Consider the following 144,179-nt stretch of genomic DNA (forward strand, 5'->3'; position numbering starts at 1 on the left):
TGTGACAATCTATAAGGGTGGGATGGGGTGGGAGATGGGAGGGAGGTTTGAGAGGGAGGAGATATGGGTGCACCTATGGCTGATTCTTGTTGCTGTATGACAGATGGAATACCACAAAATTCTGTAAAGCAATTATCCTTCAATTAAAAAATAAATAAAGTGAGAAAAAAAGAAGCCATCATTCTATCCCTTGATAATCTACCTGAACTTCATATGTGAGAGGGAAATAAATTCCTATCTTATTTATGCTGCTGGCCTCTAGCAAATACATCCCTTTTACGAAAAAATAAAATCACAGATTGTCCAATTTGGGAAACATACTGCATGGAAAGTGAGATGGGAAACATTTTAGACACGTTCATGGTATTGTCACAGTCATAAATACAAAGTCAAATGGAGCCAATGAAACTTCATGTCTATGCATGGAAATAGAGGGTCCCCCAGATAATCCAAATTATATTTATATTGAATAGAAAGAGGGCTGGATAACCATTTCCATGTATACACAAAATTGTAGAAGTTGTCACAAGACTTTTTAAATTACCCTCACCCCCTACCCTGAGCCTAGAGGCCAGAAGACCCAGTTAGAATGAAAATTATATAATCCATTTATTTTTAAACCAAATTCCACTATGACTGCAGGGTAATAGTGGGAGAAGTCTGTCCAGGGAAGATGAGACAGGATGAGGTGAGGTCAACAGATCTCCAGGAACCTGCCTCTACTGCATCTTCATCTCTCTTATCTACTTTATATATCGAGGTTCCCCAAAAAAGTTCAAATGATTCTGTGCTCAAGCCTGAGTAAGTCCAACTTCCTGGTAATAGAGGAAAGAACTAGCACCCAGAAAGGGGAATTGACTTGCCTACAGTCACACAGTGATGGAGAGGACAAGTTCCCAGGCCTAGGAATCAGCCTCTTTCACTGAACCAGACCTATCTATTGATCAGGATAGACACAACTGCTAGCCCGGGGACATCCCTCTCTAACCACAGAGACAGAGTTTCCCTTTTGTTTGTGATTTTTAAGTGACTCTCTCATTCGCATGGGTGCTTCAGCCAGAAGGGAAAGAACCTTTGACCACAGCAGGTGCTCACAGCCTGAGAACAAGCCAGTGAATTCCTATACTGGCCCCAGGATGTCACATCCTGTCCAGCCTGCTCAGCTGTCCAAGAGAGGGATGGATCTCTCCTGGTCAGAATGGGTCTTGAGAGCAGAGCAAAGGAAGGCATCACATTTCCTGTAGCATTATGACCACAACCAAAGATGTCTTCTTCCCAGAAGGGAGGATCAGGTGGGTGCCAGGAACAGGTCCCCAAATCCCTGAGCACCAGTATTGGTCAATCAGATTAATATTAAAAGTGATTGAGGGGACTTCTCTGGTGATCCAGGGGTGCAGATTCAATCCCTGGTGGGAGCTAAGACCTCACATGCATCTTGGCAAAAAAAAACCCCACACAAAACATGAAATAGAAGCAATACTGTTACAAATTCAATAAAGACTTTTAACATGGGATGGGGGGAGAAGTGACTGGAAATTCCCTGGTGGTCCAGTGGTTAGGATTTGACGCTTTCACTGCTATGGCCTAGGTTCAATTCCTGGTCAGAGAATCAGAGAATTAAGATCCTATACGGTGTGCAGCACAACAACAACAACATTAAAAGTGATTATTCATTGGAATGATCCAGAAGTTCCCACTTCCCAAAGGCCTTTTACATACATTATCTCAGTTGGCGGTTCTTACAGTGCTAGAGGGGAAGTGGGTCAGAACACTGGACACTGGAGGCCCATCAGGGTCTCACTAGAATGTGAATTCCCCCAGGGAAGGGGATTAGGTTGGTTTTTGTCCACTCTTTCCCCTAGTGTTCCAATACTACACTTGAACTGATGCCCACTGTTTGCTTCATAAGGGAAGAAACAGCCTCTGCCAATCTTCCCAACTTCCTCTCTCTTCAACACCCCCTAATAAGACACAATCCACTCAGCCTTCCAGTCAGTGAACCACAGGCAGGTCCCCAAGCTGAGGCAGCTCTCTCTCCAGCCTGCAGGGTTTATGCATGCTCTTTCCTCAGCCTGAAATGGCCTCTGCCATCTCTTCCTCTACTGGACCTTTCTATCTCAGTCGACATTCAGGGCTGCTGTGTTCAGATAAGCGAGTTGTTCATCAGGCAAGAGTGATCTGGAAACTAACACAATATTATAAAGTGACTACATTCCAAGATAAAATTAAAATTAAATTAAATGTAAAAAATAAAAGAGTGATCAGCCCAGGAGGCAACTGGGGACACAAACATCTGCCTGGGCTCTGCTTATCACGCTGTGCCACAGGTTAGGGGCTGCATTTACCCAGTAAAAGGGGAAACTTAAAATTATCACACAGATTCCATAAGGCTAGCGTCCTATTGATAGCAGGTCTTCCAGGGCTCCTTTGGCCATACCCCAGAGCAGCATAGAATCCACAGTCTCTGGCCTTGCTCATTTCCCCACAGAAGCCTCGAGGTCTTCCACTGCAGCAGCTGTCTTGTTACAAGTTGTCTCAACCGTTACAAAAATGCCAGGCCCACAGGAGCACTTCTAGAAATGTGAATGAATAATGATGGGCCTAGAGAGGTGAATTGCCTTTTCCAGGGTGACAGGGTCAGCCATTAGCAGAGCTGACTCAAGCCCCCCAGACCTCCTGGGGTCTGGTCTAGAGCTTCCTTCCACAGTAGAAACCCTCCTTCCAAACACTGCTTCTGGAAGCCAAGCCCTCAGAGATAGATATCTTATTTAGCAGTGAAAACAAGCCAGATGAGCCTAATTAATTTTGAACCCTTGCATGCAGCCTGTTCACTCAGTCAGTGAGGGTTACTCATGAACAGAAATATTTGAGAAGACTCATTTTTCCACCCCCAATTCATAATTCTGTCTACCTGTCACTCTTCACCCAGATTTAAGAGGTGCTAGTGAACTTCAAGTAGGCCCCGTGCCTCCAGCACCACTGTCCTGACCAGGCTTTGCCCCTTGATGCTTATCCTGCAAACATAAACCAAAGGGGCTTGACCAAGTGGCTTCTGCAAAGGGTCGTGGAGCTAAAAGCGTCTCACATGCTGGTATTTTGCGTATAATGTGATCCAGACCCCCTGATAACAAAGCTGTGCAAGAAAAAGTGAGGAGGAATGCAGAAAATCACCATGTTGGCAGCTGGAAGAACTGGGTCACCATCCTGTTAGGATAATATTAATAACCCCTCATTGGAAAGTGAGATTTGATTAAAGCCACTTTGCCTGCCGAGGACAACATTCCCAAGGCAGAGCTGTCTGGAAGATTTGAAAGGTGAGCAAGAGACAAGGGGCTTTGACTGCTTCTCTATGCAAGAAGGGGGCTGTGCTAGGAGTAGAGAACCCAGGAATGGTCTCACACTTTGGACTTTGGGTATAATGTGATCCAGACCACTGCCTACTCCACCGCTTTATTGCTCTGTGACCTTGGGCAAGTCACTGACTGTTTCTGAAACTTGGTTTCCTTATATGAATAAGGAAGATAAAAATATATACGTTGAAAGGGGTTTTTTGGGTCACACCCTCCTTTCTTTATCTGCTTATCATTTAGAGCCTGGGCTCCTGGCTTAGACTTTCCATGTGACCCTGGGCAAGTTACTTCTCTCAGTCTCAGTTTTCTTTCTTGTAAAATACTGTCTACCTCACAGAGTTGCCCCAAGGGCTAAAAGAAAGGAATGTATATAATATACTCATTTAGTAACTGCTAAACAAGCGTGACTGCAGCCATGAAATTAAAAGACGCTTACTCCTTGGAAGGAAAGTTATGACCAACCTAGATAGCATATTCAAAAGCAGAGACATTACTTTGCCAACAAAGGTCCATCTAGTCAAGGCTATGGTTTTTCCAGTGGTCATGTATGGATGTGAGAGTGGGACTGTGAAGAAAGCTGAGCACCGAAGAATTGATGCTTTTGAACTGTGGTGTTGGAGAAGACTCTTGAGAGTCCCTTGGACTGCAAGGAGATCCAATCAGTCCATCCTAAAGGAGATCAGCCCTGGGATTTCTTTGGAAGGAATGATGCTACAGCTAAAACTCCAGTATTTTGGCCACCTCATGCGAAGAGTTGACTCATTGGAAAGGACTCTGATGCTGGGAGGGATTGGGGGCAGGAGGAGAAGGGGACGACAGAGGATGAGATGGCTGGATGGCATCACTGACTTGATGGACATGAGTTGAGTGAACTCCGGGAGTTGATGATGGACAGGGAGGCCTGGCGTGCTGCGATTCATGGGGTCGCAAAGTGTTGAACACAACTGAGCGACTGAACTGAACTGAACTGAAACAAGTGTGAATAACTCTTACAGTATGTCTGACTACTAAGTTACTAATAAAAACAAACCATAGATTAGTTCAGTGGTAAAGAATCCACCTGCCAATGCAAGACATGTGGGTTTGATCTCTGGGTTGAGAAGATTTCCCTGGAGGAGATGGCAACCCACCCCAGTATTCTTGCCTGGGAAATGCCATGAATAGAGGAGCCTGGCGGGCTACAGTCTGTAGTGTCACAAAGAGTCAGACACGACTGAGCGACTAAACAACAATGACCCAGGGTTTCAGCTCCAGTTTGGGCACTCCTGTTTCCTGATCTTAAATAATTAAATACCGTCTCTGGTCCTCCATTTATTCCCTCGGTAAAATGAAGGGATGGGGCCTCCCTAAGGGCTTTCCTTCATTACATTCTGTGGGTACCCGAATCTCTGCCCCTTTGAACTCTTCGAGGTCTGAAATGTCCATTGTCTGCCTGTGGAACTCCTTGCTCATCAAGTAGGGCCAGGTTAAACTCTGAGCATACTTCCTCTGAGCATACTTCCGTGACAGGCACAGAAAAAAGCAAACAATCAAAGTAAGTCACGGTACTTTCCCTGCTTTTATTTTTTTCTCATGTTTAAATAGTGACTTTATTATTATCTCCATTAATTCTGTGCCACAACCTATCATACCCCACTGTACACGGTGGCACTGAGATACAGCAATAAGTATCTTGCTCTTCATAACACATTTAGTTATGGTAAAGGCAGGTCTAGTCCCAAACCCTCTTAACTCCTACTATTACTATTTCTACTGTGTCATACTGACAACATCCCAGATTACTCTCTAGTATGAAAGGATCGGGAAAGTCGTATTGTCCAGTGTTGTTTGAAGGGAAGATGAAAATCATCTTTTTCCTGCTTTTAACAGTCACCTGGATTCAGCACTTCCGACTTACTCCTTCTCTCTTTTTCTCCCACTCAGCAAACCCAGTAGCCCTGGAGGACATGGCTCCAGCAGAATAGATAGCACTTGGGCTTTAAAGGCAGATCCGGGCCAAACCAAATTCTGTCCCAACCACCTATCTAATGATATTGGTAAGTCACTTCAACTCTCTTAAGACCCAACTGCCATATCTGAAAAATAGGAGATTAATGTTGACATTACAGGCTGTCAGAATTCAGTGCAGGGACCACCAAGAGCTGGGACCTGAGAACGAGAGAGAGTCACTGGAACGAACTGGAAGTTGCCTTTCTCTTTAGAAACATCCCCAGGGTGTGGTACAAGGGAAGCAGGAAATAAAGTATTGGTGGATGGCACTCTGTGTATAGAACTGCTTGGAAGTCCAAATCGGCTAGCCACCAGGCCTCCCGATAGATAAACTGCCGCCACAAAGAGTTAATGTTCAACTGCCCTTCTGACCCTGCGTCCTTCAAAAGGAGTACTGGCAGGAAGCCCTGGGCTGCCCCCACTGGGCCCGTGCCTGCCCACCCGAAGAAGCTGGCGGAGAAGGGTGCCGGCCAAACAAAAACCTTCAACTGTGATGTCATCGCAAACTCTCTCCCAGATAAATGCCCAGCTACCAAAGTGTCTGCGTTGCATGCCAAAACGTCCAGCTGGGCAGAAAACAAGGAATCAGGTCCCAGGCGGCCCGTGCAGTCCCGTCCCGGGCGTCTGTCTCGCTGACAAGTGACCCTGGGATCACAAGAGACCAGCGGCCCAAGAAGCACCCTGGCTGACTCTTCTCTAGGCCTCCCTCTCTGCCCCGGACGACAAGCCCCGCCCCGGTTCGCAGGGCAACCAATCAGCGCTTCCTTCTTTCCCAGACCCTGAAGGGACCGCCCCGATGCGCTGCGGCGGGAAGAAAGCCCCGGATCAAAACAGACTGAAAAGTGAGTTCCGAGATAATGCACAAAACTGGCCAATCGGGCTGCAGAAGTAACGTTGCAAGAAACCGCATCTGACTTCTTTCAAGATGTTAGAAGATATTCCACCTGTGAAAACGGCGGCAGAAGTACTGAGGAAGGAAGAGGAGAATCGGAGAGTCATTGCACTTAGGAAAAAGAAAATAAGACGGCTGACATTTGAAAGAGTCCTAACTCCAAACGCAGCAGTTGACCGTCCCCCCGTGCCCCCCCCCCACACACACAGGGAATTAATAATTCATGGATCGTATCACCCATCCTTATGCCGTCCCTTCTCTCCTTCCGCAACTTCAAGTCCAGACTCCATCATTTTAATGACTCGGCCTCAGTTCCCTTGCACTCTCACGCATCAGTGTGAGCACCTGCCAAGCCAGTTAAATGCAATTTTCACGTGCGACAACCCGGCGCACATCGCCTGGCTGACTCCTCTCAACAAATTCCAGAAACCAAGCCGAAGTCCTAATACACTTCCCGAGTGGATTCCATCCCACTTCTTTAAACGACCATTCGACGTCTCTCTCTTGTCATCCCCAACACCTCCTCCCCCACCCTTCCTCACAGCTGCTAATCTTGCTTCGGTTTTATTGAGGAAATAGACTCCATCCCAGCAGAGCTTCCTCCAGCCACCACCCGCTCCCCGCCAGCCCATATGGATATCCACGCTTGCCCTTCGCGCTTCCTCTCTGCCCCCGCGACAAGGCTGCCTTGTCCTCTGCCTTGCCCTTTCAAGGGCCTCACCTCTTTGGGTACTCCGTGCCCACTTCTTTCATTGCCCCAAACCACCTTCTGGCACCCTCACTTTTCCTTCCTGTCGAAATCATTTTCCTCCGCGCACAAACATTCTGCATTTTTCTCTCATCTTTAGAAACAAGAGCAAACCCAAATCAAGCGTCTCTTTAGGTTCAATATTTTCCTCTGGCTACCTACCCATTTCTGAGTATCCTTTACAGTACAGCTTACCAAGGACAGTCTGTGCCAGCGGTTTTCAAACTGGTTTGGTTTACATACCCACAAAAGAATTTTGAAAAATATGTACTCTAACACATATTTCAAACTGACATCTAAAATTGTTCAGTTCAGTTCAGTTGCTCAGTCGTGTCCGACTCTGCGACCCCATGAATCACAGCACGCCAGGCCTCCCTGTCCATCACCAACTCCCAGAGTTCACTCAGACTCATGTCCATCGAGTCAGTGATGCCATCCAGCCATCTCATCCTCTGTCGTCCCCTTCTCCTCTTGCCCCCAATCCCTCCCAGCATCAGAGTCTTTTCCAATGAGTCAGCTCTTCGCATGAGGTGGCCAAAGTACTGCAGTTTCAGCTGTAGCATCATTCCTTCCAAAGAAATCCCAGGACTAATCTCCTTTAGAATGGACTGCTTGGATCTCCTTGCAGTCCAAGGGACTCTCAAGAGTCTTCTCCAACACCACAGTTCAAAAGCATCAATTCTTCAGCGCTCAGCTTTCTTCACAGTTCAGCTCTCACATCCATACATGACTACTGGAAAAACCATAGCCTTGACTAGACGGACTTTTGTTGGCAAAATAATGTCTCTGCTTTTGAATATGCTGCCTAGGTTGGTCATAACTTTCCTTCCAAAGAGTAAGCATCTTTTAATTTCATGGCTGCAATCACCATCTGCAGTGATTTGGGAGCCCAGAAAAATAAAGTCTGACACTGTTTCCACTGTTTCTCCATCTATCTGCCATGAAGTGATGGGACTGGATGCCATGATCTTAGTTTTCTGAATGTTGAGCTTTAAGCCAACTTTTTCACTCTCCTCTTTCACTTTCATCAAGAGGCTTTTTAGTTCCTCTTCACTTTCTGCCATAAGGGTGATGTCATCTGCATATCTGAAGTTACTGATATTTCTCCTGGCAATCTTGATTCTAGCTTGTGCTTCATCCAGCCCAGGGTTTCTCATGATGTACTCTGCATAGAAGTTAAATAAGCAGGGTGACAATATACAGCCTTGACGTACTCCTTTTCCTATTTGGAACCAGTCTGTTGTTCCATGTCCAGTTCTAACTGTTGCTTCCTGACCTGCATATAGGTTTCTCAAGAGGCAGGTCAGGTGGTCTGGTATTCCCATCTCTTTCAGAATTTTCCACTGTTTATTGTGATCCACAGTCAAAGGCTTTGGCGTAGTCAATAAAGCAGAAATAGATGTTTTTCTGGAACTCTCTTGCTCTTTCCATGATCCAGCAGATGTTGGCAATTTGATCTCTGGTTCCTCTGCCTTTTCTAAAACCAGCTTGAACATCAGGAAGTTCACGGTTCACATATTGCTGAAGCCTGGCTCGGAGAATTTTGAGCATCACTTTACTAGCGTGTGAGATGAGTGCAATTGTGCGGTAGTTTGAGCATTCTTTGGCATTGCCTTTCTTTGGGATTGGAATGAAAACTGACCTTTTACAGTCCTGTGGCCACTGCTAAGTTTTCCAAATGTGCTGGCATATTGAGTGCAGCATTTTCACAGCATCACCTTCCAGGATTTGGAATAGCTCAACTGGAATTCCATCACCTCCACTAGCTTTGTTCCTAGTGATGCTTTCTAAGGCCCACTTGACTTCACATTCCAGGATGTCTGGCTCTAGGTGAGTGATCACACCATCGTGATTATCTTGGTCGTGAAGATCTTTTTTGTACAGTTCTTCTGTGTATTCTTGCCACCTCTTCTTAATGTTCATTGTAAGTTTAATCGTTGTAAAGAGGTAATTTATGACAATTTATAAATACTGAAAATTTGAAATGAAGATACTAAGTCACTCTTTTAAAAGATCTAGTTGAATGTGAATATCATAGCATTCTGATGTTTACATTTACTTAAAAAGTATTAGTATATGAAAGAGCTCCTTTTAACAATCAGAAATTTTAGTTTTTTTTATTTATTGAACTCATGTTTTCATTGTATTTACCTCTCCTCTAAAATCTTAACCTAACACAGATTGTGTGATTGAGAGTCTCTAATTGATCATGTCATATATCTCTAACAAAATGTATATAAATAGAAATGTAAAATGTTTTCTTTCCTCTAACCATATGGTTGTAAACATTAAAAAATTCCATCTGCATTATCATAATGGTTAATAGTATGCAATTGATCAAAATAGCAAATATGGTTTTTTAGAAATAATTCCTAAACATATAAAGTGTTATAGGAAATTATCTCATAATGAGATCTCTGAAATTTTTCTTTAATTAGTTTATGTATCCATTGATATGGGCTTCCCTGGTGGCTCAGTGGTAAAAAGACATGAGTTTGATCTCTGGGTTGGAAAGATTCCCTAGAGAAGGAAATGGCAACTCATTCCAATATTCTTGCCTGGGAAATCCCACGTACAGAGGAGCCTGGCAGACTGCAGTTCATGGAGTTGAAAAAAAGTCAGACACGACTTATTGACTAAACAACATGCAACATCCACTGGTATATAATATTTATTGCTGCAGTGACAGAGGATTAAGCATCAATTCTAGTCCTGCTTTTCTTATTTACAGATGTTAGCACTGAGAGCAATTAGTGTCAAAAATCAGTTCACTGGAAAAGAGTTTTGTTTATAGAAATGTGACTTCATTCTTTGAACTCCTTCTAAGTTATATGCCAAAAATCACATAGTGAACTGTCATCAAAAGTTATTTTTAAGGGGGCTTCCCCGGTGGCTCAGTGGTGAAGAATCTGCCTGCCAACGCAGAAAATGCAGGCTTGATCCCTGGTTCAGGAAGATCCCACATGCTGCAGAACTACTAAGCCCATGAGCCACACTACTGAGCCTGTACTCTTGACACCAGAACTGCAGCTGCTGAAGTCTGTGTACCCAAGAGCTGGTGCTCCACCAGAAGAGAGGCCACTGCCCTGAGAAGCCCGAGCACTGCAACTAGTGAGTAGCCCCCACTCACTATACCTCGAGAAAAGCCCTCATACAGCAATGAAGACCCAGCACAGCAAAAAAATAAATGATATTTTTAAAAATATACTACCTGATAACTACTAAATTGGAGCTCCACATAGCTATTTGCACGGTGCCTATTAGACTTTCATGCAGAAATGCCAAGGTACATATGTCCTGGGAAAGAATGGGGGTGCCCCAGGAAGGATCAGGATGTGAGAGGTGGCTGCAGAGACTGCCCCTGACCCTGACAAGTAGAATGGAGAGAACACTGCACTCGAGTCAATGACTTAGGTTCTAATGACGGGACCAGCGCTGCTGACAGTGTGACCTGGGACAAGTGATAAATAAGCTCTTTCTGAGCTTCAGTTTCCCATTGCGCCTTTCATGCATGTCCACAGATTCTGAAAGCAGGAGGAACTCTCGCTAGGAACGCATTCAACATTCCTAAAGAATTTGATGAATTCTTTAACTTAGGAGAATAACACAGATTCATATGTGACTGAATCACTAGTCACACTCTGATTTTTATCTGTTCTATTTTTTTTTTATTTTTTAATGCAGTAAAATACAGAAAACATAAAATTTACCATCTTAACTAACCAGTTCTACCAGTGTACAGTTCAGTAGCATTAAGTATAGTCACATTCTTGTCTAACCAATTGCCAGAACTTTTTCATCTTGCAGAACTGAAATTCTATACCCATTAAACAACTATTCATTCCCTGCTCCCTGTAGTCCCTGGCAGCCACTATTCTACTTCCTACTTTTATTTCTTTAAATATTCAAGGTACCTCATATATGTGAAGTTATTCAGTATTTGTCTTTTTGTGACTGGCTTATTTCATTTAGCAAAATGTCCTCAATATTCATCCATGTTGCAGCATGTGTTGGAATTTCCTTCCTTGCTAGGCTGAATGAGATTCCATTTTCCATTCCATATTCACCAACTGTGAATTATATTCCACATTGAAATGACACTTCTGTTTATTCAAAAATATTTATTAAGCACCTTCTATGTGTATATACATCTGTATGTATTGTTCATGTGAGTCAAACAGATATAATGACTAGGTGACTAATATTTTCACTTTCATAGTCTAGTGTAGATGAAAGTGGATTCAGTCTCCTGTCCCATCTTTTAATCCATCAATCAAGCTTTTGGGTCAGAATATCAAGATGGCATCATGATGCCAGTATGCCAGTTTGGAGCCCTGAGACCACCTAGTTTCATCCTCCACACATACAGCACAGCTCCGACCCTTCCTCACACCAACCCAAACTTCTGCCCCCATCTTTATTCACTCCCTTATAATAGCTGTGTAAGCATCTGTATCTCTGATGAGATTATAAACCTGTTTGCAAATAAGAAGCAAGTACCTGCCTCTTGAGAAACCTATAAGCAGGGTCAGGAAGCAACAGTTAAAACTTGACATGGAACAACAGACTGGTTCCAAATAGGAAAAGGAGTACGTCAAGGCTGTATATTGTCACCCTACTTTTTTAATATATGCAGAATACATCATGAGAAACACTGAGCTGGATGAAACACAAGCTAGAATCAAGATTGCCAGGAGAAATATCAGTAACTTCAAATATGCAGATGACACCACCCTTATGGCAGAAAGTGAAGAGGAACTAAAAAGCCTCTTGATGAAAGTGAAAGAGGAGAGTGAAAAAGTTGGCTTAAAGCTCAACATTCAGAAAACTAAGATCATGGCATCCAGTCCCATCACTTCATGGCAGATAGATAGGGAAACAGTGTCAGACTTTATTTTTCTGGTCTCCAAAATCACTGCAGATGGTGATTGCAGCCATGAAATTAAAAGACGCTTACCTCTTGGAAGGAAAGTTACGACCAACCTAGACAGCATATTCAAAAGCAGAGACATTACTTTGCCAACAAAGGTCCGTCTAGTCAAGGCTATGGTTTTTCCAGTGGTCATGTATGGATGTGAGAGTAGGACTGTGAAGAAAGCTGAGCGCCAAAGAATTGATGCTTTTGAACTGTGGTGTTGGAGAAGACTCTTGAGAGTCCCTTGGACTGCAAGGAAATCCAACCCGTCCATCCTAAGGGAGACCAGTCCTGGGTGTTCATAGGAAGGACTGATGCTGAGGCTGAAACTCCAATACTTTGGCCACCTCATTCGAAGAGTTGACTCATTGGGAAAGATCCTGATGCTGGGAGGGATTGGGGGCAGGAGGAGAAGGGGACGACAGAGGATGAGATGGCTGGATGGTATCACTGACTCGATGGACGTGAGTCTGGGTGAACTCCGGGAGTTGGTGATGGACAGGGAGGCCTGGCATGCTGCGATTCATGAGGTCACAAAGTCGGACGTGACTGAGCGACTGAACTGAAGTGAACTGAACTGAAGGTTTAGTTATGTATCCGCAGGACTTTAACGAAGTCTTTGCACATAGAAATGTTCAATAGTTGTTTTTTTTAATTTACTGATAAAGCTGAAAAATCCTTTATTTGTTCTAAATTAAATTATTCAAATATTTCAAATTCAAAATAATTCAGGGGGACTTGCCTGAGTCTCACCATGGTTGCTACTCTGGAGTGCAATTCTTGGCTGATCCCGTATAAACCCATTATTACTGGGGGAAAAAAATAATTCAAAAAGTACTGCTTGCTTGCTACATGCCAGAGTCTGTTCTAGGAGATAGGACTATGGCAAAGAACAAAGCAAACTTTATTCACACTCTCCTAACACATTCTTGTTAGGGAGTGAGAATCAACAGTGAGTGAAGCACAGTGAAAGAAATAGCAGGCAAGGGCCAGGGTTTATACTGCTTTATCCTGGAGGGTCAGGCACATCTCTGCAGGAGTGTTAGTGGGTCAGAGATCTGATGAGAAGTAGGAGCCCAGCAGGGAAAGTTCATGGGGAAGAACATTCTGGACAGAAGGAACAGAGACCGCAGAGGTCCTGAAGCAAGAAAGTTATACTGATGCAGGTTAAAGCTATATTATTTCTAGTTTAGAGATAAGACCATCAAATCTAAGATTCAGTGACTTGTGCAGCACTCACAGAAGTGGTAGCTAGACTGGAAATTAGGTACAGTCAGAAAGTAATCATATTTAAGTGGTATGCAGACATTTTCCAAAGCAGTTCAATCCTCTAAGCCATAGAAAATAAATACCCTGACTGAACTTGGTCCAAAATAAGCCACGCTTCTCATTTGACACTCTCGCACTGGGTCATCTATCTCATCCACTTCTTGTGTCTTTCTCCACCTCTACCACGTCCAGGTTGTTGACTTCTAAAAGTCTGCCTCCAGACCAGATGTCTGTTATGTCTATTCTGAGCTACAGGTCCTTGTCCCCAACTGGAATGCAAGCTCTCCAAAACCAAAGCATTGTCTTACACACAGTAGTTACTGAATAAACATTTGTTGAATGAATGAATGAGCAACTAAATGAACTGTCTATCCAACTATTAACTGGACACGTCCATCTCAACATCTCACAAACACCTGAAATTCAGCGTATCCCAGAATTCCTCATCTCTGCTACTCTCTCCTCCCAACTACCCTTTCCACGTTCCCTCTCCCTCTGAGATCAGTGCACATTCCAGGGCCCAAGTCAGAAACCTGGGCATCATGTTTGATTTCTTTTCTCTATTTTTACCCATATCTAGTAGGCAATGGAGTCTTCTCAATTCCAACTCTTTATATTCTAGAATTTGTCCCCCTACTTCTACATTCTTTCTGGGTTTGCCTTGGTTGAAAATCTTTCTCTCCTGAATTATTGTAGTAGTCAACTAATTATCTCATTTCTTTCTGTCTCTCCTACATAAGACTCTGTTCTATAAGTGATCATTTAAAAATATATTTTAAATTGTAAAAGCCGAATTTTCATTATAAAGATGTGGAAAGTACAGAAAAACTTGAAAAAGAGAACAGAAATCACCAATAATTCCACTATGCAGAGATAACTATAATTATTTTTTGCTTTTGGTACAGTTCCTCCTGGTTTTGCTGTGCATATATTTATCTATTTTAAATCAAAACCTGAATCATGCATTCTTCTTTTTGGCTTGGCATTTTATTATGCATGTGTCCCTATACACTGAAATATTGCCAAATGATTTGAATGCTTTAAATATCACATCAGTTGCATGTAGCATAATTTATTTAATCATTTCCTAATTATTCAGCATTTAGATTCTTTCCAGTTTTACTAATGTGTCTTCAGTGCACATTCTTGGACATACATTTTTGTCTTCATTTCTGATTATTTCCTTATGACAAATTCCTAGAAATAAAATTATTAGAGCAAATTATATGGCCATGCTTAAGGCTCCTAAAGCTTTTGTCAAGTTACCTCAGAGAAACTTTTTAAAAACGTGAATTTAATCGTGTTATTCCCTTTTGAAAATCTCTAAAGACAGAACTCAGAAACTAGTTCAAACTTCTTGGGTAGATTTATAAGACTACATGGTTTGGCTTCAACCTACCTCTCTGACTTCATCTGCCACTGTTCCCACATGTAACCGCTTTATTACAACCACAACATACTATATATTAATATCAGCTCATGAAATATGTCAGTCCTTTGGACATGGTTGTGCTCTCTGCCCAGAACATCATGTTCCCTTTTCTTCATCTAGTCATCTCCTATTTGTTGATTCAAAATTTTAACTTTAAGCATCATCTATATAAGATAGAAAATATCTTCCGTTTAAATGCTTGCTGTGAGTCAGGCTCTAAACTAAAGAAAAAATTCATTTCATTTAATAATCACAACCGTTTTATCTAAGTATTTATTTCCAATATCAACTGAAGAAACAGGCTCGAGGAATGACAGGCTTCTGTAGTTAAGTGGCAGAGTGGAGATTTAAACCCAAGTCTATCTGACTCTGAACCCATGTTCTTTATCAATGTGTGTAAAATTTGTCTCCTCTCTGATCTTCCTGCCATTTCAGTTCAGTTCAGTCACTCTGTCATGTCTGATTCTTTGCGACCCCATGGACTGCAACACTCCAGTCTTCCCTGTCCATCACAAACTCCCAGAGTTTACTCAAACTCATGTCCACTGAGTCGGTGATGCCATCCAACCACCTCACCCTTTGTCATCCATCCCCTTCTCCTCCCACCTTCAATCTTTCCCAGCATCAGGGTCTTTTCCAATGAGTCAGTGCTTCACATCAGGTGGCCAAAGTATTGAAGTTTCAGCTTCAACATCAGTCCTTCCAATGAATATTCAGGACTCATTTCCTTTAGGATGGACCAGTTGGATCTCCTTGCAGTCCAAGGGATTCTCAAGAGTCTTCCCCAACACCACAGTTCAAAAGCATCAATTCTTCGGCACTCAGCTTTCTTTATAGTCCAACTCTCATATCCATACATGACCATTGGAAAAACCATAGCTTTGACTAGACGGACCTTTGTTGGCAAGGTAATGTCTCTGCTTTTTAATATGCTGTCTAGGATGGTCATAACTTTTCTTCCAAGGAGCCAGCGTCTTCTAATTTCATGGCTGCAATCACCATCTACAGTGATTTTGGAGCCCCCTCAAAATAGTCTGTCACTATTTCCACTGTTTCCCCATCCTGCCATTTAGATTCCTCTCTTATAGGTTTTCAGAATACCCTGGGCTTCCCTTTGTCTTTCTGTTTGTCCATCCAATCAGCCTCCCTCATTAGACTGGAAATTCCTTGAGGGCAGGAACTATGTCTAATTCACAGTGTAGGAACAAAGTGAATAGTCACTGAATAAATGAGAAATGAATAAACAAACACTGGTTGCACTCGTATAACTCTGACCTCAGTTTTCCTTAATTTCCTTTGCTGTCACCAATGATGACTTTATGAGCTTGTCTCCTTGGGGGATCACCACTCATTTCCTCTGATGTCTTGATTCATGCTGGGGTTCACCAACTGAGCAGAGGTGACATCATGGTCATAGAAGTCCTCTGCCAATCAAGGTGGACCCCCAGACTGCATCCTGTGAATCCGGTAGAAAGAGAAAGATGTCAACTGGGAGTGCCAGTAGAAAGTTAGTTTGCCCACACATGCCAGAGTAATGAGAGGAAAGGAAACATAGAAATAGAAAGCAGAGGCTTAATGGGATGGAAAGAGGCTCCAGTGTGAGGCAGGAACTGCCCCAAAAGGATTAAAAAGAAAAGGAAAATTGAAAATTTGGCACAAAGCTTCAGTTGGAATCAAAGAGATCAGGCCCATAGGAGTTGTCCGCTGAGGCTGTCCCACTGATGTCAAAACTCTTTCCAACCCTTCCTCTCAAACCCCTGATTTCAAAGGCAACATAATGTTTACTTAGGTACATTGAGTTCCACCCCCAGCCCCATAAAAGGCACCCTCCATGGGGTGAGTTTCTGAGAGCTGCTTGGACCACATATTCCACAGTTTGGTCTCCCAAGTGGCAATTATCCTTTATTTCCTCTTTCCACTGTCACCGCAAACATCTTAGCATCCCCACAAAAGCCACCTAAGAGTTCGTGTCACCCAGTCAGAAGTAGCAGAGCAAATATCTGCATACATGCGTATACTCAGACACACACACACTTGCATGCGTGTCCAGAGTTACACAACCATATATTTGCAATTATATATACATCCTTGCATATAATTAACACATAACCATGTTTTCACATATACTAAAAAAGGCACCCTCTGGGCATCTATTTAGTCAAAAAATAATTAATTGAGTACTTACTCTGTATCAGCCACTATGCTCCATCCTAAAGAAAAGAAAGATAAGACATTGTCATTGCCTGCAGGAGTTCACAGTTAGTAGGCGAAATAGATGGACATCTAGTCAGTTGCAGAGCCAGATAACAGTGGAAGTCCAGCAAAGCCATCCAGCCCAACCTCTGAGCTCAGAGTTTTTCCAGGGAGGTAGAGGCAGACGTGATCCTTAACAATGACTAGGAAAAGGTAGCTACATATACAAAAGCAAAGTGATATGAATTTGGGAGAATTGCAAGCAGTTCAACATAGCTGGATTTTAGAGGATAAGGGGAAAGGTAGATGAATCATAAAAAATAGGGGTAGAGGGATAGGGAAATACGAACTCATGAAAGGAATTCCATGCTGAAATTCCAAATCTAGCAACATGGCAGACTTCATTAACATAGAACTGCCATCCCAGAAAAAAAAAAAAAAGCACACACACAGAAATACTGAATAAAACACAATAGCTCCTCCCTCCACTGAATACAGATCTAATGAACTCTGATGCATGGATCAGACATTTCACGTAACAGAAATAAAAGGAGAGTATAAAATCAAGGTAATAAGCTTCTAGCTGAAGTTGAAGTGTGTAGAAGCCAAATCATGCAGTCTTATACATCCATCCAATGAAACTGGACTATTTTCTGAAATCTTTCTGTAGAAAGTTTAAAAAGAGAATAATAAAATTAGATTTGCATAGCCTAGGACCTGTGAACCCCCTGGGATTCCTTCCTAGCAGCACAAAGACAAAATGGCTTTCTAGAGACCAGGGTGCATGGCATTCCCACAGAAAACGTAAGCCCTGCTATAGATAAGCTCACAATAAAAAAATTATAGACCACACAAGCTTAATCTATCTAGTATGCAAAATGAAGATTAAAATTCAAAGGGATTATACATATTCATACTTAACAGATTGTTAAAATTTTAAATTCTAACAATACCAGTTGTTGAGGATGGAAATCAATTGCAAAATTTCATATGCTGCTATTGGCTAGTAATGGCACAAATTTCTTACAACTACTTCTGAGAGCATTTAGGCAATAATATCTGTTAAAGTGGAGGTATATTATATTCCTACCATTTAGCAATTCCATTTCTTTGTATACTGGAACTAAAGGAAGAAATACATAAAGGAGTCCATTTCTGCATTGTTTGTAATAGCAAACAGCTGAAAATAATCTAAATGTTCACCAACTTTATAATAGATCAATAAGGTATGACGCTATGCTATGCTATGCTATGCTAAGTCACTTCAGTCGTGTCCGACTCTGTGTGACCCCATAGACGGCAGCCACCAGGCTCCCCCGTCCCTGGGATTCTCCAGGCAAGAACACTGGAGTGGGTTGCCATTTCCTTCTCCGATGCATGAAAGTGAAAAGTGAAAGGGAAGTCGCTCAGTCATGTCCGACTCTTAGCGACCCCATGGACTGCAGCCTTCCAGGCTCCTCTGTCCATGGGATTTTCCAGGTAAAAGTACTGGAGTGGGGTGCCATTGCCTTTTCCGACAGTGATGCTATAGCATGTTAAACGAATATTGTAGATCTATATGCCATCATGTATAAATTGTAAAAACACAATGTTGTGATCAGAGCAGATTATTAAAAAAACCACTTTGATACTATTTACATATATACATATTTTAAACTCACAAAAGTTATATAGAGTTCATGGATGTATACTTATGTTGGGTTAATAAGAAAACCTGATTTGAAAAGACACACACCAAATTCAGGATAATGGGGAGGGACTGTGTGGAATTAAGGGACGGGGCTGAAATTGTATCTTAACTGATTCTTTCTTAGCAACAATATTTGATTGGAACAAACAGGGCAATATACTAATCTCTTATAGTTGAGTGGTAGGCACATGGTTCTTGTGTTATTCTCTGTATAAATTACATTTTTGAAATGCATTCAAATTTAAAAAGAAGAATAAATACTATGTGAAGGATTGTATTCCCTGAGAAGGTGAATGACATGGTCAGATTTCTGTTTGGAAAGCTCTCTTTGGCCCCTATGCAGAAGAGTTCTTACCAGAATGAAGACTCAGGCAGGGAAAACCTGATTACTGGAGGCTCTTGGAGTTGGTTAAAAGAGACTTAATGAGGGACTTCCCAGGTGGTCCAGTGGTTAAAATCCACCTTGAAATGCAGGCGATGCACAGCATCAAGGAACTAAGATCCCACGTGCCACAGAGCAACTAAACCCACAGACTACAACTACTGAGCCCAAGCACTCTGGAGCCTGCACACCACAGCTAGAGAGAAGACCTGGCACAGCCAAATGAATAAATAAATAATATTTTGAAGAGTTAATGAGGCCTCAAATAAAGGCAGTAAAGGGAAGGGGTGAGTTTGAAAGCTATTTATGAAATAAAAATTGCCAATGTATTGTCAATCTTTTCCTTTGGTATCAAGATTTGTTTTGTTTCATTTTTTAGTAAACTTTGCTCCTTTCCCTTTTTCAGTTGAAGTATGACATAGCAATAGACAAATACATGAGTGAAATAAATTTTCACAAAGTGACCAACACCCAAATTAAGTCCTCTCCCAGTCAATATGCGCCTAAAGGTGATCACAAACCTGACATTTATCATTATAGATAAATTTTCTGTGTTTAAAATATTGATTTGAATTTATTGAAATAACAAGCATTTAGTTATCACAGCTTCCCAGGTGGCAGAGTGGTAAAGAATCCACCTGCCAATGTAGGAGACGCAGGAGATGCAGGTTTGATCCCTGGGTTGGGAAGATCCTCTGGAGAAGAAAATGGTAACCCACTCCAGTATTCTTGCCTGGAGAATCCCATGAACAGAGGAACCTGGCAGGCTACAGTCCATGGGTTCACAAATAGCTGGACACAACAGACCTCACACACACACAGTAGTTGTCACACATAGTGAGTCGTCTAGATGCCAGTTGGTTCCAGAGCTGATTCACCCAGGGCACTGGGTCAGTGACTCTGTGAGGTTCTGACTTTTCCTTTATGGCTGGAATGATGGCTGCCACAGCCCCAAACATCATACCCTCACAGAAAAATGTTGAAGGAAGGAAGCAGCAATAACCAGGCTACTGAGACATCTCAAGTGCTTTCCTGTTTTCTCAAATACATAGAACATGATCAGCTTCACGGAGGCTGGGAAAGTCAGTGATCCCCGTTTTGAGAATCTGTGATGGGAGATGAGTAGGAAAAACAAGGTTAGGTATCATTATGACAGTCAAATAATTTCCTTGGTTTCCTACCAGGCCCACTCAATACTAGGAATCAAGTAGTACAAATATTTATTTTTGGTTCAAGTGTAAAGTTTTTCTGACTAATGTGTCATCATTGCTTTGGAATTTTCTGTTCTTACCTAATTCCTTGTTTTTACTTGCTTGTTTTGTTTTTTTTTTCTTTTTATTCAGTTTTATTGAGATATAGTTGACATACAGCACTGTATACATTTAAGGTGTACAGTATAATGTTTGACTTACATATATTGTGAAATGTTTACCACAATGAGTTTAGTCAGTATTCATCATCTCTTGTAATACCAAAAAAAAAAAAAAAAAGATTAAGAAAATATTTTTTCCTTGTGATGAGAACTCTTAGGATTTACTCTCTTAACTTCCATGTATACCATGCTGCTGCTGCTAAGTCGCTTCAGTCATGTCCGACTCTGTGTGACCCCATAGACGGCAGCCCACCAGGCTCCCCCATCCCTGGGGTTCTCCAGGCAAGAATACTGGAGTGGGTTGCCATTTCCCTCTCCAATGCATGAAAGTGAAAAGTGAAAGTGAAGTCACTCAGTCGTATCTGACTCTTAGCGACCCCATGGACTGCAGCCTACCAGGCTCCTCCATCCATGGGATTTTCCAGGCAAGAATACTGGAGTGGGGTGCCATTGCCTTCTCCCATAGAGTAGCATTAACTACATCATCATGTACATTACATCCTAGTTCTTATCTTGTAACTGGAAGTCTGTACATTTTGACCACCTTCATCCAATTCCACCTCCCTTCAGCCCCTGACTCCAGTAACCACAAATCTGGTCTTTTTCTTTGAGTTTGGTTTCCATTTTTTTTTTTTTTTTAAGATAAAATCACTAGCTGTTTTATTTTATTTTATTTTTTTTCCTTGGATTGATCCTTTAATCATTATGTAGTGACCTTCTTTGTCTCTTTTCACAGCCTTTGTTTTAGAGTCTAATTTATCTGATACGAGTATTGTGACTCCTGCTTTCTTTTAGTCCCTATTTGCATGGAAAATCTTTTTCCAGCCCTTCACTTTCAGTCTGTATGTGTCCCCTGTTTTGAGGTGGGTCTCTTGTAGACAACATATGTAGGGGTCTTGTTTTTGTATCCATTCAGCCAGTCTTTGTCTTTTGGTTGGGGCATTCAACCCATTTACGTTTAAGGTAATTACTGATAAGTATGATCCCGTTGCCATTTACTTTATTGTTTTGGGTTCGAGTTTATACACCATTTTTGTGTTTCCTGTCTAGAGAATATCCTTTAGTATTTGTTGGAGAGCTGGTTTGGTGGTGCAGAATTCTCTCAGCTTTTGCTTATCTGAAAAGCTTTTGATTTCTCCTTCATACTTGAATGAGATCTTTGCTGGGTACAATAATCCGGGCTGTAGGTTATTTTCTTTCATCATTTTAAGTATGTCTTGCCATTCCCTCCTGGCTTGAAGAGTTTCTATTGAAAGATCAGCTGTTATCCTTATGGGAATTCCCTTGTGTGTTATTTGTTGTTTTTCCCTTGCTGCTTTTAATATTTGTTCTTTGTGTTTGATCTTTGTTAATTTGATTAATATGTGTCTTGGGGTGTTTTGCCTTGGGTTTATCCTGTTTGGGACTCTCTGGGTTTCTTGGACTTGGGTGATTATTTCCTTCCCCATTTTAGGGAAGTTTTCAACTATTATCTCCTCAAGTATTTTCTCATGGTCTTTCTTTTTGTCTTCTTCTTCTGGAACCCCTATGATTCGAATGTTGTAGCGTTTAATATTGTCCTGGAGGTCTCTGAGATTGTCCTCATTTCTTTTAATTCGTTTTTCTTTTATCCTCTCTGATTCATTTATTTCTACCATTCTATCTTCTAATTCACTAATCCTATCTTCTGCCTCTGTTATTCTACTATTTGTTGCCTCCAGAGTGTTTTTAATTTCATTTATTGCATTATTCATTATATATTGACTCTTTTTTATTTCTTCTAGGTCCTTGTTAAACCTTTCTTGCATCTTCTCAATCCTTGTCTCTAGGCTATTTATATGTGATTCCATTTTAATTTCAAGATTTTGGATCAATTTCACTATCATTATTTGGAATTCTTTATCAGGTAGATTCCCTATCTCTTCCTCTTTTGTTTGGTTTAGTGGGTATTTATCCTGTTCCTTTATCTGCTGGGTATTCCTCTGTCTCTTCATCTTGTTTAAATTGCTGAGTTTGGGAGTCCTTTCTGTATTCTGGCAGTTTGTGGAGTTCTCTTTATTGTGGCGTTTCCTCGCTGTGTGTGGGTATGTAGAGGTGGCTTGTCAAGGTTTCCTGGTTAGGGAAGCTTGTGTCGGTGTTCTGGTGGGTGGAGCTGTATTTCTTCTCTTTGTTCAGTCGCGCTATGGGGAGGGAGGGAGGGATGCTGCAAACAAATGACACTGGCGTGCGCTCGCAGTACCTCAGCCACACTGGGTCTGCCCCCGCTCACGGCGCGTGTAGCCTCCCTGCCCACACTGCTCAGGCTCTAGATTGTTCCGCCGGGAACAATCCGAGGCTGGCCCTGGGTTGCATGCACCTCCCAGGTCCAAGCCACTCAGGTTCAGGCACTCAGGTAGTCCTCAGAGACGCAGACTCAGTTGGGCCTGCGTTTTGTGCTCTTCCCAGGTCCGAGCAGCTCAAGTGATGAGGTGTTTGGCGAGCGCCAATGCTGCGACTTATCGCCTCCCCGCCACTCGGTTATCTGGGTGTAAAACCGGCGCACCTTCTCAGGCAGATGTTAACCGTCCAGACCCCCAAGAAGTTTTAGTTAGCAAAGAAGCCTGCTTACAGTTTTATAGATAATGTCTCTCTGGGGCTGCGATTGCCCCCTTCCGGTTCTGGCTGCCTGTCACCGGAGGGGGAAGGTCTGCAGCCGGCTATCTCTGTTTAGTCCTTTGTTCCGTGCGCGGGCTGGCGGTGTCTTAGGTTAGGGCTGGCTTTTCGCATGGTAGATATCCCACAGTCTGGTTTGCTAGCCCAAATTATTTCGCTCAGATAGTGCTCAGGGTATTCAGGCCAGATTCTTACTCTGAGCGATGCAGCCCGCGCCGCGCCTCCCTGCCCAGACCCCGCTTGCTAATGGCGGATGCAGGCGTCTGCGCTGCTTCTCCGCTGGGGGAGTTACCGTAGGGCTCACAATCTGCGAGTTTTAATTGTTTATTTATTTTTTCTCCCTGTTATGTTGCCCTCTGTGCTTCCAAAGCTCGGCACGGATTCGGCAGTGAGAAGGTTTCCTGGTGTTTGGAAACTTCTCTCTTTTTAAGACTCTCTTCCCGGGACGGAACTCCGTCCCTCCCTCTTTTGTCTCTTTTATTGTCTTTAATATTTTTTCCTACCTCCTTTCGAAGAGTTGGGTTGCTTTTCTGGGTGCCTGATGTCCTCTGCCGGCATTCAGAAGTTGTTTTGTGGAATTTACTCGACGTTTAAATGCTCTTTTGATGAATTTGTGGGGGAGAAAGTGTTTTCCCCGTCCTACTCTTCCGCCATCTTGGCGCCTCCCTCCTCACTAGCTGTTTTAAACAAATGAACTTACAATGCCTATGGAGTTGGAGTGTATAATAAAATAAGGGTGACAGTTAAATTTAAAATTTTATATACATTTTCCAGCCAACATATTTGAGAGGGAAATTATCCTTAAATCAAAATTATGTATATTAAAATCCTTGTTCCCCCTGATTTATGCTATAAAATTTAAAATTCCCAGAATATAATAAATATCAGCAAAGAATGGACAAACATTAACATTTCTCTAAAGATTATCTTTTCTGATAATCATTCTTAAATTTGTCATAAAATGTGAATATCATGTTGAAAAGGTCATGTTAGTTCTTGCCAAAATAACTTAGTTCTAAAAATGAAAATGTCAATTTAACTAAAGTACCTCTTGCTGCTGCTACTGCTAAGTCGCTTCAGTCGTGTCCGACTCTGTGCGACCCCATAGACTTCAGCCCACCAGGCTCCCCCATCCCTGGGATTCTCCAGGCAAGAACACTGGAGTGGGCTGCCATTTGCTTCTCCAATGCATGAAAGTGAAAAGTGAAAGTGAAGTCGCTCAGTCGTGTCCAACTCCCAGCGACCCCATGGACTGCAGCCTACCAGGCTCCTCTGTCCATGGGATTTTCCAGGCAAGAGTACTGGAGTGGGGTGCCAGTGCCTTCTCCAAAACTACCTCTTAGCATCATCCTAAACCCACAGTGTTTTGGTAATTTATAACTCTGTTTGTCATATGTTCTTTCATTTATAAAAGATGTGTATCTTAAAAAGTAAATTGGTTCATCGGGACATAAAATAAATTGAAACAAGCAAATAGCCACTCTTGAAAATGTGTTTATCAGTGACCAATGGAGGAGTCTAGACCTGAAACCCCCAGTGAAAGAAACTCTGACTTTTCATATATTTTACCATTTTCATACTAATTCCTAGATAACCCAGACTTTGAGGATATAAAATGTAAAGAAGAGGGATTAGACCCCCTGTTTGGAGGGATCTTCTAGTAGGTGATGAAAGGAACTGGAGAAAGCCTATAGCAATCCCTTTTGGTGTCACTCATGATGTGTTTGTTCCTTTGGGATTTAGTAACCTAGATTTAGTTGGGCTTCCCAGGTGGCACAGTGCTAAAGTATTGGCCTGCCAATGCAGGAGATGAAAGAGACATGGGTTTGATCCCTGGGTTGGGAACATCCTCTGGAGAAGGTAATGGCAACCCACTCCAAAATTCCTGCCTGGGAAATCCCATGGACAGAGAAGCCTTGTGGGCCACAATCACAGGGTCACAAAGAGTCAGACACAACTTGGCCACTGAGCACAAACAACCTAGATTCAGTTATTTTGACTCGACTGTGTTCCATTAGTCACTAACCGCTTATCTTACATCATTTTCCCTCTTGGCACATGAGAGTTTGGTTTTTGTTATGTTTCACATATAAGTGAGATCACTCAACATTTGCCTTCTTCTGTCGGACTTACTTCACTTAGCATAATGCCTTTCAGTTACATACACACTGTTGCAAATGTTAGAATTTCTTTTTTATACTGGAATAATACTCCATCACATGTGTAATATATTCCATACCTTATTTATTCATTCATCTGTTGATGGACACTTAGGTTGTCTCCATGAATTGGCTATTGTAAATAATGCTGTTAAAAACTTTGTTGGGGGTGTGCAGATATCTCAACACAGTTTTCAGTCTCTTCAGATATATACCCAGAGGTAGAATGGCTGGATCATATAATAATTCTACTTTTTTTTTTTTTTTTTTTGAGGAACCTCCATATTGTTTTTCCATAGTGGCTGTATCAGTTTACATCCCACCATTTGAACAAGGATTCCCTGTACTTCACATTTTTACCAGCAATTATTATATCTTGTTTTTTTATATTAGTCACTCTAATAGGCATGAGGTGATATCTCATTATGATTTTGATTAGCATTTCCCTGCTGCTAAGTCGCTTCAGTCGTGTCCGACTCTGTGTGACCCCATAGACGGCAGCCCACCAGGCTCCCCCGTCCCTGGGATTCTCCAGGCAAGAACACTGGAGTGAGTTGCCATTTCCTTCTCCAATGCTTGAAACTGAAAAGTGAAAGTGAAGTCGCTCAGTCATGTCCGTCTCATCGTGACCCCCTGGACTGCAGCCTACCAGGCTCCTCCCTCCATGGGATTTTCAAGCCAAGAATACTGGAGTGGGGTGCCATTGCCGTCTCCCTAGTGATTAGTAATGTAGAGCATCTTTTCGTGTACCTGTTGGTCATCCATATACTTTGGAAAAATGTCTACCTAGGACCATTATCCATTGTTAAATTGGATTATATGTCTTTTGCTATTGAGTTGTATGATTTATTTATATTTTGTGGGTATTAACGTTTTATTGGATATAAAGTCTGCAGATATTTATCTTCCCTTTCAGTAGACTGTCTTTTAGTGGATTGTTTCTTTTGCTGTGAGTTTGCTTATTTTGAACTTCATTCTGTTGTGCCTGTTTCCATTCACTCAATATTCTTTCTGTGAAATTTATTTGTATTGTTGTGCATTGAAGGGGTTTGTTCATTTTCATTGCTAAATTGTATCCTCGTGTGAATGTTTGATTTCATTATTCAATGATCTGCTCAATCGTTGATGTAGATTTGAGTTATTTCCAGTTTTGGAGATAATATACATCCCTCTGTTGGGTGTATATTTAGGTAGGAGTGGAATTTCAGGAGGATGGGGTATGCATATTATTGGCTTTAGTAGATACTCCCAACGTTTTCCAAAATGGCTGAACCAATTTGCATCCCTGCTTGCAGTGAATGAGAGTTCAGTTGTTTTACCTCTTCAACAACATTTCATACTGCCAGTTGTTTTTTAATTAGACAAGGGGGTCACAAGTATGAAGCAATACCTCACTGTGATTTTAATTTGCATTTCCCTATGACTAATAAAGTTGAGCACACTTCTGTGTTTGTCTACCATTTGTACACCCTCCATTCAGTTCAGTTCAGTCTCTCAGTAGCATCCAATTCTTTACAGCCTCATGGACTGCAGCATGCCAGGCCTCCCTGTCCATCACCAACTCCCGGAGTCTACTCAAACTCATGTCCATTGAGTCGGTGATGCCATCCAACCACCTCATCCTCTGTCATCCCCTTCTCCTCCCACCTTCAATCTTTCCCAGCATCAGGGTCTTTTCAAATGAATCAGTTCTTCACATCAGGTGGCCAAAGTATTGGAGTTTCAGCTTCAGCATCAGTCCTTCCAATGAATATTCAGGACTGATTTCCTTTAGGAAGGACTGGTTGGATCTCCTTGCAGTCTAAGGGACTCTCAAGAATCTTCTCCAAAACCACAGTTCAAAAGCATCAATTCTTTGACACTCAGCTTTCTTTATAGTCCAACTCTCACATCCATACATGACTACTGGAAAAACCAAAACTTTGACTAGATGGACCTTTGTTGGCAAAGTGATGTCTCTGCTTTTTAATATGCTGTCTAGGTTGGTCATAAATTTCTTTCCAAGGAGTAAGAGTCTTTTAATTTCATGGCTGCAGTCACCATCTGCAGTGATTTTGGAGCCCCCCAAAATAGTCTGCCACTGTTTCCACTGTTTCCCCATCTATTTGCCATGAAGTGATGGGACCAGATGCCATGATCTTTTCTGAATGTTTTCTGAATGTTGAGTTTTAAGCCAACTCTTTCACTCTCCTCTTTCACTTTCATCAGGAGACTCTCTATTTCTTCTTTACTTTCTGCCATAACAGTGGTGTCATCTGCATATCTGAGGTTATTGATATTTCTCCCAGCAATCTTGATTCCAGCTTGTGCTTCATCCAGCCCAGCATTTCTCATGACATACTCTGCATAGAAAGTTAAATAAGTACGGTGTCAAAATACAGCCCTGGAGTGGGGACTGTGCGGCACTACAGTGACTTTGAGGAGACACCACATGTCCAAGGTCAGAGAAGCCCCACCAAGACGGTAGGCACTGGAGCAGTGGCTGCGAAGCACTAGAGCAACTTTGAGGAGATACCCTCTGTTAGAAAGTTCTAAAAATGGATTGTCTCTCTTTTTCTTACTCATCATTTACAAACCATTCTGATAGCAAAAGAATTCTACCAAAGCCTCGCTGATTCACCTCTGATATCTGGGGCCATTCATGACTTGTCTTCTGTTCAAAGGAGGTAAAGAGAATCCAAATGTGATGTGTGCACTCAAGTTTTCCAAAGACTGCAGTGGGCTGTTGAAGGCAAAATTAGCATTATTGGAAGGGTTCATCCAGAAGCTGGAATTTTTTCAGGGTTGGATGTTCTAGAAGGGATGCTTACCAGAGATAGGGAGAGGGTCCACATGGAGGACATCAAAGTCTAACTCATTCTACTCATTACACTCCTGCAACACTTCACATAGGCTCCTCCGCCCATTATCATACTACCATAATCACTTCATTGGAAGGACTGATGCTAAAGCTGAAACTACAATATTTTGGCCACCTCATGCAAAGAGTTGACTCATTGGAAAAGACTCTGACGCTGGGAGGGATTGGGGGCAGGAGGAGAAGGGGATGACAGAGGATGAGATGGCTGGATGGCATCACCGACTCGATGGACGTGAGTTTGAGTGAACTCCGGGAGTTGGTGATGGACAGGGAGGCCTGGTGTGCTGCGATTCATGGGGTCGAAAAGAGTCGGACACGACTGAGCGACTGAACTGAACTGATAATCACTTACTCACTCACTCGTCTCTTCTCCTAGACCTACATCTTGTGGAGCCCTTTCCATTCATGTCATTGGTCCGGATAGTGTAAACAGGCTTTGGCCCTTGGTGGATCTCAGGAAAGCCACCATCAGACAGGATAGGTCCTCCAGCTGATATCTCTCTTAACTTCCTGTATTCTTTCTTTGTAACACTTGTCTGAGTTCTTAATTGCCTAGTTAAATGATTACTTGACTTTTTGCATCCTTCTCTAACTCACAAGTCCCTGAAGCTATTATCTCGTCCCTTTTACCCACTGTCCTTCATGGATTTACTAGTGCCTGGTACAGAGTACTTAATGAGTATTAATCAACAAATAACTGAAATAATTTGAATCTGAATCCCAGAGCTGCCCTATATTATGGCATGGCTCCATCTTTGCTTAAGTGAAAGTGTCATTCGCTCAGTCATGTCTTTGCAACCCCATGGAATTCTCCAGGCAAGAATACTGGGTAGGGTAGCCATTCCCTTCTCCAGGGGATCTTCCTGACCCAGAGATCGAACCCGGGTCTCCTCCATTGCAGGTGGATTCTTTACTAACTGAGCCATAAGGGAAGCCCATCTTTCCCTTAAGTACCCATGAAATGGTGCTACTTCTTATTGAGAATAGTTTAATTCATCAAGTACTGTTGGATAAGTATAATGGGAAGACAGGGAGACCAGTAGTATGCAGTGACTTGATCTCCACAGCTCCTCCACTAACTTGCTGTGTATCCCCCTCCTCCTGCTAGCAAGTTATTTTATCTATCTGGACTTTTGTTCCCCTAGATTTGAAGGGAAAACTTCAGACTCTGGCCTTAAGAATCTCCCTCTCTGCATTCTGGGATCCAAAGTTATGTCCACTCACAGGAAAATGCCGAGAAAATGCTGAATTAGGACAGAGATCTGAGTAGAGATACCAAATGGAGTTTGCCTGGCTGGATTTTAGAATTGCTTGAGACCAGTGACTCCTTTTTTCCTTCCATTTTCTCTTTTGAATAGGGCTATCTATAACTGTTATCCTATGCCTGTCCCATCACAGAATTTTGGGAGCAGGTAACTTATCTCTTAAGTTTCACAAATTCATAGATTCATAGATGCAGAGCAAGTGTGCCTCAGGATAGATTAAACCCAGAACCTCAATCTTACCTTACTTAGATGATGTAGTTTGCATGATGAGATTTGAGATTTTGAACTGATGTTATAATGTGTTGAGACTTTGGGGAATGCTGGGATAGGGTGAGTGTACTTTGAATATGGGATGGATGTAAATCTTCGGGAGCCAGAGGTAGACAGAATAATGGTCCCCCCAAAGATGTCCACTTCCTAATTCCTGGGACCTGTGAATATGCTATGTAACATGACAAAGGGAAGTTAAGCAATTAAGGTAGCAGATGGAATTAAGGTTGTTAATCAGCTGACTGTAACTTGGGTAGATTATCCTGGGCTATCTGAGTGGATCCAATGTCAGCATCAGGGCCCTAAATGTGGAAGGGGTGGCAGAAGAAAATCAGAGAGATGACAGAAGATTGCTGGGCTTTGAAGAGAGGAAACAAACCAAAGAAAGTGGATGACCTGCATAAGGTGGAAAAGACCAGGAAACAGCGCCTCTAGAGCCTCCAGAACTAAGAGGTAATACACTTGTGCTGTTTTAAGCCACAAGTTAGTGGGTAATATTTTTATAGCAGCAATAGGAGAGGAATCCAAGTTCTGGCCTGTGGTTTACTCCTCCACAATCTTAAACATCATTTTTGCATTCCTTTGTATTCCTTATTTCTCAAAATCAGAACTCCTGGAAGAATCAAAAGCGACAGACAGGCTGCAGTGCCTGGCACACTGGTACTTAAACGACGTTAGTGTCCAGCTTCCCCTCCTCTTACAGGTTGGGGAAACACAGAGAAGAAAGTGAGAGAGTGAAAGTCGCTCAGTTGCGTCCAACTCTTTGCGACCCCATGGACTGTAGCCCACCAGGCTCCTCTGTCTGCAGAATTCTCCAGGCAAAAATACTGAAGTGGGTAGCCATTCCCTTCTCCAGGGGATCAGAGAGGAAAAGCAGGAGCCAAATGCCATTCTTAGCAGTGCACCCTCCTGCCTTTGATGTCACCAGCTGTGTAAAGGATTGCCTCAGTGAACTCCCCAAGCATAACTTATCGACAGCCTGCTCCTTATCTGCCTTTGGGGGACTCACAACTCCCTCCTCCCTGGGGAAACCCCCCTTTAGAATACAAAAGCTCTTTAGAAGAGGAGGGCTGTCTGAGAGGAGAGCAGGACCAGAGCGTCACTCTGCAAACAGGCTCTTGGAGATGAAAGAGTTCAGGGCATCAGTATCTACACCACAGCCACTGTATTTCGCAGGGAGAGAATCCTACAGTGGTGCCCTGTCGGGGAGGGGAGCCCCTGAAGGAGTATGGCCTCCTCCCAGCCCCCAACCACCAAGACCAACCCCCCTCAACCATTCCAAGTCTCCAGCTCCCTCCTTAGTTGTTATGAGCTTTTATTTAAAAAGCACATTTAATACAAGTATAGTTTCGCAGATACAAATTTTCACTTTGTATTCTACAAAAGTCTTTGAATATTATTCTCTTTACAAAATGGAACCTTACAAAAATACTGGCAATTTAATGTTTTTATACAGTTTTCTCTAGTTGCAGTTATTTCTTTCATTGTAAAAACATCTACCACAGAACTACGGTATTTTAGTTGATATTAAAAAAAATTAAACTTGATGCTTTTTTTAAGCAGCTAATGTAAATAACACAGGTCGAGACACAGTTTATAATCATAGTGGATATAGCTAAAATTGTTTCAGAAATAATATTTTACATAGTTAACTTTTAATGTTTTATACATTATTTATATAATATTTATATATAAAAATCATAGCTTGCTATAAGTTGAAATGAAAGGACGGCTTCTGTAGTAAGGCTGTGCATGTGGTTGACCCATGTGGTTACACTTAGCCCTTTGAAAGGTGTGCATCCGAGATCTGAAAGCATTTCTTCCTTCCTCCTTTCCTCAAAGGTTCAGTAGAAGCGGTCCCTGACTGCTGCCTCAAGTGGGACCTTGCTTGGAAGGACACTTATGGAGAGAAGATGAGGAAACTCTACGGAGATTTAACCCACGTGTTCTGCCCAGCAGAACCTACCAAGAACTGCCCTAGAGATCAACCCCAAGACAATAGTGCTTTACACAGCTTAGCAAGAGCGGCTCCCCCAGAGGTCCTGCCCCCGTCAACTCCGTTATCTGGAAGGGCCGCCTCTGGGATGTGAGACCGTCTGCTACTCTGGCTCATTCAGACTGTGAGTAGCCAAAGGGTTGCTTCATTTTTCATTCTGCCCCCTTCGTTCCTCCATCTCTTGCATGGAAGGCTGCTTTCCATCAGCTGATGGCAGACCACAACTGTGCTCATCTCCGGCCCTCAGAGACCATCCCGGTGGGCACCCAGCAAGGGTTTCCAGGGAGAAAGCAGTAGCCGAAGCTAATCATCACTACTCGAGTGTGCCAGTGCCCGGGTGATTGCTGTACACAACATCAGCATCCTGTAATCGACATTTCAGCATCACAGGATGGTGCGTCAAGAGAAGACACAGGAGGGCCTGAACCCTCCAGCTCTTCCAAAATTGTGCTATTTGTGAAATTCACTCATCCACAAAGAGTCACCTAATCACTATAAGTGAGGGACTGTGGGTGCTGGCCTATGGGCTGAGGAAGTGAGTGATGAGGCCTCATGACTGGGAATCTGGATTCAGGATTTGATCGCTGGACTGAGCAAACCTGCTCTTTTCTTATATTTAAAAGCAAAAACAAACAAATAAGGTTCCTGAACCAAAGTCACAGTAGAGAATTGAGTGGTGTGGACAGAGACACAAGAGGGGAGCCCCCAATGGCTAGTTTGTTGCTTCAGTGCTATTTCTGGCATCATGTGCTACAAGGTGAATGTGAGCTTTCCCAACAGCTTTCACAAAGGTGACCAGCAGACTCCACTCAAATCGTCTTAGTGTTTGCTCCAGAACAAGCCTGTGTTCACTAGAACATGAACACTTAAACCAACTGCATATCCGGGATTCCCGCACTTGCTGTTAGCTTGCTGTTGTTTCCATACAGGTGAACGCTACCTATTTTGGAAGGCCACAAGGTAAGACTTTTTTTTTTTTTTTTCCTTTTTAAAAATCAGTCGGGCAAAAAGTTTTTCCCTACATTCTACTGTCTGATGAGATTGGAGAGCAGCAAAACTTGCTGTCAGCAGTCATTTTCCAAGAACAGCTCATGGTGGGTGGCGCCTACACCATGTTGTGGTGATTGCTCCTGTCAATGTCCACAGGCGAAAGCATGTCCTTCCTGATGGCAGAAGGAGGCAGGGAGAGTGTGGTCTTGGTCTTGAAGAGGTCAGACACGAAGAAAACCTAGAAGCATAAAACCAGAGATCCCAATCAGTCACTAACATTTGGGCCTTGGGGACAGGCAAAGGGAAGATCCTAGGAGTGTGGACTTTAGGAAAAGGGGCCCCCCAACTTTGAATAGGGAGGACCACCAAGACTATGGGCTTCCCCAAAGGCTCAGCAGGTAAAGAATCTGCCTGCAATGCAGGAGACATGGGTTGGATCCCTAAGTCAGGACGATTCCCTGGAGGAGGAAATGGCAACCCATTCCAGTATTCTTGCCTGAAAAATCCCATGGACAGAGGAGTCTAGGGGGCTACAGTCCAAAGGGTTGCAGAGAGTTGGACACAACTGAGCGACTAAACACACAACGACATGGAGACCACAGAGTCCAATTCTTATTGCACAGAAAGGGAAACTGAGGCCCAGAGAAGGGTAGTGACAGGCCCAAAGTTGCACAGCCAGGGTAGGAGCAGCCCTCATATCCATGGGCTCTCAGTCCAGTGCTCCCTATCTACATGCCCCACTTCCTTACTTCTCAAGGTAAATGAATAGCAGTGAAAGATAAGTTCTCAAACAAAGGAAGCATTAGTCACCGGCATTAGTCCTCAATACTTTCCCTTTCCTCACAAAGGAATCTAGGGTGTAACCAAAAGAGATCAGCCAATATGAATTCCTATCAGCAGGCACTGGAGCAAGGAAGCAGTCATGATCACTTTTTCCTGAAAGCCCAGTGATGTCAACAAGCTGATGGAGGTCAAGAAGCCAGGGTCTCTTGGCTGAAGGAGTCAGCAACTAACCCGGAGGAAAGGTCAATGAAAACTCTCCTATCACTCATTCCCAACCTCCTTCCTCCTGAGCATATGACCTCACTAAGTCGTCTTAGAATCATTGAGAAACATTTACTGAGTGCTTACTCACAAGTGTATAAGGATGGCTCAGGCAGTTTCTGCCTCAATTAGCTTACGATGAAAGATTCAAGAACTTGCTCAGTTACCCAAGTAAGAGAAATTTATGATTTGTATTAGGTGGGAAAATAAATACACAGATCCCCATTTGAGCAAGTTAGCAACAGGAGTTTGTACTAAGTAACTGTAAGAGGCAGCTGTCAGTCATGTAATTTAATAGGAAACATATGGCTGGGTTTTGAAATGGGGACTAAAACACTTCAAAGTTCCTATGTCTAACAGCTTTCTGGATGGAAGAATCTTTGTCCTGCAGATGGTAATGCACTCACTAATAAGGACAGCCCTGTGACTTCATTCTGAACACATTACAGGCAAAAAAAAAAAAAAAATGAAGTTCTTAGTAAGACTGCACCAATACCAAGGCTGTAACAGCCAGAGCCTGGCCACAGAAGGGACTTGTATTCTTTGTTGAACCAATTTCCACAGTGTTCTCTCTAGTTATACAGTCATCAGCAAAATGCAATCAAAATCACTGGGGATGCTGGTTATCACTGGATGCTTGGTTACCCTGGGAGAACTCCGTGACTAGAAGGCCAAAGGAAACAGTGACTTACTAGCCACCACAAAATCCTTTGTACCTTTTGAGTTTTTGCACCCATTTCATAGATGACCTACTCAAACATTTTATTATTATTCCTTTGTTGAAAAAAAGTAAGAAAGGCCAGGCAATTTCTTAAGTTATAAGAAAGTGAAAAATAAAAATAAAAAAGAAAGTGAGATATTAGTCAAGAAATGGAACATTTGAAAACATTTACAGTCTGAGTGCAATTGAATGGACCCTTTGCAAAGGAAAAAATTAAACCTTTTGTCTCATTTTCTAATGAGGTGTGAACAGTGACAGCTGTGGCACAGGAAGGTTTGTCTCGTAGCCAGGGACAAGTTGAGACTCAGGAGAGAAAAGGTCTGTTCAGTCCTGCCAGGAGGCCCGAGGCTGCCCTGTCTGGGAACTCTTTACCAACAAGTGGGGAAGGGGGTTTTCAGATGCCTCAGTATAAGGAAATCTGAACAAACACAGTTAAATGTAAAATCAATAAAACTTTTCAACTCTTCTCTGACAGGTGCAGAACCTATGTCCTCATCACTACCTGGAAATTACCTTCTCCTTCCTCCTTCTCTCTGTCCCCAAGGAAGAGGTTTCAGTCAGTCCCTCCACTGCTGGCTCTCAACTCCACTTCCTCTAGCCCAGCAGTGAGCCCCCCAAATAAAGGTTCTTACTGATCTCATTTCTTAGAGATCTTTCTCCCAGCCTGCATGCCATCTACTGAGGGCAAAGAGAGCAGAGGACACCCTCAAACAAACATCCCTCCCTTCAAGATCCTGACACCACCTCTGTCTACTGGCTGATTTCCCGATTTAATTTCCTGAGCTCACACCCAATACATATTAAGAGTTTCCGTTTCCTAACTGCGAGATAAGAATGAAATGAAGGTTAAAGGAGAGAACGTACTTGATAAGAATTCTGAACCTGTGTCTGGCACATAGTTCAAGAAAAGGTGTACCTTGTCTGGGAACCAAAGTCATGTCTGGGCCTAGAGTAAGCCATGTGCTCTCGTGTCTGCAAAACTTTGCTCATCAGCCTTTCTTCTGATGGGAGGCTTCTTAAGGATGGAGTCCAATCCCGATCATCCTGTATCACCTACACTTTGCATTGAACCTTGCACATATTAGGAGCTTATAAAATGTTGAGTGTCGAAATTCTACACTTCTCTCTACTGGAAGCAGGCACTCTGGCCTTGGATCTTCTCATCATGTAGAACTCTTACAGACCTCAGGGGGATCAAATCCTCCCACACCAACTGCACACAGCCCCACAGCAAGATGAAAAGTAGACTCTGGTCCAGCAGGATCCTCCCTGCCCCCCCATAAGCTATATTTCACCTTTCGCGTGGCTTGAAGTTACAACAAACACTTTTTGGGGATCATGAAACATGATCCTGTTGAGACTCAAACAGGGCTCTGTCTTCTTCATGCTTGAACAGCAGAACACAAAAAGGACTAGAAAAACTGAAAACTTTTTGTCCTGGAGCAGTTCTATTTTCCATAGAAGATGATTTCCACCCAGAAAGAAAACCCAGAAGCCCAGGCTGTGAAAGATCTGTACAAATTAGGTGACTACCCCAGGTGTGTGGGACAAACCCCCTCCAAGCCCATAGCCCACTGCACAGAACTTCTCTGCCACGGGAAAGTACCAGCAGACAACGGTCTCAGCAAACACAAAATTGTGTGAAGCACCAGTAAGAGTTCTAAGATCTCTCGCCCTGAGCATAAGCTTTCAATTCCTATTCTCTTCTCTGCATTTCATAAATTACCTTCTTGAAAAGCACAATCAGTAAACACTTATTGAACATCTGCTCTGTTCCAAGCCCTGAGATGATAAAGATAATTATACAGGAGACAGAATTCTTTGCCCTCTAAGAGCTCCCAGGTCAATGAGGGAGAGATCCAGGTAAATAGAGCAATACAATAGCATGGTTTAGGATTAGGATAGAGGGAAGCCAGGGTGTTAAAGCAGTACAGAGAACACAGCATCTAACCCAGGATGAAGGGGAGGGAAGAGGGCCTGAGAAAGCTTCCCCCAAAGGTGGTCTATTTGAGCTTAGCTTTGAAGAATAAGTAGGAGGGAGCCAGGTGGTGAATGCCAGGAATGTTGTTCTAGGCAAAGGGAGTAGCACATGAAAAGGGAGTGAGGGAGCCCAGCAAGTCCAGGAGCTGTGGGAAGCTCAGTGTGGGGAGGGCCGAGCGGTGAGGGGGGCTGGAGGGGGAGCCAGATCTTGAGAAGGAATATGACACAGCCTGAGGAGCCATGGTCAAGGCTGAAGCAGGAAAGCAGCATGGTGGGGAGACCTGCATTAAGATCACAATTATCTAAGAATAAGGCATCAGAAAGGGAGCTGGGCGCCTGAAGGCAGGGATACTGGTCAGGACACTGTTGCAGAAGAGGAGACGATGAGTCCTGTGCAACCATCACGCAGTGAAGACAAAGAAGACAAGATGGGTTTTTGAAAGGCTGAGGCCAGTACTGTGGTTGAGAGAGGTGTGCGTATGTATGTGGGTGGATGTGTGTGCAGGGGGACCTATGTTTCTCTTTGTAGTCTTGTTTTCAACTCTAGAAATCTTGCACTTGTTCCCATCAAAACTCTGTTTGGGTAACTATCCTGGGGGGTGGCAGGGAATTATAGTTCTGCTTTCCTCTGCCTTCTAATATTCTGGGTCCCTCTGACATTGGCTTAGAAATATGGTTCTAACCTCCTGAGTCAGAGAGGATCTGTAATCTGAGAGTATGGTGATCTGATTCAGGCAAGCACTCAGGAGAATGTAGTCCTTCTACCCAGAGCAAGGCTACACACAAACATGACAACTCCAGGCTGGAGGAATCCCACTGGAGGTGATGAGATGAGAAATGTACAGGAGTCTCCTTATATAAATGGTTACTCTTATTACTGTGCCAATGGGTCACCATGTCCCACTCCCCATCCTACACATGCAGCACCGGTGACAGGCTTTGCTCTTGGGAGTAGGGCAAATCTGTCTTCAAATCAAAGTTCTGCCACTTTCAGCAAAATACCTAAATGAGGGATATGATACCTCAGGCTTACTTAAGGAATACGTGGTGTCACGAAAGGCGCAAGTGGGGCTTGATAGCAAACAGCCATGATCACCGGCTTGTGTGTTAAGTGCCTGCCCACATCCAGTCACCTCTCTTCCGCAGCCTCTTGGGTAGAAAGAAAAGAAACAAGAGAAGGAAGTAGAAACAAGAAAAATTAGAAGGAAATAGAAATGATCGAGAATATGAATGAGTACGTGAAAGCCTGTATCGATTCAAGTCAGACACGAAGACCATGTGAAATGGGAGTTTTCCATAGGACACATAGGATCTGCTCTCTGAGTCTAATAATTTCTGGGGCTTTTGGAGAGAATGAGTCAGCCAATCAAAAAGAAAGATGCTTCCAGTGTCGTGTTGCCAGCATTCACCAGCCCTGACATGCCACTCCCCAGAGCACATAGCCCAGCCCAGCTGAGGGGCTGCCTGCCTAGAGCTCACCAAGCTCCAGATGATCAGATGGGCTGCTAGGCCTGCTATTTAATGGCTTGTGTGTCTTAGACATCTTGTAATCTCTTTGAGAGCAACTCCCCTATCTGCACACTGGGGCTCCATGAGCCCTTCCTTGAGCTGCTCTTACCTGCTCTCTTCGGTACCCAAACTGAACTTTTAATGACCTTCCATCTTAGTATGAGGCCTAGACTTTAGTGCAGATGCAGTGCTTAAATGTGATGTCATGATTTCCCTTTAGACAACAAGCTACTCAAGGGAATGAGCTGTGCTCAGAGCCCAGCATGCAAAACCCTCAGTAAATCTAGTCCACTCACTCCCCTCGTGAGGCTAGAAACCATGGGCTGTCCCTGTTGCATACCCCCCTATGCCTTGGTCTTGGGATATCCTTAGAGCATCCTGCTCTACCATAATAAACAATCTCACCGATTACAGAATAATTTTCCTTTGCCTTGAGTCTTGGCTCACCCTCACACCTTAAGTCCGCCTGCCAATGCAGGACACGAGAGTTTGAGCCCTGGGTCCGGAAGTTCCCCTGGAGGAGGAAATGGAAACCCATTCCAGTATTCTTGTTTGGAAAATCCCATGGACAGAGGAGTCTAACGGGCTACAGTCCATGGGGTCGCATGAGAGTCTGACACGACTGAGTGACTGAGCACACATGCAAAGAAAAGGCATCTTTGGCAGCCCTGTCTTTTGACTAAATAGGAGTTACTTTATTACAATAATTATTTTCTGACCTTAACAAGGCCAGTGTCAGTGACTTTTTGGCCCTGGGGACTTACCAGTGTCCATACTGAGTGATTTCCTTGTGTATGTGAGTGGGAACTTGATGAGGTAGAAAGAGCGTCACACAAGAAGTCAGGCTACAGGATCTAGTCCCCAAATTGCTACTGCTGTGTGACCCAGGCCAATGCACACTCTTGTCTAGGCTTGCACTTGCGCAAGACAAAGAGGTTTGTGATATCAGATGATGGGTCTGCCCTTCATTTGTGTGCTACGGCTATTTAAAAATCTACCTTCCTACGGTTTCTGTAAGGCTTAAATGGAAGGATTCATGTAAAAACACTTCATACCTATGAAAGGGTCTTCAAATCCTCAGTCATCGTCTTTTATGACCATCATCAATACTGAGGGTCATGAAGGAAATTAGTCCCATGAAAAGAAGGAGGGTTTGGAGCAGCAGAGGAAAGTCATGGGCAGTTCTGAAGGAGACAGGCATCTGAACCCTGTAGAGATCCTCACAGGAGGGCACTTCTCAGTTAATACAGAGGAGGGTAGCTGGTAAGGAGGACCCAGAGAGCTGACGCTCGGTCACTAGGGTGCTAGATCCAGCATCAGCCAGAGTTCAGGAACATGGTACCCAAGAATTATAGAAACTGGAGGAAGCAGGAGACCACTTCCAGAAATCCCATCTTTTGAAGTGGAAAGCGTAAAGGAGGCTACTATAACTGACTTCTCCCAAGCATCCCACATGTTCCATCATTCTGAAATTTTTAGGGTCACAGATCATGCCATATACACATCCATCCCCATGTCTTTGTGTTATTGCTCCTACATGAAATGCCCTTCCTTATCTTTCATATCTCAGAGAAAATACCCATACATTGCTCAATATTCTCCTACTCTAGGAATTCTTTCCAGACTTCCATCACCTTCAAGATAAAGGAGTGCTCCCCTTCTCATGGCCCCACTGTCCCCAGGACAGGAGCCCATCCTAATGGCTCTGCCCGTCTACTGCACTTGGGTGTTTTATGTCCTTCCCACTAGAGTAGCATTTTTCAAACTGCACAGTTCAAGTCATTAATAAGTCATGACATCAATGTATTAGGTGGTCACTACCAGCATTTTAAAGGTTAAATTTAAAACAGTAGACTGTATCACCTATAATAAGTGTCTTATTTTGCAAAATATTTTAGTTATGTGTCAGTGCCTCTATTAGGCTTCCCAGGTGGCTCAGTGATACAGAATCTGCCTGCCAATGCAGGAGACGAGACGTGGGTTCAATCCCTGGGTCAGGAAGATCCCTTGAAGGAGGGAATGGCTATCCACTCCAGTATTCTTGTCCGGAAAATTCCATGGACAGAGGAGCCTGGTGGGCTACAGTCCATGGGGTCGCAAACAGTCGGACACACAGCTGAACATGCATGCACAGTTGCCTCTCATGGGTTATGATGTGCGGTGTATTTCTTATTATGAACTGTGGTTGGGAAACCACTGAACCCTAAGCTCTTTAAGGACCAATTCTTTTCAGTTTGTGAATATTTAAAACGAAGCATCATACTTAACACAGAATACACATTCAATCAATGTGCTGCACATGCCAGCATGACACATCTTTAATTCATTGATTCCTCAATCCAAAGATGAGGTTGTGTGTTAAGACGTATCATCCCCACCTGGTGGGATGGAAAGAGGCATCTGAAAGGAAGTAACTTGGCCGATATATCTAACTAAGTGGTGAGAATACAACTCCCCCCTTCTGAGTCAGCCTTGCATCCATCCCATTCATCTCAGCAGGGGAATAAGAAAGCAGATTTTATCTTACGGAAAAACCTGAATGAACATGTTAGCCAACCCAATACAATGACTCTGCCCTGCTTTCTTCTCTCTCTCACACCTATATTCCTGTCACCCCTGCCCATCTGAGAATGGGGGCCCAGAGTGGCAAGGTCATCCCAGAGCTTCTGGACAAACAGCAAGGCTTTTGCAGGGTCAGAGAGATTCAGGAGGTTATTTCATCCATTCCCTGTGCCTGGGCAGCAGTGGAACAAATCCAGTGGAAACACATGGAAATCTCCCGGTACAGAAGGTGATCATCCCACAAATTCATGGCATAGATTGCACATGGTTAGGGTTTCCTAGTTTAATCTTTTAAGATAAGATCAGGAGAGCTGGGATCTGGTTCCTACTCTGCCACCATGTGTCCTCAGGTGTGTCTCACTCTCTCTGCACCCCAGTTTCCTCTGGGGGGGCTGTCATTGCTGAACTCTTCTTCCATTCACATCCTCATTTGTCTCCTCCCTCAAGGTCACCTCTCTGGGGCAGAGACAAAGAACACCCTTGCCCTTCCCTACATCCTGGAGGAAGACAGCAGCACACAAAAGAGCAACGGCTGGCTGAGCCACACCCCCCAGGAGAGGAAAACCAGGAAAGACTCTGCCTCATGTTTATGAAATTCACGAGCAGCTGCTTCCTCTGCTGCACCACAGCAATGGTGGCCTGGCCCTGCCCTGACCCCTCCCAGGGCCCCGTAATTTGCCATCTGTTGGAGGGTCAGGGAGGAGGTGGCCAGATAGGCAAGTTGTCACCAGACAGGAAATGAACCTACTGTCTGTCGCTTCATCCGGGTCCCTGGGTTACTCCAAGGGTGGGAATGCTGAGCCCAGCTGTAGAGTTCAAATTTTGGGAGGGGTGATTGTGTGTATGTGTGTGTGTTGGGGGAGGCGGGGGACAGTGAGCATGTGCCTGTGTTTGCCTTGACCTGTCTGTGTATCCGTGGTTCTGAGAGCTGGTGACAGAAAGAGGATGGATGACAGTGTACAACTGGGTCTGACCATGTGCCTCTGTGCCATGCACCCGCATCCACATGTGTGAAGGTGTATATCAGTGCGCCTGCCCTTCGGACCCCATGCGTCTGTGTCTCCGTGTTGAGTCCACGATGCCGTGTAGGTTTTTTGTCTGTGATGGGCACCGTTGCCTCCCTCCTCTGGAAAGAGTTCAACTCCCAAGCAGTGGGGGAGGGAACCGAACCCTCTCCTGTTTGGCGTGTGATTTTTGTCTAGACACATCTTTTTGCTGTGACAGGACTTACTCTCAAGACCCAGGTCAAAGTGCTTGGCTGTCATAGCCTATTGCCCAAGGCTCCACAGTGGCTGAGCCCACAGTCTGGAGTGATGTGTTATAACCCTTGGGGACTTAAAGATATGCCGTGGCCCCCAGTAGAGGCCACCTACATGGACAATGCAGAGAGACAGTTCTGTCTGAGAAGGCAGGTCTCTCTGCATGTCTGCTCAGTCATGTCCAACTCTGCGACCCCATGGACTGCAGCCCTTCAAGCTCCTTTGTCCATGAAATTTTCTAGACACGAATACTGGAGTGGGTTGCCATGGTCATTTTCCAGGGGATCTTCCCGACCCAGGGATAGAACTCACATCTCCTGTGTCTCCTGCATTGGCAGGTGGATTCTTTACCACTGAGCCACCTGGGAAGCCCCAAGAAGGCAAATCCAGTACAGTTACTACAAAGCCCAAAGTTGGCTGAGCCTTGGAATCTCTGTGGGAGAAGGTCATGGAGCTAAAGGGCTTCCAAGATCAATTCACAGATGAGGAAACTAGGCTCAGGGAGGAAGTATCTTGCCGAAAGTCACAAGCTAACATTACTCATTCTTTAACCAATGCTTATCAAGCAGCTACTGTGTATCAGCCACAGCACTAGGCACTGAGAATGAACAACCAAGGGTTAAGCCATGGATTCTGCCATCAAGGTACCCATAAGGCTACTTGGGGAGACAGACATTTGAACAATCATGACAGAACCAGGCTGAATGTCATAGTGGAAAACATTCAAGGGGCCATGGCACCATTAGAAGAAAGTTAAGCAACTGTCTTCAGAAAAGGAAGAAGAGAAGATGTGGCAAACTAAACAATGCCACCCCCAACGATGCCCAGGTCCCTAATCCCCAGGACCTGCGAATACATATGTTACATGGCAAAATGGACTTTGCAGATGTGACTAAGTTAAGGATATCAAGATGGGAAGATGATGCTATATTATCCAAGTGGGCCCAATGTAATCACAGGGGCCCTCAAAAGAGGAAGGCAGGAGAGTCAGAAACACAGAAGATGTGCTGATGGGATCAGAGGCCAGAGAGCCTGAAAAAGAGATGAAGATGCTACGCTGCTGGTTATGAAGATGGAGGAAGTGACCACAAGCCAAAGAATGCAAGCAGCCTCTGGAAGCTGGAAATGTCAAGCAATCTTTGGTATTTGAGACTCTCCCCAGATCTTCCAGAAGGAATGCAGCTCTGCAACATGTCAATTTTAGCCCAGTGAGATGCATTCTGGAATTCAGAACTCAAGAACTCTAAGAAAATTAATCTGTGTTGTTCTAAGCTACTAAGTTTGTGACAATTTGTTAGAGCAGGGACATGGGAAAGTAACACAGGTTTCATCAACGATGGAGTGAAACTGAAACTGTGCTCCATTAAAAGGGGACAGCTGTCTAAGACAGGACCTCAGGGTTCCAAAAAATCTGTTTCAAGTGCTATGCCTGGAGGTGAGGGGGTGTGAGAGGAGTGGGAGATGAGGTCTTACAAGAGGCTGGGATCTTCAGAGCTGGCCCTGCTGAACTGCCTGGAGTCGACCCTCTACCTTCTACCCTTTCTCTGTGTTACTTCATCCTTCCTAGTCCGTTTCCTCATCTCTTTAGTGAGGACAGTGAAGGGTGCAGGGTTTTCCGGGCACTGGAGACGATCAGTGTAAAGTGCTTGACACAGTAGCTGCACATGAGCTTTCCATGCTTGTTAGCAAATGTGATGCTTTTGTCACTGGGGGTGCATTGAAGCTTGGCTCAGGAGATTATTGGCAAGGGTGGGAAATGGCTTATACATTCCTTGGCCCCCTGTGAAGTGGCCTTGTACCTTACTGGGCTGCCTCTTCTTGGTCCTCCTAACCAGTCTCAGGTGATGCCCCTGTGTCAAGATCCATTCAAATCAGCCACATTCATGGGTGAGAAGAGAATATGGCTTTGGGATGTGCCTGGGCAGCCTTTTTTCTTGGGACCAAGTTCTGCTATGAGACACAGCAGGGCAGAGACCACAGGCTCCTGCCTAGGCTGCAAGCTACCTGGTACAACTCCAAGAAAGCACCTGATAAGTGGTGCGGCAAAACCTGTAAGGCAGATGCCTTTCATCCACCTTCCTGTCCCCTCTTCTTAGTTCCCCAGACCCATCTCCAGCTCATCCCGGTGTCCTGAGTTTTGTTTCTGTCTTCCTCATACTTCTTATGATGGAAAATGACACACTGCCTTCCTTTCCCCCAGTTGAGCATTCTCAAGCTCCTAAGCTGACCCCACATCTTGCTCTGGCCTCTTTGAGTAGCTTACGTGAAATGGCTCACTCGGTGCTGGAATCCTGAGCCAGTTAGGACCACGGGCTCCTGAGGACTAAGCTGGGAGTCAGGCGCTGGGAGAAAAATAATAAATATTGAGTCCCTACACTCGTGTGTTCAGAGCTGAGTGGGACAGGGAAAATGCTTGCAACCCTTTTCTAAGCCATCTTTACACTGTAAAACAGGCTAACAAACTGAAAGCAGCAACTGAAGCAGCCTAAAGGCTTGGGAAGGCCCCTGACACCCTTAAATTCTGCTCTTGAAGTAGCTGCATACGCTGGCTACTTTGGCTCAGGTGACCACGCCTCTTTGCCAATCCCAGAGGGCACAGCTTTGAGCATCCCCAGGAGCTCTCATCTTGGATGACCTGAGTCATCTCTCTGAGTCTCAGTTACCTCATCTGTAAAATGGCTATAGTCTCCAATGGCTTCATATGCCTTATAAGGAACCGATGAGTAAAGAATCTATAAGAGACCAACACAGAGTAGGTGCTTGACAAACGCTAGGACCAAATTCCTATCCAGTGCTCCAGCCTGCCAGAGCCAAACAGGATAAAAGTCAGACCCCTCATTTCCCTTCTCGAAAATAAATCCTGGTCCTCCCATACACTTTGTCCCATTGTACGTAGTACAACGTGCTCTATAAAAGACAGGAAGGCTATCAAGGACCCCCACCCCCGATCTTTCAATTTTTTTAATTGGGGTGCAGGAGATTTTAATTAGGGCAGTGGCGCCAAAAAGGAAACACCACAGCAGGCCCCCGTGGGCCGACCTCCTGCCTCGAGTGAAGCTCAGACAGCACGGTCAGCAGAGGGTTACCCTGTCATGCAAACACCCATCCCCCGCTGTCACTTCACATTAAAGGGCCAGGCTGCAGAGAACAAGCTACCCAGTGAAAGCCACTCTCATTAACGGTGCGCTCCCCCAATTTCTCTCCCTTCTGGCCTTGACTAGGAAAAAAAAACTAAAGAAAGTAAAGAATAAAGCCCGCAAAACAGCCAGTCCCTAGGCTAGGGTTCCCAGGTCAAGGCTGGCTGGCAGCTCAGATGCTACTTTCTCCGTGGTGCCCACTCTGATTGCCCCAACTCCATGCCCCTCTTCTCACCTTGTATGCCTGCTAAAGTGTCCTGGCCAGTCCCCATGATGGCCCCTCGTCCTCCTATAGTTCCTGTGCCTGGCCTGGCTATGAGCAACTGAACTGGGATTGCCTTGAAAGCAAGGACTGTGCCTTATCCATCCCCCTGCCTTCAAGAGAATGTTCTCAAGAAAAAGTGGATCAGCTCACAGATCCTTGCTTTGTTGATTACACACCCATTCACTTAGTCTGAGCTAGCATCCCTGAGAGGTGTTGGTGACATAAGGAGAATAACACATATATTGACTAGGATCCCTGTCCAGGAGGAAAGGTGTAAAGGGAGACACATGTTCACAGTTTCAACACAGAGTGATGAATATAGGAGACAAGGTGGTTAGTGCAGGGAGATACCAGGCTTCAGCCAGGCTGAGTACCCAGGAAAGGACCAGGGGCTAGTATAGATCTCTCTGCCTCATGATTCTTACCGGGAATGAACAAGGGTTAAAACTAACAATACGACCTGCACATGTAGTACTCGAACACCCAGCCAGTACTCTCTGTTCTAGAACTCCTGCTGGACCGGGGTAAGTACCCCTTAGTACAGACCAGGAAAGCATGGTGTCAGAGGAGGTGCTCAGTCATGTTGGCTGAATAAGCCCCTCAAAGTTTCCAGCACAAAATTTAATGTTATACAGATTTTTTTTTTAAGCTTCTCTTTTTGACTTTTAAAAACAGCTTGTTGCGGGCAAGAAAAGCAGAGATACCTGAAGACACAGAGGCTCAGAGGTAGAATGCCTCACCCCACCCTCACCAGGAGTCAGGGAGGAGGTGTGTGAAGGGGTAACTCTGCCATATGGGGCAAATCAGAATGTGATCCATTCAAGACCATTCTCCAGGAAGCTCTGTGGTTTGATGTACAAAGCCCTCAGGCTAGGAGAGAGCTGAGCCTTCACCAAGCTCTCTCTCACCCAGCCAACAACGAGACAAGAATCTGACTAAGTCCAGTAAAGGTCATGGTGGTGGTGGTGGTGGTGGTGGTTTAGCCGCTAAATCATGTCCAACTCTTGAGACCCCATGGACTGTAGCCCGCCAGGCTCCTCTGTCCATGGGATTCTCCAGGCAAGAATCCTGGAGTGGGTTGCCATTTCCTTCTCCAGGGGATCTTCCCGAACCAGGAATCAAACCCAAGTCTCCTGCATTGCAGGCAGATTCTTTACTGACTGAGCTCCAAGGGAAGCCCAAGGTCACAGTAAGAAGGGTAAAAGTTTTCAAGAAACTGGGAAGTGCCTCTGAATAGTAAGTGATCACCAAAGCAGCATGTGAGCAACAGATGAGTCAGAGACTTAGACTCTTGACATATGACTTGGGACAAGTTTCTTCCCCTCCTGAACCCTAAATGCCCTCATGAATAGAGTAAGTGAGTAGGATACTATCTAAGATATCTTGCAATAGCAACTATGAGCCTAACCCTTCTGGAGAAGAGGATTTATAGAGTCTGGTGGATTAAAACTTCCATGGGGACTTCCCTGGAAGTCCACAGGTTAAGACTCCATGTTTCCAATGTAGGGGGCATAAGATCCCCCTTTATGTTGGGGAGATAAGATCCCACATGCCTTGTGGTGAAAAAATCCTATGCCTGTGGCAATAGTTATACAACTCTGTAAATATACCAAGAAGCATTGAATTATGCAAGTAAAGCAAGTGAATTGTATGGAAGGTAAGTTATAACTCAATAAAAATTTAAAAATAAAATAAAACTTCCAGGTTGGAAAGAAGCAGGAATTATCCTCAGTTCATTGAAAGAGGTCCTGGGGCAGGGTGGCTCCCTGGACACCAGGCAGAGAAGAAGATTGAGAGTGCCCTGGCTCTGATCACTGAACCAAAAACATTTAATGAGCAAGTTGTTCAGGACCTTGCTCATGTGCTGAGGACCAGAGGCTACTTACTATGCAGCATGCCACCAGGGCTCCTTGAGCAAATCCTGCCAGGACATCGCTGGGATGGTGCTTGTGGTCAGACACACGGGACAGTCCTGTGTAAAAGGCCATCATGATCAGGGTGAACTGCAGAAGGGGCCGGAGCAGGCGGGCCCCTCGCCAAGTGAATCGGGCCTGCAGGTACAGCTGGAGGGAGGAGACAGAAAGAACAAACACTGAGTGACTGACCGCTCACCTGCATTCTAATCCCAGGTCAATTCCCATGCATGGAATCATCTGCAAGAAAGAGCATTCAAATTGGACTTGACCTCAAGCCCATTTTTTAACTTAAGCCTTAGTTCCTCTACTAAAAACTAGGAAAAATGGAGCTTTTCTAGGGAGCTAAGCTAGAGAGAATTGAAGAAAAAAAATCCAAGAGAATGGCCTTAGCACGCTGCCTGACATTCCATAAATGGGAGTTTCCTTTTCTCATTTTTTGATTGAAACCAATTAAAGAATACTAACCAGGGTTCATGGAGAAGGTAATGGCACCCCACTCCAGTACTCTTGCCTGGAAAATCCCATGGATGGAGGAGCCTGGTAGGCTGTAGTCCATGGGGTCGCTAAGAGTCGGACACAACTGAGCGACTTCCCTTTCACTTTTCACTTTCATGCATTGGAGAAGGAAATGGCAACCCACTCCAGTGTTCTTGCCTGGAGAATCCCAGGGATGGGGAGCCTGGTGGGCTTCTGCCTATGGGGTCACATAGAGTCGGACATGACTGAAGCGACTTAGCAGCAGTAGCAGCAGCAACCAGGGTTCATAACAGTTTCTTTTTTATATTCAGTGACAGTTCATTCCATGCATTTGTGTATTTTCCTAGAGATTATGGCTATACAATTCCTTCACTTCCCACCTCTAAGAAGCATCATGGAAACTCATGCATGCTGATCAGGGGAGGTTATTATGACAATCACAAGGCAATGCTTCTGATTCAAATGAAAGCAACTCTAACAAAGAACAATTTCTAAGTCACCACCTGGAACTATGGATTTTGCATCACAACACGAGGAAACACATAAACCAACCAAACAATGCACGAGATCGTTCAAACAGAGGTTGACAGAGACTGGACTGGGTGGGGTAGAAGAGTAACCTGAAGGAAAATGGAAGAAAAAAAGCCACTCTGGCCGAGGCAAAGAAGTTGCAATGACGTCAACTGGGTATTGTCCCTTGAAGTTATCTTGCTGCAGTTTCCGTTCTAACCTCTGGGCACAACCTACTTCTCAGGTTCCTGTGGGAACTTGGGAAATGAAGGGGAAGAGGCAAGAGGACGAAGGGGAACTTCCGACACAAATCAAAGAAAGGCGCTGGGAGACCAGAGAAAGGGGAGGAGCGTGGAGGGGCGGGCCGGCGGCCTAAAGATAGACCTGGGGCAGCGGCAAGGGAGTGACTCTGCCCTTCCTGAGACAAATGGACACCTTCCTCGGGGTGGTCAGGAAAGAAAAGCCAGCAGCAAACCTGAGAGACAGAAGGGTGGAAGATTCCAGAATCATTCTTGCCCATGTAGAAAGAATGCCTAAAACTGACTCCTCAACTACTTGGAAGACAATTTCAAAAAACCCAGACCTGGAAAACAGCAGGCAACTTTATAATCATTATGAAATTACATAAATATATTTTGGGGAAATCTAAGAACAACAGACAAAAAATTTAAAAAGACAGTGTACTGATGTTGTTGGCTGCTAAGCAAGTGATAAAACCCAGTCATTTTTCAAATATTAAAAACACCCCATTAAATATCAAAAAGAAGTAAAGCAATTATATGCCAATTTAAAAAATTTTTTTAAATCTAAAAGAAGAGGTAAAATCATCATAATAGCCCAGCTGATGATATAAGTAGAAGTTAGCTCACCAAGAACTGCATAGAGCCAGGATGAAACAAAGGACATGGAAGACAATTTGAATAGACAGAATTTTTATTTTTAAGAACACTCATTTATAAGAACCCTCAACTTACAAACTCAAAAGATAATACGTAAATTTGATCAGATTCCTAGGAACATCCTAAAAAGGTTTAGAGAAAAAACTTTAAAAAATTATTATCAAATTAACCTAAAAGGTCAAATAAGTAAATACACTCACATACACACACACAAATAGATCCGTACATAAGCCAGGCACTATGCTAAGTGCTAAGCACACAGAAATGAGAAGTTATCATTCCTCCCCTACGAGAGGCAATATATGAAATATAGATGAATATATGCAAACAGGTTTAAGTGCACTTATGGATTTTATAGACCTATGAAAGAAGCTGGGGTACCAGGGTCAGTTACTAAGGGGTAGGCATACTTGATTTGAATCCTAAAGATACATAAGTATTAAAAGCAGAGACATTACTTTGCCAACAAAAGTCCATCTAGTCAAGGCTATGGTTTTTCCTGAGGTCATGTATGGATGTGAGAGTTGGACTGTGAAGAAGGCTGAGTGCTGAAGAATTGATGCTTTTGAACTGTGGTGTTGGAGAAGACTCTTGAGAATCCCTTGGACTGCAAGGAGATCCAACTAGTCCATTCTAAAGGAGATCAGCCCTGGGTGTTCTTTGGAAGGAATGATGCTAAAGCTGAAATTCCAGTACTTTGGCCACCACCTCATGCTAAGAGTTGACTCACTGGAAAAGACCCTGATGCTGGGAGGGATTGGGGGCAGGAGGAAAAGGGGACAACAGAGGATGAGATGGCTGGATGGCATCACCAACTCGATGGGCGTGAGTTTGAGTGAACTCTGGGAGTTGGTCATGGACAGGGAGGCCTGGCATGCTGTAATTCATGGGATCACAAAGATTCAGAAATGACTGAGCGACTGAACTGAGCTAAACTGAAGGGGATGTATTGAGAAGTGTGTATCCTAGGCAGCTCAGTGGCTTAGAAGCCAACAGTCAGAGCTGCAAAGAACTTCTGGAGGTTCAGTAATAACAGAAAAGTGTATATACGACCAGTGGGGGTGTGAGGGAGTCAGGGTGTGAGAAACAGGGCTACAGAGGCAAGCAGGGGCAATTCATGACGGAGGTTGCATGTCAAAGGAATGTGGCCTCTATTTAGGTAAGTCTTTCTTTCCCAAACCATACTTCATGGAACATTCCAAAGGTCTTTTTTTAAAAAAGGTTGAAAACCAATACAATATTGTAAAGTAATTAGCCTCCAATTAAAATAAATGAATTTATATTTTTAAAAAAAAAGAAAAAAAAAGGTTGATAAATACTAAATCCTTATTTTTATCACTTATAAGACTTATTATTTTTATAGAGTATCTATCTATTGAATCCCAACCAGGAAATATTACTGTTAGCCATGGTGAAAAAATCAAATTATTTTTAAGTAAGAGACTCAGTACCCCCCCTAAAATAATGTGCAGGTCGAAGGCCATTCCCTCATTTCTAGTGAAATAACCCAACAAACAGCAGATTCTGCAATCATGAGTCAAAGGAATCTCTTTCTTTTGAGAGTGAGAATGGGAATGATGTTGGTAGCCCCAACTCAATCTGGTCCTTAAGACAACGGCGAGTTCAGGGAAGAAGGACTAGTCCATATCCAGCGTGACCACCATGGTCCAGCCTTCCTCCAGCCAGTCTTGGCAAGGAACAGGGATGAAGGGGGAACAGGGTAGCTGAAATGGCACAGGTTTTCATCAGATAAACCTCACTGAGCCTCACTTTTCTCCCATGTAAAATAAATTTAACAACTGCCTTATAGGCTGTAGCACAGATTGGTGATAAATGCCTGGCACCAGGTACTGCTCCAAGAAACAGATGATTTTACTCTGTAACCACTTTTCTTTTCCTTAATTTGGACCTGATAACCTCAAGATTTTCTCATTTCTCTCAACTTAAAAATCTATAGGTCCTCAGAAAATGATTGTTCAAAATCTTCCAAGTCTCCCTGCCCTTCTCCATGTAGCCTTTAAGTCACCGGCCCTGGAGACGGAGATGGAGCAGAGGAAGGGCAGGTTTCCCAGCTGGACAAGGCACACATCTCCCCATCCACCGACTCAGATACTGAAGGCTAGAGCTTAATACAAGAAAAGAACAAATATGTGAGAGGAGCTTAAGGAGGGAGGAAGAGACGTGTCGTCAGAATAGCTTCAGGAAGGGAGTGCTTAGGAAGGAGGAGGGGGCCACCATGGGGCTAGAGTCCCTTTGGGAGGCAGTCCCAGGTGGGGCAGTTGGTAAAGAATCTGCCTGTCAATGCAGGAGACATTGGTTCAATCCCTGGGTCGGGAAGATCCCCTTGGGAAGGAAATGGCAGCCCATTCCAGTATTATTGCCTAGAAAATTCCATGAACAGAGGAACCTGGTGGGCTACAGTCCCTGGGATTGCAAAGAGTTGGACATAACTGAGCATACACACACACAGACATGGAATTAGTGGGCAGATGGAAGCTTGTTCCCCTACATCCACTGGTAACTAGTACCTTTATTGAGAAATGTCTCGAGATCTCAGGATCAAGCCTGGTGTCCGCAGCTGGGGCACAGCAGTAATTAAGTGAATTCTGGGGTGAGATTACCCTGATTTCTGGAGAAGGAAACGGCAACTCACTCCAGAAATGCCAAGGACAAAGGAGCCTGGCGGGCTACAGTTCATGGGGTCACAAGAGAGTCAGACATGACTTAGCATCACAGGCCCCTATTTCAGTCCCTTACTAACTTCTCTAAGCCTCAGTCTCCTTCTCCGTGAAACAGGAAGGACAGGATCTTCCTCTCAGGGTTGCCAGCATCAAATGAGACATCACAGGACCCTGCCTGGCAGAAGACAGGGACTGAAGGCATTCTTTAGAAATCAACACCACCCATTCGCCTTGATAGATGAGACTGACTCAAATGACTGTAGTTGATTTCACCAAAATAAGTGAATCACTAAAGAAAAAGATTGTGCAATGACCTTTAGCCCAGTGACTACTTCAGAAATGAGAAGTCAGCTGAGGGCAGCAGGCTTTGAGGTTGATCAAAGAATCTGATAACACCCTCTATCCCATCCCAATCTAAGTGCTGAATGGATTGGATTTTGCCAGTTCAGAGCCCAGTTCATATGAGCCACTCATTCCAGGACCAGAGGCTCAGGCCCCCTCAGAATCCGTGAGTACATTCTGGAGTGCCCTGCTCCTTGGGAAATCTGACCTGGGAATGCCATGTGGGTCAGGAGGCTCCATACTCCATAGGGGCAGGTAGCCCTTATCCAGGAGACAGAGTCAAACATCCCGGCCACAAGGATGTAATCCCCTGTTATGGGCCAAAGAGCATGGAGCCTTTCCAAGAATTAAAACTCCTGCAGGGGCTTCAGCGAAGTCCCAGGCTCCCTGAAAAGGGTGATTTAGAAAGAGGTGAGCAGAACTGGACAAAACCAGAAAGCCTAAATCAGCTTGACCTCTCCTGCGGGTCAGCAACCCCAAGGTCCTGAGTTCTCTGTCTTTATTTCCCCAACGGTGTTAAGGCCTCTGGGCTCAGAGAACCCACTTCCTGGGCATCAGTGTGATGCCACAGAAAGTGCCTAACTTGCAAACAGAACAACTGGATTTGAATCTTTTTTTTGCTACATACCAGCTGTCTGACCTGGACAAAGCACTCCGCTTCTCTGAATTTCTGCTTTCCCATATGTAACATAAGGACATTTTTTTTTTTTCACTTAAAAAAATGTTGTAAGCATCAGTTCTGTCCAAAACTCTGTGAAAGACACAGACACGAATAAAACAAATTCCTTCACACACACACAAAAGAATATAATCTTTCCATCTTTTTCTGGGGCTAAGATTGTTCTTCCAATTGCTAAAATAAAACTGCTGATTGTAGATATGGAAAATACAGTAGAAAAGTATATATCTGCCCCCGACCCCAATGTACAGGAAAAGTCCCCAGCACACAGAACTCACTCCAGAAATGGAGCTCTCTTCTTTCTGGTCCGAGCTTCCAAACTGTGGTCCTGTGGAATTCCAACAAAACCTCCTTAGAAAAGTCTGGCTGAGTTCAGGCTGGCTCGGGGCTGAAGCAGCAAGTCAGACCTGGGTGAGTCTCACTGCTTCTTGCTAAGTCATTTGTGTTTCATTACATGATTTGCATACGGGTGAAACAGGTCTGTACTGTCCTCTGGCTTCATTTCCATTGCTCTTGGGAGCTCTCTGCTAGGCGTGAGAAGGAGGCTTTTGTCCTTCCTCTGTCCCTGCCCACTCTCTTCCTGGAAGTCTGTCTAGATCGCTGACATCCACAGGGAGAAACTTTCTCCCTTCTCCCATCTCCTCCATAGCTCATACTTGACTCTGGTTCACAGAGCTGGTGAGTCTACATGGTACAGAACTGGGAAGTTATTCAACTATATTCAGGACAAAGAGGAGTTATTAGTTGACTTTTCTCCTCCTTGAGAAGGAAAGAGGTCTTGCTCTCTGTCACTATCAGGGGGAGAAAAAGAAATTACCAGTTTGCTCAGCATTTAGACACTGAGCAAGGGGCCTTAAATTACATTCCCTATAATTTTTACAACCATCCTGGTAGGTAGACACCATTGTGCCCATTTTACAGTTGAAGAGATCAAGGCCAAAGAGGCCATGCCACCTGCTCAAGGTAACAGTGGATCATGATTGACACTGAGTAAGAGCGGCCTCTTACAGGTCCATGCTCTAACCACAGAACCACCTGGCTTTCCTTAGGGAATGAGTGCTCTGCAAGCCAAGTATTGGTCTTCTGTATTGGATTTCTGTCTCTGGAGAAGCAATCTGAGGGGACTACACAGGTGTCATGGACTAAAGGACAAACTGAATGGGACATTTAGAACTTCAGGCTCCTCTAGCTCACCTGTCACACCTCTTAAGTGTGCATGTCTGAAAACACAGATGTATAGCTTTCGTAAGAGCTAGAGTAGAGGAGTCTCTGACCTGATCTTAAGTTCAGCAGAGCCTGTGAATTGACTCAGCATGCCTCAGAGCCCTCTCCTCTGACCTCCAAACCCTCAGTCCACCCCAATCAGAGAACTCAGCCAGCTGCTTTGCAACTATTTACTTTTCAAGCTTTCCTCACAAAATGTGAGCTCTCTTGGTGTCCCCAGCTGTTGGCACAGAACATGTACTCAGAAAATGCTGGATTGATGGATGAAGCAGAGAGGAAGAAGAGGAAAAACATCTGGTCCAGTGGTTTCTTTATTCCCCTGTGGAAACAACAATCTTGTTCCTGGCAGGGGTTTCACCAGACACTCCCAGGATCTGTGGGCATGTCTCGTGGACATACCAGACCCCACTGCTCTGGGATTCTAAACATGTTGAACAAAACCTCAATGACTAAGAACCACAGGATGGAGAACATGGCTGTCAGAGCATAGCCACTTCCCTGTTTCCTTGGTACCCAACAAACCCTCTGACACCAATTCTCATGGGTACCACAGTGAAGAGCCCACAGGTAAATACTTCAGAGGCAGCAAAGTCCTTCCCTACATCACATGGGCCCTTCATGATCTATAAGTCAGTGATGAGGAGGTGAACAAAATTTTGATTGGAATGGAAAGCAGAATGGCCTGGAAGTGTCAGAAGATACAGGAGTCATCCATCCATCCATTCATCTAACATTCACTGCATACTTAACTGTCAGACACTACTTGGGTCCATTCGTTCATTCATTCATCAAGCATTTGTTGCATTCTTAATTGTCAGACAGTTTTTGGGGAAGTGAGAGACTGCAATAAATCAAAAGACAAAATCCTCTACTCCACAAAGCTTGTAATATATCTAGTGGAGATACACAAAGCCTGTTTCAGATGGTGAGAAACTGGGGGGAAAAATAAGGCTGCAAAGGAAGCTAGGGAGCATAAGATGGGACAGCCAGGAAAGGCTTCTCTGACAGTGTCCCGAGGAAGTGGAAGGGCAAGGTGCAGATTCCTGGGAGAGGAACTCAGCAGTCCAGGAAAGGCCTCACTTGAACTTGCTGTTGCCTGATCTGAGCAACAGAAGGAGGAGCCAGGGCTGATGCTCACGGGGTCTTCTCAGCTCTCAGTGTACCTTCCATGGTCTACTTCCTATCAGCCATCAAAGCCATGCTCAAGTGAACATGTGCAGACCCCATACCACTGTCCTCATGTCCTTCTAACCTCCCACCATCAAGAGACTACCCTACAGGACACCCTCTTTGGCTTCTACCCGCCTCTGCAGTTTAGCGAGTTTCCATAATAAACTATAGACCCCTGTCCCTCCTGCATCATGGACCAGCCTATCGTCATTGTCCATCTGCTCCTCTAGACTGAACTCCCTGAGGGCCATGACCATGCCCTGCCCGTCACTACGTTCCCACCTCTAGCCTGGGGCTTGCATGTGCGTATGCTAAGTTGCTTCAGTCATGTCCGATTCTTTGTGACTCCATAAACTGTAGCCCCAACAGGCTTCTCTGTCAATTGGATTCTCCAGGCAAGAATACTGGAGTGGGTTGCCATTTCCTCCTCTAAGGAAACTTTCTGACCCAGGGATCAAACCTGCATCTCTTATGTCTCCTGGATTGGCAGCCTGGTTCTTTACCACTAGCTCCACCTGGGAAGCAATTCCTCACTAAACTGGTGCTGAATGATGAATGTTGAAAGCATAGGTGAGTTCCTTGAGGGCAGGGCCCAGGGCTGATTAATCTAGTAGCCCCAGAAGGCAGCAGCATGCCTGGTACAACAGAGGTAATTCCAGATATGCTATGTGAATTGGTGCCCCCTTCCCTCCCCCAACTCTGTTGGCATTTTATCCAGATAGCCAGGTCATCCTCAGTCCCTGACCATGGAGGTTCAGGGCCAATCCAGATGTGGTCCTCTGGAGTTTAGACCAGGGCTCAAGGGTAGAGAGCACCATTTAGGTTTATATATGCTGTGGGATTTCTCTGATTTGTATCTGCATTAATCTCTGGCAAGCCTTAACCTCATCCTTAAGCTTCTGTACCCAGAGATAATTTGGTATTTGGAGCTATGGTTTTTCCAAGCTATCCATTTTACAAATCAAAACCTAATACAGAGCACCCTCCAAAGCCATGGGAAGCTCTAGATGGCAGCCTGGCAAAGGGATGGCTGGTGTTCTGGTCTGCCGCTCTCTGAACTCCATGGAAATCGGGACAAAATTGTCTCTGCCTGCTTTCCATCTTCCCTTTCAACACCTAATCCAAACTTCTTTTAAAAACAACCACAAGGGACTGAGAAATCAATTAGACAGTAGACACCATCTAATTCCACTCTGACATTTGGTAGCTGGTGAAAGCAGAGCCTAGAGAAGAAAAGTGGCACCAACTTCCAAAAACAGACATGATTGTCTCCACTTGACAGAAGAGTACACGGAGGTTCGAAACCTAAGAAACCAACTCACAGTTCCACAGCTAGTAATTAGCATGTCCAGAATCTCCCAGGTCTGTTTGACTCTAAAGGCAAACACTGGCAATGCCATACTCAGCCAGTCCAAATGGGAATATTCCTAAGGCTCCAAGGAAGCTGGAGCCCAGGTTGCCTGAACAAAATCCCACAGGGCTCTGGGGGCTGCCAGAATCTGAAGCTCAACATAAAAGCTGCGGGAGGAGCTTCTCTGATGGACTGCAGTATCTTCTACTTCCCCAGACAGGCAGCAAAGTGTTCTTCAAACTTCCTTTGAAGGCTTTGCAAATTGGACTTTCAAAGGGTTGAGATTTCTGTGTAACATCACATAAAAAGGAGCCATGGTGAAGGACACTGTCCTCCCCACTTCTCAGCTCTTACTTTCAGAGGTTATTTTAAGACAAGATAATCTTAGAGCTAAAAAGAGAGCCCTGTGTTTGCACATTGTATATGTGGGTGCCTGTGAATTGTGAATGTGTGTGTGCAGGTGCTCCAAAGAGTGTGTCAAAATATGCTGCAGAGATGAAGAATTAAAGAGGTTCTTTTCTTTCTTCCTCTCTCTTTCTTTCTAGCCATTATAGTTTTTTCCTCCCTTGAAGATGTAAATAAACACTGAGTCACAATCCACGCCTTACCCAACACCCCCGTAGAGCACTCTTGCTATAATCATAGCTGCCAGGAGGTGATGGGCAGTGGGGGTAAGGCGGCATCTCACCCATTAGAGCAGATCTGAGAAAAGCAGGTCGCCTTCAAGTGACATTGGGATTAGGGCTGGAGCTTGTATCTTAAGTTTATCCTGCAGAGGTTTGATTTTTTTTATCACATAGCACCATGAAAAGAACATACAACAAGGCTCGGGTCATGAAGACCAGCCTTCAAGTACCTTTCCTGCCTCTTAAATTCAGATTTGTTTGTTTCTGTGTCTGAAACTGAACACAAAACACATCTCGCTGGCTTACTGAGAGACTCTCAGAGTCATAGCATGAGCACGACACAGTGCCTGGCACACAGAAGGCACCAGAAACCTGTCAGCACCTGTACTTTACAAAACAGTGAAATTACATTTTGTAAAATTGCTTCCAGACCTGGGTAAAATACAAATGCAGTAGGAAATGAAATATCATCGTTAAACTGTCCTTCCTCAGAGCAAAGCAGAAAAAAAAACAACAAAAAAATAAAGTATGGTGGGAAGTGCTATCCATGAATTTTAAAAATCCTTGTTTAATGCTTTTAGAGGTTGGGGCCCACCTTGTAGCTCTGTATCCTAGGTAACGGGAAGCCTGGAGGCCTCCAGACTTGGAAAGGACTGGGGGGAAAAAACAAAACAAAAAAACCTCTCTGTTGTTTCTTCCAACTCTTAATTATGTTTTTTAAATACGAAAGCAAAATGCTCTTTTTCCAAACAACTTTATGCTCCTCTGAGCTATGTCTGACCTCTCAGCGCCTTCTCACTCTGAACTCCATCAAAGCAGCCAAAAGCAGGAAGTGCCTTGGCATAGGAACCTCAGTTCAAGGGGAGAGGAAAGGCAGGGGGACCATATTTAACTGACAAACAGAAACAGACCAGCAGCTGTCTGTCTCTGTGGCAGCCGGAGGGGAGTAGGGCGCTTCACCTGCACCAACCGTCCCAGCATCTCCAGGAAGCATGGCCATGGCAAGGCCAACATGGGGCCTCAGACGGGTCCACCACTAGCTGAAGGCCCTCCAACACACTGTGATCCTCTCTGGGCCTTGGTCTCTAGGTCTGAGCACTGGGGCTGAGGATTTCCTACTTCACTCTATTATTACGAGGTCACCTGTGCTCATGGATGCAGAAGGATTCTGCAAAACTCAAAATCAGTCTGCAGGCAGATAATGACAGTTAAAGCCTAAATCAGAAGACGATGGAGGAGGACACGGCATGGAGAACATTATGAGGAATTTGATCAGAAGGCATGGACTTGAGCGATAGTTCTGGTGTCTATGTGAATTTTGGCACTTTGCTTGAATTGTCTGAACCTTATTTAGTGATCCTTTCCCACAGTAGTGATAATATTACTTATAACAAAGTCCCTGGAAGGATCAACTGAGTTAATGGATTTTCAGAAAATGGTGCTTGTTACCACAAAATGTTATACAAGTGTCTTTATCACTTAATCATTCCAAAATGGGTGCTCAATCCTTATCAAGCAGCCATGGTAAATATTATTTTTATTTGAAAAACGGGAAAAATCTGGAAAGTGAAATGACTTCTGCTAACGCAGTGGCAGGGCTCAGAATAGAAACTAATTCTTCTAGCCAACCTCTTTTTCAAAGATTCCTCAGTGAAGTCTGCCCCTAACCATTACAAGGGCTGTATGTACAGATGAGATTTAAGCTGGGGTTGGACTTCATTGGAATCAGAGACAAAGTACTTACCACCAAATACAGCATAGTGTACATGGAGAAGGAGGCATGGCCAGAGAAGAAGGACTTCCTGCAAGAGCAAGAGATGGCTGTGTAAGGGCCATATTCATACCCCCACTACATGCTGGTCTGTCTGTCTTCCCTCCCGGGACTGTGACCCTCGGAGTAGCACTTGCTCATTGCTGCATCCGTGGTCGTGCTTTGGACACCTTGCCCAGGACGTAGCAAGCACCCGTGAATGAACAAATAAATGAAAGAAAAAACAGATGAATGAACGGACTTACAAAGCTCCACTGTAATTGTTTTTACCATCTGTCAGCTATTTGACCATGAGTTCCTTAGGAATGGGGACTTTGCCTTATTCGTCCATCTGAATCAGGGCCCCAGCACTGAGCGTGGTACTAAGTAAGTACTCACTGATCTGCCTGCAGCAAAGGCGTGCACCCAGTGCCACGGGGGTGGAGTCTCACCTGGCTTCCTGGACTTTGCTGTCTTCGCCTCTGCATCTGTAGTTTTGAATATAGCCCACAGAGCAGTTGATTTGACTGAAATCAGGGTTGCAGACATTCAAGAAGTGAGGACGCAGGCGCCCTATGGAGACCTTGGCAATGTCTGTGAAGGACTGGCTGATGGCGCAGCCGAAGAGGAAGCAGCCCACCTGCTTGTAGAGGGCTGCCACGTAGGGATTCTGAATCGTCGAGCGGGACTTCTCCTTCAGGTAATAGATGCGGTAGAATTCCCCTGTGATGATCTGAAAGACAACGGAGAGGGAAGTGAGGCGGCATCAGGATCCATCAACAAAAGTGAGGCTGTAAGGATATTCAGTGACATAAGAAGATATTCAGTACATAGCTATAGGTTATAATCTAGAAAAATCCCAATTTTCTATTCAAGAAGTATATAAGACACCAATGTGCACGGGAGAAAAGATTGAAATACTAACACAATCATTTTTTCCTTATATAAAAAGTCGTACATGGTCATATAGGACCTTTGTAGGAAGAAATATATGTAATCAAATACGGTCATATGTAAATATATAATATATATATTAAGATATAGATATCTCTGTGTGTGTGTGTGTATTGGGTTGGCCAAACAGGGTTTTTCCATTATGGAAAAACCTGAATAAACTTTTTGGCCAAACTGATACACACACACACACACACACACACATTACCAAAGAGGGAGACAAATAAGGACTTAGCTATCGAGGAACCAAAATCATGATTAAGGGTGGCCCTGGTGGCGCTAGTGGTAAAGAACCAGACTGCCAATGCAGGAGACATAAGAGGCATGGGTTCGATCCCTGGGTTGTGAAGATCCCCTGGAGAAGAAAATGGCAGCCCACTCCAGTATCCTCACCTGGAGAATCCCATGGACAGAGGAGCCAGGGCTATAGTCCATAGGCTTGCACAGAGTTGCACACACCTGAAGCGACTCAGCACAGCATGGCAAGATGTCAGAGGGTCTGAGCAAATCTCCAGATTCTAGGACTGGGGGTCACGAATCACCAACCACGATCAAACCCTACACAGGGCCTTTGCCTGTACCACACTGGGCCCTGGCTGAGGTTTCTTCGGGAAAGGGTGAATGCTCCCTGACTTGGTTTTGGGTTTGAATCCAGGCTCTGTCACCTACCTGGTGTCCGTCTAAAATAACTTGAGCCTCTACAGAGGTAGTCAGAAACGTGGCAAGTGCTGGAAATGCCCTGGGTCACAGAAAGGGATTCTTTCATTTTACTCTTAAGAAGTAGGGCGTGATGAGAAGAGTACCGGCCTACAAACCAAGAAACTTTTACACAAGGCCCTTCAGAGTTTGTGAATTCCCAAGGGTGCCTGCATTGTCTCCTCCATCCTGAAAGACAGTGAGCAAGTCTGGGTTTTCATATCCTTCCTCCATCCCACTGTGTCTACTCTTTAATGTTTAGGGGAGGGAGATTCATAACTTCTTTAAAAAGAAAAAAAAAAAAAGAGCCAGCAACTATTGATTATGAACAGCATGTCAGTATTTATTTTTTATATACTTTATGACACCCCCTCAACTACCAGGAGACAGACTGAGACTCAGAGAGGAAAAGCACTTTAACTGAAGCTGCCTGATTCTACATGCAGGTAAAGAATGGTGGGGGCTTGGGGCAGGGAAGCGGGTCAGCTGACTCTCTGTAAGGTAGACACCTTAAATGCCTACACAGCTGAGGATAAGTTCTGCGCTGGTGATACACCACCCCTCAGCCTGCTGTCCTTGACTTAACTCCACAGCACAGCCCTGGCCACTTCCTGGTCACAACCACAGTGCCGGGACAACGATGTTCAACTCATCACTCACCACAAAGTCCCTTTCACACTTCCTCACAGGGAAGGCTGATGAGCCACACTTGCCCTTTCAGGGAACAGAGAGCATGTTCACAGCCACAAGGGAAGCAATAGACTGACACATCCGGGCACTCTTCTCATGGTCTTCCCTCATTCTTTTTTAGCTGGGGAAGGCATCCAGGCTGGGCGTCTGATCCAAGTCCAGGGCTCCCAAGTCTGGAGGGGAGGATGGCCATGAAATGCCAGCTGGGCCCAGGGGCAAGCAGGTGCAGTCGTGAGAACAGCTACCAGTGCTGCTAACATTTATACAGTGATCCTGTGTTTATAAATGCTGGTGATTTCTCAGTGCCACCCTTTGGTTTCCTGGATCATATTGAATTTCCGAGATCATATGATTCCCTTAGAGAGATGGTCAATGGCCAGCCCCGTCTGGCATCCTGGCTTAGCCATTCTCTGGGAGAGCAGCAGGACTATCAGCTGAATGAATCAGTGAATGAAGGAGCAAGATGGTGGTCCACACGGTTGTTTTTATTGCAAAATTGGAAATGTCCTCTAAACATTACCAAGAGTCCTCTGACAACATGCTGCAGAGATTAAAATCTGAGAAGCCTAGCTAGTCATAAATGAAAGGGTCCATTATATATGGGAGAAACTGAAGTTCAAATTAACTCACATCTAAAGATTAGACCCAGGTGTTCTAATTCTCCACCCAGCATTCTTTCCTACCATTCATGGTCTAATTCCCCTTTTGAACCTGTTTATACTTTTACCCTGTGTAACCTTATGGGCTAACATGTTCCAGATGTTTATTACCACCATCACGTTCTCTCTTCCTTCTTCTTCTTTTTTTATAAATCATGCTCACTTGACTTTAGACATGGGGGGAGAGGCACTAAACTAGGAGTCAAGGGGCCAGAGTTCGAGTCCCTACTCACTGAGTGATCTGGGACAAGTCAGCTTCTCCATTTGCAAAATGAAGGCACTAGACTCCGTGATTAATTCCTTCATAACTGCAGTGACATTTATTCCCAGCTTTCCTGTGCTCCCTTCAGCAGTAGCCTCTCATCAAAGCAAAGATAATAAGCAGCAGGAAAGGAAACGTACTTGTGAGATGACACAAGCCAAGAACAGAATCAAGACCCCATGCGTAATTCCTGCCCTAGGATGGCTTCTGAGTTCCTTGAACCATCCACTGAAACAGATTAAGAAACTGTTTCTAAATGGGCATGTCTTGGGTGTGATTCCAATTTGATACTGAAGAAGAACACGTGGGTTCCCACTGCAGATCAGCATCTCTTACATCATGTTATGGTTGATTAATCCCAGGGGAGTCACCTCTCTGCTTCAGTCATCTCAGGGAGAAAGGGTTTGGTTACACCCCAAGGACAATCTTTAGCTCTCACATCCTTCATTCTGAAACTTCAGTTTTCAATGCCACAGTTTTGCAAATAGCAAGCTGCTAAGTAAAATGCTTCCTCCTCTCACAGGAAGATAATGATATAAAGAGAACATCTGATGGCCCCTCAAATTCCCAATAACAACTCTAGTAATACTAGCAATCTTTTATATTTCTTTTGCAACTTACAGTTGCATTTAATCTGCAACCTGTAAGGACAATATACCCAGTTTATTGGTGGGAATACTAAGGCACTGAGAAATAGTGACTTATCTGAAGGATTTGAGGCTAGAAAGCTGACAGTTAAAAGTAGAGCCCAGATATTCCAACTCTCAAGTTCAAAGACCCACAAAAGACTACATCAAGATCGTTTTATTATTTCTGTTATTAAAAACAATTTCCACTATAGAATAGCAACTGTGTATTTTCAAGGACAGGATCAGGCTGAAGCCATTTAGCAGACATATGACTCCAGGACCACATGGCTTCTGGGGCAGCCCTGACAGATCTTGGAGTTAATGAGCAACAAATTATGTATTTTCTCCATCCCCTTGTACAGAAGGGTCGGGGAGTCGACAATACAGCCATAAATCATCATTATGAACTGGCCAGGTTTGGCTTCTTGTAATCCTAACCCTTAAAAGACCATTTAATGAAATTCGGGCTGCCCAAATACCTCACTTCTGCAGAAGAGACGAAGGCTTAAATTGTTCTCCGACACGTTACACACCTAACTCTGGAGTTCCAGATTTACTGCTTTCGGACTTTATTCATTACTCGCAATGTTTTTATTCCCGGGTAATAAAATAAGCTCTTCCCTCCCACCCCCTCCCCCTACAAAGGCTCTGTCCCCACTCGCACTCTGGCCCCTGGAGCCCTCATTTCTGCTTCAGTCAGCAAAGTTGTGATATGTAAATTTCACAGCTGAGAAAAATGCCTTCAATGTCGATCCCTTTCTGAAACAGCAAGCAACAGATTCTGGGGGTGATGGCAGGCTGCCAGGCAAGCAGAGGAGAATTCTCCCCTACCTGCCTTTTAAAGCACTTGGCACAAAATCTGGAAACTAATAAAGTGGGAAAGCATTGCAATTAAGCTATGAGGGGACAGAAAGGGATCAATCAGTCCTTGCCAGAGAATGGCTGAGTTTGAGGGAAGTTGGCTCCAACTCTTAAGACAGCTCCTCTTCCTGTCTTTTCTGGTATACAAGAGCTCAACTGCCCACATATTCACAAATATTGAGCTGCTCTGGAGAGGAAATTTGGAAAAACATTAGGAGAGACATTTTGGAAAGGAGAGATTACACAGTGATGAAAGAAGCACTGACTTTTGGAGCCAGAAAAATCTTGATCTGCATATCCCATCTCTTACCATGAACCTAGAGAAGTGACTTCACCTCTCTGGGCTTAGGTCTCCTTGTCTATGAAATAAGAGTAATATGTTGACAAGTACACACTGCTATATTTAAAACAACCAACAAGGACCTACTGTATAGCAACAGGAATTCTGCTCAATATTCTGTAATAACCTAAATGAGAAAAGAGTTTGAAAAAGAACTGATATGTGTATATGTATAACTGGATCACTTTTCGGTACATCTGAAACTAATGCAACACTGTTAATCAACTATACTCCAATATAAAACAAAAATTTTAAAGGGAAAAAAAGAAATTAAAAATTTAAAAAGGACTAAAATCTACCTGGCAAGATTGCCAGGGGAATCAAGAAGATGATATATCAAATATCTGGCACCTAGCGGAAAAGCTCTGCAAACAATAATGGTTGTTTTTTTTTTTCCTTCCCTTGGAAAAAAAAGAAACAAAAAATTAACACAGGCATACCATTTTATTGCACTTTGCAGATACTGTTGTGGTTGCTGGTTTTTACAAATTGAAGGTTTGTGACCACCCTGTATCAAGCAAGTCTATTGGCTTTTATTCCGCCCTGCCCCGACCCCCGACAGCATTTGCTCACTTCATGTCTATGTGTACTATGTTTTGAAATTTGTAATACTTTCAATATTTCTAATTTTTCATTGTTATTATATTTGTTACAATCAATGATCAGTGGTCATTTTTTAGCAATAAAGTATTTTTAATTCAGGCATAAACATTGTTTCTTAGACATAATGCAATTGCACACTTAACAGGTTACAGTTTAGTGTAAACGTAACTTTTACATGCCCTGGGAAACCAAAAACCCATGACTCACTTTATTGTAATATTCGCTTTATTGCAATGATCTGAAATGGAACGTGCAATAGCTCCAGGAAATGTCTATACTTGTATAAAACATCTTTTCCAAAATAGTTCTAAGAGATCCCTGGAAAAGAACATATCACACTAAAGAATTTGGAAGTACCACCTCTCCAGGGTAGAACCAGAAAAATATGAGTATGGAGATGTTGGGTTTTGACCATTTCACCTAGGATGTCTTTTTCAGGGGAACAAAGCAGAAAGAAAGTCTAAATTCCAGGCAGCAAGGGCTACCCTACTGCATTGTTCGTGTTATTTGTAACAGTCCACTATATAGATTATCCCAAGAAAAGCAAGGCTTTTGCACAGAGTCCTAACAATCCCTCTTACATAGTCTGAGAACTCATCTTCTGCTGCCAAATTCGAAGGACAAACTTCCCTAATACTCTGATCTGCTTCAATGAGAATATCTGCATAGTCTGTAACAACTTACAAAACTTTCCCCTATCCACTGCATTACCTGCTTCTCACAACACCCTAAGAATTGCTAAATTATTCTCCACACTTTATAAATGAGTGTGATGAAGGCCAGAGAGGCCACTGCATCACCCTTGGGGATAAGGTAGTGGACAGTGGCAGGGCACTTGCTGCAGCCTGGGCCTTCCATGCTCTGCCCAATGGCATCTAGCTGGCTTTCTCTTAGAAGCCCTAGCAGGTGGCAGGATGTCACCCTGTCAGGCACCTGAACATCCAGATCCCCATCAGCCACAGAGCACCAAGCTCGCCCTTCACATCCCAGCTCTGTGAATTAATGAACTTTTTTCAATCCAGAAGAGATTCATTTATTCAACAAGCACTGAATGATGGAGATTAATGAAGGAAGAATCATTTTTCTCACTTGATTTCTCAGTAAGGGAAAGGGAAATGTAACATATCGAAGTCCTGCTTCTAAGGATGGAGACAGAAGTGTTGCTCTATTTTCTTTGAGCTTTGCTCCATCTACTACAATGAAATGCAGTATCTTCAGTGACTAGAAATAACTGATGAGAAATTTAGTCTCCCATTCTTCTCCCACTCAGTTGTCTTTAACCTCTTGGTAGAAGATCAGTGCCTCATAGATCAGGAAAGGCAATGGGCACCCAAATCTGTCCCAAGGCCACCAGTGGAGTTTCTAGGCTTTATGGGTAGGTCTAGAATATGGACAGCAAAGAAGCCAGAGAGAGAGGTCACAGAAGCTATTTATGGTTGAAATCAACAGTGGCCGCCCTAAGCCCTCAAGCTTTACAAAGGAGGCATTTTGAAAGATGAAGCAGTCTATTTTCCAAGAGCTTCCCTGGTGGCTCAGATGGTAAAGTGTCTACCCGCAATGCGGGAGACCTGGGTTCGATCCCTGGGTTGGGAAGATCTCCTGGAGAAGGAAATGGTAACCCACTCCAGTATTCTTGCCTGGAGAATCCCATGGACATTAGTCAGGCACTCAAAGGCGTGAGTCTCCTAGATGATCAGCTCTGCCTATCCACGCAAGAGTTCTCTCTATAGCATTGCCTACTGCCCACTTCTCGCTCCTTTGACCTTGAATTTCCTACCATCCTTAATATCACCACTGTGCCTTTCTTCCTATTTCTCAAACACCTTTCTCTTTCCAGTGGCTCCTCTTCTGGGTGCTGTTAATAAATGTCAGTCTTCCTAGGGTTGTATCCTTGCCTTTTCTCTGTGACTTCACCTGTGAAAACGACCTTCAAAAGGGCATTTCTTTCACTCTCTAGTTTCAGCTCACCCTTTACCCCATCAGTCTTATTCCAACCTTCTGCCAAATCTTCCAACTAGTTATCAAACCAGTATTATCAGCAAGTCCACCTGACCAAGTCACACTCATTCCAACTTCTGCCCCAAACCTCACTTCTCTTGCCTCTATTCCTACTCAAGATGCCACCAAACACAGAACTGCAAAGACAAGAAATCTTAGACAACACCCTCTCCTTTACCCCATTGTCATCCAGTTCTGTTCATCCCATGTTTGCAAGGTGGGATGTCATATCCATCCTATTCTCTCTCTTCTCTTTGCATTACCACCATGGCAGTTCAGACCGCATCCTTAACCTTGGTTGAAAAGTTGGCCACGTGAGCTGAAAATACTTTCATCAATCTGTAGCCTATTAATGACAGTGAAAACTCCTCAGCACTCAAGGAGTTTCACAATCTTGCAATCATCTCTTCCTACCTTATCTTTGTCTTCTCCCTTATACTCTATTTCTCTAGCTGAACAGGTCCGTCTGCTTACACTTCCTGAAAAGGCCCTATTGTTTCAGTCTCGGTGAAGCCATCCCCTCTGTCTGAAACATCAGGATCTCTGATGAAAGTCTCACCTCTGCTTCAAAGTAGAGCTCAATGCCAGCTAGTGCACCAGGTTAAAGGGCTCCTTTACTCAAGAGTCTTGGGCAGCTGAGCTCTATGACTCTCAGACTCCTTATGTGTACAAAGGGAGATAATATGATCGCAGTAGCAAGAGCCCAAGGGTTGGTGTGATAATTAAATGGAGTGCTCCATGCATGATGATGATGATGATGAAGCCTTCACCAATGAAAACAACCTTCAGTGATCTTCCTATCAACTCCCACAGTACTTTATTTCTGCCTTAGACCGTCTACAGCAGAAGTCCCCAACCTCTAGGATCTAATGCCTAATGATCGGAGGTAGAGCTGATGTAATAATAGAAATAAAGTGCAAAATAAATGTATTGTGCTCAAGTCATCCCAAAACTATCCCTCCCCCCCCACACCCTGGTGGGTGGAAAAATTGACTTCCACAAAACCCGTCCCTGGTGCCAAAAAGGTTGGGGACTGCTAGTTTACAGCATTTCTCTTGTTTTGTCCTTGAAACTCTCACCTCTCTGGGGCTTACTCTCCTTCTCTGCCCTATCTTCTAGCTGCCTGACCAGTTCTTTAGTCTCCCGGAGGATCTAATGGTACAGTCAGTCATGTACTTGGCCTGTTCCATAAGCTCCAAGGACAGTATCTGTGTCTTGTATCTCAGCTTCTAGGCTAAAGGGAAGCCTAGAAGCTGCCTGTATGTTCTAAGGAAGGTCTCACTCAGAGAGGCTTTCACTTTCTGAACAACTACTTCCTACACAACACTATCCCAGGGACTTCCCCAGTGGTCCAGTGGTTAAGACTTTGCACATCCAATGCATGGACTGCAGGTTCAATCCCTGGTCGGGGAACTAAAATCCCACATGCTGCACAGCAAGGCCAAAAAACAAATAAATAATTAAAATAAAAAGAGAGTAAGAACTAAATTAAAATCTATTTTAAAACAAACAAAAAATTTGTTTTTTAAAAAAGGAAAACCCACTATCCCACACTGTCAGTCTTGGGCAATCATCTGCCCAGGGGCCTAGTTGTTTTGTCCTCCTCCATACAAAGAGCTCTTTAAAACCAGGAATTACAGATTTTCTAGCTCACTAAATACAGAGCACTCTGCATAGCCCCAAGCACACAGTGGGTCTTCAATGTCAGCTCCTGTGCTGGGTTTTGAAGCCAGACAGACCTGGGTATCAATTCCTGCTCCCTGTTCACCAAGCAGAATGACCTCACACTGGCCACACTCCCCTTGTAAACCTTAGGACCCTCCCTCATTAGTAAAATGGGGTCAATAATACCTATCCCCTGCAGATGCTGAAGAGGACTTAAGATAAGGCATATTAGTTTCCAGCCCACTAGATAGTGGGTCAATGGTGTCTAATCCTCTATCCCATCCCCTAACACTGACTCACATGAACAGATTGCCCAGCCTCCTAAGAATTGTCACTTAAAGTGGAGAATATCATCACCCTCATATTAGATCGGAGAAGGCAATGGCACCCCACTCCAGTACTCTTGCCTGGAAAATCCTGTCGACAGAGGAACCTGGTGGGCTGCAGTCCATGGGGTCGCTAGAGTCAGACACGACTGAGCGACTTCACTTTCACTTTTCACTTTTATGCATTGGAGAAGGAAATGCCACCCCACTCCAGTGTTCTTGCCTGGAGAATCCCAGGGACGGCGGAGCCTGGTGGGCTGCCGTCTCTGGGGTCGCACAGAGTCGGACATGACTGAAGCAACTTAGCAGCAGTAGCATATTAGATAGATTTTCCAAATAGTCCTGAATCCCTAAGAATGATAGTAACTAAGGAAAAATTACTACAGTGTGTGTGTGTGTTGAGGGGGTGGGGTGGGGGGGAGGCGGGGAGGGATCTAAATCCTAATCTCAGTGCCTGTGTTTGTTACATGGCAATTGGGCCCCTCCCCCCCCCCCCCCCCTCAGGCAGTAAGGAGGTCTGAAGAACTCTGTAGCCCTCTGATCAGGGATGACACAGTTGAAGGATTAACGTGATCATTCTCTGTTGGTGGTCTTGGTAATTGCACAGATATAGTGGATTGTAAACTGGGGGAACTGGGTCTCCCACCAAGGCACCGCTCGGCCAGCCTGACTTCACATTTTTTTTCAGAGTTGAAGACTCGACTAACCTTTAATGAGGAGGCGGTCTTGGGGAACCTTGTTTTCTTGGCAGTGCTCTCTCAGATAAAAGGAGATGGGGGGTGGGGAGGAAGTAATGAAGTCCAGATGTGGGCAAACCGAAGCCTGATCCTGAATAAACAAGTTTTGGAGGTATAAGTTCTTCTTCTTGTCTCTCCAGCCAGAAATGTGCATGTGGTACAGAGCAGGCTCCCACGTGCATCAGAGGCCATCATCCAGATTTTAGGGAGACAAACAGGACACGTGTCCCTGCTCGCCTAGGTCCTCTAACATCTTTTGACCTAATGCTTGTCGGTTTCTGCTCGAAATGTACGGCCTCCTCTATGATTTTCACAATCATATATATTGAGTACCCAAGTTTGTGCCTTATGCTGCAATATAAAATCAAAATCAGACCAATCCCTACTCTAGCAGAATCACCAGGAATAGTCAAGTAAACAGACATGCTAGTTCAATACAGTTACCGCAAAGACAGAGGTGGGCCCAGGGACCTCTGGGATCTTTGGAAGGTGGGGGAGGAGGCAGTCAAGGAATGCTTCCTGGAGAAGGCGACATTGGCTTGGTGTGTATTTAAGCACCTACCACATGCAAGAGGGAAAGATCTGATCTCTGCCTTGCAAGAACCTATTATCTAGCTAGGGAGATGAAAAACGGACACAAATCGCATTGCAGGGTGATATATATTGAAGGTGCTATCTGTCTGCTAGAGATGGGGCAGCTTCGGGCAGTTTAGTGACAAGAGACAACACACAGCTTGTTAGGCGAAGGTTCAATCCTGGATCACCAGCACCTGCCATGCCCTGTGGGCTTAATAAGTAATTGTGGAAGGGAAGCAGGCTTTAGAAGGCAGCAATGGTCTCATTTCAAAAAGCCTTGCCCTAGAATCAGAGGACTCCTGGTCTGGCCCTGCCACTCACTAATTACGGGAAAGTCACTTCATTTCTTGATCTCCAGTTCCCTTAGCCATACCAATCCACCCCTGAGAATCATAGAATCACTACTAAGTGCAGACAAGAGAATGTGCACATGAAGGGCACTTTGTAAACTGTACAACACTATAGAGATGAAAAGGCCACTTCTCACTGATGACACATATAACGTCAGTTGATTTGACTCCCAGAACTAGCCTATGCAGTTGGTGAACTATTGTCACCAATTTACAGTAAACGTAGGTATAGTTCTTTTCCACAGGGGTCAATGCCTTGACAGAAGTTGAAGGACACGTCACAGAATGAAGAAGCTCAGAAGTTTTAGGCCACGAACCTCAATCAAAGCCAAAATCTGAGCTTTTTCTCGAGTTAGGAATGTCATAACAGAGGTTCAAAATGGATGGGATGTGAGGAAAAGGAGCATTTTTATGGCCAGAGGGAGAAGTGGATTCACTCATGACTCACCAAACTTCAACTCCCAGATATTAAGAATCTTTATTAAACCCCTTTCAGGGTCTGACCAAAGCAAGCACTTGAGCCCATGTTTATTTAAAAGGAATACTAAGCATTTTTTCCATATTAAAATCTTTGCACATAATTCTTTGCACAGCATGGTGCAAGGCAATTGGAGAGAAGGCTAGATAAAAGATGATATTTACTGTTTTTGCTCCTAATCTCACTGCTGCTAGAGTCATTAAACCCTTAGGAGGCAGGGATAGGAACCACTGCCTTGTGGATTTGGAAGGAATTCCTATTATGCTATAATTTCAAAATCTAAGATACATCTGAAAAAGAGGTCAAAATGACCCGATTTTTCCACGTCTCCTGCCATAGAAAGGTGTCTGCTTTGTCTATAACTTCTGAAATTTGCATCTTGAAACCCCACTGGTGTGCCATTCCTTTGTTGTGGGGACTGTTCAGACTGGAGCAGGGGCACCCAGATCAGTCAAGGCTTCTCTTGTTGTTTTAAACAAACCTGACATTTGGCGGGAGGAGGCCAGGGCAGCAAGTAGCAGGCTGATTAGATTTCCAGCTCCGGGTCCCCCTTCACCCTCCCTGACTGTCATTCACGCCCTCTGATCAGAAGCAGATTCTGCATGGAGCCAGCCAGGCTCTCTGGCCAGTCACAACGGGAGAGAGGGTTGTTGTTGTTGAATTCAAGTTGTATAGCTTTTCCAGAATTGACCGTATGTATTAATGGAAATTATTCACTTTTCCTCCGAGGTCTTTGCTTTTCCTCTTGTTCATGATTACTCCGGTTCTTAATGACAGGTAAGCGGGTGAGCATACCTCATTAGGAGCCCACATCTCACGCCTTCAGCTGAAATGCAGGGGCAGCTGGATCAGGAGGCTAAAGTTTTTTTGCAAAGAGTATTGGCACGAGAGTCAAGAGACCTGAGTTCTCATGAATAAACTACAAGGGAAGAGCGGGAGATGTGATGAATCCAAAGGCTGGAGGGCCTTTCCTAATTCTACTTCTGCCAAGTAAAAGGTCTTGACTAAGTCACTTCATCATTATTTTTTTTACTTCTTCATTTTTTGATGCTGTTTACTCACAATAAAAACAGTGAACGTTTGCTGAATATACTGCCTGTGTCAGGCACTGAGTTGCTTTCCACATATTAGCTCATTTATTTCGGAAAACCTTCATAAGTAGACATAGTATCTCCATTTCATAGATGAGAGCAAGGAGGCTTACTAATTTTCTACACGTTCCATAGCAGAGGAGCTTGGAGGTAAACCAGAGCCCACACTTTTAACCCCATGTGAAACTGAGACACCGGAAAACTCTGTGTGTGTGTGTGTGTGTGTGTGTGCGTGTGTGCATGTGTGTGTGTGTTGGGAGGGTGCAAAAGGCTTGAATACGGCCCCAGGTTTCCAGGACATAACAGTAGCACCTGACAAAGGACAGCTTTCTCAGAACCAAAGGGAAGCACCATCCAGACCTATGCTGCTGGCACTGTGAGGGTGGGGGAAATGTCCTCGAAGCCCATCCCATAACATCCCACCCCACAGCCAAGGCCCAGTGCATGACTCTTTCAGGGGAATCTGGGAGGTCAGGGAGCATTTTAATTAAAACTTCCACATGACACAAGGAGAGAAGCCAGCCACAACCAAGCTCTTCAAAGCAGGTTTTTCTTAGTGAGGAAGGAAGAAGTGAGGACCCAGAAGAAGCGACATGAGCACCCTGGATCCTCCTAGCCCACTGCAGCTAAGGATGTCCCCCCCCAGGTGAGAAATCAAACAGTACTCTCATTTTACAGATGAGGAAAATGAGGCCTAGAAAACCCAGGTGGCAGTGGTTTAGTTGCTAAATCACGTCCAACTCTTGTGACCCCATGGACTGTATGTAGTTCACCAGGCTTCTCTGTCCATGGAAATTTCTCAAGCAAGAATACTGGAGTGGGTAGCCATTTCCTTCTCTGGGGTTCTTCCTGACCCAGGGATGGAACCGGGGTCTCCTGCATTGTAGGCAGGTTCTTTACTGACTGAGCCACCAGGGCAGCCCAGGGATTTACCTAATTCACATACTTCAGGGGGCCCCAGGTCTCTCTCCCTGGTGCCGTGCCCAGGAGGAGCCCACTAGGCAGGCCACTAATAACTGCACGTAAAGAGAGCAGAGACCACAGACCATCCCTGTGAATGTGATATTCTTACCTCAACAGCTCCCGAGTTAGAGCCAGCTTCTAAAAGGATTCAATTTAACTGAGCATCCAAGTGTCAAAACACCTGTTCAAACCTGAGCGCCAGATACCGTGTTAAGTATTCACCTTCCATTACAAACGTTTTTTCCAGGCAAAGCCATTCTTCCTAAAGAACTCAACCCCAACTGTAACTCTGGAGCAGAGAGTAAAATTAGATTTTGTATTTCTCAGCCTCTGAACACAAAGCTCCTTGTCCACCTTTACCACGCTTGCAAATGGACTGTTTTTCTTTTAAAGGTTGGAAAGAATTCTACTTGCCTCCCTGCCCCCTCCCCAATGTCAAACTGTTGATTGTGTGCCTGGTTTACGATGTTATTAAAAAACAAAGAGGGGTCTCAAAGTTTATAACCCACCCCCAGAGTGGGGAAGTCAAAAGAAAAACTTCATGGAGTGCACTCCGTGGACCATCAGCTGTTCATATTTGATGCAGAGAAGGCAAGAGTAGCTAACCGCCTATCCCACCGAGCACTTGAATAGGACAGCCAACCACCTGTCCACAATCAAGTCAGCAACATGGACAGAGGGCTTTGGAATAAACCAGGTTTAGGCTTGAACCCCAATTTTTAATTGCTTTTGACTTTGAGATATCACTGAACTCCTCTGAGCTTCCGCTTTTCCATTTGAATGATGGGAACACTAAGCCCCTATTTTACATGCAGTGTTGCAGTGTTCTTAATATTGGGCTTCCCTGGTGGCTCAGAGGGTAAAGAATCCACCTGCAATGCAGGAGACTCCGGTTCAATTCCTGGGTCAGGAAGATCTGCCGGAGAAGGGATAGGCTACCCACTCCAATATTCTTGGGCTTTCCTGGTGACTCAGCTGGTAAAGAATCTGCTTGCAAGGTGAGAGAACTGGGTTGGGAAGATCCCCTGGAGAAGGGAAAGGCTACCCACTCCGGTATTCTGGCCTGGAGAAGTCCATTAACTTTCTCCCTTCTTGGCTTGCTAATATAGGCCAAAGATAAGCTTCCATGATTGGATTAACACAAAGATGACTTAGAATCTAGAAGAGAGAATTTTTTATCTTGGTGAACGTGATACTTAGCCCTTTGCCCATGTTGCTGGGGTTCAAGGACAAAGAAAAAACTGAAAATAGCAGATATGTGGAATGGATGTCTGTGAAAACGTATGAACTACAAATTATAAGACTGGATTCCCTCACTCGTCCCCTCCCCTGCTCTAAATGGACACATCTAAAACAAAGCTGTGATCTAAGTACAGCCCAGATAGACGACACCCCAATTCCCACATGGCTACCATTGCTCAAAATAATTCTGGACCTTGTCAAGCTGGTAGCACATTTTTGCACCTGCAGTGAGGGCTTCATCCTCTAAGGGAAGATCTGGATATAAGTCTAGACTTTACCCCTGGGTGTGAGCGACCTGGTCAGCAATTAAGAGTTTATCAAGTACTTCAATATTCATGATCTCTTTTATTCCTCACTGCAAAGCTTTGAAGCAAGATGGTCACCCTTGGTTTTAAATATGTACAAGCTTGGCAGTGGAGGGCCAGGTCTAGAACTTAGGTCTTTGGACTGCAAGTCTCATTTACCAGGTGAGAGAATTAAACAATATGCCAGATCATGCCAGCGGCATTATCACTGTCAGAGCAGCAGCACAATCGTGTGGAAAAAAATATAGAAAATGCCCAAGATATTCAGTAAGGCATTTCTCCTGTCCTCTGGGGCTCAGATTTACAACATGGCGGCTCAGAGCTCAGACTCTGGAGTAAGGGACGTGCACGCATGCTCAGTCACTCAGTCGTGTCCAACTCTTCGTGAGCTCACGGACTGTAGCCTTGTGTCTCTTGGTCCATGAGATTCTCCAGGCAAGAATACTGGAGTGGGTTGTCGTGACCTCCTCCAGAGGATCTTCCTGACTCAGGGATCAAACCCTCATCTCTTATATCTTCTGCATTGGCAGCCGGGTTCTTTACCACTAGCACCGCCTGGGAAGCCTGGGATAAGGAAGACAACTAGGTCTAAACCCCAACTCTATCATTCATGAACCAAGTGACCTTAGGCAAATTATTTTTACTCTGCGGACCTCCGTTTCTTAATTTGTAGAAGAAAGATAAGGATAATATCTACACTTTGACTATTGTAGAGATAATGTATGCAAAGTATTTTAGAAGGTTGCTTAGCATACTTTTATAATATTTACAGTGCATATGTATTTTTTTATTTTAAAGTATTAAGTTGGACAAAAATCTCTTTTGGGTTTTGAATAGCCCAAATGAACTTTTTGGCCAACCCAATACTTTTAGTAATAGTAGTAACTGCATGAAATAGTGTTAATCAAGTGAAATTCTACTTGATCTTCTAAACCTCTGCTATATCAGATAGACCATGATGTGCTGCCAGGGAATCAGACAGGTTGCCCATTGAAGTCTGGGCGCTTACCGCGAGGATGGCAATAACAATCCCCACAGCGGTGAGCACAGCGTCGTTGATTGTCTCCCCAGTTTTCTGTGGATACTTGATGCTCTCGTCGTTGCAGTAAAAGCCCCGGTGGTAAGGCTTGATGGTGCTCGTCTCGATGATGATGAAAGGCAGGCCGGCTGGTCAAGATGGAACCATCATCACCATGTACAGGGGAGAAAACAAAACAGGGAAAACATCAGTGCAAAGGGGCCAAAGAAGAAGCAAACACCACCCCAGATAGCAGCATCGATAGTGACGTCGATTCCTTGCCTTTGTAGTGACCCATGGCACCCCACTCCAGTACTCTTGCCTGGAAAATCCCATGGACGGAGGAGCCTGGTTGGCTGCAGTCCATGGGGTCGCGAAGAGTTGGACACGACAGAGTGACTTCACTTTCACTTTTCCCTTTCATGCATTGGAGAAGGAAATGGCAACCCACTCCAGTGTTCTTGCCTGGAGAATCCCAGGGACGGCAGAGCCTGGTGGGCTGCCGTCTATGGGGTCATACAGAGTCGGACACGACTGAAGCGACTTAGCAGCAGCAGCAGCACAGCCTTCTCTGGGGCTTCCCAGGTGGCTCAGTGCTAAAGAATCCGACTATAGTGCAGGAGAGACAGGATTCCATCCCTGGGTTGGAACGATCCCCTGGAGAAGGAAATGGCAACCCACTCCAGGATTCTTGCGTGGGAAATCCCATAGATAGAGAAGCCTGGCAGGCTACAGTCCATGGGTCGCAAAAGAGTCAGACAAGACTGACTAAGTGACGAAACAACAACAAAGCCTTCTCCACATGCAACCCCTTTCTGCCTTCACTCATGACTAAGAGATGTAGCATGAGCCTCTTGTCTTGACCAAGAGCACAGAGGGAGACAGTGCAAGCACCAGGCAGGAGCTTTTCCACTATTCTACGTCATCCTGCTAAAGTCAAAGCACGATTTGTAACTATCACTAACAAAGTTCCAAATCTAATGAGGTCTCATGATGCCTCCAAGTGCCTTCCTCTCTTAAGCCAACCATTTCCCTTTTGAAAAGCTCACCTCAAGGCACTCAGGCATGGAATTCTGAAAACCCTGGAGTAAGATAATTTGAATTTGAACCCCCAGATCCACCACTTCCTAGCAATGAGGCTTCTGCTTCCTTCTCCATCTTCCTGAGCCTTAGTTTCCTCACAAATGAGTTGTACTAATGCCTAAAGGGGATCAAAGCATTCAAAACTCCTAGCAGAGTGCTGGCACACAGAAGCTACTCAGCGAACAGCATTTCCAATTCTTTTCTTTCACTGTTCAACAAGACATTGACAAGACTGAACAGAGCTGAGCTGGGCCCTGCTGCCTGCAGACCTGGAGCGGAGCCCAAGGGCATCAGGAGCACCGCGAGGCACTCTCGCAGCTGCTGCGAGTTTATCAGCATCCAGTTCAGATGCCATTTTCTTAAAGGTCATGGAAAATAGATTTCATCACCTGCCAGGAAAGGCCCTTATAAGCCTGAAGCAAAAAGTGAAGGCCCACAATCTCTTTTGCTTGGACCAGGCAGCAGCCTCCAAATTGGTCTCCTGGCCTTCTGTGCCTCTTACATATATCCACCTGTTTACTTCCTGGGCATGAGCATGTCATGGCCACGCTCAAGGTTTGTCAATGGTTCCCCACCACACAGGACAAGATGACGTCCCTAAGTCCAACCTCTGGAGTTCCCACAACCCGAACCTCCTTGACACACACTCCAACCAAATGACACAGGACCTCTGTTCTGGTTCGTGCTCTCCTCTTAAGCTTGAAAGACATTTCCTCCCCTACCTCCAAGTTCAACACCAAGCCCCGTTGCCACCTCACCAAGATGAGGAAAAGGTAAAATAGAAGTGAAAGGTGAGCCACTGAATGTCAAGACTAAGGAAGACCGTGAAAAATATCTGGCCAATGATAATAGCCACTGCTGATGTGCGCCAACAATGTAGAAGACACTTTGCATCCATTTTTGCATTGAGCCCTCTAACAACCCTGAGTGGTCATTTTAAAATCATATAAGCACTGCTATCCCTCATCTCCCAGTAGAGAAAAGAGAGGCTCAGAATGACTGTTTAGCTCACTCAGAGTCTCTTAGTCCACCTCCAAAGTGCCCGAATCCCCAGTTTAACTTTACAAATTGGTTTCATCCATATAGGAATTTCATTAGTGGGGGAAAAAAAATGTGATAAGCAGCCATTTAAAAGATAAGATTCCATTTTCATGTTTTTCCAAAAGAATTAAGCTCATGTCATGTTACTCAAAGGCCCAGACTGCCTTAAAAAAAAAAAAAAAAAAAAAAGCAATGTACCATGAACTCCACAGTTTTTCAATGACTTTAGTCCAGGCCAGCAGTGATAAAAATGCTCACTTTCTAAAAAGTGTATTTATGTATCACTGTGCATACACACATGGATTTATTTGGTTTTATTCCTTGGATTTATTTGAATTCTACAGCCATTTATTTTGCGACCCCTAACTGCTTCCTGCTAGAACAACAATTTACTTTATCAAATTCATACTGGTGCTTTGAAAAGAAAGCCCAGCCACACACCACAGCATTGTGCCTGACCTTCAGAAAGTAAACACAGAGGGGCCCTGAAAGGCAATCACCAGCAGCTCTTGAAATTCTGTCTCTGCAAGGACGGAGAAAAGGAGCAGGAAGGGGAGACAGTGAATGCATGTTCTGGCTTAGTGGTGGCAAGTGCAGTTAGCTGGTCCTCTTGGGTTGGGGGCTAGGAGACAGAAGATATCCTGTGGGCCAGAGCCATCTTCATTCCACTGCCTAAACACTTTGAAATGTGGCCAAGTTGGCTATGAAAAGGAGCTGCGAAGCCAGCAGTATGATATTAATAGTCCGCTTTTAAAGTTCCACACATTGTGATCAGCCCTGTTAGCTTCGCATCTGAGCCCGGCCGCAGCCTCTGTGGTGCCGAGGAGCCAAAGCGTTGCTAATAAACTCAGGAAGGGAACAGACCCCCAGTTCCTTACATTTGTGCTCCGCTCTTAGGCCTCCAGCTTCTATTTTTAATAGTGTTCACATGATAGGCCTGTAAAACATATGTTTCTAAGGACAATAAAACACATATAAAGGAGCTGTGGAGTCAGACTGAACTCGGTTAATGATTTCAACTCTGCTCGCCCCTACTTGAGCAAGTTACTTCCCATCTCACGACCCCCTTCTCATCTGCTCAATGGGAAAAATAGAGACTTGCTTTGAGATTGATGGGATGGTATAATACATTAATGTATTCACTCACTCATTCAACAAATATTTATTGAGTCTCAAATATGCCTATGAAGTACAAGGAATACAGAAATGACATAAGTCCTGCCCTCAGGAAGCTTATAGTCAAGTAGGGGAAGATATAGATCATGGAATGAAATCAGTACAGGGAGTTGTTTTAGTTGGAAAAAAACAGGCAAGAGCATGGGGAAGGGTCAGCGCAGAGTCTGGTGCACATTGTGGACACTCAAAAATTCTGTAAGGAAGAAGGAAGGGAAAGTCCCACAGAGAAGGTTAGGAAAGAAAATCTGTCTAGTCAGTTCTTCTGCACTCAGCCTGGGAGCCATCCAAGCCCTCTTCCTTCCTTCCTAGTCCAAGGCTTGGGGAGGGTTTCCGGTTCCAATAATATGGATGATGACCACAAGCAGACAAGAAGTTGGATCTGAATATGGTTCATTTTATTTTCTTGAAAGGCATGGAGACAGCATTGAGAAAACCCAATGGCCTTTTCTGTCTCCCCTACAGACTTGTGGCATGATTGGGGGTGATGCCAGTCGAGTCTTGACTTGGCTCCAGGAAAAGAATAACCTCAGATTCCCTTCGGTTGATGGGAGAAGCATAAATATGTCTCCCTCAATGGGGCAGCCAGTCCTCAAGTGACATAATGCCTTGCCTCTCCAGGACACAGAGATGAGGCCATTCTAATCCAAAGCAGGATTTCCATTTCCAATGTTGGCACTATCTTTATTACCAATCACTATATTTCCTGACTGTTTCATTTCAAGAAAATTCCTAGTGATAGGTACTGGAAATTGAGGTGACAGTACATCAAAGTACCTGGCCTCAAGAAGCTCATGGTGTTGTAAAAAAGTCAAGAAAACAAGTGCACTAAAATATTTTTACAGTGTGAGGACCGACAGATGTAGAAAGTACAATGAATGCACAAAAGAGCACTCTACAGGGGACACTAAAGATGGTCCAGAGGGGAGGTTTAATTTGACACTGATGTGAGTAGGTTTATGGGATCCTAATGCAGGCATAGGAGAAGGCAATGGCACCCCACTCCAGTACTCTTGCCTGGAAAATCCCATGGATGGAAGAGCCTGGTGGGCTGCAATCCATGGGGTCGATAGGAGTCGGGCACGACTGAGCGACTTCACTTTCACTTTTCACTTTCATGCCTTGGAGAGGGAAATGGCACCCCACTCCAGTGTTCTTGCCTGGAGAATCCCGAGGACAGAGGAGCCTAGTGGGCTGCCGTCTATGGGGTCACACAGAGTCGGACACGACTGAAGCGACTTAGCAGCAGCAGCAGCAATGCAGGCATGCATGCTAAGCCACTTCAGTCATGTCCAACTCTGTGCGACCCCATGAACAGCAGCCCACCAGGCTCCTTTATCCATGGAATTCTCTAGGCAAGAATACTGGAGTGGGTTTCCATTTCCTTCTCCCTGGAGTCCTAAATACACCTATAGAAACAGTGTAGCTTAGGGATTGCAGTAGGGCTTCCTAGGTGGCACTAGTGGTAAAGAATCTGTCTACCAATGCAGAAGACTCAAGAGACACAGGCTCCATCCCTAGGTCAGGAAAAATCCTCTGGAGGAGGAAATGGTAACCCAAGCCAGTATTCTTGCCTGGAAAATCCCACGCCATGCACAGAGGGGCCTGGGAGGGCTACAGCCCCTGGGGTCACAAAGAGTCAGATACAACTAAGCAACTGAGCACAGAGCACAGGGACCACAATAGGCTATCAACAAAATGAGGCTCACTGCTATGATGAAAATACAATTTTAAATCTGGCCACAGAGGTGGGAGAGATACCCAAGGTACAGAAGATCCCCACATAAACTGGCAAGTCAGACAAACCTGTGGCCTGTTCTGTTCTCAGCACTGATGGAACTACTGAGTTGGAGCCCCAGCCTTCCAGTGGCCCAAAGGCCAATAGGAGAAGCAGTCATAAACGTTAACACATTAAGTCACCCTAAGGTTCAAAAGGATTAAAGTGACTTACCAGAGTCACTGGGTCAGAAAAGCTGTGGAGGTGGATGGGATCAAATGCTCTGACTCCTGGGCACATTCTAAAGTAAATGAGTCACTTAAAATAGAAGGAAGCACCTATGAGTATTAATAATTAATTGAAGCTCAGCAAATCTCATGATCTTTGAAGAAAGAAAGTGCTTTGTTTGGAACAGTCAAGGCAACAGCACTGGCTCCTGTTCCCTGAACATTTACCGTGTACTACACACATTAGTGTCTAATATTATTAAAACTCTGAGGCCAATATCCTGGAATTAAATTTATCTATACTGAAAGGTACATTACAAGCTTTTTGCAAAGAAAAATGAAAATGTAAGTGAACACACACACACACACACACACACACACCCCATCTGGTGATTCTAAGACCTCAGACTCAAGCATTTCTCCTTCTTTTAATCAAGGATCAATTAACTTCCTAAACCTCCAGGGACCTCTTGGGATGTGTAGGCTGCAGGGGAGGTGAAATACGAACTCACTGACAAACACTTAATGGGCAGAAAATCAAAGCATGAAGAAAAGCCCCTGTGTTGGGTTCAGCCTTTGAAAGTTCTTGGGCTTTGAAAAACTAACAGTTGGGCAGGTTGGGCGGTTTGGGGGTGGGGTGTAAAAAAACATGGGATAAGTTTTCGTGGCCCACCCATTGATAAAGTCATGTGGGAAGTGTTACCAAAGTGACCCAACCCCAGAGCCCTGCTCCCTCCAGCCACAGCTTCAAGTTTGTGCAAAATTAAACACAGCCTCCTGTTCTCAAAGTGATTTTTAGAAAGCATTTGTGAAGGTAGGAGAAGAGTAGGGTGGGAGAGTGAATGAGAAATTTTTGCACTTTTGCATGACCCAAATCAGATCATCAGGGAGAGATTTTCCCATCATTCCTGTAGGCCTTTTCCAGAACTGTCCAACTTTCCACTTCACCCAAACTGTAGTTACCCTAAAATGAGCCAAGTCTAGCATTCAGCTAATACCTGCAGAAAGCCTACATATCTACTCACAAAATAATATTGGATAAAGAGCCCATGTGCAGTCTAGTTTAATGATTCTGTGACAGGAATTTATACATTTTAGCTAGGGTATAGAGTTCTATCAATTTTACTGTTTTATTCCCTTTGCAAATGGAAAATTAAGGCTCAGAAAGGTTAAGAAGCCCATCTGAAGTCAAAGTGAGCAAATGGCACCAATTCAGACCAGTATAGAAGTAGAGCTCGACAGGGGACTTCCAGTGGCAAAGAATCCACCTGCCAACTCAGGGGACACAGGATGGATCCCTGACCCTGGAATTAAGATCCCACACGCCACGGGGCAACAAAGACTGTGTGTCCCAACTACTGAGCCCGTGTGCTCTGGAGCCTGCAAGCCCCAACGAGAGAGAAGCCCACACACCACAGAGGAAGATCCTGCTGCTACTAAGACCAATGCAGCCAAAAATAAATAAATATTAAGAAAAAGAAAGAAAAATACAGATGGACCACACCAGGTTTCTGATTCCAAAGAGTTTAGAATCTAATTAGGAATTAATGTATTTTAATCTCCACAACAGCTCTGAAAAGTTAAAGGCTCTTATTTTCATTTTTACCCAACAGAAAATTGAAGCCAGAACTTTCATAACATGGCCAAGGTTCCCAAGTGAGTCAACTGGTCACTGGGATTTGAACTCAGGTCTGTCTTTCTTTTGGCTTATGTTTTCTTACTCTTGACCCTCCCTTTCTTTATAAATGTCTTCCCTGTTAAAATATGACCAACTGATTTTTTTTTTAATCACTTAAGGCCAGAATGGTCAACCCAACTACTACTTAGAGGTTCAAAATACAAATATTTATGTTGCTTGTAAGTGACAGGGTTTCTATTTAAAGTAATTAATTGCTACTGGTCTTAGAAGTGTGCAAACTTTCTTTGGTTTACGATATTTGTCCAGATTTTTAGACTGGACACAATCCAGATGAGACAAAACTAAGTTTACTATGAAGGCGTTTCCCACCTTTGAAAGAGGCTGCCATGAAAAACACTTGCTGTTGGCTGGTGTGAACATTCAGCATTCTGGTCTAGAGGTTCTCTTTGACAAATGCTCAATTCTTTGGTCCTGGAAAGCTCAGGCCTTTTTTTTTTTTTTTTTTTTTTCACAAAAAGAAGATTGTCAGAACCCAAAGCAACCACATGGTAGAAATGAAGAAAGGAATGGCAGGTCCAGCCCTGGCTCCTGGGTTCCTTGAGTCTAAATCCTGGGTCCTCAATTGGATTCCACAAGCACATATGGACAGTTCCTGAGCACTGGGCACGGTGTGAGGTGCTCAGCACACAACCTAGAGCACCGTGTTGGGTTCCTTAACTTCAGAAAGTCTCAGGTTCCGTGACAAAGAGACACCTGACTTAGTCTATTTGTGTGTATGAAAAATGACTTTGAATGGTCTTTCTAATTTGAAAGTGCTTAAAGTATTATAAAAGCATTTTATCCTTTAGAATAAATAATAGCCACCTTAAAGTCTCAGCTCTGGCAGTTTTGGCTTTTGCAGTTGGAATTTTAAAGGGCTGCCATATCCACCAAGAAGTAAAAAACAGGTCATCCAATAGTCAGTGATTTATGCCTTTCACTGAGAGAATTCCAGACCTCTTTTGTTGCCATTATATATTTCACAAATGGGATACTTTATTTCTATTACTACACAAAGGACTTATGATTCCTCTCCTCCAGGTAAAAATAAGTCAAGACCTCCTTTCTCTCTTTTGATGCCCCTTTAAATAAGAGTGGGAGTCCATGTACACTCATTGGGCACTTATTGTGTGCCAGGAGGTTTGGATATATCAACTAATTTAACTCTCAAAACAATCCTCTAAATTATCAGTTAATTACCAAAGCACAGAAGATTATAATTTGCCTCAGTGTCCACTTTGCTAATAAGAGGTGTAACCAGAGTATGTAATCAAATACTCTGACTCTAAAGTTCATTCAGAGATGGGGCCAGTGAGCCTGCCCTTCTTAAGTACACATAAACTCTGTCTATACAGATGATTCGCAAAGCTACAAAGCTCTGGAAAGTGGAGGTTGACCTTAAACAAGGATTAAAAAGTAAAGCCTTAGATGTTGAGATGCATTTGTACAGATCCAGCTACTCTCAGTCTCTCTTATGAGCCAGAGATGTTCATTTGCAATATACTGCCCAGAACTAGGACATGGTAAGAATCACATGTGTGGTTTCACAGTTCTTAGGTAAATGATCACCTCTGATCTTCCTGACAATTCTGGAAAGTAATGTTTTTAACATCTGGATTAAACTATCACTGGCAAACTCTGATTCAAGACCTGAATATGTTTTCTACAAAGGAGCCACTTAGCCACGTAACCCACTCTGGCAGAGTTACTTTTTTCCAATTAAACCAGAAATTTTGGAATCAGGCAGACAGGATTCTACTTCTATCACCTGTCATGCTTACTGTATGACCTTGGGCATGTCACTTGACCTCTTTGAACTCCATTTGCATCACTGTGCAATATTTCTCAACATACAAAGTGGATTGGGAGGACTGAGACAATTTATAAAGCATCCAGTAGTCACCTGGCTCTGTAAATGTTACTTCTTGCTTCTGTATGTGATAGGAATCCACAGAAAGCTTTTAAGCAGGGACAAGACATGATCAGAGTTCTGTCAAAAGCCACAGCCCCACCAGCCCCTTTCCCAATGCAATCTGATCCCACGGGAAAAGCATGCTCATAAAATCCTTTAATTCCAGGGACTTCTTGGGATTGTGTAAACAGAAGGGGTTAGCAGGAACTGGCACCCTGACGCAGAGAAGAAATATCACAGCAGGCACCCTGCCCTGCATTCTTAAAGATCACAGGAGGCTGAAGGGGAGGTGTAATAAGGGTGAAAAACATTTCTTATTTTTCCAACAGTTAAACATACATTCGTCAGCAGTGCGCTCTCATCAGTCACGCTATCCAGGTGTACACAAACACCAAGTTCATGTGGTGGTACAGTAAACAACACGGGGACTGGCAGGACATCAGACACTTTAGAGATAGTCAAAAAGCAAGCCTGCAGCCAGATGCAGTGCCAAAAATGAAGAACTGAAGCATTATTGAAGGCCTTGCAAGAACAAAAACATGCTGGCAGGTAATCCAAGGCCATCAGGGCACTTTAAGCCAACTCATCAAGCTACACAGCCCTACCAAGTTCTAGGTCAAAGTTGACACACTGGCAGCCCAAGGCCAAATCTAGCCTTCAGAGATCTTCTGTTTGGCCCACCCAGTTTTTAAGATATTTTTAAACTCATCATTAATATTTAATAACAGGAGGTCTTACATAACATTCAGATTTCAGCTTCCTTCCTTCCTTCCTTTATTTATTTATTTATTCTTGGCCTCACTGGGTCTTCATTCTGCACAAGGGTTTTCTCTAGTTGTGGTGCTCAGGCTTCTCATTGCCTTGGCTTCTCTTGTTGAGGAGCATGGGATCTAGGGGTGCGAGGGCTCAGTAGTTGTGGCTCATGGGCTTAGTTGCTCCACGGCATGTGGAATCTTCCCCGACCAGGAACTGAACCTGTGTCCCCTGCCTTGGCCGGCAGACTCCCAACCACTGGACCACCAGGGAAGTCCCAGATTTCAGCGTCTTAAGCCAGCTCTACTGTCCTGTGGCAATCAGTGTAGGTAGCGGTAACTAGCTACACAGACTCTCCAAAGCACTATCATGCCCTTCTGTCCCCCTGATAACCAAGGCTACATCCTGGTTCCATTCCCATTGAATCTGTGCTGTCAATCTTCCTGTAACTGGTGTACTTCAGTCATTTAGGTTAATAGTAATATCTGATCCCTGGAGATGTTTGGTTTTTCCATCCCTGCTCTCAAGAATATAAAATCCGTAGTTGAACCATAAAAAATAGAAACAATGAACACTTGATTCAACTTATCATCTCCTCCATGGTAAGTGATGGCCATATTAGATCCATGTGGATGGGTATATGTCAAAGACGTAACCAAAGACCGTGCCTCCTATCAATGTTTTCAAAGCCAAACATTGTGTCAAGTCACCACTGCAAGGCAGTTAATAATATCTGCATATTAGACACAAGGAAACTGAAGTTCAGTAGCTAAGTGATTTGCCAAAGATCTCAGTTAGTAAAAGGAATGAGGTAGGAAGCCAAGGCTTGTTGAACAACAAAGTTCTTTGCAAGTTTATTCAATGAGGGTGGCAGTCGGGCCAGAACGAATCTGCCTTACTGGCCAATTAGACAAGGTGTACATGTTAATAAATTACATGGTTATGCTTCAGGAGAAAGAAGTAAACACAACTTATACATGTCTATGTGATATACTAAATGAAGTTATCAGAGAATTCTATTTTTCAAGGCAATAGTGTTAAAGAAAGAAAAAGCCTCTTTCTGATTAGAAGCTCATTCATTCTAAAAAGTAAAGCCAAGTGAGAAGGAATTTACAAACAAAATCCACCAAATAGTTGCTGGTAATTACAAATCTTACTCTAGCGGAGTCAGGAACATTATAGTAATATGCTGGAAAGTTTTGAAACTACAAGAGATCCAAGGCATCAGTTATTCCAGTTCAGTTCAGTTCAGTCGCTCAGTAATGTCCGACTCTTTGCCACCCCACGGACTGCAGCACGTCAGGCCTCCCTGTTCATCACCAACTCCCGGGGTTCACTCAAACTCATGTCCATTGAGTTGGTGATGCCATCCAAGCATCTCATCCTCTGTCGTCCCCTTCTCCTCCCACCCTCAATCTTTCCCAGCATCAGGGCCTTTTCAAATGAGTCAGTTCTTTGCATCAGGTGGCCAAAGTATTGGAGTTTCAGCTTCAGTATCAGTCCTTCCAATGAATATTCAGGACTCATTTCCTTTAGGATGGACTGGTTGGATCTGCTTGCAGTCCAAGGGACTCTCAAGAGTTGAACCCTCACCACAGTTGAAAAGCATCAGTACTTCAGTGCTCAGCTTTCTTTATAGTATATTCCATTTACTAGATGGGAATACTGAGACCCATCACACCCTAGCATTGTGATTACTCCTTTCTGGGAAATCTCTTCAGAAAAGGGTCCTTATTTTATTTAGCTCTGTATCCTCAGCACAAAGAATAATTCCTGGCACTTACTGGGTGCTCAACAAACATGTACTGAATAGATGTATAGGAAACAGACTAAAATTCAGAAGAAAAGGCTCCACCCCTAACACACTTTATGATCTGTGAATCCTCCCCGCCATGCTCCCTTGCTTCTGAACTTAATCTAATCTCTTTCATAGCCCTAAATCCTGTTTTTTGAACACAGCCTCCCAAAGCAACACAGTACCCTCATAAAGCGCAGATGACGGTGCCAGGAATAAATTATGGAGAACCTAACCAGCTTCAAGTACCAGATGGGTGCTTAGACTGGATAATCTTTAAGACAATTAATCTTCAGAGTTTCCCACATGTTTCATGGCTTGAAACTATCAGAAAATACTGGGAAGGGGTAAAGTGAGGAGGCTGCTGCGGTGATTTAGCACCTGCTCCACCCTGTCCCGTCGGCTAAGGGCTAAGGATCAATTTCAGCACACCTCGACCTAACCCAGTTGCTCTGATCTTATTGGGAATTTCTGCCCTGAAGAAAGTTCCCAGTAAGAGGAAGAGCACAGATTTCAAGAAAGCAACAGACCTGGATTTGAAAACCAGTTTTGCTACTTATCATCTAAGCAATCTTCAGCAAATTGCTTAACTTCGCTGAGGCCCAGTTATAAAAAAAAGGACGCCAAGAGCCACTTTGAAGAGCCATGAGAATGAAATACCATATTTAATCAAGGTATTTATTAAATGTACCTTTGCATTTAACACAGTCCTAAAAATCTACTCTCTGGCTGTTTCCACGATACCAATTAACCAGCTTGACTGGTTTCCTCCAGAAGGTGGCTGGACTAACCTAGACAAGGCTGTGTCAGCTCAGACAAGGACTGTCACGCAGGTTGCCCAAGATGACAGCAATTCCAGTGCGCGCTGAGAAGACAGCCCTCACCCCAGGAGCACCCTCCCCACTCCTGGCCCTGTCAATGTTCCTTTTGTAAAACACAGAAACCTTCTTCAAATCTGACAGCTGCCACCTGCACAAATAATTCAAGGATGTAATTTTGTAACTGAATACAAGCCCTGAAAGCTGAAAAGTTTGAAGTCCAAAATAATCCCTTTGACCTTCTGCCTAAACACTCACTAATCACTTTTTAATTTGTAGTTTATTTCCTCTCTCTGTGCTGTCCTTCTAGGCTATATTTTCGTTTTAGATGTATCCAGGGAGTGAATGGCATTACAGAACACCTGATTAAAGTGCAAGTCAAACTTCTCTCCCAGACATCTGAGGCTTGGTGCACGCCTCACTGAGTTCTCCAAATTGCACTGGGTGGCAAGAAAGTGAAGGAGAAAAAGCCTGCTTTGAAGGAGGGAACTCCTCACTGAGAGAATTATGAGCTACAGAAATTAATAAGAAGTGGTCTCTGCCCTCTAAGAAGGCATACTCTGGGGACAACTACCCATGATGCCACGTGACGGGAACTTCCACGGAGGCATTTCTAAAACATTCAGGGTGCATGGAAGACGCCCTTTAGCACATGACTTGGCAGCCAATAGGCATGCAATACCGGTTTATTGACTAGCCCAGTAAATGCATTTCAAAGATTCCTTGCTGTCATTCCAATGCCAATTTTGTACTTAAGGCAATACAAAAAAGAAAAGAAAAATCCAGAATAGAAAAGCCTCTCCCACCCCCAAAAAACTGCTTCAGTGTTTCACCCACATCTCCTACCTACCTTTTACCCTTGAGAAAAAAGGAGAAAAGTAGTGTGAGGGGACCCACCTAATTCCTAAAACTCAGATACTGAAAAGACGCAAAAAGAGAAAAAACATAATTAAAAATGTTATTCATTCCAGAAAAAGTCTCTTTCTTGGAGGAAAAAGTTTCTAACTTAATCATCACTCAATTCAGTTCAGTTCAGTTGTTCAGTCACGTCCGACTCTGTGACCCCATGGACTGCAGCATGCCAGACTTCCCTGTCTATCACCAACTCCTGGAACTTACTCAAACTCATGTCCATCGAGTCAGTGATTCGATCCAACCATCTCATCCTCTGTCATCCCCTTCTCCTCCTTCTCATCACTAGGATCACTATAAATTGTAATAAGTTGAAGGTAGATCAGTATATTAGAGTCATTCAGCTTTGTGTCTGTTCTAGTAAATTAGCCTACTGAGTAAATTTCACCTACTGAGCAAGGAGGAGTCTCGAGTAGTCTGAGCTGGCTCAGCTCGACCAATATCCTGGAAGGAAAATGATCTCCACACTAGTTTTTAATTCAGTGGAGTAATGCCTGGTAGTAAAAACACAGCACAAGTGAGTTTGGGGAATTTAAGTTTCTCTAGCTAAAGTGTTAGTCGCTTAGTCGTATCCAACCCTCTGCAACCCCATGGACTGTAGCCCTCCAGGTTCCTCTGTCCATGGAATTCTCTAGGCAAGAATACTGCAGTGGGTAGTCATTCCCATCTCCAGGGAATATTCCCAACCGAGAGATCAAAACTGGGTCTCCAGTATCCGCAGGTGGATTCTTTACCGTTTGAGCCACAGCTAAGGCCACCTTAAAAATAAATACTAACAAATGATAACTAATAATAGAAATGTTAACTGCTGCTAACTGTATATCACCACACTTCAGCTCACTTGGGTTCTATTTCTTCATGGGAACTTCGACGGAGGCATTTCTAAAATATTCAGGGAGCACGGAAGATAGCATGTGACTTGGCAGCCAACAGGCATGCAGTACCTAGTGCAAAATGAAATAGGCGGTCCCACCAGGTGTCTAATGGACCTTCCAGAGCTGTCATCTCTATCCAAGGAGTGTGAGGCATGTTTTGAACAAACCATGCTTTGTTTCCATGGCATCCTCACAGAGTAGATGGGCATCACCTCCTGTCCATTATCCCAGCTGGGGCCACCGGGGACCAGGCTATTTTAAGTTTGTGAAGATTCAAAGATGCTCATTCATAAAAATAAAGAGCCTCAGAAAACATCCCCAAATCTGCCCATCTTCAGATACAAACCAAATTCAAGACAGGCAGCTCTTGGCTCACTCAAAGAAGTAGATATCAACAACATTTTCAGTGTGGGTTAGAGGCAGGGGGAATTAGCATCAGTTACTCCTGCAAACTGGATACCATTCTGGGCAGTTTGAGCTGCCTCTCATTTGTGAAAGTGAAAGTGTTAGTTGCTCAGTTGTGTCCAACTGTCTGTAGCCCCATGGACTGTAGCCCACCAGGCTTCTCTGTCCATGGAATTCTCCAAGCAAGAATACTGGAGTGGGTTGCCATTTCCTTCTCCAGGGGATCTTCCCACCCCAGGGATCAAACCTGAGTCCCCAGCATTGCAGGCAGATTCTTTACTGTCTGAGCCATCTAACCCACCCAGTAATCCTTTCCAGTAAACAGTACCCGCTTGATTTTGCAAAGGCCAGAACTGAAGATGAGAAATAAGTCCACAGAGCAGCAGTGCAGGAATGCTGCCAGGTCAGGCTGGCTTTGCACAGTGCCCCACATCACATTTCCTATGTGTAGGTGACTTGACTGGACCTCCAAAGGGGTACTTCTCAGCCCTCCTTAGCTAGAAATCCTTGTGCGCTGGGGCCACCCTCCACTGCTCTGGCCCCGCCCCATCCCCACCAGGATCAGGGAAACAAAATGTGGGCATTCAGATACACGTGGGAGAGCCACAGCAGTAAAGAACTCCTAGGTGGCTTGCTATAGGAACCCTATTGTTCCAGAGGGAAGCTCTTGTGCCAAAACTCTGCAGGAAGCCACTGCTCCATGATGCATTTTTCAGCTGTGAAGAGAAAAGGGTAGCTCCTGGGATGTTTCTTCAACGGTTCTGGAAGCCAGGCCCTTAATCCTTGCAAAGCAGCAAGGAGCCAGCTGCTCTCAGAGGGACAGAATGTCTAGAGTCCTTCTTCCAAATAAAAACATAAAAAGAACTCGTCAACGTCCCCTTTACAACCTCTCAAAATGTATGAATCAGGAAAACGGGGAGTAGAGGATATTGAAGCCCAAGAATTGGGGGCGTTCAGGCCTTCTCTGCTCCCCTCTTTTCCTCATGACCCTGCCCACTGACCTCTCTATTGCAGTAAATTACAAAGCCCCCACTGTTCTCTCTACCCATCCTCCCCCAAACCTGTCCCCCCCACACACCCCCCACGCCCCCTCCCACCCGCCCCCCCTCACACACACATACACTTTCTTAAAAGGGCGAAATGCCAAATAACATTATTCTCCTTCACCATGGTATTGCCACGAGAGCTGCCTGGTATGTTTGCCTGAAAAATGGAAGGTTTTCATGGAAATCTCAGGCTCCACTACAGCTCACCCTTTGTGGAAATGGATTTGGAAAAAAATGGAAGGAGCCCCCACAGAAACCTAATTGGGCAGACAAGAGCAGAGGGCAAGGCCCATGGAATGGCTCAAAGGCCCCAGGAATACTTGAGTGTGCCTTTGGCAGCCCTTAGGAGGCCTTCGCACTCCGGCAAAGCCCCTCTCTGCAGCCCCACTCTGTCCACTGTGCCCCTCTGCACAACATTTTGTAAAGGCACCACGCCTCTGGGCAGGGACCCTATTATCTCACATGCAGGGGGAGGGGAGGACTTACAGGACATATATTATCCAGGTGTGCCTGCAGGTGCTGTAAATCGCAGAAAACGTTCCTTCACTGCCCAATGATTAACCAGCTGAACACCAAGAAAAATAAAAAGGGTCTTCGGGCTTTGGTGTGGTCTGGTGGCAGTTTGGAGGGAGCAGACTCAGGTGGGAGTCCCACCCCCCTCTGACACATGTGGCAGTGTGACCCTGGACTCGTGAGCTCTCAGGACATCTGCGTCCTCCCTGGCAAAACAGATCAGGCAGTTCGGAAGGGCCGCTGTGAGGATTTCCTGAGATGGTGTGTCACACAGCCTGGTTCCAGCAGATGGGCTCTTAACGTTTCTTCTTCCCCATCCCACAAGCGCACAAAGGGGAGGGGGACAGATTCCTAAGAACAGGACAGGATCTGTGAGAAATCGTCTCTCCTGTCGTGCTCCAAGGACCTCTGAGAGCAGAGCTGTGTATGTGGGCTCTGGCCTGTCCATCAAGATGACAGAATGGGTCTTGGGGAATTAATTATTCAACAGACTCACCCTTCACAAATCCCATCCAAAGGAATGGTTGGATGCCTTTTAGTACACGGACTATACAAAATACTGAAAGGCCAGCGCACTTCAAAAGCCTCACAAAAACCCAGGCCTGGGTTTGGCAGGAGTTCCTCAGCCACTGGGTTTTTCTGTGTGTGGTTTATAATAACATGCAGACCTGATGCCAAGTCCTAATCTATTAAGGGACTGCCAATTAGCAGGAGGCTTAGAGCTGCAGGTTTGAGAACTGGGGAGCAGGTCTAATTAGGCTTGCAAATCATTGCTGCCCATCGCCCCTCTCCATCTGACCCAGGCTATACTGGCCAATTGTTCGCACACATCCTTTCCATATTCCTCTCCACACAGCTCTTTGTGGGTGTGTTTGTTTGAAGGTTCCAGGCCTGGAGGTCAGTGCTTATTTTCATGTCTGTCTTTAAGAGTGACGTGGAGGATCAAACAAGATTACCTTCTGGATAGTGACTCTCAGATTTGGTCAATCATCCAAACCATCAGGGACACTTATTAAAAAACACATTCTGGGCACGGCCTAGAACCCACTTGATAACTCAATCAGACTCTCTGGGGAAAGGGCCTGAAAGTTGCCCTTTTTAATAGGACCTCAAGATGATTCTATCCCAAGGCAATCTGGGAATCACTACTCTAAAAAGCATAAACAAAATTTTAAACCGTATCAAATATCAAAGGTTTACTGAGCACCTATTGTGTCCTGGAGCTGGGAAATATCACAACGAGTAAAGCAGGGTTCCTGCCCTCAAGCAGCTCTCTATTTAGGGGGCCAGTAACATTCCCATAGAAACCCTGTTTTTCCTACTAGAGCTCCTGAGAGAATCCACACCTGCAATCCTCCTCTCACATTCTCTTCTGCCGCATCATAAACCTAGCTTTCTAATGTTTTTGCTGAAATGGCTCCGAAAAAAAAACCCAGAATGATTTCAGACACAAAACATCAGAGGCTTATCTTAGGAGGGGAGGCGAGAAAAAAAACCTAAGAAACATATGGTTTCAGGATACAGGAGAAAATACATACTTTAGGACTGCCTGGTCTAAAGACAGAAACAGAGTGGAGAGAAATGTTAGGGGGGCTCTGTGCAGCAGAAGCAGCCCATGGCTGGCTCTTGGAACCCAACATTAGATACTTTCATGACTTCACAAAGTCCCTTTTCTTCGCCAAGCCTCCTTTTCTATTAAGGAGAGGAGGCTGCACAACTCAAGTTATATCTCAAAGCATATTTGGCACAAACTGTTTTCCTTGGAGCTTTCATCAGAGTTCACTTTTGAGTTTCAACAGGGAAATGTACAACCTAGAAGAACCAGAATTCTCCAGAGCCCTCCCTAAGAAAAGCTGGCCTGAATGATCTCTCACCAGCTCCAAAATTATGTTTTGAGGGTATGGCTTTCAAAGAGACTGATTTCCTAGCCATCAGGGATGGTGTTTTTTTATCTTATTTTTTTTTAATCCTATCCTATTAGTCGGTAATGCCATTCAATCATATAGTGCTGGGTGCACTGCAGAGACTCAAAATAAGGGGGTAGATGTGGGGTGGACAGCATGGCCAGGCTGTGTTTGAGAAAGAGCACCCTGGTGGCCATGGGGAAGAGGGGTTGGAACATAGGACTTCATATCTAAAGCTCCCTGCTTATGATGCATGACCAAGCATCTTCCCAAGGAAAAAATCTGTATTTTCTAGACACATCTCCATTAGCCCTTAAAAAGAGAAACTAAAGCCTTGACAGCAAGCTAGGTCCTGGAGAGGACAACCCAAATAATCACTGCCTTCTCTCCAGGAGTGGCCAAGGCTGTTCCCCTCTTTGTTTTCTGCACCTCTATTAAACTCACTGCTAGTATCAGACTCTTTCAGGTTATCTTAACACACAGCACTATTCAGGAGCATAACTAGGTATAGAAGAAGAATGCAGTGAAAGGGAGTGGCAGTTCATCTGCTGGCTACTGAAGAACATGGCAAAGAATAGCATGGTGTGGATTTCGGAGTCAGTCACGCCTGAGTCCTGCCTCCACCTTAAACACATCAGTTAACTCTCCATAGGGATATGACATGAAAAAGATATGATATGCAAAGATGCTTCATATAATGCAGGCACACTGAAATGCTCAATTAATATTACTGGTATCATGAATATGGGATGGTGTGTCTTCTCTAAGAAGGAGCGAGACAAGCGTCACCTTGGCTCATTAAGAAATCCATTATGAGGACTTGTCTGGTGGGCCAGTGCCTCAGGTTCTACCCTCCCAGTGCAGGGAACCCAGGTTCAATCCCTGGTCAGGGAACTAGGTCCCACAAGTGGCAACTAAAGATCCTATGTACCACAACAAAGATTGAAGATTCCATGTGCTGCAACTAGGACCCAACTCAGCTAAATTAATAAATAAATATATTTCTAAAATGCATTATGTACTTCACATATAGTTACTGAAGATGTATCTTAAAATCACCAAGCCTCTGTTTTTTTTATGAAATGGGAGTGGGTAACTGACAATACAGATGATTAAGAAAAGCACAGGGTTTGTGGTCAAATAGATGTGAAGCTCAGCTCTGTCTCTGTTTAGTCCTGTGATACTGGGTAAGCTGCTAACCTCTCCAGGGAATCTGCAAAATGGGGTCAGTAGAGGGGTTATTGTGAAGTTTGGAGGTACAGTATCATCTCAGAGTGCACTCAATTCATGAAGCTACGGTTATTCCCATGGTCTCCCCCCAAAATACATTAGAATGAAGAATGATGATGAGGATAGCCCTATGTCTCTATGTGGGAGCTTTCCTTTCCTTTAAAGCAGGCAAGGCCATCAGTATATGCAGAGTTTTCTAAAACACCAACGTCTTTTCAATGTTCGATTATTTCCAGCTAAAAGAAAATAACAGGATTTTCTCAGCACTTCATGCTGGTTTGTATGGAATGTCACTTGGATCTTCCTTGGTTCACATCTATCGAGACTATGTGTTCACTTTCTTTTCAATCATGTTTGCCCAGTAAATATTTTTATGCACCTACAATGAACAAAGCACAGAAAAGAGCAACGGGGGTGATGTAGTGATCATTAAGTCAAAGTGTTTGTTTGCTTTTTTAATTCATGTGAGGAAATTAAGAGTGGCGTTGACTTGCCTAAGTGCGCTCAATGGCAAAAGGACACAGATGCCCATGCACTGACCAGCTGCACCATGCTGGGCTCCATTAGCTGATTATTGTTGCGCTGGCCCTAGCCTTCCCTGGCGCCTACCTGTGTGTCGGGGGTGGGGCGGGGGGGTGGGGGGCGGGCAGGGGGTGTTCGCATGTAGCCTGCCATAGTCACTAGCCCAGGAGAAGGAAAACGAAAAACCTAAACGGAATCTACAGAAAAGACAGACAAACAAGATAAAAATTGGTGATCCATAGCTAACATTGATTGATTTTGCTATAAAGTGTGGTCCAATTGCCAGACAATTACTGGGATGCTATAAAGCCTACCAGTCATTGTATTCCCCGGTACTTTCAAATAAGAACAGAAGAATCTGTGTAACAGGCTTAGCAGATGCTTCAGAGCAATAAAACATTTTAACTAAGCATAATGTCCTATACTTGACTTTATTTTTAAATAACATGATTTATACAGGTTTCAACTGGTCAAATTCAGTTAAATTTATCAGTTAATAACCATCAAACTTATCTCATGATAAATAAACTCAGATAAAGGAAGATTTTTTTTCCCCCTTTCTTCATGATATTCTCAGTTCATGGGGAGAAAACAGGATGTGATGATAGCACATGACCTCAGAGTCATTTAGGCCCAAAATCAGATCAGCTACTTGGCTTGGGCCTCAATTTTCTCACATATAAATGGGAGGTGTTAGAGATTGAATTGTGCCTTCCCCTAAGTTTCATATATTGGAATTCTAACCTCCCAGGACCTCCAAGTGTGGTCTTACTTGGAAAGGGGGTCTTTGGAGAGGTAAATCAAGTTACAATGACGACAGTAGGGTGGGTCCTAATCCAATATGATTGATGACCTGCAGAAAAGGATATTTGGATCCAGAGACGCATACAGGGTACACAGGGAGAATGCCATGTGAACATGAAGACAGCCATCCATAAGCTAGAGAGAGGTCGGGAGCAGATCCCTCCTGCATGGCCCCCAGGAAGAATCCCCTGCACCACTTTGATTTCAGACTTCCATCTCCATATCTCTCAGACAATATATTTCTGCTGTTTAAGGCATCCAGTTTGTGGTACTGTCACAGGCATCCAAGCAAACTGGGGGCAACAGTGCCTCCCCCAGTAGAGTTTTGGTCTAGGGGAGCAGGATGAAGGAAAAAGAAAGAGGGTGAAAGAGAAATTTGTGTGATTAGAGGATGATGCTTAATTCTGAATGATTGTAAAGGGTCATACAATCAAGCAAAGACAAAGTAACTTCCATTATGGTGACTATTAGCAACACAGAAATAATCTAAGTAACTGAAAGAAAATTAAATAAAAAATGATTAAAAGGGAATATGCCTAATAGTAATGTTTGTGCAAGTTGGTGAATTATACATGATCTTCCCTCTTTTCCTTATATTTTTGGTGATGTAGTTTAACATATCATGTTGAAAGACAAATTTACCTTGAGAAAAAAATCTATAAAACTTATGTGAGTGTCAAAACTGACTTGGGTTTTTCTATTTTCTTGAATTTTTACTGAACAACTTATATGTACAGGCCCAAGTTAAGCACTAGAAATAGAAAAGTAAGAAAAAGAAGGTCCCCACCTCAGATTTCATTGTCAAGGTTCTACATAAACCCTCACTTATTCTTTATATCTCTCCATATACATAGGGAACACAGTATTTTCCCAAAATTTTAATCCACCATACAAATGCTCCAATTCAAAGAGCAAGAGAAAAGCCATGTGTGTGGTCCAGTGCTGGCAAACACACCAGAAAGTTTTCTTCTAAATCTTGTTCAGTCTACCAACCAGCCATTGTAACTTCTCTGATTAAGTTCAGTCATCAAAAATACCACTTGTAGTAGGAATCAAGACATCTCTATGTCACAGGACAACATCTAATGTTAGGGTAACCTCTACTCAAATTCAAGGCCCTTACACCTCTGAATTCAAGCATGTTTGCATTTGTTGATGGAGCATATGCTGGTAAAACTACTGTTTAGGAACAATTAATAGTAACCTGGCACATAACATTACGAGGCAGAGACTGGGTAAGCTTGGAGTCCTGATTCTTGGAAGACATATAAGCATGGGCTACGTTATCAATACACATTTGGGGCATAGAGTAAACAGTTAACATCGATAATACATGAAAGTTCGTCCCTTTTTGCCTTAAATCGTTGAGTCCTCTGTGTTCCAGGAAACTCAGTTTTCCAAATGTATAACCCAAAGTCACTGTTCTTCTTCTACAATGACGGACAGAGTCCACTGACTCAGCCCCTCCGGATTAAGTTCTCTTGCCGGTGGTTCTGCCAAATCCACCCTTTTCCTTCTGTTGTTCCTACTGTTCTATTTCCACTCCCCTCCCTCCCTCTTACCAAGCAGTTGACAGGTGAATTTAGATATATAAATGAAATATGAACAACAGAAAAAAAAAAATGAAGACTAGAATCCATCAGAATTCATTTTCTCTTCCCTCGTCTCCATCATTGAGCCTTCCCCTGTGCTTATAGTGCTCCTCTGCCTGGACTGGCCCTGCTGGACTCCTGTTGGTCAGTGCGCTGCTATTTAGGATACCTGTAAACTTGTACGACAAGTTTCACCTCAGGAAAGGTCACATGTAAAACCCTATTAGGGTGATGGAGGGGAGGAGAGTCATGTGTACAGAACACAGTGGGACATACTTCAAGTTTTGGTTAATTAGATGTTGAGCTCCGTGAGTAGGAATTGTGCCGTTTAGCTTTATAGCCCCATAACCTAGCATGTAGCAGGTGATCAGAAAATATTGCAATTAAGCGAGTGAATGAATGAATTCATGAATGTGGTTGCTTTGGTTTTCAAAGAAAACCACTGGCCTTCAGGTCAGGCGTCGTGCTAAAAGGGGAACATCCACAAGTACCTTTGAGACTCATTTCCCCTTTTCTGTTCAAAGACATACCATGTTGTGAAGTCCACATTTTAAAGGCATGCGGATGAAGCTGACAGAGGAAAGATAACAGCTTCTGAAACCAACTTTCAAGGGTTTGGAAAGAAGCTCTCACTGTATGGAGAAACTTTATACTTCCTCCATCGATCTCATAGTCCCTCTCCTCCTCAGCAAGTCCCAGGGCGCTTTTCCAATCCCACATTGCTCTGTGCTGATGCCAAAGCCCAGTTTCCTGCCTCAAAAGGCCCTTTGTTTGGACTCTCTTTCCAAATCAGCGTATCCTGAGCTTGAACCCTCTTGCTTTTGAGAACTTCGATGTCTTGGCAGCAGAAGGCTTTGCCAGCAGGTTTGTGGTCCTCATGGCTTTCAAAAACCTCAATGTGAGGGCATGTCTATAGCTAAAAACTCTTTTCATGAGGGGTGGGGGAGAGGGAGTATTATTTTAAGAGTTGCAAAAACAACTTCAAATTGACTCTTTAGTCTTTAATTGCTACCAGAATACTGAGAACTTCTTGTTCCCTTGTATTTAATTAAGATGATAGTTTTAATCAACTTTCAATGATATTGGTTCATAGGCTCTGCTCAATCTCTTGGGAAGTTTTGCCTCAGAACAGTGGAATGCATTAAAGACACATTTCCAGCAGGTTCTCTCCAAATGGGAAAACACCTTCCTTTATCAAGCGCGGATGGAAAGGTAACTACATCTGTGCAGCTGCTTGATGAGTCCCTGGAAGGACTCCAAAGTTTTCCTTTTCACAGATCAGGTAAACCGCATCTCATCCATTCTCTGTACACTACATCTGCTATACATCCTGGTAAGGCTATCTCACATTCCTTGTGAAGCTTGCCAACTCTGACAGATAAGAGTTTCCAAACAAAAAGATTTTAGGAAGGAGGGTAGAGATTAATGTGGAAGAGCCTACTGTCTGTATCTCCTGATTTGGGGATGCTCTGTCAGACAGGAATTGTTCTTCCCATTTTATAGATGATGAAACTGAAGTTCAGAGGTTACAACCCTGGCCTCCACTTATAAGCTAGCAAATGGTGGAGCCAAGATTTGAGTTCAGAACTGTCCCCAAGGACACATTCTCTTTCCACTATGTCATGTGGCCTCTGAAAGTTTAAAACTTTCTGACTTGAGTTTAAACTGTGGGAACTTCTTAGGGTGACTCTCTTCATCTCTCCTTTTATGTCGCAACCCTCTGATAGGATTCAGCAATTCAACATGGATCAAAATATCCAACCAGGAAGCACTGAACTAAATGTGGAGTCCTTTATATTTGATGAACTCAGCAAAGCTTAAAGATCATCTCACTCACCTGTCCCATTATTTAGGAAAGAAAAGACCAACAAAGTGATTGAAGGTCACTACGTGAAAGTTCCCTAAGGTTGGACTAGTGAGGGCATGAGATGTGCAGAAACCAGCCTAGCGGTGGATACTATTTCCCATAGGCAGAGAAGAAGGGGAGGGTGCTTTGAAGAGCAAAGACATGATCCAAGGCCAGAAGCAGACATCTGTGGGGTGTGTCCAGGAAAAAAAATGAGACCGATGTGGATGAAGGTGCCACTGAGAATACCTGTGCATTCAAAATAAGGTCGGCAGGAACTACAAACTGTTAACAGCAATGCCTCCAGGGAATGGAATTTGGAGGGATGGTGAGAGGGTTATCTCCTTTTAACATAATCATATTTTTGGAATATTTTTACTATAAGAGTGCTTTGGGATGTTATGTTAAGGTTTAAAAGGCTTTGTAGATTATGACACATGGGACCATTATCTGATTTACAGAATAACCAAATCCACAGTGTAAAGGGATGCTTTAAAATAAGGTATTTATTGGATTTAAACTTGAACCTACACAAGGTAAGGGTTTTATTGGCTCTGGATTTTACTCATTTTCTTAAGAGAGTAAACTTCTCTGAGCCTAGTTTCCCCACCTATGAGATGGGAGTGGGCAAGGGGAAACGCTTGATCCTTGGGCCCCTCCACTCCTGCATCTAAGATTATTCTAAAGGATGGTCACTGTACCAATGGTTAGAACTTAGGCAGAGGAATCACTCAGCTCAATGAAGTTCTTCAGTGCAATGCCGTTTTCAGCAACAGTGCACAAGAGCATTCTTCTGAATTGGCCATCCGAACAAGTGGTGATGTTACTACCCCCAGACCCCTCAGCTCAATTCTGCTACCTCTATACAGTGTCCAGGTTGTATTTCTAGAAGTGCTACCGCCCAGTGTCCATTCTAGAAGACTCTAGAAGACTATATCCAATTCATCATTAGACGCCGACACCAAGCACAGTACTTGGTACATGAAAGGTGCTCAATGGATGTTAGTTGAAGTGATGCATCACCACCGATTATTCAGGGGCTTCTAATTAGAAAACTGATTGATATTATTATTAATATTAATAATGACCTACCAGCATGACAACCAAACATAGCCGATACTGGGTTAAAATTATAGCAAGGTAGACACTGGGGTTACTTCCTAGTACCTAACTTCTTCATGCCTCAGTTTTATCATCTGTAAAATTCAAGTGATAATCCATTACACAAGGATATCATAAGGATTGAATAAAACACATTAGGTGCTCTGTTCTGAGTTCCTTTCTCTTCTGAATCAGACATTTTGGTACTTCAATCTCAGCCTTCTCAGAATTATGAGAAGCAAGATTAACCCAGATGAATATTTAAAAAGGTAAACATACAAATTGTGGTGTCTTAGGATATTAAGCAGAGAAGGCAATGGCACCCCACTCCAGTACTCTTGCCTGGAAAATCCCATGGACGGAGGAGCCTGATAGGCTGCAGTCCATGGGGTCGAGAAGAGTTGGACACGACTGAGCGACTTCACTTTCACTTTTCACTTTCATGCATTGGAGAAGGAAATGGCAATCCACTCCAGTGTTCTTGCCTGGAGAATCCCAGGGACGGGGGAGCCTGGTGGGATGCCGTCTCTGGGGTCACACAGAGTCGGACACGACTGAAACAACTTAGCAGCAGCAGCAGCAGCAGGATATTAAGAGATTGTTTAAAAGTTTTTCCAGTGGGTAAAAGCAATGAATCAATACTGTTGATGTGATAGCAGAAATAAACAGAACAGTAATATGATAAAACAGAAAAGAGTTGAAAGGAGAAAAAAAAGCCTTCTCTTCCTCCTTCAACGTGAACTTCACGATATTTTATGGCACAGAGAGAGATTTCAGAGGAAATACCTGGAGAATTCTCCATGCTGCATTTCACAGATGAGGCAACAGAGTCACAGAGAAGGAAAGCTGCTTGGCTAAAGTGATCCAGTAAGTTAACAAGAAAGGTAGGACATAAACCCAGATTTCTTAACTCTCCGCTTGGGCATCTTTCTCTGATAGGAGGCTTCTGCTCTGCTCATTCACAGAGCCTCTCCTTAGGGCAGGACTAGGATGAAAAAACCCAATCATCCTAAAATATAGCCCTAGCTTTTAGGGTAACTTCAGCTTTTTTTTTTTTTTTTTTTTTAATGGAAGCTATCATGGTTAGTACAAATTCAGTCTGTTGACCAAGTTCAAAACACTATGTTCATGTAAAACTTGAACTTAAAATATCTAGCTGCCTTTAGTTAAGTACATACTCCCGATCTCTCAGGTTAATTAATACTTTATTATAGGCTATTACAAACTCTAGCAAGTGAAGGCTTTTTCCATTTCATCACACTGATTTGCAGGAAGTATGTATTAAGCACCCAGTGTTCAGCTTTATAATTATACTTAATAATAATTCAGCTATTTATAGAAAGAAGAGATATTGTGCCAGTAGCTGTTTTAAGATTGTGCAGTACAGGCAACAAAAATTGTATTTTTCTGTTTGCTTCTTGTTTATATTTACCAAAACAGCCTTTTATTGACACTTTCTTCAATGTGTTGACTTTATTAAAAATTTTCAAGCATTAGTTCTATACAAGGGAGTCATAGTCTTTTAAGACAGACCTGTACCAAACTATAAAACAAGCCAAAAATTTTGACATAAGAAAGGTCAATACAAAGTGCTATGATTGCCTAAAGAAGAACTAATTCTGCCCAGAGGAAATTAGAAAGGGCTTCACAGACTGGGTGGCACTTGAATTGATTAAAAGAGGTGAATAACATATATGGAACAAACAAATGATTTGGTGGGAAAGTTTCTGGAGCAGTCACAGAATGGAAACATCTGGGCAAAGGCACAAAGTGGGAGGATGGGAAGAAAGGGACTAGCAGGTTGGTTGGGGCCAGATTCTAAAGAGCCTCAAATATACTAAGAAGTCTTAGTATAGTCAACCAGGGCGGTGGGGTGGGGGCGGTGGGGGGGGCGGGGGGGGGTGGTCAAAAAAATCCTGAAGAGAAGGACCTATGTGATTAAAATTGCAGTTTTGAGAAATTATTCCTATATAGTTAATGCATAAATAATATATGGGAGAGCCTATCCCCCTAGAAATAAAACCTGTAAAGGAATGTTTTCAGATCTAGGTGTATGAAGAAATTCATTTAAAATGGAATAGGGACTTCCCTGCTTCAATGGCTAAGACTGCACTCCCAACGCAGAGGGTACAGGTTTGATCCCTGATCGGGAAAGTAGATCCCATATGGTGCAAGTAAGATCCAGCACAGCTGAATAAATAAATATTTTTTAAATTAAAGATAAAATGGGATAGAAACAGGGAGAACAGAGGACAGCAGATTCAGACTATGGGTTGCCATTTCCTTCTCCAGGGGATCTTCCCAACCCAGGGACTGAACCCAGGTCTTCCTGTCTGAGCCACCAGGGAAGCCACATGCACATACATTTATATTCATTGTACAAATATGACTTTACAGTTTCAAAGCATTTTCCTTATATAAACATGATACCATACTCTTGGTCTCAAGAGCTTCATGAAGTAGGCAAGGAATAAATCATCATCTCCATTCTATCACCCAACTAATACAGCAAAGTTGGGAACACAGCCCAGGATCAGCATGGAGCTGCCTCGTAGACCTCCTGTTTTTAAACTTTCATTTAAGGATCAGCTCAAGACACCTGGTCATGTTTTCCCCAAGAATGAATGTGTGTCTCCCTTCCCATCTTCTTACCTACCGCTTGAGGGCAGGATCCGCCTTTTAGTATTTCTTTGTTATCTCTTTGTATTTATCTCAATAAATACTGAAGGATAGATAAGATAGCCAGCTGAGTCCAGGAATGTTCTCATCTGTAGTTTCCCCCAACCACAAAGAATGGTAAATAGGCAATGATCCATTTTCCCCTTGGTCCTGTGAGGGCTTCCCATTCATCACCAGTTCACAGCAGACGAACAGCCCCTGCCATGACTCCTATGATCTGAGCTGCCTCCTGCCAGCTGCTCTGCATTCTAAGAGTGAAGGATCTGTACAAAATGGGCTTGCTCTCAGTCCTGTTTAACTTTTCCATGGCTCTGTGTTTGTCAAAGCTTCATGCCAACTCTGTCAGAAAAAGAAATGCCACAAAACTTCTTTGAGGAAAGGGGAAAAAAGACCTACTTTATACACTTGCTCTTATGCAAATCACACTCCATTCAAATCCCAGCTGAATAGGAGCCCTACAATAGCCTGGGAAATACACAGAGCCTCTAACCCAAGTGTAAGCTGCTGCACTCAAAATGTTGCATTTCTCGGCCTTTTAAAAAAACTCCTTTGCAGAAGACCAATAAGAAGAATTAACAATATCATCTGAGGTTGCTATCCCTCTGCGTGAAAAGAAGTCATTCCCTTCCTGTATAAAATCGGCAAAGTATTCATCTCATCTCATCTCATCTCAAGTTCTGCAGAACTGGAGTTGGGAAGCTCTGTGACATAGTTTGAATCAAAATGGATACATGGTCCAAGCTACCAGCTCCAAGTAGATCCTAGCAAAGCAGTTCCCCTGGAGTCTCAGTAAACCATCTCCCCTAGTGATGAACTGGCTGAATTATTAATATACCACCCACCAAAAAGAGTTGAGACAGGTAGGGCTAACCAGGTGCTGAGAAAACTGAAATGAACTCCGACACCCTCCTCCATAGGTTGCTGTGAAATTCAAGCAGGTTAACCAGCCCCTTGCATGACTGCCTGCAATGGAGACAGATGTTCTTTAGTTCATGCCCTTCCCACTTCCAGCCCAGAGGTTTTTGAGTCTAACCTCTATCTTCCAGGAATTTACAAAGAAACAAACAATAGTAAAATGGGCAAAATGCTTTAACCCCCAAATAACACTTGAACACCTCACAAGGCCTGGTCATTTCACTTTGAAACTTTCTGGCTGGCTTGCTGGCTCTCCATATGCTTATAATTGAAAATAGCAGCCAGTGCAAATTTTAGTGCCAGTCTTCACCATGGGAGGAAAGAGTCCACACAGGTGTTGGTTGGTTCTTATCCCAGGCGTTCCACCATTTTCTAGATACAGGATACCCAACAAGCTCCTAGACCTTTCCCAAAGGCAACTGCCACATCTGTAACATCAGTTACAGTAGTATCTTCCATTCACCGTTGTAGACTTTGATGAGAAATGGGAATGTGCTTGACTATAGTGGAAGGGTTCAAAAATGTTCCTTTCCCAGCCTTTTTCATGTTGACATCTAGAAAATGACCTCCTCAGTAGGGTGGTTTGGGTATATTTTTCTAGGGGCTTTTCAGGGCTGGGGAGCTTAAGAGCTAGACTGAGAAAAATGAACTGAGGCAAGAAAGAATATTTACATGCAAATTATCTAATGCACACATTATCGTTTGGTAGCACTATTCAGTGAAAGGTATTATTAATTAATGATGAATGTTTGGATTTCACAGCTGAGGCCAATACAGCTACAAACAACCAATTTAAAGCAAAATTATAATTAAAGGTTCTTCAACTCTATCAGTTGGCCTTTGGAAAATTAAACCTAAAATCAAGAGGGCTTATTTTCCCCTGAGATTTAAAGCTCTGTATTTTGAATGCTTTGACCCAAGAAGTATACTTTAATTTCCCAGCCAGCCCCAGAGAAGTCTGCATTCACACCATGCCTACAGCACAGACCATCCAAAGAGTGGGACCATCATCCCTCCTTCTGTGTCATTGGAGCCACTCTCTTCAAACAGATTTAAATGAGAAGCCTGCTAAACACAAGATTCCAGTACAGTAGCCTTCCTATTTTGGGGGGAGACTTCTGAGACCTCTGGGGCTTCCCTGGTGGCTCAGATGGTAAAGAATCTGCTTGCGATACAGGAGGCCTGGGTTCAATCCCTGGGTTGGGAAGATCCCCTGGAGAAGGGCATAGCAACCCACTCCAGTATTCTTGCCTAGAGAATCCCATGGACAGAGGAGCCTGGTGGGCTACAGTCCATAGGGTCACAAAGAGTCAGACATGACTGAAGAGACTTAGCACGTTCCAGTGGGTCCCTGAAACTGTGAACAGTACTGAATAATATAAGTACTAAGAATTTTCCTGTATGTACATACCCTTGCTATGAGAAAGTTTTAATTTATAAATTTTGCACAGGAAGAAATTAAAAACAATCACAAAGAATAAAATAGAACAATTATGATAATATACTACAATAAAAGTTATGTGAATGTGGTCTCTCTCTTTCAAAATATCTGCTTGTACTGTAGCCACCCTTTTTCTTGCAATGATGTAAGATGATACAATACCTACATGATAAGATAAAGTTCGATACAGTATTAAGCTACTATTGACCTTCTGATCTTACGTCAGGAGCAGGACCATCTGCATCGGGTGATTGTGGATCATCAAGACATAGCAACATGGATGGCTGGAGGTCAGTAGCAGCCCATGTTGACAGCTGCGGGTCCTGGTGAGAGATTTGATCCCACTACTCAAACTGTGTGCAAGTTGAAACTTTTGAGTTATTTCTGGAATTTTCCACTTAATATTTTCAGAGCAAGGGTAACTGAAAACATGGAAAAGGAAACAGCAGATTAAGGGAGGACTACCTTTGGAAATATTTTAAAATCTCAGCCTGCCAGAAGTTCCTTCCATTGCTAGCAATACAAACGGCTGCTTCAAAAGAAGACATTAGGCATTTAATCATTGTCCACTATCCACAGAGCTGCCTGTCCATTCTAGAATGTTCAACATTTTCACCACCAAAGATCCCTTGCCGTTCTTCCATGACTCTCTATGACATCTTTATTTACCAGGTAAACTACATGTAAGTCATTTGTTTGCTTCTGTTAATCAAAGCACGGGAAGTGCCGATCACATCTCCTAATGAGTGGAAATAACCAGCAAGACCAGAGTGATCTGCCAGGTGTCATTCCACACTCAAATCACAAGCACAGAAAGCCGGCGCTTTGACCAGTCCGGGCAGAGGCCGATGCTCTCAGTTAACCTAGGCAAGTTAATCATTGAAAAATGAACAGTACATGTTAGATATTTCTGAAGTTCTGAAAAGCGCACGAGATGCCCTGTGATTGCCCTAGTAGACCTTGATGGGCCCAGAGAACCCACGGTAAGGATCACAAGACTAATTAATTTTGGACAAGTCTTCATGTGTTACTGACGTGAAAGTTGGCAGGGAACAGTGCAGAAAACTTGAGCTTCAGAAATAGAACAAAAGCAGGAGAGCCTATTGTTTAAGAATGGCCTCATGAGATGGACTTCTCAGGTCTGACCCCAACTCAAACTCACTTGCTCGTAACTTTTGTTAAGTTATTTCTAATATCTCTGAATCTCAATTCTGTGAATACAGATAATAGTAATAAAGACTTCATAGGCATATTGCGAGGATTAAATAAGAGAATGCCTGCACCCTGTATAGCCCAGTGAGAGGTACATACTTGTACTTGGTAAATGTTGGCAACTGTCATTATTTAGTCAGGCCTGAGTCCAAACCCCAGACTTAACACGTATTAGTTGTGTGAACTTGGGCAAATCATTTACCCTCTCTGAGTTGCAAAACCAGTTATTGACATCTACATTATTCTGTGATTGAAAAGATAAGTGAAATATCATCTAAAGTTCCTAATATTCAAGGTTGAGTGTCTTTTCCTCACCCTCTTGAATTGTATGTGGTCTAATTTTTCATTAACTTATAGCTTAAGCTGTACTGTAATTTTCAGTTCCAACCAATTTCTAAAGATTTGTCCTTGTGTCTTATACTCTAATATCACCCAGTGTCCAGCACATAAACCTAAAAGACGGACCGTAATTTTAGTTTCTGAGAGGCAATCACGTATACAGCTGTATCTCCAGTGGGGAAAGGATGGGAAAAAAGAAATCAGTCTTATCAGGACCTACAGTTCTATTTCATGGTCTTAAAAATATCATAAAGCAAATCCAAGGAATATATAGATTTCAATATTTGTACTTTTAACTGTTTTCAGGGTACTCTGAAGATCCAAGGCTGCTTTTCATTTTACTGAAGCAGGAATCTGCTTGTCACACTCTAGTTTCTGGAAGTATGTCACTCAGCAGGTGAGTGGGTCTAGCTGACCACCAAGCTATTCCTCAAGCAGTTTTATTATTCTCCATTCACTCATCTTAAACCCAGTGACACTGCTAAACTGGTTGAAAATTTTCTTTGTGAAAAATTCTCTGACAAACAAAGCAACACTATAGTGTTTTCATAAATATGTTAATTCCAAAAGTCTTCAGTAAAATGTTTGCATTTTTCCCATATATATCTTAATTAATTTTAAGACACCTCTATTGATAAAATGGTACAGCCACTATGGAAAATAGTTTGGCAGTTCCTCAGAAAGTTAAACATAGAGTTACCATATCATTCTGCATATCTATTCCCAGGTAAATATACCCATGAGTATTGAAATTCTGTGTCTATACAAAAATCTGTATATGAATGTTTATAACAGCACTATTCATAAGACCCAAAAAGGGTAAATAACCCAATGCTCTAGCAACCAATAGATGTATAAACCAAATGCAGTATGTCCATATAATGGAATATTACTTGGCAATAAAAGTAGACGAAGTACTGATACAAGCTGAACATACATGCTACTATACGGATGAACCTTGAAAATATCATGCTGCTGCTGCTGCTGCTGCTGCTAAGTCACTTCAGTCGTGTCCGACTCTGTGTAACCCCATAGATGGCAGCCCACCAGGCTCCCCCGTCCCTGGGATTCTCCAGGCAAGAACACTGGAGTGGGTTACCATTTCCTTCTCCAATGCATGAAAGTGAAAAGTGAAAGTGAAGTCACTCAGTCGTGTCCGACTCTTCTCGACCCCATGGACTGCAGCCTACCAGGCTCCTCCGACCATGGGATTTTCCAGGCAAAAGTACTGGAGTGGGGTGCCATTGCCTTCTCCTAGTATGCTGAGTGAAAGGCAAAGAAATAGAAAGTTGATCAGCAGTTGCTATGGGATGGGGAAGGAGGAGGGTAAATGTTGAATGACAGCTAACAGGTACAGTTTTGTTTATTGTTGCAGTGATTAAAAAAAAAATTTCTAAAATTTATTACGGTAATGGTTTCTTAACTCTGTGAATATATACTAAAAACCAGTGAATTGAACACTTTAAATGAATTAATGTTATGGTATATAAATTGGGTCTCAGTAAAACTTTTAAAACTGTTTCCCTAAACCAAGAGGATTTCTAATGGCCCATTTATTTTAAGGGGCATTTGAGAAATTTAAAGATTACAGAGCAAATAAATAAATAAAATATATATATATATATATATAAAACTCATAGCCTCATCTTTTTAATAAGATTATGAATATAAAGAAGTATTTACTAATCCTATTATAATAGGGGCTTCATAAGTCTTCTACAAACACTGCATTTAAAATGTCTGTGGAGGGAGGGGCATTACCATGGTTCAGAGGCTCCCAACCAGATCAGGAACCCCACCACCATCCTCCCATCCCTTCTACCTTACCCCTCCCCAGTTTCCTTTAATCTCCTTCTTCACCCATCCTTCTCCTCTCTGTCCCCAGTAACTCAGATTCATCTGTCTCTCAATTGATCTCCCTCCTCTGCCTGCAGTTTCCCTCTCCTCAAATCCAAAGATCTCAAACAAAAATCAGAGTAGATTTACCTCCTCTAAAAAATTGCTCATGAATATGTTAATTCCAAAGGTTGCCTGTAAAACTTTTGCAATTTTTTTTCCTTACACATTTTAACTAACCTTACAACACTTCTAAAATGATGCAGCTGCTATGGAAAAGCAGTTTGGCAGGTCCTTAAAAAGTTAAACATGGAGTTACCCTATGACCCAGATCCTAGGTACATACTGAATCTGGTTTCTATATAAAATATTCCACAATAAAAAGAAAAATGAAAACAAAAATACAACTTCATTCACTGGTCCTCCAAAATAAAGTTCAAGTCCTTAGCAGCCTGCCATTTATAACTCTCCTTTTTAATCTGGCTCCTAATCATCTCTCCAGCCTCATCCCCAACATCTTCTATCCCCCCAACTTAATGCAAATATACACCACTTACATTCCATCCTGCAACCACTCACCCTTCCCAAACATGTTCCTGTTTCCAAGTCTCAGCATCTGATGCTTCCCCTGCTACTCTCTCCCACTCTATATGTACTCAGTCACTCAGCTATGTCCAATTCTGCAACCCCATGGACTATAGCCCACCAGGCTCCTCCATCCATGGGATTTCCAGGCAAGAATACTGGAGTGGGTTGCCATTTACTTCTCTACTCTGTATAATGTGGGCTATTATTTCTCTAGCAAGACCCAGCTCCATGCCCTCAGGCAAATTCATTGCTTTTCCTTATGCAGCTATAGCCCCTCCCTTACCACTCCCAAGTCAGTGGGACTAAATGTGTGAAATTATTAAAAAGTCTGTACCCATTTCCAATCTGGGAATTTTTGAAGTGCAAGGAACCCTACCTCCCGACCCAAACCGAGGGGAAGAAGGGACTGAGGGGGGTTACACATAGTGGATGCTCAGGAAACAACTGCAGAAGATAAGACATACTTGAAAGGTATAAACATAAAAATTAAATAGATTCTCTAGAAATTATACAGATTGATGCCACAAACTAATTTGGAGGCCAGATATAAAGAAACCATCAATGAGAACAGCTTCCTTCATGTCAATAATCATGTGTATTATGTGCTTTAAAGACACATAAACAGGAACCAAAGCATACTGCTTATTATGACAAGGCGCTTACACTGATTTGCATTTCTCTGCAAAACTCTCTAGGCATATCATTTTGTTAATTTGTGACAAACCTCAAAAACACACTTCCCACCAATACTCTGATTGCAATGTATAGTTTAAAAGCACACAGAAATCATCAAGTTCCTTTCATAAGTCGCCAGTTGGATCTTATGTGTGTTGTTTGGTTCAGTTTGTTTTAAATTTGGGAATTTTAATGCAGATCATCATTTATAATCTAACTTGGACTTAAGGGAAGAATAGTTTCACCAGGATGTCAGACAAACTGACCTAGCCTTCTTTAGAATATGAGGACCACCAGCTCATGCATGGCCTTGAGGAGATTATTTCATCTGAGACTCAGTTTCCTCCTCAGTCAAAAGCAAACACTTTGAAAACATTGGCTTCTCTTTCTCCTTTCCTGAGACAGGTCATTTGAAAAAGACGGTGCCTGTTCAAGTTCAAATCAGTCAGCAGTGATCTTTGGTAATAAGCAGTTTCTAGAACAAGGGCCAGTTTGAAGAAAAGCGATATATGAAAAAAAACTGCCTAGTCCATCAAATCTGCACCACGTGTCTCTAGCCTCACTCAGCTATCATCCTCTGATTTGGATTAAAAGTTAAACCTGTTTGTCTTGTTCCTCTTTTAATTGACCCAGGCAAGAGAAAAATGAGAACAGAGCTCTCTGGAGAACTACCTCATATACGATATCAAGTTTCAAACTGACAAGGACACACCGGAAAAGCAAAATGGTAAGAAGGCACTGGTTCTAGGCCCTGCTCCTTCGTCACTGGACAACTACTAACCAGTCCTAGCCTCCACGTCTTCCTATGTGAAGAGCACTGACTAGGACGTGGTGACAATGACAACAGCAGCTGGGGAGTGCCAGCGCCATGCACTATACCAGGCATCACCTCACAGGTCCACAGTGCATGCTATCCCATTTCACAGGTGAGGAAACAGAGACCTCGGAGACAGTCACAACGTGCCCAAGGGTGTACAGCTTATAACCACAAGCAAACTCCCACCTGTCTGTCTCCAAAGCCTGTGCTTCCTCCTCAGATCTCCTACCTGTCCCCTGTTCAAAGAGGCCTATTTTTCTGACTGAGATAGAAAAATGATCTCAGTATTGCTGATAATGAAATCCTCAAGGTACTTTCAAATTCTAAAGTGTCCACAAATCTAGGCACTGAAAAATTGCTCCGATGGAATTTTCTTTATGTCCAGAGAGGCTTGTCAGCACACACCAAGCTGTTGCGCAGCTACCTCTATATAACTCTGTGCCCTTTACTGCCCGATATGATCCTTGCATTAAGACTCATATTTGTGTCCTATATTGGGAGTTCCCTAGTGGTCCAGTGATTACGACTTTGCCTCCCATTGCAGAGGGTACAGGTTCAATCCTTGGTTGGGGAGGTAAGATCCCACAGGCCTTCCAGTCGAAGAACTAAGACATAAAATAGAAGCTATATTGGCCCTACAGAACACATTTGTACATATGTGGACCCAGTAACATGGACATAAATGAAATGGAATGGAATAGAAAGAGAGAGCCTTCATGGCATAAACTGCGTTGGAAAGTGGGCAGCAAGGTAAGCTGACAAGAGTTCTGGAAAATTTAGTGACTCCTACTAGCTGGGTGCTCTTGTTCAAGTTACTTAACCTCTCTGAACTGCAGTTTCCTCCTCTCTAAACGGATCAAATATCTAGAGCACATGGTTGGCATACAATAAATACAATCACTATCACAGTTATTCCCTTCCTCAAGAGACATGGAGAATGCCCTGGATGACAAGCATTTCGATTATTTTCAAACATGGCTGCTCTTCTTAGTTAGATTTTTTTCCCCTGGGCTTTCAAAAGACACATAAAAGAGTTGACCCTAAAACAGGCCCTTTGTCCAAACTTCCTCCCAGCTTTCCTAAGGTGTATCTGTCTTTCCCTTAAAGTGATATGGCCATGTCACTTCCAGAGGAGAAGAAAGTAACCACCAAAGGCTCTTGAGGTTCCCACACACTGACTTTCCCCAAAACTGCCACTGCTCTCCTCTGGCTAATGGAAAACATTTGTATTCCCTGTCTGGCTTTTTCTTAGACTCTCTTCACAATTGTTTCCCCTGATATATTTCAGGCAACTTTGCAACCAAAACATTAAAGAAGATTTCATAGAACCATTGAGGAGTAAGAACAGTGGGGAGGAAAGGAAAATGTTATTACTATGAATAATAATAGCCACATACTACCCAATAATGACTTAGTGCTTTGAAACTTTTCCAAGTAGTTTCAGATTTATGATATCATCTACGCTGTACCATACATGAGTGTCATGAGGTTTGCTTTTATATTTTACAGATGAGGAAACTGAGGCCTGAAAGATTAAACAGTTTTTGCCCAAGTCACATGTGTAGAGGACATTCTGTCAGGATTTGAACCCAGCTCTGGGTGAATCCAAAGCTTGTACTGTTCCTGCAGTACTCTGCCAAGCTAACTTTGATTTTTTAAAGGCTCTCTTTAGAAATCTAATTCATTCATTTTACTTTTTACTCACACACAACAAACTTCAATATCTCAAAAGAAAATATTTATAGAGTTTACACTTCATTTATCCAAAGTGGTTACTTGGCCTTCAATAAGTATACTACAGAGAACTCAGTTTAAGTAAAAATCCCAGATTCTCAGCAACTAGGAGACACCACCAAGCCCTGGATGGGGAAGATTCCCTGGAGTAGGAAATGACAACCCACTCCAGTATTCTTGCTGGAGAATCCCATGGACAGAGGAGCCTGGTGGGCTACAGTCCATAGGGTTGCATAGAGTTGGACACTTTCACATTCACCAAGTCCTTGCACTAAAAATCACAGGCGACTTTCAGGCAAGCACCCAGCGGTAATTTTTCCTTTTGAAAGAATTCTAAAAGTCTTGAATATCTTTTTCTTAATTTTATTGGAGTTTAGTTTGTTTGCAATATTGTGCTAGTTTCAGGTATACAGCAAAGAGATTCAGCTATACACATACACATATTCATTTTTTAGATTCTTTTCTTATATAGGTTATCACAGAACACTGAGTAGAGTTTCCTGTGCTGTACAGAGGTCCTTGTTGGTTATCTATCTTACATATTATAGTGTATGTATAGGCTCATCCCACGCTCCTGATCTGCCCCGCCTTCTGCTGCCCGGACGTTCCCCCTTTGGTAACCATAAGTTTGTTTTCAACATCTGCAGGTCTGTTTCTGTTTTGTCAAGTTCATTTGTATCGTTTTTTTTAATTAGATTCCACATATGAGAGATATCATATGTTATTTGTCTTTGACTCACTTCACTTAGGATGGCCATCTCTAGGTGTCTTAAACATTTTTATTGGAAAAGACAGGTGTACTGACCACAAACAGAAAAAAAAAAAAAAAAATACAGACAACCTAACAATTTAAGAAGTGCCAGAACATTTAATCCTTCTCTATAAACCAATAGCTTTTTCTCAATCGCCATTAAGACACTAGCTATTAAACAACACAGTGATTCTCAAATTTAGCCTGATAAGAATCACTAGAAGCTATTATGAAACACAGAATCCTAGGCCGTGGTCCAGTGCATACTGAATTTGAATCTTCTGGAAAGAAGCCTGAGAATCTGTATTTCACACCAGACAGGTGTTCTTATTAGCTGAGGTTATAAAGTACTGATACAGCAGGAATCCTGAAAGTTATCACTCCCCAAATAATGTGTACCATGTTAAACTGACACTCAGGGTAGCAAGTCTCCATTAATAAAACTTTTTAAACTGGGAAGTAGCCCCAGGGGGTTGGCATTATTAACATCATGCTATGCACAGCAGGGCTTGCCAGCCCAAACAACTGCACAGGAAGTGGAAAAGAAAGAATGTCAAACTGACAGGAAATCAATAGCACTAAACGTGGAAGAGGCCACCAACCCTGACTTCAACAGTCTCCCACAAAGGCAGCTATATCCCTATGGCATATATCAAGTACAAGAGAAAGGGATGAAAGAGCTAAGAGGGGGGAAAAAAAAACTAGCCAATCCAGACAATGAAGAAATAAACGTTTTCAAATGTCCTGGAAGAGTCAGCAGGGCTTACCTACGAAATGGAGGCTCCCTTCTCATTACGATCAGTGCAGGATGCTTCTTGGCTGGAAGGTTCACTAGTTATTAAGTGAAAATCTATTTCTAAATTCTTTGGTTCATGTGGTAGATTAAGTTATCAAAGTCTACTGCATTATTAAAAACACATACTTAGTGACTCTAATAGCACAGTTAAAAAAAAAATAGAAGGGAAAACCTGTTGGGCTTGCTTCCTATTTCACCTATAATTCCTATAAATTTTAGGAAGCAGGTGAAAGGACGCATCTGGCCAGGAAAAAATCTAGCCAGGTTCTCAGCATATTGGATGAACTCTAAGAAAAGACAATGCTCTTTATCCCTCCAGAATGAACCCCAATTCAAGCTAATTGTCAGCAATACTTCTGTGATACAAAAACATAAAAATTCAACTGTTGATAAATAATCCATGAGAAACAATTTCTGGGTTTCTACACCAGTTATCTATCAGCACAGATTCATAAAATCATTAGTGCTAGAAGGGGTCTGAGAGATGATTTAATCCCTTTCCTTTGTGATCATAATCAAGAAATCAGGCCCACAGAAGTCAAGGGAATGTTCTCAAAGGCACACAGCGACACAGCAGTACAAGACCAGAGCTCCTATTCCTAGGTCCTTATTCTTGTGACTTCCTGGGCTAATATACAACCAAGAGCTAAGCAGAGCACAAGTATCAGGTACCAGGTAGACATTCCATAAATCCAAGTTTCATTCCTCTCTACTAGAAATCGGTCCTGGAAGGTCACAAGGCAGCTTGTGACATTAGACATCATCCCGCCCAACCAGTCATTTCACTGTTGGAAAAAACTGAGACCCATTAAAAACTAACTTGCCACAACCACACAACTAGCTGCTGGCACTGGCCACCCTGGAACCTGAACTTCTGGCTCCAAGTCCCCCATCCTCTTCACTACATCACATTGCCTCCCTCTCACTATTAAAAGTGAAGAGTTTAATAATAATACATGATAATTTTATTTATCCCATAGACTGAACCAGTTCTAGAATTTTGTTTCAGCCTTTTAACTGCAAATCAAGAAGTGTCCAAAAACATTCTAGAACCACTAAGTTACTAGCATAGTTGCTGACTATCCAAATTCTCTATTTTTACCCATTTGAGTTTCTTTCTCTTTGCCTCACTAACCGTGTTTCCTGGTAAGGAATGGCACAGGAGCCAAGCCTTTCAAACCAAATCTGCCTGAGCACCTGCTCCTTCAAACATCTCCCACCCCCACCATAAACTCAGTTACGCCACCTTCTAGTATCCAAAGTCAAAGGAGGAACAGTCTTCACACCTGCTCTTTCAAAGATCTCCCACCCCAACCATAAACTCAGTTACCCCACCTTCTAGGATCAAAAGTCAAAGGAGGAACAGTCTTCACACCTGTTCCTTCAGAGATCTCCCACCCCCACCATAAACTCAGTTACCCCACCTTCTAGGATCAAAAGTCAAAGGAGGAACAGTCTTCACACCTGTTCCTTCAGAGATCTCCCACCCCCACCATAAACTCAGTTACCCCACCTTCTAGTATCAAAAGTCAAAGGAGGAACAGTCTTCAAACTACTGCATAACTGCACTCATTTCACATGCTAGCAAAGTAATGCTCAAAATTCTGAACAAAAAACCTTCTCTAAAGCATGATCAGAATATACTGTGAAGATGGGATGGCTCAAAATACTGCTAAATTTTAGGGGTTGCCTTCTCAGCTAAAATTTAGATCAACAATGAATGAAAATCATCTGTCTTCAACCTGCTAGGCCAGTGTGAACTTCTCCTTTTGGACGTGGATGCTTTGTGGTCTTTGCTATAATATTGTTATTGAGTTTTTGTTTCATGGTCTCATCTACCTATGATTCTGAGACACAGCATATAAACACAGCCACAAAAGCTTCATATAGGGGTCTGGGTTATAAATCCTTTGCATTTGCCCAAGTATTGAGAGATGACAAATAATTTTCACATCCAATATTTCCTCTGATGCTCATGGCAACGTAATGGAGCGGCTACTCTGATCACCATCTCACAGATGGGCTCACTGACCTCAGAGGATGAAGGCCCTTGAACAGAGCCCTTGACAAAAAGCTAGACTGGCTAACTCTGCCCACCTATCAAAATGCACAGGCTGGGAGGAGGCAGTCAGTAAATACCTGGGGAGAGAGACGGGGAAGAGATGAGATGACTCAGAGAAGCTCCACGTAGATTTACCAAATTTGCACATTTGCACTACAGTTATGCACTGCTCTTTGTGCTTTTTTTGGAACCACTGTCTTATAGGGTAAAAAAGCACCCTCAAAATTTGGGAATTACTCAGTGTTAGAACCGCCCCAAATCAAAGCAATGCCTTAGGGCAATGAGACCATATCATTGACCAGAAGAGCTGAACCACCTTTATCCATCTGTTTCATTGCTAATAATGAGCTGGAAAATGTGGAGGGGCAGCGTGTGTGTGTGTTAGCTGCTCAGTGTGTCCAGCTTTCTGCAACCCCATAGACTGTAGCTCACCAGGCTCCTTCTGTCCATGAGATTTCCCACTCAAGAATACTGGAGTGGGTTGACATTTTCTTCTCCAGGGGATCTTCCCAACCCAGGGATCGAACCCCAGTCTCCTGCATTGCAGACCGATTCTTTACCAACTGAATCACCAGAGAAATCCTGGCTTTCTGCCAACAGAGCTTTAAACTTTTTCTAATAATCTGAGTTTTAAGATTCTTCTGATGAGGGAAGGGGGATGGACTCCAGTCATGCCCGCTGAAGATTAGGGATCAACTCAAATTGACTTGTGTGAATCTCAGTTTTCTCATCTATAAAAAGGAGATAGTCTCTTCATCAGTTGCAGTGAAAAGTACATAAACTAATTTACTTGACAAAGAGTCTAATAGAGCTTAGATAGAAAAGATGCTCCTTCCTCCTTGCATGGGAATTGTCTCTGCTGCTCTCTTGTAACCTGGTACAGCAAAAGCATTGTATTAAAAAAAATAGAAGGCCATCCATATTATGCAACCAAAAGAAAAACAAAATCAATTTCAGAAAAACTACTATGCAAAGATTCATAACCATTTTTATAAGCAATGATTGGCAAAGATAGCTATTTTCTGAGATATAAACTCCCACAGGTGATTCTCTGACACCAGATTCTTTTCATCCTCAAAGGCGAGTGGACTTCTATTGTTTCACCAAGAATTTTACATTCCAAAAAAGGTAACAACACGTATATTGCACATTGCCTCTTATTTTTTTCCAGACACAAGGAGAGGAATCTTGGTGTATATTCCTGTGAGAGAATAAACAGAAAACTGTGTCTTTTGTCATATATTAGGGCTTTGTAATCCAGACCACATGATCAATAGACTATATAAAAATTAAATCATGACTGACAGTCCCAGGCAAAAAGTGAACCAAGTAGAAACATTTTTTTAGGACTGTGATGTGTGGAATATTAAAATCACATGTTGTGTTAATAATTTTCTTTTGGAAGTCAAAGGGAGTTCTCCTGCATAATTTCTCAAGTAAATGTTTACCTTGCAGTGTTTCCTATTATAGGAGGTCAAGACGCATCAAATTAGTGATATTGTGGTCTGATCTATGCACAGGGGAGACACTTTTTAAATGACTTGGTTGACATGATGTTAACGGCAAGGCATATACCCTTAAAACAGAGCTGTGTGATTCTTACGGTAAAATAAAAGATCCTATTATCTTATAAACATTTTTTACAGTAAACAAAACCATTTGCTGGAACAGGCCAAGAGTAAATAAACTTAATAAACAGCTAGGTATAGAATATTAGCTTTGGAAGGGACATAGGGAGATTCGGGACAGATGAAGAGCTGAAATGCACAACTGTACACCTTACTCACACCTTCAATGCACAACAGTATCTTAGGATTTGTGTGTCCCTGGCTAAACTATAGCTGATAGGTGTGTCTTAAATTCCTTCACACTTTTTCCTTTGATAAGACACACCATCTCTTGGGATTGCCTTCTGAAATCCGAGTGGAAAGCAGAAGGAAGGGTAACAAAACTGTCTGAGCTTTGCTTCCCTAACCACCAAGTTGGAGATAGGAGGGTACATGGCAACAGACAGTCTAGAAAGAGTTCACCCTTCCACCAACAAACCGCACCAGTAAAGACTGGAAGCCCCAGATAAGTTTACAGCAAACAGCTTCAGTGTGTTTCTGGGTCCCTGGTACTCCCCCAGGACCAGGGAGAATCTCTTAAAAATTCAATAGCTTGGCAAGGAGACTTTAAGCACTAATCTCCCCACTGTGCATAAGTCGGTTGCCTTCAGGAAGGTGGGCCCCCCAGTGACAATTCCTTTACATAACATCTTAATGTTGAATTTATATGAAGGGGTGAGAATGGGATTTGCGACCTGAACTACAGGCACCTTGCTTCCCTTCCACAGAGCACAATTGACCTTCAGCTGTCTCCGTGTACCTAAAAGAGGCCATTCTTCCATTTAAACTCCGAGAGTCTCTTCTTTCTTCGACTCTGAAAATTCACTATGGACAGTCAAGCCAAGGTCAGATGGACCTCAGTTAAGGACCCTGCTACAGAGTCATGAACACAGGGACCTGGGACTTCAGCCCAAGAAGTCTCTGGTTTGCACACTCTGCGTGCACAAATCCAATTCAAAGGGGACTTGAACCTCCTGTGCAGGAGCTCTATTTTAAGGGAATGAAACTGGGAACACAGATGTTTCTTCAGTTAGCAGAGTTGGCAGAACAGCCCCTGGACCAAATCCGAGTTCTTAATGCAGGAAGGGGCCTCAGAGAGCAACTAGTTCAACCCACTCACTCAATTGATAAGGAAACTGAGGCCAAAGAGGCAGTTAGGTGGCACACTCAGCAAGTGGCAGAGTGGCCCTGTTCCGATGACAAGTCCTGCACGCTTTCCACTTCACCATGATTCGCTTAAAAAAAAAATCTAAGCTGACTTCAACCTTGGAACTCCTGTAGATTCGTGTCAATAGCCACCCCTCGCCCCGGGGGCAGTTCATAAATCCTCCTGACCCTCCCACCCCACGCCCTATACTCCTTCTAGCTGTGACTTCCAAACAATTTGGAAAACAGAAGCAAGCTACTGCCTCAACTTTTCGGGAGTACAATTAATGCTGGTCCCAATGCAGGACGGTGGCTAGTTTTCCCAGTCCCTCAGTTTCCTCACTGGTGAAATGGACCTCCTCGCTCGTACTGCACCGAGTCACGGAGAGGGCCAGTCAAAACTAACACCTGGTACACAGTAGGCGCTTTAAAAGTGACTGCTGGGTCGGCACCACGCATCAAGCCCCTCGAGAGCACTCTCCCAACCCCTGGGGGGCGTGCAGGAGAGCAGCAAGTGAAAAGGCCTGGGCAGTCTCAGCGGAAGGGCTGAATGTTTACATTCGGCCGGGAGAAGGTAGCGCTCTCCAGGCGGGAGCCCGGCGCTCCAGGAGATCCATCTTACTTGGATGGATGTCCAACCAGCTCTACGCCGGCTCCGGGTCCCGGTTCCATCGACTTCCCCTTTCCTAACGGGACGAGCCCACTCTTTTCGTGGGATTCTACCCGAGCTTCCAACTGCAGCTCGGCTTTTAGGATTCGGTGTCCAAGTGGCCCGCGAAAGCCTACAGCGCTCCCAACACTTCTCTACAGGCCGGGGAGGCGGCGGGAACCGAGAGGGCGGGGACCCGGGGGCCGAGAGCAGCGCGAAGGCTCCCCGAGAAGCCTGCAGGGGCCCCCGAGGCTGACTGCGCGGCACCGCCGGGAGACGCCGCCCCGTGCGCAGCCCGAGTCGGGCTGGGACGCGCGCCGGGCGCCGAGGGCCCGAGGGACAGTGGGGCCGGGCTCACCCATGAAGAGGCAGAAGAGGTCCAGGCAGATGAGCAACACCCGCTTGCTGCCTCCCTTCCTCGGGTTGTTGTTGAGCGCCGGGCTGCCGCCGTTCTTGCTCTCTGCGACGATCGCCTTGTCGTACTTGTAGTTTTGCATGGCGCTGGTCAAGACGCCCGGCGACAGCAACCACACACCCAGACGCCCGGGTCGCCTCCCGGCCGAGGCTGCTCGGGGCGCGGCGGGAGAATGCGGCCCCGCTGCCCGCTTCCAAAGGCAGGCGGTGGTGCTTTCTGCTCCCCCTGGGGCTCCTCTGCTTTTCCTGTCTCAACCCTGAATCGTTCGAAAGTCCAGGGTGAAAAGAGCCAACTTCTCGAGAGGAAAGTTCTGCAGCGCTGCGCTGCTTGCAACGCGAGCTGGCGTGTCTCTGAGCAAACCAGCGAGTGGGCAGCCCGGGCGCTCGGCCACCTTCCTCCGCGCCTGGTTGCTTAATGAATGGGAGCTGCGCGGAGCGGAGCTGAGCGGAGCCCAGCCACCACCGAGCGCTGCCGCGACTCCAACTTTCCTCCTCCTCCTCCTCTTTCTGCTGCTGCTGCTGCCGCCGCGGCTGCCGCTGTGATCACCAGGGTTTGTTTTCAGCACTTTTATTGCACGAGGTCCTTTTAAAAAAGAGAGAGGGAAAGAGAGGGACCTCCTTACTTGGCTCAGAAGGGATTCTGAAAGCACAGCCCCTTCCTTAAGCAGCCTAAGACGTAGGATAATTAAGGCCACATTTTCCCCCACCCCCTTCCAAAAAAAAAAAAAAAATCCTAAAAGGAAAAGTTACTCTCAAACCAGAGAATCCGGGAGCCCCTAGCGTTCAGAAACACTGAACTGTCACAAAAGGAGGGGGGAAAACAAGTATAAAAAGAAACATTTTCTTGCTGGCCTTGGGTCAGGCTTAAGTTTAGGCTGTACAGCTCAAAAGCGTTTCTTCTCTGTGACACGTTTGGGGCTTTCAAGTCTTTATTTTGATTTGAATCGTATTATCCCAAAAATATTCAAAGGAAAAAAAATCGTTTTTTATTGTTTTTAAGATCTTAACACCCAGCACCAGATACTGGGGTAAAATCTGAGGGGGGGTGTGTGTGTGTGTGTGTGCTCAGTCGTGTCTGACGCTTTGTGACTGTATGGACCCATGGACTGGAGCCCGCCAGGCGCCTCGGTCCCTGGAATTTTCCAGTCAAGAATACTGGAGTGGGTAGCCAGTTTCCTCCTGCAAGGGATCTTCCTGACCCAGGCATCAAACCCTCGTCTCCTGCATCTTCTGCATTGCAGGCAGGGAAGCCCAGGATTCCGAGGATAGGAACAGGAAAAGAACTGCAGGACTCTGGAACTGGACCTGTGGTTTGAAATCCTGGCCTGGCCACAGCTCTGTACTCCGATTTCCCGATATGTCAACTGGAGTTAATGTATTTCTCCAAAACAGAGGAATTGTGAAGACTTAAATAGCTAACCTACCTCAGGGCCTAGAACAGTGCCAGGTATAGGTGTTAACTGTGATTTTTACTCCTGTTTCCAGGGTGAAGGAATTCCAAGCCCTCCACTAGATCAACTGGCCCCCAACCTACCTGTACCACTATGCGGGGGTGGGGGGTAGTTTGGGGGTGATCTAATGCTTTGCCTTAGAGATTGTTATATGCTTTTAAATTATTTTTAATTTTACTTTTAAATTTATTTAATTTTTAATTTTATTTTAAAATGTATTTAATTCTTAATTTTTCTTCCAGGTAGAGTACAAACATTTCCAAGGCAAGGGCCTTTCCTTTTAACTTCTGTAGTGCCTATAGGAAAACTGGGCACACAGTACTGTAAATAGATATTCCTTCCAGATGTCTTTTTTTTGTACATCCAGAAATAGAAATATTGTAGCTTTTTTATACATTATATTGATCATGTTCTTTTTTATACTGACTTGTTATGGGGTTCAGTAACCTTATATCCAGCCACCACAAGCCACTTGCCTTGTCTCCAATAGTCATTTCCCACTCCACACTCTGTCCTCCTTCTCCTTCTGCCTGTAATACACATCTATCCCTTCTCTAACTACCAAAATGCTTCTCTTGTTTTAGAGTCTGAAATGTCACCTTTCCTCTGAGCCCTTCCTTGACCCCTGGATAGAATTAACTTCCCCTTCAACACTTTACTCTTGTAGCATTTATCACAATCTGATTTGGTGCTATAGTTAGTAAAGACTAGTGCCCTCTGTAGATCATCAGCTCTGAAGCATCTCCCAGGTATCTTGCACAGAGTTTGGTGCCTACAGAACTAAGCTCAAGTCTAGATGGCATAGCAATCAGTGGGCAAAGAGAGGCAAAATCGCTGTCTTCTGAAAGAGAGAGTAATTGAATCTCCAAGACAGTTTTGGAGCTGCGGTATCTAGATACAGATTAGACCCAGCATTCTCCATTCAAATAGCAGCAAGGAAAAGTCAGGGAAATTAAGAGAACCGATCCCTTAGACACCTTTACAGTGAGAAATACTTCTTCCTGACATGTTAAAATAGCAGAAACAATACAAGGCCAATTACAACAATTACAAGCCCAATTCACCATTACTGACATTCTCAGAGGAACTCTGGGATTCTGGTATCTACCCTTGCCCACCCCACGCTCCTTGTTAAGACGATCGTCCTTGAAGTTCGAAGTCACCAAACTACGTCTTTGGAATCCCAGATGAAAAGTAAAAACAAGCCCCTGAGACTTCAGCAGCCCTCTCTGATTTTTCCCTCCTCTGAGCATCAAAAGTCCTCTGAGGATCGTAAGTGCCACTGACAGCCACTTATATCCCACTGTAGAATCCTCTGTTCTGTTATTTGAATTTTAAGTTACCTCCCTTTACATCTCCTGTCTGTTTTTCCCTCTCTATGGAATGACTTTTATTAATTTAAGAATACACATTTTGAAAAGCTAGACTTTTACTGTAGTTAAATGGTATAACTCAACAATCGATGTTGGGGTCCTTAAAGTTACTGGGTAAGATTGATGGTAAACTTCAGCTTTACACTGAATACCAGGAACCTTTTTGGCTTTAAGGTTCCCTGGATTAAATTCAGCTACTTATTAAGAAGGATAAAAATCTGTTATTCCAGGAGTGGAAAAAAGGGGAAAATAAATGAATGTTTAAATAAGAGCTTTATATTTCCATTTACAAGGCTCTGTGGGCTACTTTTTCCATAACAAAAAGATCATAGTGCTAATTGATGCATGTTGTTGGGTGCAAACAACTATTACATTTGGATTACTCTTCAAAGGAGCAGAACACTACAGATACTCATTAAAATGGACTTGAACAAGCCATAAGCATAGTGTCAGTATCATTCTTTAGATAATAGGATATAAAACAGCCTCCCCAGATGCATACATTTGAAGGCCTCTTTGCTTTAAATCCTAAAATTGGAGAAACCAACTAGCAAGTAAAATGCAACAGAACTGACTTGATAGTTTAGAGTGGTGTCATTTCAAAGTAATTACATAATTTAAATTCCTGGTAAACATAGCCTACCGGAATGCACACCTGAAAATGACATTCAGTTCACTAAACTAGTTTGTATAAAGACTATAACATCAGCGGGGATAAATGCCTTCTTAAGATTAACTTATTATGTGTGGCAACAACAGCACATCATTCTTAAATAACTAATACCTCCCAAGAGATTTAAATGGCCTTCATTTCTAAGATCTCTCGTTACCTCATAACTTTATTTCTCTCTCTTTTTAACCCCTAACTTTTAATAATTAATCATTTCTTTATTTTTTGAAAAGGCATGAATTGGCTCTGGAAATATTTAAAGGAAAGGTAACTGGGTTTCTTTACATAAAATTGAGTAGTCAAAAGGTCAGAGCCCAAATTTCCCAAGTCGTTGAAATTCACTTAAGGAGACCTAAGTTTTGGCTAACAAGTACCCATTTATCCAGGTTCTTTTAAAGTGTTACATTCCATCTCTGGTTTTTACTAAACAAAACTTGTTGGCTTGCTGCTCCTAAGTGTTGGATTCAATAGCACAAGAGCTCCCACTGGACTAAGCAGAGGCCTCCAGAGCAACACTCTGGAGGAAAGGCAGGAAGGAGCAGAGGATTTAAGGTCTGAATATCTTGGGAGTGCTGTTTGACTTGAGAAACACTCAACAACCTCTCTGAACTTTAATTTCCTCAACTTTTCAATGGAACTGACATTTCTCTCTGGTTCCAGGGACTAAAACATTAGTAATGAAATAAGATTTGAAAACACCTAGTTCACCACACCAAATGGGCTTCCCAGGTGGCACAGTGGTGAAAGAATCCGCCTGCCAATGCAGGAGCCTCAAGAGACCCAGGTTCAGACCCTGGATTGGAAAGATTCCCTGGAGTAGGAAATGGCAACCCACTCCAGTATTCTTATCTGGAAAATTCCATGGATAGAGGATCTTGGCAGGCTACAGTCCATGGGGTCACAGAGTGGGACATGACTGAGCATGTGCATGCACACATACATACAACAGATAGTTGACAAATGTTAATTAAATGTTACTGTCTTAAATGAGCACTTTATTTCTACAATATACCTATTTTAAATTCAGATTTTAAAAGTTATCCAGTATAGACTGAGGGTTAAAGTCTTTGTGATTCATGTATCAGATTGCCCAGGATGCAAATAAAGATGTGGCAGAGATATTCCAATCCACTCCAGCATTTTTGCCTGGAGAATTCCACAGACAGAGGAGCCTGGTGGGCTACAGTCCATAGTGTCAAAAAGAGTTGGACAAACTGAGTGACTAACACCCATCCAGTACTAACTCTGAATGTATCATTTAATTTTATTTATTTTTCCCCTAGATGAAATAACACTTTCAGCATCTCTATATCTATATGTTTTTAAACGTGCAGTTTCTTGAGAATTCTGAAGGTATTAAATCAAGCATGTTTATTTCTTTTACATAATTTAGTTACACATGGTTTTCTTCAGGATTGTTTGTGAAACTCAAGAAAAGCTATTTGCTTAAACTAATGATCTTGTACAAGTGGAGTACTTTCATTTTAAAAGCCCTTTCACATCTATTATTTTATTCTTACAGCTCACCAGAGTAGGTGGGGTTGATATCATTAGACCATTTTATAGATGAGAAAACTGAGGCAAGCCCATTTAACTGGCTAGGAATGGTTTTCCCCGAAGGTAAAATGGAAATGATTCTAACATTAGCTCATGCTGTGTAAAATAGAGCCCTTTGCAGTTTATAAAGGTATTTACATTCACTGATCTCATTTCAGGTAGGTAAGGCAGAGATCATTATCTTCATTTTAGAAGTTAAGGCACTGAATTTTTGAAAGATAAGAGATTTACTTAAAGTTGGAGTTAAGGGGATTCCTGAAGCACTAGAATTCCTAAAAGTGAAAAAGTGAAGTCGCTTAGTCATGTCCGACTCTTTTGCGACCCCATGGACTGTAGCACCCCAGGCGCCTCAGTTCATGGGGTGCTTCCAGGCAAGAATACTGGAATGAGTTGTCATTTCCTTCTGTGGGGGATCTTCCCGACCCTGGGATCAAACTCAGGTCTCCTGAATTGCAGGCAGACTCTTTACTGGCTGAGCCACCAGGGAATCTCTAGAATTCCTGAAGCACTCTTTAATTTCTAAATTAAGATTCTTTCCTTTACACCCTCAAAGATACCAGAAATTTCTGCTTCTCATCTATGGTTTCAGAGTATGTTAAAGGGAGTGCAAAATTAGTCTCACATCTTTATTAAAAAGAACTAGAAAAAGTTTCACACTGTTTTGTCTTTTCTTATAGATTTGGAAAGGAATGACAATGTTGCACTTTGTGTCACTGAAAAGGAAGATTTGGGTCCGTTGTTTGTCAAGCAGTTATTTGTTACCAAAAGGAAGTTTGAGAACACAAATCGCTAGTATTACTGTAAAGCAGCCTCAATTCATTTCAATATTTTTACCTTTCTACAAGCAATAATCTTTTCTTTAGCTAAAACTACACAGTTAAGAACTAACTGCATAATAATTTAAACAGTCAATGCTGTTCATTAATTTTTTTTTAAAAAAAATCCAGAATGGACAAAGGAACTTGCCAATTTAAGATGTGGCAGTTTGTCTCTAGACCAAGTAAACCTGGAGCACGGCTGCAAACTCAAAAGGAGACTGATGCTGCCCCCTTGTGTCACTTTAGAAAAATGCTAGGATTCCCAAAGTAAAAATTGTAGCTGGTGGAATAATTGTAAGGATAATTCAGAATTTTTATATTGTACATTAAATGATAATAGTCAAGAATTTTTGATATTTTCCTGATCCAGCATTTGTTATTCATGCAACAAGGATTTATTGAGCATCTTGGAAGGAAAGTTATAACCAACCTAGACAGCATATTAAAAAGCAGAGACATTTCTTTGCCAACAAAGGTCCCGTCTAGTCAAGGCTATGGTTTTTCCAGTGGTCATGTATGGATGTGAGAGTTGGACTATAAAGAAAGCTGAGCACTGAAGAATTGATGCTTTTGAACTGTGGTGTTGGAGAAGACTCTTGAGAGTCCCTTGGATTGCAAGGAGATCCAACCAGTCCATCCTAAAGGAGATCAGTCCTGGGTGTTCATTGGAAGGACTGATGTTGAAGCTGAAACTCCAATATGTTAGCCACCTGATGCGAAGAGCTGACTCATTTGAAAAGACCCTGATGCTGGGAAAGATTGAGGGCAGGAGGAGAAGGGGACGACAGAGGATGAGATGGTTGGATGGCATCACCGACTCGATGGACATGGGTTTGGGTGGACTCCCGGAGTTGGTGATGGACAGGGAGGCCTGGCGTGCTGCGGTTCATGGGGTCGCAAAGAGTTGGACACGACTGAGCAACTGAACTGAACTGATATGTACCAAACATTCTTTTAGGAACTAGGGATATGGCAATGAACAAAGCAGACAAAAATTCCTGTCCTTGTTGAGCCTTTTGGCCTCTAGTTATTTTATATGTATGAACTCATTAAAAACTCTGTGAGGAAAGTGTTCCCATTTTACTAATGAGGTTACTGGGGCCCAGAGAATTTAAGAAACTGGTCTGAGATTACAAGGTGGTAGACCCTGGATTTGAACTTGGGCCATCTGATACATGAGTCATTGAAACTTTTATCATCAATCTGAATAAATTTGTCCTCTGTCTAGGTATACAAGGGAGAAATTAGAGCTTTTCCCTAGTGGCACTTCAGCTGTGTGTGTCTGGAAAAAGAATAGAATGTGTGAAGGTGTTGTGTGTGTGCATGTGTATATACATATGGGTTTCCCAGGTGTTCCTAGTGGTAAAGAACCTGTCTAACAATCAGGAGACATAAGGAATGTGGGTTCGATCCCTGGGTCGGGAAGATCCCCTGGAGAAGGCTATGGCAACCCACTCCATTATTCTTGCCTGGAAAATCTCATGGACAGAAGAGCCTGACGACCTATAGTCTGTGAGGTCAAAAGAGTCAGACATGACTGAAGCAACTTAACACACACATATACATACATACACATCTATGTGCATTATTTACTGAATTCATATGGTATACATATTCCATATATGTATTCACTGTATACATATATGTGCATTTATTCACTGTATATATATGGGCATTTATTAATTTAATCACATTTTCATGAGCACCTATTCTATACTAGAATTCATGCTAGATGCTAGAGATAATCAAATGAAAGTTTATGGTCTCTTTCTTCAAATGACTCATTCTTAGTAGGAAAAAAAAAAACAAATACTTGCAGTGTTATCCTAACACTTATCACATTTTATTGTAAAGATTTAATTGCTTTCTTCAAAAATCTATACTCTTTAGACAAAAGCGAAATCTTTGTGCTTAGCATGGTACATAATAAGTCATCAAAAAGTAGCCATTGAATGAAAGGCTAGTAGAGAGATATAAGTTCCACATAGGGCTATCAGGGAAAGTTTCACAAAGCAGATAAGGAAGGGCTATGAAAAAAACCTGGGAAAAAAACCTTGAGTACACAGAAACAAAAGAGAAAAAAACATTTGCAAAAATTAACCCCAGAGGGATAATTGACATAAACATGAATGATAAAATACTGTTTTTAGAACAGAACAAAGAAGAATCTATTCATGACCTTGGGTAGGCAAAGATTTCTTATATGGGAATAAAAAGTAATAATGACAAAAGAAGAGATGTAATTGGAATTCATTAAAATTAAGAACTTACATTTATAAAATACACCTGAGGTCACCAAACCATGGGCTAAAATTCAGCCCACTACATGTCTTTGTACAGTCTGTGAGCTCAGAAAGGTTTTTACATTTTTGCATGGTTGAAAAAACTTTAAAGAACAATAATGTTTCATGATATGTGGAATGTATATGAAATACAAATTTTTGGTATCTGTAAATAAAGTTTTATTGGAACAACCATGCTTATTCATTTCATGTATGACTTTCTAGAGCTGCTTTGTGCTACAAAGGTGAAGCTGGGTAGTTGCAATAGAGACCACATGGCCTACAAAGTCTAAAATATTTACTATCTGGCCCTTTACAGAAAAAGTTTGCTGACAGCTAAAAAATATAAGTAAGAAATTAAAAAGGCAATTAGGACAGATTAGGAAAATACACATATCCACAAACAGGACATATTCAGAATGTATAAATAACCATAAATCAATCAAAAATATAGGCATCACTTAAAACTTTTAAAGGGTCAGGGAAGAAGGGGAAAGTCTTAAACAGGCACTTCACAAAAGAGGATATATGAATGACCAATAAGTATAGGACACGGTGCTCAACATAATTAGGCATTCAGTTCAGTTCAGTTCAGTCGCTCAGTCGTATCCAACTCTTTACGACCCCATGAATCACAGCACGCCAGGCCTCCGTGTCCATCACCATCTACTGGAGTTCACTCAAACTCATGTCCATCAAGTCAATGATGCCATCCAGCCATCTCATCCTCTGTTGTCCCCTTCTCCTCTTGCCCCCAATCCCTCCCAGCATCAGAGTCTTTTCCAATGAGTCAACTCTTCGCATGAAGTGGCCAAAGTACTGGAGTTTCAGCTGTAGCATCATTCCGTCCAAAGAACACCCAGGGCTGATCTCCTTCAGAATGGACTGGTTGGATCTCCTTGCAGTCCAAGGGACTCTCAAGAGTCTTCTCCAACACCACAGTTCAAAAGTATCAATTCTTCAGCGCTCAGCTTTCTTCACAGTCCAACTCTCGCGTCCATACACGACTACTGGAAAAACCATAGCCTTGACTAGACGGACCTTTGTTGGCAAAGTAATGTCTCTGCTTTCCAATATACTATCTAGGTTGGTCATAACTTTCCTTCCAAGAAGTGAGCGTCTTTTAATTTCATGGCTGCAGTCACCATCTACGGAAATGCAAATCAACCACTATATATCTATCAGAATGGCTACAATTAAAAATCCTGACAATACTGAGTGTTGGTAGATGTGGACCAAGTGAAAATTGGTACAGCTGCTTTGAAAACTCTTTGGCAATATCTACTACAAATGAATATATATATATATATGTATATCTATATGTATATGTATATACATATATGTATATACATTGTTCATAGTGATGCTTCCTAAGGCCCACTTGACTTCACATTCCAGGATGTCTGGCTCTAGGTGAGTGATCATACCATTGTGATTATCTTGGTCGTGAAGATCTTTTTTGTACAGTTCTTCTGTGTATTCTTGACAACTCTTCTTAATATCTTCTGCTTCTGTTAGGACCCTACCATTTCTGTCCTTTATCGAGCCCATCTTTGCATGAAATGTTCCCTTGGTGTCTCTAATTTTCTTGAAGCATTGATCGCTGAGGAAGGCTTTCATATGTTTCCTTGCTGTTCTTTGGAACTCTGCATTCAAATGGGTATATCTTTCCTTTTCTCCTTTTCTGTCTCTGCTTTTGAATATGCTATCTAGGTTGGACATAACTTTCCTTCCAAGGAGTAAGCGTCTTTTAATTTCATGGCTGCAGTCACCATCTGCAGTGATTTTGGAGTCCAAAAAAATAAAGTCTGACACTGTTTCCACTATTTCCCCATTTATTTCCCATGAAGTGATGGGACCGGATGCCATGATCTTCGTTTTCTGAATGTTGAGCTTTAAGCCAACTTTTTCACTCTCCTCTTTCACTTTCATCAAGAGGCTTTTTAGTTCCTCTTCACTTTCTGCCATAAGAATGGTGTCATCTGCATATCTGAGGTTATTGATATTTCTCCCAGCATTCTTGATTCCGGCTTGTGTTTCTTCCAGTCCAGCGTTTCTCATGATGTATTCTGCATATAAGTTAAATAAGCAGGGTGACAATATACAGCCTTGATGTACTCCTTTTCCTATTTGGAACCAGTCTGTTGTTCCATGTCCAGTTCTAACTGTTGCTTCCTGACCTACATACAGATTTCTTAAGAGGCAGGTCAGGTGGTCTGGTATTCCCATCTCTTTCAGAATTTTCCACAGTTTATTGTGATCCACACAGTCAAAGGCTTTGGCATAGTCAATAAAGCAGAAATAGATGTTTCTCTGGGACTCTCTTGCTTTTTCCATGATCCAGCGGATGTTGGCAATTTGATCTCTGGTTCCTCTGCTTTTCTAAAACCAGCTTGAACATCAGGAAGTTCACTGTTCACATATTGCTGAAGCCTGGCTTGGAGAATTTTGAGCATTACTTTTCTAGCGTGTGAGATGAGTGCAATTGTGTGGTAGTTTGAGCATTCTTTGGTATTTCCTTTCTTTGGGATCGGAATGAAAACCGACCTTTTCCAGTCCTGTGGCCACTGCTGAGTTTTCCAAATTTGCTGGTATATTGAGTGCAGCACTTTCACAGCATCATCTTTCAGGATTTGAAACAGCTCCACTGGAATTCCATCACCTCCACTAGCTTTGTTCGTACTGATGCTTTCTAAGGCCCATTTGAGTTCACATTCCAGGATGTCTGGCTCTAGGTCAGTGATCACACCATCCTGATTAACTTGGTCATAAAGATCTTTTTTGTACAGTTCTTCTGTGTATTCTTGCCACCTCTTCTTGATATCTTCTGCTTCTGTTAGGTCCATACCACTTCTGTCCTTTATCAAGCCCATCTTTGCATGAAATGTTCCCTTGGTATCTTTAATTTTCTTGAAGAGATCTCTAGTCTTTCCGATTCTGTTGTTTTCCTCTATTTCTTTGTATTGATCGCTGAGGAAGGCTTTCTCTCTTCTTGCTCTTCTTTGGAACTCTGCATTCAGATGTTTATATCTTTCCTTTTCTCCTTTGCTTTTCGCTTCTCTTCTTTTCACAGCTATTTGTAAGGCCTCCCCAGACAACCATTTTGCTTTTATGCATTTCTTTTCCATGGGGATGGTCTTGATCCCTGTCTCCCGTACAATGTCACAAACCTCAGTCCATAGTTCATCAGGCACTCTATCTATCAGATCTGGGCCCTTAAATCTATTTCTCACTTCCACTGTATAATCATAAGGAATTTGATTTAGGTCATACCTGAATGGTCTAGTGGTTTTCCCTACTTTCTTCAATTTCAGTCTGAATTTGGCAATAAGGAGTTCATGATCTGAGCCACAGTCAGTTCCTGGTCTTGTTTTTGTTGACTGTATAGAGCTTCTCCATCTTTGGCTGCAAAGAATATAATCAATCTGATTTCCGTGTTGACCATCTGGTGATGTCCATGTGTAGAGTCTTCTCTTGTGTTGTTGGAAGAGGAGGGTTGCTATGACCAGTGCATTTTCTTGGCAAAACTCTATTAGTCTTTGCCCTGCTTCATTCCGTATTCCAGTGAATAATAAAACAAGCAAGTGAATGAATGAATGACTACCTGGGATGGCACTCATGAACACTTCAGGAAGAGTTAATGATAATTTTAAATATTGTCAAGTCAGAGTCCTCACTGGAGGAGGCCTGCTCTATTGATATTTATTAGATACAAGACACGGCTATGGGGTTTCATCTCTTAGCAGCAGTGTCCCAGACTAGCCCAACTCTCCTTTTTTCACAAACTACAGTTCCTTAGGAACTACAGTCTGCTTTACTGTTTAAGATGAATTCTAAGTTTGCTATTGGCATTCTGTCTCCCCAGCCTAGACTGTTTCCTCCCCTCAGACATTGTTTTTTTCTGATCTTTTGTCCCCTCTTCAACAATGTTAACTGGCCTTTCTCTCCCATCTTAAATTGTTGGGCAGTGTAGTGGGTTTTCCCTTAGGAGAGAATATCTTGGGTTGATCCAATCAGGATAGAAGTAAAATTTTGATTAAGGCAAAATTCAGGTGGACAAATAAAGAAATTTTAGTCCCATTCTTCAGACTATACAGTAGTATCTTTCATATGTATTAGCTCAACTCTTCATGTTAACACTGTGAAATAATAGTAATAGCTACCACTTACATTGTGCTTATATGCCAAGTCCAAAGCACTTTGCTTGGCATTATCTAATGCATATACTAATTAATGGCCCTAAGAAACAAGGGCTTTTATTAAACCCCATATGTGGTTTAAGAAAATGAGATTCAAAGAAGTTAAATAACTTGCCCAAGGTCACACAACAATAGTCATCGTGGAACCAGGATCCAAAACAGAGAGTTGGGGTCCACCATCTGTGCTCTTAACCAACAAGCTCTAATAACCCAGTATGCTATTATTTGGCTATTAGAGGTTATTGTTATTATCTCCATTAACAGGTGAAGGGATCAGGAAAAAAGTAATTTTTCTCAATGTCATAGAGTTAGTAAACGGCAGAGCCCATATTTGAACCCAATCTAAACCACCTATCAAACTACCCATGTACATAGACACGGGGTTGTTCTCAAATGCATCTCAAATTAAGCATGTCCAGAAATACAGTATCCCAAACCACTCTACCTTTAGGAGTCTCCATCTAAGTAAACAGAATCTCCAGCTATCTCATGCTCTACATCCAATCAGTCACCTACTTTCACTGATTCTCCCTCCAAAGTAGATGACAAAATCTGTCTCTTATCCCTGTCGCAATGCCAGCCATCCTTTCTTTCTAATCTATTGCAATAACCTTTTAATTGCTCTGTTTCTACATTTGCCCACTTTGGGCTTCTCAGACAGGTCAGTGGTTAAGAATCCACCGACCAATGCAGGAGACCCAAGAGACATGGGTTCCATCCCTGGGTCAGGAAGATCCCACGGAGAAGGAAACGGCTGCTCATTCCAGGATTCTTGCCTGGAAAATCCTATGGACAGAGGAGCCTGACGGGCGACAGTCCATGGCGTCGCAGTGAGTTGGTCATGACTAAGTGAATGAGCGCACACACACACATACAATTTTCCACACAACAACCAAAATGATTTTTTTTAACATAAATTTGATTATGTCATTTACCTGCTTTTTAAACTTTGAGGCTTATGATAAAATTTAAAATCCTGCCTAATATGGTCCCTAACTAACTCTCCAGCTTATTCCCCACCTTGTTTGTGCAGTCTGGGGACATTGGCTTTCCCTCTATTCCTTATAGATGTTAAGTCCGTTCCCAATTTGGGGTCTTTCTTTATATGCACTGCCCCTTTTATTATGTTCTTTCCCCCTTTAATACTTCTATTTTTAATGGCTTTATAGAGATGTAATTTACACACCACAAAATATACTCATTTAAAGTGTACAGTTCAATGGTTTTAATATATGCACAGTGATGAGCAGTCATAACCACAATTTTAGAACGTTTTTATCATCCTCAAAAGAAACCTGAAAATATATACACATATACATATACAACTGAATCATTTTGCTGTTCAGCAGAAATTAACATAACACTGTAAATCAACTATACTTTAATAAAATATTTTTTTAAAAAAAGAAACTTGTACACTTTAGCTGCCATCTCTATTTCCTCCAATCCCTCCAGGCCTAAATAGTCACTAATCTATGGATTTGCTTATTCTGAATATTTCATGTAAAGGGAGTTGTACAATATATGGTCTTTTTTGACTAACTTCTTTAACTTGGGCAATGTTTTCAAGGTTCATCCAAGTTGTAGCATGTATTAATCTTTCACTTCTTTCTTTCCAATTATTACTCCACCTTAGGGGTACACCACATTTTATTTAGTGACATTGAGTTGTTTCCACTTCCTGGTTATTATGACTAAAGCTGCTGTAAACATTTGTTTCATGAAAGGGACATTAGCCTTTTTTCAGAGTGAAATGAAAATTTAGAGTTAGAATTGGAGGAGTGATGATCTAACTTCATTTTTTAAAGAATCATTCTAGCTGGGTTTTTTTGTTTGTTTTGTTTTTACTTTTTATCTTGTACTGGGGTATAGCCAATTAACGATGTTGTGATCATTTCAGGTGAACAGCGAAGGGACTTGGCCATACATATACACATATCCATTCTCCCCCAAACATCCCTCCCATCCAGGGCTGCCACATAACACTGAACAGAATTCCATGTGCTATACCCACGTAGGTTCTTATTGATTATCCATTTTAAATATAGCTGTTTGTACATGTCCATTCCAAACTTCCTAACTATCCTTTCCCCCCATCTTTCCCCCTGGCAACCATACATGTACTTTCTCAGTCTGTAAATCTCTTTTTGTTTTATAAATAAGTTCATTTGTATCATTTCTTTTTTCGATTCTACCTATAAGGGATGTCATACGATCTTTCTCACTCTGGCTGTTTGAAAGTAGATTGGATGTGGGCAAAGGTACAAGGAGGGAATCTAGTTTAGAGACTATTGCAGTAATCCAGGAGAAAGCAGTTGTGGGTTGATTTAAGGCAGTAGTGAATAAAAGTGATGACAGAGGTCAAATTCTGGAGATACTTTGAAGGTAGAACCATCAGAATTTGTTGACAAGGTGGATGTGTAGGAGGAGAAAAAGACAGACATCAAAGATGACTCAGGACTTTTAGCCTGAGTGACATTTGCTCAAATTCTAATAGGTTATTAACTACTAACTAATAGGTCCATGTCCAATACTGAACTCCTGATCTTCACTCCCGAGACCTGCTTCCTCTCAGTTCTTCTTACCTATGGATGACAGCCCCTTCCTTCTAGTTACTCAGGATAACTAGAGTAACTTGAGCAATTAGGACTTGAGCAAACTCTGGGAGACAGAGAAGGACAGGGAAGCCTGGCATGCTGCAGTCTATGGGGTCGCAAATAGTTGGACACAACTTAGTGATTCAACAACAACCTATTAGTTATTCAGGATGGTTATTAGTTAATAACCTATTAGTTATTCAGGATGTCAAGTAGACAGATGTATATGATAGATATCATTTTATTTATCCTTATAACATCAAATAAGATATTACCAATTTTTTATTCATTCAGTGAACAATTAGTGAATGCCTAGTATGTATAACGTAGATAGCATATTCAAAAGCAGAAACATTACTTTGCCAACAAAGGTCCGTCTAGTCAAGGCTATGGTTTTTCCAGTGGTCATGTATGGATGCAAGAGTTGGACTGTGAAGAAAGCTGAACCCTGAAGAATTGATGAATTGATGCTTTTGAACTGTGGTGTTAGAGAAGACTCTCGAGAGTCCCTTAGACTGCAAGGAGATCCAACCAGTCCATTCTAAAAGAGATCAGTCCTGGGTGTTCTTTGGAAGGAATGATGCTAAAGCAGAAACTCCAGTACTTTGGCCACCTCATGCGAAGAGTTGACTCATTGGAAAAGACTCTGATGCTGGGAGGGATTGGGGGCAGGAGGAGAAGAGGACGACAGAGGATGAGATGGCTGGATGGCATCACTGACTTGATGGACGTGAGTCTGGGTGAACTCCGGGAGTTGGTGATGGACAGGGAGGCCTGGCGTACTGCGATTCATGGGGTCGCAAAGAGTCGGACATGACTGAGCAACTGAACTGAACTGAGTAGGTATAAGGTGCCACCTGTAAATATCCAATAAAGATAATCTAACTCTCTTTATGTCTCTGACAGTATTTTACATACTGTCAATGAATCAGTGAAAACAGCAAGGGGTCTGAAGACATGAATGTTAATTCCATCTCAGTTCCAATTGGTTATATGATTTTGAGTAAGTATCTTCATTAGTTTCTTCATCAATTTCTTCATCTTTAAAATGGGGGGGGGATGGGTTGTGCAAGATAATAACCAAGATCCCTTTCCCAGCTCTAAAACTCTTTTCCGTTTGCTTATCTTAACTGAAACCTAGTTTTCCCCAGTCTACATCATTTCCCTGAAAGTTTGCTGGGAAAGGAAGCTACTTCTTCTTCTCCTGTTAATTCACTCAGCAAAAAAATAAGAGAAGTTGGACTATATGGTCACTTTCATACCTTTGTTTCTCTTCCATGAATGTAACAATCTCTTCTTTAAAAAACAAATAAATGGGACTTCCCTGGTGGTCCAGTGGCTCAGAATCCACCTGCTATTGCAGGGGATATGGGTTCAATCCCTGGTCTGGGAAGATTTCACATGCCATAGGGCGACTAAGCCTATGTGCCACAACTGCTGGGCCCGCACGTCCCAAAGCCTGTGCTCTTCTACAAGAGAAGCCACCACGAGGAGAAGCTTACACACCACAGCTAGCAAAGAGTACCCACTTGCAACAACTAGAAAAGGCCCACACACAGTGACAAAGACCCAGTGCAGCGAAAAAAATAAATATTTTTAAGTGGATCTTTTTATTATTATTACAAGAGTAATACATATAAATTTAAGTCTGAATTTGGTAATAAGGAGTTCATGATCTGAGCCACAGTCAGCTCCTGGTCTTGTTTTTGCTGACTGTATAGAGCTTCTCCATCTTTGGCTGCAAAGAATATAATCAATCTGATTTTGGTGTTGACCATCTGGTGATGTCCATGTGTAGAGTCTTCTCTTGTGTTGTTGGAAGAGGAGGGTTGCTATGACCAGTGCATTTTCTTGGCAAAACTCTATTAGTCTTTGCCCTGCTTCATTCCGTATTCCAAGGCCAAATTTGCTTGTTACTCCAGGTGTTTCTTGACTTCTTACTTTTGCATTCCAGTCCCCTATAATGAAAAGGACATCTTTTTCCGGTGTTAGTTCTAAAGGTCTTGTAGGTCATAGAACTGTCCAACTTCAGCTTCTTCAGCGTTACTGATCGGGGCATAGACTTGGATTACTGTGATATAGAATGGTTTGCCTTGGAAACGAACAGAGATCATTCTGTCGTTTTTGAGATTGCATCCAAGTACTGCATTTCGGACTCTTTTGTTGACCATGATGGCTACTCCATTTCTTCTGAGGGATTCCTGCCCGAAGAAGTAGATATAATGGTCATCTGAGTTCAATTCACCCATACCAGTCCATTTTAGTTCACTGATTCCTAGAATGTCGACATTCACTCTTGCCATCTCTTTTTGACCACTTCCAATTTGCCTTGATTCATGGACCTGACATTCCAGGTTCCTTTGCAATATTGCTCTTTACAGCATCGACCTTGCTTCTATCACCAGTCACATCCACAGCTGGGTATTGTTTTTGCTTTGGCTCCATCCCTTCATTCTTTCTGGAGTTATTTCTCCACTGATCTCCAGTAGCATATTGGGCACCTACTGACCTGGGGAGTTCCTCTTTCAGTATCCTACCATTTTGCCTTTTCATACTGTTCATGGGGTTCTCAAGGCAAGAATACTGAAGTGGTTTGCCATTCCCTTCTCAAATTTGGAAAACTCAGCAGTGGCCACAGGACTGGAAAAGGTCAGTTTTCATTCCAATCCCAAAGAAAGGCAATGCCAAAGAATGCTCAAACTACCACACAATTGCACTCATCTCGCATGCTAGTAAAGTAATGCTCAAAATTCTCCAAGCCAGGCTTCAGCAATATGTGAACAGTGAAATTCCTGATGTTCAAGCTAGTTTTAGAAAAGGCAGAGGAACCAGAGATCAAATAGCCAACATCTGCTGGATCATGGAAAAAGCAAGAGAGTTCCAGAAAAACATCTATTTCTGTTTTATTGACTATGCCAAAGCCTTTGACTGTGTGGATCACAATAAACTGTGGAAAATTCTGAAAGAGATGGGAATACCAGACTACCTGACCTGCCTCTTGAGAAATCTGTATGTAGGTCAGGAAGCAACAGTTAGAACTGGACATGGAACAACAGACTGGTTCCAAATAGGAAAAGGAGTACGTCAAGGCTGTATATTGTCACCCTGCTTATTTAACTTATATGCAGAATACATCATGAGAAACGCTGGACTGGAAGAAACACAAGCCAGAATCAAGATTGTGGGGAGAAATATCAATAACCTCAGATATGCAGATGACACCATTCTTATGGCAGAAAGTGAGGAACTAAAACGCCTCTTGATGAAAGTGAAAGTGGAGAGTGAAATAGTTCGCTTAAAGCTTGAAGCTCAACATTCAGAAAATGAAGATCACGGCATCCCATCCCATCACTTCATGGGAAATAGATGGGGAAACAGTGGAAACAGTGTCAGACTTTGTTATTTTGGACTCCCAAATCACTGCAGATGGTGACTGCAGCCATGAAATGAAAAGACGCTTACTCCTTGGAAGGAAAGTTATGTCCAACCTAGATAGCATATTCAAAAGCAGAATATGTTGTTACTTTGCCAACAAAGGTTCGTCTAGTCAAGGCTATGGTTTTTCCAGTGGTCATGTATGGATGTGAGAGTTGGACTGTGAATAAAGCTGAGCGCCAAAGAATTGATGCTTTTGAACTATGGTGTTGGAGAAGACTCTTGAGAGTCCCTTGGACTGCAAGGAGATCCAACCAGTCCATCCTAAAGGAGATCAGCCCTGGGATTTCTTTGGAAGGAATAATGCTACAGCTGAAACTCCAGTACTTTGGCCATCTCATGCGAAGAGCTGACTCATTGGAAAAGACTCTGATGCTGGGAGGGATCGGGGGCAGGAGGAGAAGGGGATGACAGAGGATGAGATGGCTGGATGGCATCACTGACTCGACGGACGTGAGTCTGAGTGAACTCCGGGAGTTGGTGATGGACAGGGAGGCCTGGTGTGCTGCGATTCATGGGGTCGCAAAGAGTCGGGCACAACTGAGCGACTGAACTGAACTGAACTGAATACATATCTATATAGATGAACGTTAAAATCTAAAATTATGCTGCCTCCCCTTTTCCTCTGCTAATTTCTTATAATACTGTACTCACATCTCTGGTAGTATCTATAACATTCTATCTGCTATTATAGTTATTAGTGCACTAGAATATTGTACATTTTCATGAGGTCAGTGATGGTGTCATACACATTTTTACAGTTTTCATAGTGTTCAGTTCATTGCCTTGTTGATAACAGATATCCCCAAAGTTTATACTGAATTAATGAATGAGTCAATCAACTATGTATAGCAAAATGAATTTTAAAACATTTAATGTACAATAAATAGAATTTTCCCAGGAAGACCCTTCTGATATTTGTGAGTAGTTTTTCTGCTGTTTTTGAGTTATCATTCTACACCCTTTGATTTTATATATGCCTGTGAGAACATTGGAATTCTCTCTGGCATAGATAAGGTATTTCTGATATTTGAAAAAACTAGAATAATAGAAATATCATAGCAAATATCATGGCAGTTTGAATCCCAATCAGTCACTAAGTAGCTGTGTGGCTTTGGACAAGTTGCTGTCTCTTCCTAAGCCTTAGTTCCCAGTGTGATCAAGTGAGAATTACCAATCTTACATGCTTGGTTGATGTGGAAATACAATGAAATAATGAATGTGGAAATTCTTTGCAAACTAAAATGATCATATTTTTAAAAATTATCTTTTTAAGAACCTAATTTCTGAGAAGACATTCTATTATTGTTTTTACTGTTAAAATGATCAAGTGCTTTGATGGAATAGTTGAGCTGATTTCTAGTAAATGCTAAGATTTGATAGGGATTGGACTAGAGAGGTATGTTGTATAATTTTCAAATAAGGGGACAGAGAAATAGGTCCATAAAAATTCTGAAAATGTATGTAACCTTAGGGCCACCACACATGGCCACACAATCTCAGGGTCTCCATCCACATGGATACACATGAAGGCTCCTGGGCTTGTAAAGCATAGCAGTCCTAGTAGGCAGCCATGTGGTTAAAAATATGGAGAGCCTTAGCATGGAACAGTGGATAAATTCTGAGAATATTTTCAGAAACATATTTATAATGACATTATATTTATAATCCTTAAACTGTATATGTCACCCTTTACCATTGTGCTGTGCTAAGTCATTTCAGTCATGTCTAATTCTTTGCAACCCCAAGGACTGTAGCCCACCAGGCTTCTCTGTCCATGGAATTCTCAGGCAAGTATACTAGAGTGGGCTGCCATGCCCTCCTCCTGGGGTACTTCCCAACCCAAAGATTAAACCCATATCTCTTATGTCTCCTGCATTGGCAGACCAGTTCTTTACCACTTGGGTTTTGATCTTTAACATCACTAATACTAAAAACGTGAAGTAACAATCATTAAGACAAATTGTTATTGCTGTTGTTTAGTTGCGAAGCCATGTATGACTCTTTTCGAACCCATGGACTGTGCTCCACACTTTTCTTGTGTAGCATAACTACCATGCGTACTTAACAGCTATGTTTCCTCAAATCATCCATTCATTAAAATGAACATCAGTTGAACATTGACTCTTGGTAGGTTTTAGGACAAAAAAACTGTCCCCAAGATGCTCACAGATATTTGCTGTGGATCCTAGGGCTCTTGAGAAAGCATGAAGTAAACTTTAAATATGATTGCATGAAATCCAGCATGAGGGTGTTTAAACCTCAAGCTAAAAGGAGTAAAGGGAGATAAAGACCATCTCTAATTTCTGTGGGGTAAAATCAACTTGAAGTCAGAAAAAATTAAGACAGCTTGGGGCTCAATTTGGAATGGTTTTAAAAATCAGTCCTGAATATTCATTGGAAGGACTGATGCTGAAGCTGAAGCTCCAATACTTTGGCCACCTGATGGGAAGAGTCAACTCATTAGAAAAGACCCTGATGTTGGGAAAGATTGAAGGCAGGAGGAGAAGGGGACGACAGAGGACAAGATGGTTGGATGGCATCACCGACTCAGTGGAATGAGTTTGAGCAAGCTCAGGGAGATGGTGAAGGACAAGGAAGCCTGGCGTGCTGCACTCCATAGGGTCACAAAGTTGGACATGACCGAGCAACTGAACAAAACAAAAAGAAAAAAAAGGACATTGAATCACTGTCAAATGTGTTTCATTCCAGCCAATGGAGAAAAACTGATAAAGCCCCTTGTGAGCCAAATACAAACCCATAAATGCTGGAAGGAAAGGACCTTTTATCCATTCCCAGGCATGACTGATGATACCAGCAAGGGAAGCAGCAGCAGTTTCAGAATGAGCCCAGCAAGTGCCAAAACAGCAGGGACACCTGGAGCAGCTGTAGCACCAGGAAAAAACTTCAAGGATCCCCATGGGAAAGGCAGACACATGTGGGGACTTGGGATCCTGGTGAGCCCACTGAGAAAGCTTAACAATATTAATGGTGGTCCCATAGTAACAAGAAGGAAAGGTTTACACAATGTCACTTTAGAGTCACTCAATCTTTTATAAGAAAGATGAGGCTATTTATTCATTTTTATGCTATAGGATCTGACTTTTGGCATCAATACTGCAATGTTTTATTTTATGTGTCAGCTTGGCAAGACTACAGTGCCAGATGTTTTTGGTCAAATATTAGTCTAGATGTTGCTGTGAGAGCATTTTTTCAAATATGACTAGCATTCAAATTAGAAGACCTTGAGCAAAGCAGATTACCTGAGTGGGCCTCAGCCAATCAGTTGTAGGCCTTAAGAATAAAAAGAGGGGTCATCTATAGGAAAAAGGAATTTTGCCTCTAGACTGTCTTTGGGCTTAAGCTACAATGTCAGCCCTTGCCTAGGTCTCCAGCATGCCAGTCTGCCTTGCAGAATTCAGACTTGCCAGTCCCCATAATCACATGAGCCTGTTCCTTCAAATCTTTTTCTATATATACACACACATACACATTATTGCTTTTATTTCTGGAAAATCCAGACTAATATGGATACCTAGAAACCCAGTATCATCACAGCTTTCTATAGAGTGGATGCAAAAGGTAGTCAAGCAATAAGTGGATTCTTGGTCAGGCATCCCATAGACAGGGAAGCCTGGTATGCTGCAGTCCATGGGGTTGCAAAGAGTCAGACACAACTGAGCAACTGAACTGAACTGGCAAAGTGAAAGTGTTAGTCACTCAGTCGCATCTGATTCTTTGTGATCACATGGACTGTAACCCACTAGACTCCTCCGTCTATAGGATTCTCCAGGCAAAAATATGGAGTGGGTTACCATTCCCTCTCCAGAGGATCTTCCCAACCCAGGGACTGAACCTAGGCCTCCTGAATTGCAGGCAGACACTTTACCATCTGAACCACAAGGGAAACCTTCTTGGCCACAGTTTGACTTGAAGTCTGTATACAAGGTCTGTGCACTCACCCTGTAGTTATTTCCCCAGTTCTTGAATGTATAATTGACATTGACACACTTGGCATTTGGAATAGCACTGAGCACGTGGGATAAGGAATGCGACAGTAGGGAGGGCCAAGTGGAGGTCTCTAAAGTTCCCCCACTTCTATCCACCAATCTAGATAGAAACAACACTGTATCCCAGGGAAGATGGAGTGGATTAGTATCACTCTGAAGTATCTCAAGGATGCAGGAGTGGTACTCCCTACCAGACCTCCATGTGTCCAGCCAGTCAGGTTCTGGAGAATGATAGCACACCACTGCAAGCTCAACCAAGTTATAACTCCAATTTCAGTTAGCATACTGAACATTTATGAGAGCAGATTAATTATGGTGTTAAGTATATGGCACATAATCATTAACTTAAAGAATGTATTCTTTTCTATTTCAGTCCAGAAAAGGGACTGGAATCAGTTCACATGGAATAGACAACTAGATACATTCACAATTTTCCCCCAGGGTTATATTACCTCTTTTGCTTTTTGACATTAATACCATCTTTGCAGTATATTAAGGGTTTTATGGATGTTGGTTGTTCCACCAAACTCTGTGAACTATTTAGAAATGCTGTCTCTTACATCATATTATTGGCTTCTTGGTGCCTAGGACTGAGTGTGCAATAGAAATTTGACTTCACTGAAAAGTCAAAGAATGCTTGCATTGAGAAGATGATTTCTATCCCTGAATACTGAATCAGTTCAGTTCAGTCACTCAGTCGTGTCCAACTCTTTGAGACCCCATGAATTGCAGCACGCCAGGCGTCCCTGTCCATCACTAACTCCTGGAGTCCATCCAAACCCACGTCCATCGAGACGGTGATGCCATCCAACCATCTCATCCTCTGTTGTCCCCTTCTCCTCCTCCCCTCAATCTTTCCCAGCATCAGGGTCTTTTCACTGAATAGGCAATAGCTAGAGGAAGAGCAAGAAAGGGGATTCCACGCAGAGGGAAAGGCATATCCTAAGGTACTTGGTAGAAGAGTACATGAAGATTGGGAGGAACTAAAGAAATCCAGTGAGTTAGAAGCACAAAAAGCAAAAGAAAATAAACTGGAGAGGTAGGTAGAGGCCAGAACATGCAGAATCTGTAGACTAGATTATGGACTCCTTGTTTCATCCTAAAATATACAGAAACCATTTAAAGATTTTAAGCAACTTAGTGACATGGCATCCCACTCCAGTACCCTTGCCTGGAAAATCCCATGGACGGAGGAGCCTGGTAGGCTGCAGTCCATGGGATCTTGAAGAGTCAGACACGACTGAGTGATTTCACTTTCCCTTTTCACTTTCATGCATTGGAGAAGGAAATGGCAACCCACTCCGGTGTTCTTGCCTGGAGAATCCCAGGGACGGGGGAGTCTGGTGGGCTTCCGTCTATGGGGTCGCACAGAGTCGGACATGACTGAAGCGACTTAGCAGCAGCAGCAGTGACTTAATTGAATTTGGAGATTTAAAACACCATTCTGGCTGCTAGGTGAAAAAAACTTGAAGTAGACAGATTCAAGAAGAATTTTAAATAGAATTAATGGAAATTAAATTCAGCAAAATATGGAAGCAAGCTAAATGTACATCAACAGATTAATGGATAAAGAAAATGTGATACATATATACAATAGAACATTACTCAGCCATTACAAAGAATAAAATAATGTCATTCACAGCAATATAGATGGATTTAGAGATGACCATATTTCAAGCAGTTAGTGAGACAGGGAAAGAAATGTCATGTGATATCAGTTATATGTGAAATCTAAAAGAAAATGATATAAATGAAATTATGTACAAAGCAGAAACAGATTTACACTTAGAGAACAAACTTATGGCTACTGGGAGGGAAGACTTTGGGGGAAGATACACTGGGAGTTTGGGATTGACAGGTACACATTGCTGTGTTTAAAATAGATAATCAACAAGGACCTACTGTATAGCACAGGGAACTCTGCTCAATACTCTGTAATAACCTAAATTGGGCAGGAGGAGAAGGGGGAAACAGAAGATGAGATGGTTGGATGGAATCACCGACTCAATGGACATGAGTTTGAGCAAACTCTGGGAGATAGTGAAAGACAGGGAAGCCTGGCATGCAGCAGTCCACCGGGTCCAAAGAGTCAGACACGACTGAGTGACTGAACAACAAGAACAATTGGGACAAGAATTTGAAGAAAAGAACAGATACATGTAGGGGCTTCCCGGGTAGCTGAGCAGGAAAGAATAAGCCTGCCATTGCAGGAGATGCAGTTTCAGTCCCTG

The 144,179-nt window shown here is 43.2% G+C and overlaps 1 protein-coding gene and 1 long non-coding RNA gene across 3 annotated transcripts; both read right to left on the bottom strand.

The window, feature by feature from the left end:
• Positions 1-14,850: 14,850 nt before the first annotated feature.
• On the bottom strand, positions 14,851-23,531 carry LOC147375423 (uncharacterized). The gene is made up of 3 exons (XR_015160058.1): positions 23,367-23,531; positions 16,781-16,805; positions 14,851-16,051 (listed from the first exon to the last, which is right to left on the bottom strand). It is a non-coding gene; the product is annotated as an uncharacterized LOC147375423 (long non-coding RNA).
• Positions 23,532-30,715: 7,184 nt separating this feature from the next.
• PLPP3 (phospholipid phosphatase 3) lies at positions 30,716-120,101 on the bottom strand. Of its 2 annotated transcripts, XM_086390179.1 has the most exons (6): positions 119,501-120,101; positions 74,940-75,097; positions 58,958-59,238; positions 58,500-58,557; positions 46,767-46,943; positions 30,716-32,641 (listed from the first exon to the last, which is right to left on the bottom strand). In XM_086390179.1, exons 1-6 carry the CDS (start codon positions 119,637-119,639, stop codon positions 32,519-32,521), a joined length of 936 nt encoding a protein of 311 aa, XP_086246305.1. In that variant the 5' UTR covers positions 119,640-120,101; the 3' UTR covers positions 30,716-32,518. The 2 variants fall into 2 exon arrangements, with proteins under 2 accessions (XP_086246305.1, XP_086246306.1); XM_086390180.1 differs by lacking the exon at positions 46,767-46,943.
• Between the last annotated feature and the right edge of the window lie 24,078 nt (positions 120,102-144,179).

The sequence above is a fragment of the Bos grunniens genome, chromosome 3, assembly GCF_055505025.1.
Source record: "Bos grunniens cultivar Pamir isolate PY7600 chromosome 3, Bosgru_T2T1.0, whole genome shotgun sequence".
NCBI lineage: Eukaryota > Metazoa > Chordata > Mammalia > Artiodactyla > Bovidae > Bos > Bos grunniens.

What these genes read in the sequence shown, in the direction of transcription:
- PLPP3 (XM_086390179.1), bottom strand. Translation starts at nt 119,639, where the DNA reads ATGCAAAACTACAAGTACGACAAGGCGATCGTCGCAGAGAGCAAGAAC. An exon ending in CCTCTTCTGCCTCTTCATGG is followed by an intron (nt 75,098 to 119,500) that starts GTGAGCCCGGCC and finishes CATCTTGACCAG; the next exon opens with CCGGCCTGCCTTTCATCATC. An exon ending in AGCAAAGTCCAGGAAGCCAG is followed by an intron (nt 58,558 to 58,957) that starts GTGAGACTCCAC and finishes TTGCTCTTGCAG; the next exon opens with GAAGTCCTTCTTCTCTGGCC.